The 144,179-nt window shown below is 46.9% G+C and overlaps 1 protein-coding gene across 1 annotated transcript; it reads left to right on the top strand.

Moving 5' to 3' along the window:
- The first annotated feature begins 25,566 nt into the window (after positions 1–25,566).
- Positions 25,567–91,792, top strand: phf24 (PHD finger protein 24). Its single transcript, XM_063047748.1, has 8 exons — positions 25,567–25,884; positions 45,176–45,665; positions 71,458–71,643; positions 72,673–72,751; positions 75,961–76,163; positions 78,621–78,787; positions 83,576–83,677; positions 90,205–91,792. Exons 2-8 carry the CDS (start codon positions 45,288–45,290, stop codon positions 90,299–90,301), a joined length of 1,212 nt encoding a protein of 403 aa, XP_062903818.1. The 5' UTR covers positions 25,567–25,884; positions 45,176–45,287; the 3' UTR covers positions 90,302–91,792.
- The last annotated feature ends 52,387 nt before the right edge of the window (positions 91,793–144,179 follow it).

Genomic DNA, 144,179 nt, shown 5'->3' with positions numbered 1-144,179 from the left:
ATAACAAAAGGATAAACCTACCGCAGACTGGGAGATCGTTTCGCTGAACACCTACGCTCTGTCTGCTAGAGAAAGCAGGATCTCCCAGTGGCCACACATTTTAATTCCATGTCCCATTCCCATTCTGACATGTCTATCCACGGCCTCCTCTACTGTCAAGATGAAGCCACACTCAGGTTGGAGGAACAACACCTTATATTCCGTCTGGGTAGCCTCCAACCTGATGGCATGAACATCGACTTCTCTAACTTCCGCTAATGCCCCTCCTCCCCTTCTTACCCCACCCCCTCATTCATTCATTCATTCATTTGTTCATTTATTTGTTTATTTCCTTTTTTTCTCTCTTTTTTCTCGCTCTGTCCCTCTCACGATAACTCTTTGCCTGCTCTCCATCTTCCTCTGGTGCTCCCCTTCCCCTTTCTTTCTCCCTAGGCCTGCCGTCCCGTGATCTTCCCCCTTCTCCAGCCTCGTATCCCTTTTGCCAATCAATTTCCCAGCTCTTGGCTCCATCCCTCCCCCTCCTGTCTTCTATCATTTTGGATCTCCCCCTCCCCCTCCCACTTTCAAATCTCTTACTATCTCTTTTTTCAGTTAGACCTGACGAAGGGTCTCAACCCAAAACGTCAACTGTACCTCTTCCTAGAGATGTTGCCTGGCCTGCTGCGTTCACCAGCATTTTGTGTGTGTTGCCCTTCTTACCTGTTTCTTTGACCTCAGCCTCTCCTTGTCGAAGTCTCTTGAGTCAAAGCCTCCAAGTTCCCACTGTGACTCTAGCCCCCATTTCGATGATGGCCGCTCCGCTAGACCCTTTTATGGTTTAAAAAATTAGAAAAACCTCATGCAAGGGGAAAGAACTCACCACGTTTGGTGGCGCTGTGCCTGTTCTGCTGCTGCTGCTGCCTCTGATGTTTCCTGTGCCTACACACTGGCTACTCTACTACCAACTGTGCAAATGAAAAAATAAAAGGAATAATAACATTTATTTATTTATTATTTGTTGAGTAACAGTGTGGAACAGGCTCTTCCAGCCTTTCGATCTACGCCACCCAGCAACCCCCGACTGAACCCTAGCCTAATCTCGGGACAATTTACAATGACCAATTCACCTACCAGTTGGTCTGTGGGAGAAAACCTCAATACCAAGGAAACACATGTGGTCACAGGGAGAAGGGACAAACTCCTTACAGACACCAGTGGGAATTGAACCCAGGTCTCCAATACTGTAAAGCGTTGTACTAACCACTAATCTACTGTGCCACCCAGAAATAATAACCTAGAAAAATGAAGTAATTATCACTATGGAAGAAAAAGTTAACTAATGGAAGAGTGTGACCCTGCAGAGAAGACATCCCCACGATCTGAGCAGACTGGGAATCAGTAAGGAAGCATCGAACGCCTGGCTCAGAGTTGGAGATCTCTTCCCAGAAACAGCGGGGTTCCCTGTGGCATTACAGGACCAGGTGGTTAACACAAAAAAAATCCAAAATACATAATAAAAATAAACAAATTCAAGGTGATAAATGCAGAAAATTCCAAGAGAAACCAGAAACAATCCAGCACATTACAGGATCCTGCAGCAGTTTAACTCAATCTGCTTACTTACATAGACATAATCAAGTGGCAAACATCATTCACCAAAATCTTGCTTTAAAGTGCAAACTCATAAAAGACACCACACCTGACTATAAATGCAAGCCTTATCCAGTTTTAGAGTCAGAGTCTCAGAAATTCTACTTTGACTGATCTATTATTACAGAAAGGACAATACAGAATAGCCATCTGGAGATAATATTACAGGATAAACAAGCAAGAACAACTTACTTAATAGATAAAGCCATTTCAAACACACATAACGTACAGAAATCAATAAGTGAAAAACACCATAAATATGCTGAATTAAAAGAGGAAACTGAAAGACTATGGAACATGAACAGAGTATACATTGTCCCAGTAGTAATATTTACAAATGGTATCATCCTAAAGTCACTACACAATAGCATTAAACAATTGGGGCTACTCAGTAATATCTATGTAAATCTTCAGGAAGCCACAATACTAAATACCACTAGAATAGTCAGCTGTGTACATACATCTATTGATGCTTCCGGACACATCTTCAGTGATGTTCCTGGAATCATTGGGTGTTTCAGGTCTTTCAACATCATACAACCTCCTCCAGGTGACCCAGCCGGGGCTGATCAGACCCCAGCTTGTGTCCAGACGGCTAGCTACTTATGACTCCGTGGCTCCCCTCTTTTGAGCCACAGCCATCTTGAGGCCCTCTCTGCCGCATCGGTGGTACTGTGGATGGCTCTCCTCTTCCTCTGTCCCTCAATGCCCAAAATGCTGAAGCCTCTAACTAAAGAATGGGCTACGAATCCCCTACAACCAACCTCCACTGGGAGTCACCTCGCTCTCCATCCAGCCTGCTGACAGTTGCTGACCAGTCCTGCGTACTTGGAGAGCTTCCTTTCAAACGCCTCTTCCAAGCTATCTTCCCATGGGACCATCAGCTCCAGCAGTACCACTTGCTTAGTAGACACTAGGACAATGTCTGGTCGCAGGGTGGTGGCTGCGATATGGGTGGGGAACTTCAGCTGCCCTTCGAGGTCCACCAACAGCTGCCAGTCCCTTGCAGAGGTCAGAATGCCTGCAGATGTTCTTTTGGCAGGTATTGGCTGCTCCCCAGCTCTGACAAAGGCAATGGTCTGCTTGGAGGGTCGGGACCACTTCGCCCACTCAACTCCTGCGCTGACGGCTTCAGCGATGGTCTTCAGGATCTGATCATGCCTCCACCTGTACCGTCCCTCCAAAAGTTCCTAACAATTGAGAAATGAGTGTGCTTGGATACGCCTGTACCTCAGGTTTAACTAGCTTGAGCTGAGAAATAATAATAAAAATAATAACAAGTAAGCAAACTTGTCTCCTTCCTCTCATTCTCTCCCCCTCCTCTCAGTCTCCATAAGACCATGAGATACAGGAACAGAATTAGGCCAGTCAGCCCATCGAATCTGCTCGCTATTCGATCATGGCTGACTTATTTTCCTTCTCAGCTCCATTCTTCTGCCTTCTCCCCATAACCTTTGGCACCCTTACTATCACCCTCTGCTTTAAATACACGTGGCCATCACAGTCATCTGTGGCAATGAATTCCACTGATTCACCACCCTCTGGCTGAAGAAATTCCTCCTCTTCTCTGTTCTAAAGGGACGTCCTTTTCTTCTAAAGCCGTACCCTCTGGTCTCAGATTCTCTCACTAAAGGAAACATCCTCTCCATGTCCACTCTATCTGGGCCTTTCAATATTCAATAGGTTTCAGTTTTTAGTACATTCTTCTATTCCTTCTATTCTGCGGCTGTGCTTTCTGGTCCTGTGCTCTGCTTTCTCTCCTGACATCTCACATTATTGGACTCAGTTTGGCCCATTATGTCTGTGTTAGTCTTGATGCATTTTTAATCTGTTCTCCATCTTTCCCTGAAGACTGGATGGCAAGAGCAGAGATTCATATATCTGCATGAATCGCACTCTGAATAATGTCAGACTATCTACTTTAGTGCTCACAATGGAATTTTTTTTTTAGATGGTGACAACAGTAATATTCAAATTGTCTTGTAACATGAGGTCAACTACACAGACAGGAAAACTCACACAAAATGCTGGAGGAACTCAGCAGGTCAGGCAGTGTCTGTGGAAGTGAATTAACAGTCAACGGTTCAGGCCGAGACCTTTCATCAGGACCGCTGAGGACTCCTCATCAATTTCCCAAGACTTGATGATGGGTCTTGGCCTGAAAAGTCATCTCTCTCTCCATAGACGCTGTCTGACCTGCTGAGTTCCTCCAGCATTTTGTGCCTGTTGCTCTGGATTTCCAGCATCGGCAGAATCCCTTGTGCTTATGACACACCCAGGAAGCAGGTTGGCCCGACTTATGAGAGGATTTACAAACAGGAGTCCTGTTGAAACTACATGGGTCCTTGGTGAGGTTGCAAGTGTTCTCCTTACCCAAGAAGGATGCACTTATCATAGAGGGAGTACAAGGACCATTCTTGATAAGTCAGGGTGTGAAAGGTTACAGGGAGAGGCAAGAGAATGGGGTTGAGGGGCAAATGGATCAGCCATGATCGAATGACGAAGCAGACTCGATGGGCTGAGTGACCTAATTCTGCTTATAGAGAGGAGCCATCCACCATCACCTGCTGGGGAGCAGTCGAACCCCATGTCCACGGGTTCTACCCTCAGCACACGCCCTGCCAGCTGTCAGTGCTTTTGTCGTGTTACCCTCTTCTGCTCCCCATGAGGGCTGCTCACCTCAGAGACGCAGTCGGTTCCGGGAAATGGGATCCATTCCAGCACAGTGTCAGCCCCAGGTCCTCTCCCAGCAGACAGCTGTGAGACAGACCAGCTGGTTGACTGGTGTGGTGACTATAGCCTTGCACTCAGCATCGGTAAGACCAAGGAATTGATTGTGGACTTCAGGAAGGGGAAGACAAGGCAACACATCAGTCATCATCGAGGGATCAGCAGTGGAAAAGATGGGCAGTTTCAGGTTCCTCAGTGTCAACTTCCCTGAAGATCCATCCTGGGCCCAACATATTGATGCAATCATGAAGAAGGCACGTCACCGGCTCGAGTTCATTGGGAGTTTGAGGAGATTTGGTATGTCAGAAAAGACTCCAGCAAATTTCTACAGGTGTACAATGGTTGCATCACCATCTGGTCTGGAGACAGGGGCACTGCATAGGATCGGAAAAAGCTGCAGAGAGTTATAAGCAACACACATCAAAGTTGCTGGTGAACGCAGCAGGCCAGGCAGCATCTCTAGGAAGAGGTACAGTCGACGTTTCAGGCCGAGACCCCTCGTCAGGACTAACTGAAGGAAGAGTGAGTAAGGGATTTGAAAGTGGGAGGGTGAGGGGGAGATCCAAAATGATAGGAGAAGACAGGAGGGGGAGGGATGGATCCAAGAGCTGGACAGGCGATAGGCAAAAGGGATATGAGAGGATCATGGGACAGGAGGCCTGGGGAGAAAGAAAAGGCGGGGGGGACCCAGAGGATGGGCAAGAGGTATAGTGAGAGGGACAGAGGGAGAAAAAGGAGAGAGAGAGAAAGAATGTGTGTGTATAAATAAATAACGGATGGGGTACAAGGGGGAGGTGGGGCATTAGCGGAAGTTAGAGGAATCAATGCTCATGCCATCAGGTTGGAGGCTACCTGAGAGTTATAAATGTAGTCAGCTCCATCATGGCCACGAGTTTCCCCAGCACCCAGGATATCTTCAAAAGGTGATGCCTCTAAAAGACAGCGTCCATCATTACGGACCCCCAGTCACCCAGGACCTGCCCTCTTCTCATTGCTACCATCAGGGAGGAGGTACAGCAGCCCGAAGGCACACACTCAATGTTTCAGGAGCAGCTTCTTCCCCTCTGCCATCAGATTTCTGAATGGATATTGAACCCATGAGCACCTCCTCAGTATTTTGCTCTGTTTTTACACTATTTATTTTTTATATACTTTTTATTGCAACCTGTAGTAATTTTTCTGTTCTGCTGCGACAAAACAATGAATTTCGTGCCATATGTCTGTGACATTAAAGCTGATGCCGACTCGGATCCTGTGTGGTTCACGGTGAGACGCAGAATGAATCTGCAATCTGCTCTCAGAGCTTCCCCCGCAGCAAACCTGCATGTGCCAGTATGGATTACTGTTTCTTACGCAAACTAACCCCACGAGCTCACTGAGAGAGCTTGTGGATTTAATCCCACTGTCCCCTGCTCTTCAGAAAGACAAGCTTCCCCCTGTTCCGGTTCTAATGGCCCTGGAGGCCCTGAGGTTGGACCGGTGAGGGACTGTGGTCACGTTGCACCCAGGCTAGGTGGGCCTCCTGTTCATAAAACACAAGACAGAGGAGGGGAATTAGGCCACTCGGCCCGTCGGGTTTGTTCTGCCATTCCATCATGGCTGATTTATTATCCCTCTCAACTTCATTCTCCTGCCTTCTCCCCATAACCTTTGAAACCGAGTGATCAAGAACCTCTTCTTCAAATAAACCCAGAGACTTGGCCCCCACAGCTATCTGGGCAATGAATACTACAGATTCACCACCCTCTGGCTAAAGAAATTCCTCCTCATTTCTGTTCTAAAGGGACGTCTTTCTATTCTGAGGCTGTGCCTTCTGGTCCTAGACTTCCCCACTACAAGAAATACCCTCTCTCCATCCACTCTATCTTGGCCTTTCAATATTCAATAGGTTTCAGTGAGATCCCCCCTCATTCTTCTAAACTCCAGTGAATACAGGCCCAGAGACATCAAATGCGACTCATGCATTAACCCTTTCATTTCCTGGATCATTGGGCCAGCTTCTGGTCTGCTGTCTCAACTGTGAACCATTGTGACCATGGATCTTCTGGGCTAAGGGACGAGATCCAGTGGAACAAGGTTAATACAATCCACATCATACATTGAGCAACACACACACGGTGCTGGCGGACATCAGCAGGTCAGGCAGCATCTATGGAGAGGAATAAACAGTTGACAATTTGGACCATGGCACTTCATCAGGGCTGGAAAGAAAGGGGAAAAAGTCAGATAAAGAAGGAGGGGGAGGGGAAAGAGTACAAGCTGACAGGTGATTGGTGAGACCAGATGAGGGGAGGTACGTGGGTGGGGGACTTGGGGGGGGGGGAGAAATTAAAAGGCTGGGAGGCGATTGGTGGAAAAGTGAAGTGCTGAAGAAGAAAGATTCTGATGGGCGAGGAGAGTGGAGCATGGCAGGAAAGGGAAGAAGGAGGGGAACCTGAGGGGCAGATGAGGAGAACAGAAAGTATAAGAGGGGATCCAGATTGAGGATGGAAAAAGAGAGAGTGGGAAGGGGGAGAAATTACCAGAGATTGGAGAAATCGATGTTCACGCCATCAGTTTGGAGGCTACCCAGTGTTGTTTCTCCAGCCTGAGGGTGGCTTCATCATGACAGTAGAGGAGGCCGTGGACTGATATGTGGGAATGGGAATGGGAGGTAGAAATCAAATGAGTGGCTCCTTGCAGCAGATGTGGAGTGAAGATTCTCGACAAAGCAATCCTCCAACCAATGTTGGATCTCTCCGAGGTGAGGAGGCCAGAACAGAGGATCCCAACAGACTGGCAGGTGAAGTGTCGTCTCACCTGAAGGACTGTTTTGGGGGCCTGAGTGGTGGTGAAGGAGGAGGTGTAGAGGCAGGTGTAGCACGTGTACCACTCGCAGTGATAAGTGGCAGGAGGGAGATCAGTGGGGAGGGATGAGTGGTTAAAGGTCTCACATAGTAAGCAGAAAATAGAGAGGGGGCAAGATGTGTTTAACTCCGCCCGTCCCATTCTGGCCCAGTGAACGCGGCCATGCTGGCAAAGCAGTGGCAATTTGTACTGAGTTGTTGTGCTTGCGTAGTTAGTGCTGAGGCGTCTGCCTGACTCCCGGCGACGGGCAGATGGTCAGCTGACGGACTACACAACTTTACTGACCGTGTATAACGACCACCCAAGGGCCTGCAGTAATGGGAAGTTCTCTCAAAATCAGGTCAGCACCATCACAACGCAGGGAAGAAAGAATGGTGCAGTACACAAAATGCTGGAGGAGCACAGCAGGTCAGAGAATGGAGGGCGTGCAGAAGAGGTTCACCAGGACGCTGCCCGGTTCAGAGGCCGTGTGCTAACACGAGAGGTTGGAGAAACTCGGGCTGTTTTCTCTAGAGCGACGGAGGCTGAGGGGAGATCTGATAGAGTTTGTAAGATTATGAGAGGCATAGAGAGAGTGGACAGGGAGCATCTTTTTCCCCGAGGGTAGAAATGTTTAATACCAGAGGGCGTGTATGAAAGGTGAGAGGGCCCACACTGCTGGAGGGTCTCGCAGGCCAGGCAGCAGCAGCGGATAAAAGCACAGTCGACTTCTCAGCCTGTACTTTTTCCAGCCTGCAGAGTTCCTCCAGCGTTTTGTGTGTGTCGCTCAGATTTCCAGCATCTGCAGATTTTCTCTTGTTTGTAAAGGTGAGAGGGGGTAGGATCAAGGGGGATGTGTAGTAAGTTTTTACTCAGAGGGTGGTGGGTGCCTGGAATGCGCTGCCTGGGGAGGTGGTAGAGGCAACTACATCAGAGGCTTTTAACAGACGTTTAGATGGGCATGTGAATATGGGGGGGAGGGGTATGGACATGGTATAGGTAGGAGGGATTAGTGTTTGTGTGATTTTGATATGCTTTTTAGCTGGTTCAGCACAACAATGTGGGCCGAATGGCCTGTTCGTATGCTGTACTGTTCTATGTTCTACGTAATGTGTAATATGCTAGGGCATTTCAACGTTAAGGAGGCCGTTTTACTGGGTTTCTTAAAGAGCATTAAGGAGACAAAGTCCTCAGGGCCTGATAGGACATACCTCAGGTTACTGAGAGAGGTAAGAAAGGAGATTACTGGTGCCTTGATCAATACCTTTGTGTCCTCGCTTGCCACAGGTGAGAGACTGGTGAGCAGCTAATGTTATTCCACTATACAAGAAGGGAACCAGGAAATATCCTGGGAACTATAGACCAGTGAGATACATGTCAGTGGTGGGGAAGTTACTGGAGAGAATTCTTAGGGATAAGACTTATGAACATTTGGAAACCATGGCCTGATTGGGGAGAGCCAGCATGGCTTTGTGTAGGGAAAGTTGTGTCTTACTACTTGATTGAATTTTTTGATGAGGTAATGAGGGTGATTGGTGAAGGTAGAGCTGTGGATATTGTCTACGTGGATTTTAGTAAGACCTTTGACAAAGTCCCTCATGGGAGGCTCATACAGAGGTTTAAGATGCATGGGATCAATGATATATTGGCTGTTTGGATTCAGAAATGGCTTGTCCAAAGAAGACAAGAGGGTAGTGGTCAAAGGGACCTATTCAAGATGGTGATTCGTGGTGCTCTGTAGACATCTCTACTAGGATCTCTGCTGTTTATGATTGAAATGTCTACCACCAGAGGGCATGCATTTAAGGTGAGAGGGGATAACTTCAAAAGAGATGAGCGACAATTTTTTTACACAGAGAGTGGTCCGTGCCTGGAGTGCTCTGCCTGGGGTGCTCTGCCTGGGGTGCTGGTGGGGGTAAGAAATGTTCAGATAGGCACGTGAATGTGAGAAAAATGGAAGGATATAATAGGCATCTGTTAGTCTCGTGAGACCACGGATTTGCGCCTTGGGCCAATACAGCTTGGCACTGGTGTTGTCGCAGAGCAATGTGTGGTTAAGTGCCTTGCTCAAGGACACAACACGCTGTCTCAGCTGAGGCTCGAACTAGTGACCTTCAGATCACTAGACCGACGCCTTAACCACTTGGCCACGTTGTGAAGGCAGAGGGTATTAGTTCAGTCGGCCGTTTGATCACTAATTTATTTAGCTCAGCACAACATTGTGGGCCGAAGCGCCTGTTCCTGCACTGTGCTGCTTTACGCTCTATGCCGGGCAGTGTTTACGTAATGATTCAGCTGACCTGAAGAACATTATAGCACAGGAACAGGCCCTTCGGCCCACAACGTCCATGCCAACCGCAATGTCAAAAGAAACACATCCAACTGCTCGTGATCCACATGATCTCAACCCAGACTGATCCCACCTGGCTCCCACCATCCATATCCCTCATTCCCTCACCATTCTTGTGCCTAACAGCCTCTTATCAAATGTCAATACTCAACATCGTTGAATGTCTTTTCCAGTAAACAAGTGTAAAGGAGAATGAAATAATTGTTGTGCATCTGATGCAACACAAAAAAACACAATAAGATAAAGAACACAATATCTATCTAAGAATCTAAAGCCAGCAATATTCACATGAGCTGGAGAAGCCACTGCCACCGTTTTGAAAATTTCACTGTCCTACCTGTCACAATCATATCTGGTTTCACCAGCAGCCCTGGCAGTGAATTCCAGGTAAAAGATTTACCCCGGGTACTGCACCTCTGTTAATCTTTCCCCTTCTCACATTCAAGCTGTGCCCTCGAGTATTTTGACTTTTCCAGAAAGATTCTGACTGTCCGCCCTGTCATAATTTCCTCTCACTCTGTCTACACATGTACAATGAAACCCTACTCACAGTAGTATCGCAGGCACACAGAATTGTTCACGAGGAAGGATTAAAGATCGGCTTCTTGATGCAGTGCCTCCTGTCGACGTGACCGCTGGTGGGAGGGATGTGCCCGTGATGTATTGGGCTGAGTCCACCGCTCTCTGCGGCTTCTTGGGTTCCTGTGTATTTGAATTGCCATACCAGACTGTAATACAGTCAATACTTTCAACAGTACATCAGTAGAAATTTGTTCGAGTACTTGGTGACAAGATGATCATTCTTAACCTGCTAGGAAAGTAAAGCCTTTCTTGTGATTGCATCTGGGTACTGGAAAAACTCAGTCAATGCTTCATTCTGATGAAAGGTCTCAGCCCAAAACATCAACTGCTTTTTTCATTTCCATAGATGTTGCCTGACCTGCTGAGTTCCTCCAGCATATTGCGTGTGTTGCTCTGGATTTCCAGCGTCTGCACGTTTTCTGTTGTGTTTAGTATTTCATTATAAATATCGATGTACATTGGATCAATTAAAAACAATTAATCTGATCTCAATCTGACCTGCCAATTTTGCTTGAACCCTTCTGACCTGCCCTGCTAGCCTGTAGAAGAGAGGGTGCAGATAAGATTCACAAGGATGATAGGGCTTTTCTCTTTGGGATGAAAGAGGACAAGAGGAGACTTGATAGAGAAGTATGAGATGGTGAGAGGCATTGATAAGAGGAGAACTGTGAAGTCGGACTCCCAAAGTGTAGAATACCGAGTTAGTAGCAGGATTCTTAGCAATGTGCAGGAACAGAGGGATCTTGGTGTCCAGGTCCATGGATCCCTCAAAGTTTCCGTGCAAGTTGACAGGATGGTAAGAAGAAGTATCGTGTGTTGACCTTCATTAGTCAGGGGATTGAGTTCAAGAGCCGCAAGGTAGTGTTACAGCTCTGTAAAACCCTGGTTAGACCCCAGTTGGAGGAGTGTGTTCAATTCTGGTTGCTTCATTACAGGAAGGATGTGGAAGATCCAGAAAGGATACAGAGGAGATTTACCGGGATGCTGCCTGGATTAGAGAGCATGCCTCATGAGGGTAGGTTGAACGAGCTAGGGCTTCTCTCTTTGGAGTGGAGGAAGATGAAAGGTGCAGCCTCTCGTGAGATTGAGCGGACTGCCAGAGACTTTTTTTTCAGAGCAGAAATGGCTAATAGACAGGTAGATAGATACTTTGTTGAAATTACAGTGTCACAGTAACATTACAAGTGCACAGAGATACAAATGTTAGAAGTTTCAAGGTTTCAAAATATATTTAATGTCAGAGAAATGTATACGATATACATCCTGAAATTCTTTTTCTTCACAACCATCCATGAAAACAGAGGAGTGCCCCCAAAAAATGAAAGTTAAATATTAGAACCCCAAAGTCCCCCCCAGCTTCCCTCCCTCCCGCGTGTAAGCCGCAGCAAGCAACAACCTCCTCCCCCACCAGCAAAAAAAATTAATCAGCACCCACCGAGCACTCAAGTGTATAGCAAAGCAATAGCAAAGACACATACTTGCAGTATCCCAAGACTACTCATTCACCTGGTATTTGACATACCACAGGCTCTCTCTCTCCCTAATAAGGGAGAAAGAGATGTCTCCGGTTCACAGTGAGAGGGTAGACATAACAAACAACTGGTTGGTTTACGATGTTAAAAGCGTTGCTTTTTCCTAGCTCTGTGCTCAATGGTCTCAGGTTTCCAGGCACACTGTCTCAGATCTTCTGACTCCCATGACACACTGATCTCCTGCCCGGACACCAACCTCTGATCCTCCCATCTCTAGAGCCACAAAATCTCGGACCTCCGAAGGCGAGCAAAGGTCTTAGACCGAGCCCTTGGTGTGCTGAATAACGGCCATTTGTGAACCCCCGAGATCAGGTCCCATTCCCGCAAAGGACCACAGTCAGCGTGTAACTCCAGGTCAGGGTCTTCAAAAGAACCCTGAAAGGGAAAAATAGAGATATTAAAAATAGAAAGTAAGAAAGAATAAAAAATAAGATACCTCAAACAGTCTAACAGGAGGGGGTCATCACTTCCCGCAATAGGCTGAGTCATTACAGAGCCTAATGGCTGTGAGGAAGAATGACCTCATATAGCGCTTAGCAAGGCATTTGACAAGGTACCCCATGCAAGGCTTATTGAGAAAGTAAGGAGGCATGGGATCCAAGGAGACATTGCTTTGTGGATCCAGAACTGACTTTCCCACAGAAGGCAAAGAGTGGTTGTAGACGGGTCATATTCTGCATGGAGGTCGGTGACCAGTGATGTGCCTCAGGGATCTGTTCTGGGACCGCTTCTCTTCATGATTTTTATAAATGACCTGGATGAGGAAGTGGAGGGATGGGTTAGTAAATTTGCTGATGACACAAAGGTTGGGGGTGTTGTGGATAGTGTGGAGGGCTGTCAGAGGTTACAGCTGGACATTGATAGGATGTAAAACTGGGCTGAGAAGTGGCAGATGGACTTTAACCCAGGTAAGTTTGAAGCAGTTCATTTTGGCAGGTCAAATATGATGACAGAATATGATAGTATTAATGGTAAAACTTGGCAGTGTGGAGGATTAGATTAGATTAGATTATGAAGACACGCAGTCCTCTTTTATTGTCATTTAGTAATGCATGCATTAAGAGATGATACAATGTCTTTCCAGAATGATATCACAGAAACACATTACAAACTGACTTAAAAACTGACAAACACCACATAATTGTAACATATAGTTACAACAGTGCAAAGCAATACTGTAATTTGATAAGAACAGACCATGGGCACAGTAAAAGTCTCAAAGTCTCTTGAAAGTCCCATCATCTCACGGAGACGGTGAACCTCCAGCACCACAAACTTGCCGTTGCAGCATCCGACCACAGTCCGACTCTGAGTCTGTCTGAAAACTCCGAGCCTCCGACCAGCTCTCCGACACCGAGCACCGAGCACCATCTCTGCCAAGCGCTTTGACCCCGGCCCCAGCAACAGGCGATAGGCAAAGCCGAGGATTTGGGGGCCTTCCCCTCCAGAGATTCTTGATTGCACAGTAGCAGCGGCAGCAAAGCGGGCATTTCAGAAGTTTCTCCAGGTGTTCCTCCATGCTTCTCATGCTGTCTCCATCAAATCAGGATTGTGCACGGCCCCCTAGTTAACACATATCAATATCATTCAGAACGGCCACGCGTGCTGCGTCGCGCCGCCATCTTCTCCTCCCTACTATCAGACGGATCTTGGGGTCCGAGACCATAGGACACTCAAAGCTGCTATGCGGGTTGACTCTGTGTTTAAGAAGGCATACAGTGCATTATCCTTCATCAATCATGGGATTGAGTTTAGGAGTTGAGAGGTAATGTTGCAGCTATATAGGACCCTGGTCAGACCCCACTTGGAGTACTGTGCTCAGTTCTGGTTGCTTCATGATAGGAAGGATGTGGAAACCATAGAAAGGGTGCAGAGGAGATTTACAAGGATGTTGCCTGGATTGGGGAGCATGCTTTATGAGAATAGGTTGCGTGAACTCAGCCTTTTCTCCTTGGAGTCACGGAGGATGAGAGGTGACCTGATAGAGGTGTATAAGGTGATGAGAGGCATTGATCACGTGGATAGTCAGAGGCTTTTTCCCAGGGCTGAAAAGGCTAACATGAGAGGGCACAGTTTTAAGGTGCTTGGAAGTAGGTACAGAGGAGATGTTGGGGGTAGGTTTTTTACACAGAGAGTGCTGAGTGCGTGGAATGGGCTGCCGGCGACAGTGGTGGAGGCCAATACGATAGGGTCTTGTAAGGACATGTTCGGCACATCTTTGTGGGCTGAAGGACCTGTATTGTGCTGCAGGTTTTCTATGTTTCTATGTTTCTATCGTGCTCTTTGGAGCAGCTCTGTTGCCTTAGTCTGTTACTAAAAATGCTCCTTTGTTCAGCCAAGGTGACATGCAGAGGGGAGAGATATTGTTCAGAATTCCCAGGATTTTCCGTAGGGTCCTTTGTTCCACCACAGCCTCCAGTGTGTCCAGTTTGACTCCTATAACAGAGCCAGCCTTTCTAATCAGTTTATTGAGCCTGTTGGCATCACCCGTGATGATGTCATTGCCCAGCACACCACCACATAGACAATTGTATTGGTGACAACAGACTGGAAGGAGAGGCCTGAATACTCCAAAGGATCTCAGACTCCTCGGGAAGTAGAGGTGACCCTGGCCCTTCTTGTACACAGCCTCTGAGTTGGTGCTCCACTCAAATCTGTCATCCAGGTGCACCCCCAGGTACTTGTAGGTCCTCACCACATCCACGTCCTCACATCAACAGTAACAGGGAGCAGTGCAGGCCCAGTCTTCCTGAAGTCCATCAGCATCTCCTTTGTCTCACTGATGCTGAGCTGCAGATGGTTCAGCTTGCACCGTCTGACAAAGTCCTCCACCAGGGCCCTGTGTTCATCCTCCCATCCTCCCTTTATATATAACTATTGCTGAGTCATCAGAGAATTTCTGCAGATGACATGAGTCAGTGTTGTATCTAAAGTCTGAGGTATACAGGGTAAACAGGAAGGGAGACAATACAGTCCCCTGTGGACCACACTGCTGCTTATAACCATGTCTGACACACAGCTCTGAAGCCACACAAACTGTGGCCTGCCAGTCAGGTAGTCCACTATCCAAAATGCAATAGTACAATGATAGCAGAAGGCGTAATTTTAAGGTGATTGGGGGAAAGCATAGGATGGATGTCAGATAGGTTTTTTACATGGAGAGTGGTGGGTGTGTGGAAGGGATGGTGGTGGAGGCAGATACATTAGGGACATTTAAAAGACTAAGAAGTGCACATGGGTGAAAGAAAGATAGCAGGGGTGCGGGTGTGGCGGGGGGAGCCACATTTGTGAGGGAAGGGTTATACTGATCTTAGAGAAGGTTAAAAGGTCAATTCGACACGACGGTTCGAAGAGTCTGTACTGTGTCAGGCAGCATCTATGGAGGGAAATGAACAGTTGACATTCTGGTCTGACCCTTCATTAGGCCTGGAAAGGAAGAGGACAGAAGCCAGAACAGTGTGTTCTCTGGAGTGGGAGACTCTGACGGGTGACCTTATTGGCGTTTATAAAATCACGAGGAACATAGATAAGGTGGATAGTCACAGTCTTTACCCCAGTGTGGAGGATTCTAAAACTAGAGGACACAGGTGAGAGAGGGATATTTTATATTGGAAAATAGGCAAATGGATTCATTATTGTCACATGCTCTAAGGTGCAGTAAAAGACTTCACTTTGCAAACCATCCAAACAGACCATTTCATTACCTGGTGCATTGAGGTAGAACAAGAGAAAAGCAAAAACCAAATACAGAATAAAGTGTTACAGTTTTACAGAGAAACCTCAGGGGCAAAGAGGGTGGTCAGTGTATGGACTGAGCTGCCGGAGTCAGCGGCAGAGTTACTTGGACAGGTGCGTGGATAGAACTCGGTAAGTCAGATGTCACCTACGGACGGGAGAACACAGTCAACGTTTTGGGCCGAGACCATTCAGAAGGACGCGGGTCCTGTCTTGGCCTGAAATATCAACTGTTTCCTCCCACCAGAATCAGATTCAGGTTTAATATCACTGGCATAGGTCACGGAATTTGTTATGTGGCAGCAGTACATTGCAGTACATGATAATGAAAAATGTAAATGATGGTAAATAAATAAATAAACACACACACACACACACACACACACACACACATATATAATTAAAAAGTTCAATTAAATAAGAAGTGCAAAATGAGAAAAAGAGTAGTGAGGTAGTGTTCATGGGTTCAAAGTTCATTCAGAAATCGGATGTCAGAGGGGAAGAGCTATTCCTGAAACTTTGTGCCCTCAGGCTCCTGTACCTCCTCCCTGATGGTAGCAATGAGAAGAGGGCATGTCCTGGATGATGGGGCCCTCAGTGATGGGGGTCGTCAGTGATGGATGCTGCCTCTTTGAGGCACTACTGCCTGCCCTGTTGAGCTCCTCCAGCATTGTGTGTGAGTTGCTCTGGACTTTCAGCATCTGCAGAATCCCTGGTGTTTAGCTATGTGGATAAGGAAGGTTGGTGCTGGACCAAATTCGGCCAAGTGGGACCAACTCAGGAAGGCACATTGGCTAGTATGGATGGGTTGTGTTAAAAGGTTCATATTGCTCCATGAGTTAAACATTTTTATACTTTTCTGTCTGTGACAACATGATATATTTATAACATAAATTGAATTTTGGCCTCCGAGTGCCAGCTTGCACATTTTGTGTCTTGCCAAATGTTTGCTCATGAAAGGTTGTGTTTCTTTTGGGGATATTGATCGATGAACCTTTCGGATGTGCCAAATGCAGTGTATGGTGGCTGAGGTTTACAGTGCGGTGTGTGGCAGCTGGTTCCTGAAGGTTGTCACAGCCTGGGAGGGTATTGGGGACAAGCTCCCACTACCTATTAAATACTCCCGATGATGTGCGCCTCAAACAGCCTCTGACAACCAAGTCCAGCTCCTGGCCTTCACGTGTGGCTTAGCTACTAAGCCCGGAGGAACAGTTTCTAGTGATAGGAGAAGGGGCAAAAGCACCTTAGAATCAGTTACTCTGGCAGATGGGGCTCATCAGCCATGGTTTGCAGCTCAACTAGGAGAAGGAAAGGCTTGATCACAAACCTCCACAGCCTTGTGGCTGTCCCCACTCATGGGGAAGGCTTTGGGAGTAAACCCCGATGGAAAAATCCACAGCTGGAGTCCCTAAGGCAGTCCTGCAACGCTGACTGGCAACTCCTGCAATGCCACTGGTGCCAGACTGTATCAGTCTCTGCCGTTCCTTTGGATTCATCAGCTGTATGGGGGGGAGCCTGCGGCATGGACAGCAGCCTGCTCTCCATACCATACTGCCCAGGCTTCCTTATTGAACGTAGACAGATAGGACACAACATCCATGGCGGACCCCAATGTCAGGGCACTGGGATTTACTGAGCAGTGTACGGGAACTGGGATTTATAGTGCTGGTGACAACAGAGGCAGGAGACTGGGCTGTGACTTTGCTCAATTCACCTCTGTAAAGCCGAGGGACAAGGGTTCAATTCCCTCCCCAAACATCAGTGTAAACCATTCCGTTCCAGTGTGAACCATTCCATTCCAGTGTAAACCATTCCATTCCAGTGTGAACCATTCCATTCCAGTGTGAACCATTCTGTTCCAGTGTAAACCATTCCATTCCAGTGTGAACCATTCTGTTCCAGTGTAAACCATTCCATTCCAGTGTGAACCATTCTGTTCCAGTGTGAACCATTCCATTCCAGTGTAAACCATTCCATTCCAGTGTAAACCATTCCTTTCCAGTGTGAACCATTCCATTCCAGTGTAAACCATTCCATTTCAGTGTAAACCATTCCGTTCCAGTGTGAACCATTCCATTCCAGTGTAAACCATTCCGTAGTGGCACAGCTAATCACTCCAGTAATGTGGGTTCGATCCCAAACTCCTACGGAGTTTGCACATTCTCCCTGTGACCCCCACCCCACCCCACTCCACTTTCGTTTTCCCTCCAGTTATACCACCCACAAGCTCCTTTCCCCTTCCAAAGACTCACTTATCTACCTACTTCCGCCCACCACCCCTACTGGGGCATAGGCCGCAGACAGCAGCTCACCAAAGTTCTCTGTCCTAGGCCAGACTTTCTAGCTGTCCCCAGGTGTAACCCATCTACTGTACTGCACCCCTTGAACTCATCCCTACAGATTGGGAAGAAATGACAATGGACAAGCCAGTGTGAGGTTGCTTTCCAAAAAGCAAAGGAAATGGTGACGTCAGACACTGTACTCACACATTGTGATCCACATCATCCAGTGAAGCTTACCGTGCACTGTTCGGGAGACCACCCTGTTCTGAAGAGAGATGTCCGGAGCTGTCAGAACCACTTCACAAGATCACAAGACAAAGGAGCAGAAGTAGGCCATTCAGCCCATTGAATCTGTTCTGCCACTTCCTGCAGTCCCAGAGTCAACTCCTGCCACCAGTACGAAGGAAGCCCCAGAACCTGATTGATTCACAGCCACAAATCTCACCAGCCAAGCAGAGTGACCGTCCATGTCAGGAAAGACATTATCCCACAAAAGTAAGAAATCCTCCTCAGCGATTAAATCTTTAGGGTTGATTGGGACAAATTAAAATTTATTAAGCTGTGGATGTCTGTATATAATAGTTGTTTTATATATAGTATACTGTGTATATAGCTGAGTTGAGTTCTATAATGATTTGGAGGGAGTATTTCATATTTCAGCAATATTTGAGTAATATTGTAAATATATTGTTTGATTAAGCATTCTTTATTGTTTACATAATTCATTGTGGGTTATACTGTATGTAAAAGTATGTAAATGGCGTACGTCACCAGGACAGCAGGTGATGTGTGCATGCCTCGCTTAAAGTAAAATCAAAGTTAGACTAACATTCCTGATTCCCTAGTTTTCCTTTCAGTCATTTTTTATACTTTGGAGCTATAATCCTTCACAGAGGACCCCCATTACCCAAGACTCCCTACCTTCTCATCACTGACGTCAAGGAGGAGGTACAGGAGCCTGAAGACACACACTCAATGGTTTACATAGAAACATAGAAACATAGAAAATAGGTGCAGGAGTAGGCCATTCGGCCCTTCGAGCCTGCACCGCCATTTATTATGATCATGGCTGATCATCCAACTCAGAACCCCGCCCCAGCCTTCCCTCCATACCCCCTGACCCCTGTAGCCACAAGGGCCATATCTAACTCCCTCTTAAACATAGCCAATGAACTGGCCTCAACAGTTTGCTGTGGCAGAGAATTCCACAGATTCACCACTCTCTGTGTGAAGAAGTTTTTCCTAATCTCGGTCCTAAAAGGCTTCCCCTCTATCCTCAAACTGTGACCCCTCGTTCTGGACTTCCCCAACATCGGGAACAATCTTCCTGCATCTAGCCTGTCCAATCCCTTTAGGATCTTATACGTTTCAATCTGATCCCCCCTCAATCTTCTAAATTCCAACGAGTACAAGCCCAGTTCATCCAGTCTTTCTTCATATGAAAGTCCTGCCATCCCAGGAATCAATCTGGTGAATCTTCTTTGTACTTCCTCTATGGCAAAGATGTCTTTCCTCAGATTAGGGGACCAAAACTGCACACAATACTCCAGGTGTGGTCTCACCAAGGCCTTGTACAACTGCAGTAGTACCTCCCTGCTCCTGTACTCGAATCCTCTCGCTATAAATGCCAGCATACCATTCGCCTTTTTCACCGCCTGCTGTATCTGCATGCCCACTTTCAATGACTGGTGTATAATGACACCCAGGTCTCGTTGCACCTCCCCTTTTCCTAATCGGCCACCATTCAGATAGTAATCTGTTTTCCTATTTTTGCCACCAAAGTGGATAACTTCACATTTATCCACGTTAAATTGCATCTGCCATGAGTTTGCCCACTCACCCAACCTATCCAAGTCACCCTGCATCCTCTTAGCATCCTCCTCACTGCTAACACTGCCGCCCAGCTTCATGTCATCCGCAAACTTGGAGATGCTGCATTTAATTCCCTCATCCAAGTCATTAATATATATTGTAAACAACTGGGGTCCCAGCACTGAGCCTTGCGGTACCCCACTAGTCACCGCCTGCCATTCTGAAAAGGTCCCGTTTATTCCCACTCTTTGCTTCCTGTCTGCTAACCAATTCTCCACCCACACCAATACCTTACCCCCAATACTGCGTGCTTTAAGTTTGCACACTAATCTCCTGTGTGGGACCTTGTCAAAAGCCTTTTGAAAATCCAAATATACCACATCCACTGGTTCTCCCCTATCCACTCTACTAGTTACATCCTCAAAAAATTCTATGAGATTCGTCAGACATGATTTTCCTTTCACAAATCCATGCTGACTTTGTCCGATCATTTCACTGCTTTCCAAATGTGCTGTTATCACATCCTTGATAACTGACTCCAGCAGTTTCCCCACCACCGACGTTAGGCTAACCAGTCTATAATTCCCCGGTTTCTCTCTCCCTCCTTTTTTTAAAATTGGGGTTACATTAGCCACCCTCCAATCCTCAGGAACTAGTCCAGAATCTAACGAGTTTTGAAAAATTATCACTAATGCATCCACTATTTCTTGGGCTACTTCCTTAAGCACTCTAGGATGCAGACCATCTGGCCGTGGGGATTTATCTGCCTTCAATCCCTTCAATTTACCTAACACCACTTCCCTACGAACATGTATTTCCCTCAGTTCCTCCATCTCACTGGACCCTCTGTCCCTTACTATTTCTGGAAGATTATTTATGTCCTCCTTAGTGAAGACAGAACCAAAGTAATTATTCAATTGATCTGCCATGTCCTTGCTCCCCATAATCAATTCACCTGTTTCTGTTTGCAGGGGACCTACATTTGTCTTTACCAGTCTTTTCCTTTTTACATATCTATAAAAGCTTTTACAGTCCGTTTTTATGTTCTCTGCCAGTTTAGGATCATCTCCTTCCCTTCCGCCATCAGATTTCTGAATTGACAATAAACTCATGTACACTATCTCTCCTTTTCCCCTTTCTTTTGCTCTCTTTTTTCACCGCCTATTTAATTTAAAAGATATATTGAAGGACCGTGCAAAAGTCTTAGGCACATGTACGGTATGTAGTCAGGTGCACTGCGGGAGGGGTGTGGGACAGATGGAAGAGAAGGAGTGCTGGAGTGGGGGGTAGCGTGGGTGCAGACACCCAACCCTGAGACACCAGGCAAAGTCATTTGTTTCTAAACAATTAGTTTATCGATCAATACAGAATGTCTCTCTGGTGCTTCCCACTCCCTCCCCTCTCCCTTCCCCTTTTCCCAACAGTGATTCCCCCCTCTCCCTGCCCCCTTCCCACTCTCAGTCCACAACAGAGACCCAGATCAGAATCAGGTTTATCATCACGCACATTTGTCATGAAAATTGTTTTTTTTTTTGCTGCAGCAGTACAGAGCAAAACATAAAATTACTACAGTACAGTGCAATACATAAAATTACTACAGTACAGAGCAAAACATAAAATTACTACAGTACAGTGCAATACATAAAATTACTACAGTACAGAGCAAAACATAAAATTACTACAGTACAGTGCAATACATAAAATTACTACAGTACAGAGCAAAACATACAATTACTACAGTACAGTGCAATACATAAAATTACTACAGTACAGAGCAAAACATAAAATTACTACAGTACAGTGCAAACGTCTGAGGTAACCTAGGTACGTACTGTACACGTGCCAAAGACTTTTGCAGGGTACTGTATTTTTTTCTCATTGTAATTCATAGATTTTATCATTGCAATAGAATAATAAAACAATAATTGTAAAGAAACCAATTATTATTTTAGTATTGCAATGTACTGCTGCCACAAAACAACAAATTTCATGACATATGCCAGTGATATTGAACCTGATTCTGAGTTAGCTGGGGTAGAGGATCCCAGAAATTCAACAGGAGGAGGGCACGGAGAGCCAGCAGATATGCATACCCTTCAGCCCAAGGTAGTTTACGGGAGAGTTAACGGAGAGTTCAGGAAAGAGAAGGCTTCTGATAGACTCCTGAACCAGTGAATACAAGTTCACTCACATCAACACTGAACTCATTACACAAGCTACTGGCTCATTTTCAAGGACTCTGCAACCCATGTTCTTAGTATGAGTCATTCATTCATTTATCTCTCTCTCTCTCTCTTTATTTATTAAATAATGAATCCATCCCTCCATGCATTTATCTATCTATCTGTCTATTCATTTATTATTTTATTTGCACGGTTTGTTTTATTTTGCTTATTGGTTGCCTGTCAGTCTTTGTGTGTAGTTCTTCATTGATTATATTGTATTTGTATTTGCTGTGAATTTCCACAAGAAAATGAATCTCAGGGTTGTATATGGTGACATACATGTACTTTGATAATAAATTTACTTCGAGAAATCTATCAGTAAATCAGGAACAAGAAGCTATCTTCAAAAGGCGGCGTCCATCATTACGGGCCCCCAGCACCCAGGACCTTCCCTCTTCTCATTGCTACCATCAGGGAGGAGGTACAGGAGCCCGAAGACACACACTCAATGTTTCAGGAACAGCTTCTTCCCCTCCGCCATCAGATTTCTGAATGAACAGTGAACCTGTAAACACTACCTCAGTATTTTACTCTCTTTTTACACTACCTATTTATTCCTTATATATTCTTATTGTAATCTGCAGTAACTATTATGCATTGCATTGCACTGCTGCCAGAAAACAACAAATTTTACAACATCTGGCAGCGACATTAAACCTGATTCTGATTCGGGTTCACTGGTTGAAAATAAACGACAGAAGGCTGAGCAGTAAACAAGGTGAATTCCTTGTCCATCCAGGTGGTAAGATCTTTATGCCAGCTGTTGTCCCTCCCAACTCTCGGACCTGATGCAGGGTTAAAGAATCAGTCATTCAGTATGTTTACAGGTTATTCAGCACAATGTTGACCAAATTGCCACATCCAAGCCAATTCCAAGTGTTATCATTTTGAAGTTCAGTGAATTTGTTATTAAAGTACTTTTATTACCAAGTACTACCCTGAGATTTGTTTTCCTGCAGCAATTTATTGGAAAATAGAAATATAGAACATAGACCAATACAGGGCCTGCAGTCCACTGTGTTGTGTCAACCCTTTAGCCTGCTCCAAGATCAATCTAACCCTTACCTCACACACAACCCTCCATTTCTCTATCACCCATGTGTCAATCTACGAGTCTCTTAAATGCCCCTAAGAGCATGCATTCCTCCTGTTGAATTGCAGGGAGCCTCTACCACAACCCACCACCCACCACCCACCACCCATGACAGGGCCTTCTTTCACACACCCATCACTCTCTGTAAAAAAACTACCTCTGAATTGTCCCCTATACTTTCCTTCAATAACCTTCAAATTATTAGACATTTCCACTCAGGGAAAAATGATATCTGCTCAATCCATCCCTGTTATGATCATGTATAAAATCACTCTGTCAAATCACCTCTTATCCTCCTTCATTCTAAAGCTTGCTCTACCTATCCTGATAAGACATGCTCTCTAATCCAGGCAGCATCCTGGTAAATCTCATCTGCACCCTCTCTAAAGCTTCCACATCTTCCCTATAATAAGGCAACCAGGACTAAACACAATATTCCAAGTGTGGACTAACCATCCAGCCATTGGCACTCGTCTCAGCACTGAACAGACTCTGCAGCTGTGGCCTGTAGCCAACGGCACACACCTCAGTACTGAACTGATCCCTGACTGTGGCCTGCAGCCATCAGAACTCCCCTCAGCGATGAACTGATCCCTGACTGTGGCCTGCAGCCATCAGAACTCCCCTCAGCGATGAACTGATCCCTGACTGTGGCCTGCAGGACTGTGTCAGCGCTGAACTAAATTCTGTAGCTGTGGCCTGTAGCCATCAGCACACACCCCAGTGTGGAGCTGATCCCGTGGCTGTGGCCTGCAGCCATCAGCACTCCCCTCAGCACTGAACTGATTCTGGCAGCTGTGGCCTGCAGCCAACTTGCTCCTGGACCGGCTGCAGTCGCCTCGGTGGTTTCATGGTTGTGGACTCACTTTTGGGGACTCAGTGGTTAATGTTCTTTGTTTACCTTTTATTGTTTGAACAGTTTGTTTTTTTCACACATTGGGTGTTTCATGGTCTTGTTGAGAGTGTTTTCTCCCTTTAAGTGGGTTCTGTTGTGTTTCTTTGTTTTCTGGCTGCCTGCAGGAAGACAAATCTCAAGGTTGAGATTCAGACAGTATTCATACCTCAATAATAAATGTAACATCAGGGTCTGATGGAGCTGCAACATTAGCTCACAGCTCTTGAATTCAGAGTAGTGCAGGGGGCTAAACACACCTCAGGCTTGACGATGGGGTAGGGTATACTGTACTTTATACTTTATTGTCACCAAACAATTGGTACTAGAACGTAAAATCATCACAGCGATATTTGATTCTGCGCTTCACATTCCCTAGATTACAAATATTAAATATCAAAAATATTTAAAAAGTTAAAATTAGTAAATATTAAGAATTTAAATTATAAATCATAAATAGAAAATAGAAAAATGGGAAGTAAGGTAGTGCAAAAAAACCGAGAGGCAGGTCCGGATATTTGGAGGGTACGGCCCAGATCCGTTCAGCAGTCTTACCACAGTTGGAAAGAAGCTGTTCCCAAATCTGGCCATATGAGTCTTCAAGCTCCTGAATCTTCTCCCGGAGGGAAGAGGGTCAAAAAGTGTGTTGGCTGGGTGGGTCGTGTCCTTGATTATCCTGGCAGCACTGCTCTGACAGCGTGCGGTGTAAAGTGAGTCCACGGACGGAAGATTGGTTTGTGTGATGTGCTGCGCCATGTTCACGATCTTCTGCAGCTTCTTTCAGTCTTGGACAGGACAACTTCCATACCAGGTTGTAATGCACCCTAGAAAAATGCTTTCTACTGTGTATCTATAAAAATTAGTGAGAGTTTTAGGGGACAGGCCAAATTTCTTTAGTTTTCTCAGGAAGGTGCTGGTGGGCCTTCTTGGCAGTGAACTCTGCTTGGTTGGACCAGATCAGGTCATTTGTGATATTGACCCCGAGGAACTTAAAGCTTTAAACACACCTCAGGGTTGACAATGGGGTAGGGTATACTGTATTTAAACACACCTCAGGGTTGATGATGGGGTAGGGTATACTGTATTTAAACACACCTCAGGGTTGACGATGGGGTAGGGTATACTGTATTTAAACACACCTCAGGGTTGACGATGGGGTAGGGTATACTGTATTTAAACACAGCTCAGGGTTGAAGACCGGGTAGGGTATACTGTATTTAAAGTGGAATTTGATAGGTTCTTAAACACTGGAGATTCTGCAGATGCTGGAAATCCAGAGCAACACACTCAAAATGCTGGAGGAACTCAGCAGGTCAGGCAGCGTCTATGGAGAGGAGTAAACAGTTGACGTTTTGGGCTGAGACCCTTCATCAGGACTGGAAAGGAAAGGGGGAGGAAGGGAAGAAGTCCAAGCTGGAAGGTGATAGGTGAAGCCAGGTGAGTGGGAGAGGGACGATGAAGTAAGAAGCTGAGAAGTGATTGGTGGAAATGGCAAAGGCTGGAGAAGAACGAATCTGATAGGAGGGGAGAGTGGACCATGATAAGTTCTTGATTGGTAGGGTCAGGGGAGACAACAGGAGATCGGGGTTGAGAGAGAAAATAAATCACCCACGATCAAATGGCAGAGAGACTCGATGGGCCGATTGGCCTAACTCTGCTCCAATGTTTTATGGTCTTGTGTCTCTCAGCTTGGTTTTCGTTCTCACCTCTTACGGAACATCTATGAGCCAACTCAGCATCGCCCCCTGCCGGCTTTGCGGGGGAGTCGCAGCCCGTCCGATCTCCGCTGAATGGACTTGACTCTCTGCTGTACGAATGGGATCTTCCCCGGGAGGCGTCACGATCCTGTATTCAGTGCGGGATTGGCGGGGGCCGAGATGCAGCCAATGAATTATTCTGTGGTGCGCTGCTGAGGGAGGGGATAAGCTCTCCGGCACTTGGTGCAGAGAGCGAGAGAGAGCGAAGCGTAATCCCAGTTCGCAGTTGGAGAGAGAGGTGTCAGCCGAAACATCAAATCCACTGACAGCGGCGGGAGAGGGAGTTTACACTGGGGCAGAATTTGGCCTCTGCTTGCGCTATCTCTCCATCGGCTGTGCGAGTTATTGAGTCATATTGGAACAGCAGCCTCATCCTATCCGGAGGAGGGAGAGAGAGACCCACCGCTGAATGATCCTGGCACGCTGCAACGAGATCACAGTGAGTCCAGTTTTAATTTAATATCAACTAAATAAGTCCCAAGAAATCCCGGGTCTCCGAGGTGGTCGCGGGAGGACGAGGCTCTCCCTGTGCTGGGGGCTAATAGACAAGGTTACTACCAACTTGTGGAAGGTCGAGGGAGAGGGTCTCCGGCCGCGATCTCAGCGTACAGGGCTGGGTTAGAGAGTTGGAAAGTGGAGAGGTGGATGTGTGGACAATTGTAACACACGTAGACACAGAGACGCACACACACTCACACATTGCTGGAGGAACTCAGCAGGTCAGGCAGCATCTATGGAACTGATAAACAGTCGACGTTTCGAGTCGCGACCCTCAATTTCGCCTGAGGCCATCAAATCACTGGTTCCGCGCTGACCGAAACCGCTTGCAAATTGCCCGAAGACTTTCTCGGGCGGGGGTTTTCTACTGAGGAAGGTCAAGTTTTGGGGTAATGGAGGTGAGGGTTAATCCCAGTGAGGCGGGTCCGGGGATTGGGGATTTGACAGTGAGGTGTAATTCTGACCACGAGATGTGGAGGGGGTTGAATGTGAGTGAGGAGGGAAGAGGAGATGGGGCAGTGAGGATGGTGGGAGAGAAAATGAGGGAGAGAATCAAGGGAGCACATAACATGCTGGACGAACTTGGCAGGTCAGGCAACATCTATGGAAGTGAATAAAGAGTCGATGTTTCAGGCTGAGACCCTACATCAGAACTGTATGACAGTTAATCCAGTCCAGACAATGGGTCTCGACCAACCCTCTCTCACCTCCACAGATACTGCTCAAACTGCTGAGTTTCTTCTCCATCTGGTTTATTTATTTAGAGATACAGTAACCCACTGATTTAACCCTAGCCTAATCACAGGACAATTCAATGACCAATTAATTTATAACCGGTACACCTTTGGACTGTGAGAGGAAACCAGAGCACCCGGAGGAAACCCACATGGTCACAGGGAGAATGTACAAACTCCTTGCAGTTGGTGCCAGGAGTGAACTGCAAACTCCTGAACCACCCAAAGCTGTTCGAGTGTCAGGCTGAGCATTACGCTGTCTTCCGTGCTGCTCTGGACCCCAGCACCTGGTGCCTCTGAACGGGACAGACCGACGGAGTTGGGTGCAGATATGTCAGTCCTCATTGACGAGAGTTTTTGCTTCTGGGCTGTGAAGTGATGCCGAGACAGAGGGAGTTGTCATGAAGGCACTGGTGAATGGTGGGACTCCAATTTGTCTCACGTACTCTGAAACGTGAAATGTGTCGTTTGCATCAAATAAAATCAGTGAGCATAAGCTGGGGGCAGCCCACAAGTGTTGCCACTCTTCTGATGCCAACGTAACATGCTCACGACTTACTAACCCTCATAGTTCCCCCCCATACATCACAGTGGGGATTCTCAGATCCACCCCTCACCAGTCCCTCCATTCAGCGAGTTCCCATCTCATCCTCTACCCCGAATTCAACTATCCATCTGATCCCTGTAGCTTCCAGCTTCCCAAATGTACTGGTTGCATTCTTGAATATGATAAAGGATAGAACGGAGAACAGAGAACAGTAACAGCTCAGGAACAGGCCCTTCGGCCCACAATGTTGTACTGAACCAATTAAGCTAGCAATCAAATGGCTGACTAGTCCCCTCTGCCTACACAATGCCCATTTCCCTCACATCCCTGTGCCTATCTAAATGTGTCTTAAAAGGCTGTAATGTGTCTGCCTCTACTGCCACCCCGGCAGTGCATTCCAGCCACTACTCTCTTTGTTAAAAAACATCTCCTTTCAAATTACCCCCTCTCATCTTAAACCAATGCCTCCTGGTGTTAGACATCTCAGCCTTTGGTAAAGATATTGTCTGTCTGCTCTCTCTGTCTCTCATAGTGTTATAAACCTCTATCAAATCTCCCCTCAGTCTTTGCCACCCTAGAGAAAACAACCTCTCATTATAACACACGCCCTCTAATCCAGGCAGCACCCTGGTGAACCTCTTCTGCATCCTCTCCAGAGCCTCAACATCCTTCCTGTAATGGGGTGACCAGAACTGTATGCAATACTCCCTGACCTGCTGGGTGTTTCCAGAATTTTCTGTTTCAGATTCAAGTTCAAGTTTATTGTCATTCAACTGTATAAATGTATACGGCCAAACGAGACAATGTTCCTCCTGACCCATGGGCACAACACAGAACATATAACTCACACCAAAACACAAAGTCATATTACTACAAATAAATTAACAAATAATAAGGTGCATTTAAAAAGTAAACAGTCTAACACTAATGGTGCTTCATACGTGATGAGACCAGGGTTGTGACAGGGGGTTTCAGTAGTTTCTCAGCCTGGGGAAGAAACTGTTTCCCATCCTAACAGTCCTTGTCCTAATGCTGCAGTACCTCCTGACTGATGCTAGGGGGCCAAAGAGACTGTTGGATGGATGGGAGGGATCATTGACAATGCTGAGGGCTCTGTGTACACAGTGCTTCTGATAAATATCTCAGAGGAGTGGAAGAGAAACCCTGATGATCCTCTCAGCTGTCTTCATGATCCTTTGTTGGGATTTGCAGCCAGGTGCCTTGCAACTCCCATACCAGATGGAGATGCAGCTGGTCAGGACACTCTCCATGGCGCTCCTGCAAAAGTTGGTCAGAATTCGGGAGGGGAGTGGTGGAGCTTCACTCACCTCGATCTCCTCAGGACGTGAAGACACTGCTGTGCTTTCTTGACTAAAGAGGTGGTGTTGAGGGAGCAGGTGAGATCGTCTGTGATGTGCACTCTGAGAATCTGCGGCATTTTGATCTTTAGGCCAGAACATTCTTGGCTGGAATTCTTGGTAGGGATAGAGAATTCCAAACTCTGAATGAAGGTGTTTCACCTCAGATTTAATTTTATTGTTGTGGGCATACGTAGCCACTGTGTAAAAGCCTTGAAAACTGGCTCTTTGCAGGAGCAGCACTGTACATTACAGACTCCACTGCATTGGTGAGACCTGACGTAGACTGGTGGGGAAGGGTGCTTTGTCAAGCACCTTCACTCCATTGGCCACAAAGGTGAGTTTTCCCAGTGGCTACCCATTTTAATTCCAATCCCCATTCCCATTCCAATATGTTGGTCCATGGCCTCCTTTACTACCACAAGGAGACCACACTCTGGTTGGAGGAGCAGCACCTCATATCCTGAACACAAGAGATTCTGCAGGTGCTGGGAATCTAGAGCAACACACACAAAATGCTGGTGGATCTCAGCAGGTCAGGCAGCATCTATGGAGGGGAATAAACAGTTGACATTGGGGCTGTGACCCTCCATCAGGACTGGAGAGGAAGGGCAAAGAGGCCAGAATAAGAAGAGGGTGTTGCGGGGGAAGGAGGACAAGCTAGAAAGTGATAAGTGATGCTACATGAGTGAGGAGGGTGATAAAGTGAGAAGTTGGAAAAGGTAAAGGACTGTAGAAGAACCTCATATCTTGACTGGGTAGCTTCCAACCTGATGGCATGAACCTCACTTTTTCTAACTTCCAGTAATTTCTGCCCTCCTCCCTCTTTCTTTCTTTCTCCATTCCCCATTCTGTTTCTCCCCTTACCCATCGTCTTCTCCTCTGTGCCCATCGTCCTTCCCTTTCTCTCATGGTCCACTGTCCCCTCCCAACAGATTCCTTCTTCTGCCCTTCACCTCTTCTACCTATCTCCTGCCAGCTTCTCGCTTCATCCTCCCATCTCTCACCCATCTTTCCCCCTCACCTACCAGCTTATACGCCTCCCCCTCCACCACCACCTTATTCTGGTTTCTAACCCCCTCCTTTCCACGGAAGCTCTTGACCCAAAATATCAACAGTTCATTCCTCTCCATAGATGCTGTCTGATCTGCTGAGTTCCTCCAGCATTTTGTAGGTGTTGCTCTGGATTTCCAACATCTACAGATTTTATTCCATTGACCTCAACATGAACTTTAACACCTTTTGTTGTATCTCCCCTTAATGTTACCTCAGATAAAGAAAAGCAGCCTCATCTTTTCCCGTCATTACATTTTACTATGGTTCCATTTCCTGAGGATTGGAGGGTGGCTAATGTAACTCCACTTTTTAAAAAAGGAGGGAGAGAGAAACCGGGGAATTATAGGCCGGTTAGCCTAACGTCGGTGGTGGGGAAACTGCTGGAGTCAGTTATCAAGGATGTGATAACAGCACATTTGGAAAGCGGTGAAATGATCGGACAAAGTCAGCATGGATTTGTGAAAGGAAAATCATGTCTGACGAATCTCATAGAATTTTTTGAGGATGTAACTAGTAGAGTGGATAGGGGAGAACCAGTGGATGTGGTATATTTGGATTTTCAAAAGGCTTTTGACAAGGTCCCACACAGGAGATTAGTGTGCAAACTTAAAGCACACGGTATTGGGGGTAAGGTATTGATGTGGATAGAGAATTGGTTAACAGACAGGAAGCAAAGAGTGGGAATAAACGGGACCTTTTCAGAATGGCAGGCGGTGACTAGTGGGCTCAGTGCTGGGACCCCAGTTGTTTACAATATATATTAATGACTTGGATGAGGGAATTAAATGCAGCATCTCCAAGTTTGCGGATGACACGAAGCTGGGTGGCAGTGTTAGCAGTGAGGAGGATGCTAAGAGGATGCAGGGTGACTTGGATAGGTTGGGTGAGTGGGCAAACTCATGGCAGATGCAATTTAATGTGGATAAATGTGAAGTTATCCACTTTGGTGGCAAAAATAGGAAAACAGATTATTATCTGAATGGTGGCCGATTAGGAAAAGGGGAGGTGCAACGAGACCTGGGTGTCATTATACACCAGTCATTGAAAGTGGGCATGCAGGTACAGCAGGCGGTGAAAAAGGCGAACGGTATGCTGGCATTTATAGCGAGAGGATTCAAGTACAGGAGCAGGGAGGTACTACTGCAGTTGTACAAGGCCTTGGTGAGACCACACCTGGAGTATTGTGTGCAGTTTTGGTCCCCTAATCTGAGGAAAGACATCTTTGCCATAGAGGGAGTACAAAGAAGGTTCACCAGATTGATTCCTGGGATGGCAGGTCTTTCATATGAAGAAAGACTGGATGAACTGGGCTTGTACTCGTTGGAATTTAGAAGATTGAGGGGGGATCTGATTGAAACGTATAAGATCCTAAAGGGATTGGACAGGCTAGATGCGGGAAGATTGTTCCCGATGTTGGGGAAGTCCAGAACGAGGGGTCACAGTTTGAGGATAGAGGGGAAGCCTTTTAGGACCGAGATTAGGAAAAACTTCTTCACACAGAGACTGGTGAATCTGTGGAATTCTCTGCCACAGCAAACTGTTGAGGCCAGTTCATTGGCTATGTTTAAGAGGGAGTTAGATATGGCCCTTGTGGCTACAGGGGTCAGGGGGTATGGAGGGAAGGCTGGGGCAGGGTTCTGAGTTGGATGATCAGCCATGATCATAATAAATGGCGGTGCAGGCTCGAAGGGCCGAATGGCCTACTCCTGCACCTATTTTCTATGTTTCTATGTTTCTATGAATAATTCTGTGAAGGTTGGTGGAGTTGTGGATAGGGTGGAGGGTTGTTATAGGTTGCAACCGGTTGATGATAGGATGCAGATCTGAACTGAAAGTGGCAGATGGAACTTAACTCAAAAAAGTGTGAACTGATTCACTTTGGAACGTCAAATTTGATGGCAAGAGACGGGGTTAATGGCAGGATTCTTAGCAGTGTGGAGGAACAGAGGGATCTTGTGATCCACGTCCATAGATCCCTCAGAGTTGTTGTGCATGTTGATAGGGTGGTTAAGGAGGTGTATGGTGTGTTGGCCTTCATTAATGGAGGGATTGAGTTCAAGGGCCGCCAGGTAATGTTGCATTTCTATAAAACCATATTTAGATGACACCTGGATTATTGAGTTCAACTCTGGTGACCTCATTATAGGAAAGATGTAGAAGAGGGTGTAGAAGAGATTTACCAGGATTAGAGAGCACGTCTTTTGAGGAGAGGTTGAGCAACTTAGTTAGGGCTTTTCCCTTTGGAGTGAATGAGATGAGAGATGACTTGACAGAGGTGTTCGAGATGATAAGAGGCATAGATCGAGTGGACAATCAGAGACTTTTTCCCAGGATGAAAATAGCTGATATGAAATGACATTTTTTAAGGTGATTGGAGTAAAGTATAGGTGAGGATGTTAGAGATGTTAGATATGGCAGTAGAGGGAGATATATTAGGGACCTACGGTGAGGTCAATCTTACCCTTCCCTCTTACATAGCTCTCCATTTTTCTATCATCCATGTGCCTATCTAAGAGCTTTTTAAAGGTCCCTAATGTCTCTCTACCTCTATCTCTGGCAGCATGTTCCACACACCCACCATTCTCTGTGTGAAGAAAAAACTACCTCTGACATCCTCCTTACGCTTTTCTGCAATCACCTTAAAATTATGTCCCCTACAGTCTGGGGTTGTGATAGGATTGTTCAGGTGAGCTTGGAAGAATATTTTGCTGAACCATGAGGTCTTCAGGTTTCAGGTTTCTGCACATCTTGTCTAATGGCAGTATCAAGAAGAGGGCATGTCATGGATGGTGAGGGTCTTTGATAATGGATGTCGTGTTGTGGATGGTGGGGGTCTTTGATCATGGATGCCACCTTCCTGAGACATTGCCCCTTGAAGATAACTTCATAGGGGAGGCAGAGTCATAACAAGTGGATCATTTTCAGGCTGGGAGGATGTAACTAGTGGACATCCCCAAGGATCTGTCCTTGGCCTTCAATTAATGGCCTACAGGAAGGGACAGTAGGTAAGGTCTCCAAGTTCATCATCAAAGGTCCCCACATCTGGGCCATTGCCATCTTCTCCCAGCTCCAATTGTCCAGGAGGTTACAGAAGCCTGAAGTCCCACACCCCCAGGTTCAGGAACAGTAACTTCCCTTCAGCTATTCAGTTGTTGACCAACCAGCATGACCTTAACCCCTGCAGTTTAGCAACACAGATTAGCTTTATTAATCACTGCCTCACAACAGCTGCACTTTGATCACTTCGCACTAAAATGGATTATTCTTTTGTCATAATTTTGTTCTTCATTGTAAAATTTGTGCATAATTTACATTTAATTTACACTCAGTGGCCGCTTTATTAGGTACACTTGTACACCTGCTCGTTAATGCAAATATCTAATTTGCCAATCATGTGGCAGCATCTCAATGCAAAAAAGCATGCAGAAATGGTTAAGAGGTTCAGTCATTGTTCAGATCAAACAACAGAATGGGGAAGAAGTGTGATCTAACATGGACTGACTGAAGGTACCAGGTTAGGTGGTTTGAGTATCTCAGAAACTGCTGATCTCCTGGGATTTTACAGAGTTTATGAGGAGTCCCTAGAGTTTACAGAGAGTGGTTCGAGAAACAAAAAAGAAACCAGGCAATGAGCAGCAGCTCTGTGGGGAAAATCCCTTTGTTAATGAGAGAGATCAGAGGAGAATGGTCAGACGGGTTCACGCTGACAGGAAGGTGACAGTAACTCAATAACCACACGTCACAACAGTGGGGTGCAGAAGGACGTCTCTGAGCGCACAACATGTCGAACCTTGACGTGGATGGGCTCCAGCAGCCAAAGGCCATGAACACACACCGAGTGGCCACTTGATTAGGTGGGGGTGGGGAGTGGGGGGTAAAGTGACCACTGTGTATGTTTTTCCTCAGAATGCTGCTTACCTGATGGGATGAACTGGGGTTGCGTGTGACTCGTGAGGTTGCCCTGGTGGGAGTCAGTGTGGACTTGAGGAGGGAGTAGCCTCCTGTGTAAGTTAAGGTTCTCCAGGCCTCAGGGGTCAGTCGAATGTAGCAGTGGTTCTGCTGCAGTGCTGCAGCAAGTTAACCTTGTGTGCATTAACATCGAATGGCAAAAGGAAGGCCGTTTGCTGATTCTCACTTTGTCAACAAGAGCTGAGTGCTGACTGCAGGGAGATGATTGCAGCCGATCTGCAGTGTAGCTCAGCTCAGGGTCTGTCACTGCCTGCCACACTCTTGCTGTCTTGACCCCCCCAGCCACCACACTCTTCCACACAGACCTGGTAACACGCCGCTCACCCCACTGAGCACACTGCCATGGCGTGCTGCCACAAGAAAGCAGCATCTGTCACCGAGGACCCTCACCATCGGGGGTTCCCAACCTCTCTCGTACCATTAACTGAGAGGCCCGTGGACCCCAGGTTGGGAACTGTTGCCCACCATCCAGCCCATGCTCTCTTCTCACTGCTGCCTCAGGACCCACACCACCAGGCTCAGGGACAGTTATCACCCTGCAGTCATCAGGCTCCTGAACCAGAGGGGAAAACTTCACTCACCTCAACGTTGAACTGATTCCACAACCTACTGATGCACTTTCAACCTCTGCAGTTCATGTTGTCAGTGGTTTTTGTGATCTGCACAATTTGTCTTCCTTACTACATCGTTGTTTGTCATGCTTTGTCTATGTTTAGATTTTCATAAATTCTTTTGTATATTTTTATTTCCCTATAAATGCCTGCAAGAATATGAACCTTGGTGTAGTACTGTATATGGTGACATATACAGTACTGTCTTAGGCACATATATATAGCTGGGGTGTCTAAGGCTTTTGCACAGTTCTGAATTTGTCAACGTGGAGCGGAGAGCGAGTTTGTAAATCTGGTGGGAGCAAAGGCTGTTGGGAATGGTGAGGGTGGAGCGCCACGGGAGGGGTGTGGGACAGGTGGCAGAGAGGAGTGCCAGGGGCAAGGGGTGGCAGAGAAGGAGTGCCAGAGGCAAGGGGTGGCAGAGAAAAAGTGCCAGGGGTGAGGGATGGCAGAGAAAAAGTGCCAGGGGTGAGGGATGGCATGTACTCAACCCTGAGACACCAGGCAAGATCATTTGATTCCAAACAATTAACTTATTGATCATTACAGAATGTCTCTCTGGTGCTTCCCACTCCCTCCCCTCTCCCTTTTCCCAACCATGATTCCCCTCTCCCTGCCCCCTTCCCAGTCTCAGTCTACAAAAGAGACCCGTATCAGAATCAGGTTTGACATCACTCACATATGCCTTTAAATGTGTGTTTTTTTTTGCGGCAGCAGTACAGAGCAACACATAAAATTACTGCAGTACTGTGCAAGTCTCAGGTCCCCTGGCTGTACTCTGTATATGAACCCAAGACCCAGGCACAGTACTGCGTGTACTTTGATAATAAACTTTACTGTGACTTTGATCACATTTATACCCAATTCCCTATCTTCCTTTCATTTTCCTTTCAGAATTGAAGTTGAAAGTAAATTTATTATTGAAGTACATATATGTCACCATATACCACCCTGACATTCATTTTCTCACAGTGGAACAGAGAAGTACAATAGACTCAGTGAAAAACTGCACACAAAGGCCGACAAACAGCCAATGAGCAAAAGAAGACAAACTGAGCAAACACAAAAAAGAATAAGTAGATCGATAGAAAGCTATGATTCAGAATATGTAGTCCTTGAAAGTGGATCAGTAGGCTGTGGAATCAGTTCATTGATGGGTGAGTGAAGTTATCCCCTCTGGTTCAGGAGCCTGATGGTTGAGGGGTAATAACAGTTCCTGAACCTGGTGGTGTGGGTCCTGAGGCTCCTGTACCTCCTGCCTGATGGTTGAGGGATAATAACGGTTCCTGAACCTGGTGGTGTGGGTCCTGAGGCTCCTGTACCTCCTGACTGATGGTTGAGGGGTAATAACTGTTCCTGAACCTGGTGGTGTGGGTCCTGAGGCTCCTGTACCTCCTGTCTGATGGTCGAGGGATAATAACTGTTCCTGAACCTGGTGGTGTGGGTCCTGAGACTCCTGTACCTCCTGACTGATGGTCGAGGGATAATAACTGTTCCTGAACCTGATGGTGTGGGTCCTGAGGCTCCTGTACCTCCTTCCTGATGGTTGAAGGGTAATAACTGATCCTGAACCTGGTGGTGTGGGTCCTGAGGCTCCTGTACCTCCTGACTGATGGTTGAGGGGTAATAACTGTTCCTGAACCTGGTGGTGTGGGTCCTGAGGCTCCTGTACCTCCTGCCTGATGGTCGAGGGATAATAACTGTTCCTGAACCTGGTGGTGTGGGTCCTGAGACTCCTGTACCTCCTGCCTGATGGTCGAGGGATAATAACTGTTCCTGAACCTGGTGGTGTGGGTCCTGAGACTCCTGTACCTCCTGCCTGATGGTTGAGGGATAATAACTGTTCCTGAACCTGGTGGTGTGGGTCCTGAGGCTCCTGTACCTCCTGCCTGATGGTTGAGGGGTAGTAACAGTTCCTGAACCTGGTGGTGTGGGTCCTGAGGCTCCTGTACCTCCTGACTGATGGTTGAGGGGTAATAACTGTTCCTGAACCTGGTGGTGTGGGTCCTGAGACTCCTGTACCTCCTGCCTGATGGTCGAGGGATAATAACTGTTCCTGAACCTGATGGTGTGGGTCCTGAGGCTCCTGTACCTCCTGCCTGATGGTTGAGGGGTAATAACAGTTCCTGAACCTGGTGGTGTGGGTCCTGAGGCTCCTGTACCTCCTGATTGATGGCTGCAGTGAGAAGAGAGTGTGGCCTGGGTGGTGGGGTCCCAGATGATGGATGCTGGTTTCCCACCACAGTACTGTGTGTAGATGTGCCAAGTGGTTGGGAAGGCTTTCCCGTGATGGATGTTTCACAGGTCTGACCCCAGCACACCCTCAGTTGTGCTGGTCAGAGACACAAACGATGTATTTCCCTGTAAGTTTCGATGTATGTGTGACACTAATTGAATCTTGCATTGTGATGCAACGTGGATTACACTGCCCCGACAGGTTTTCATTTCATTCATGGGATCTGTGTCACAGCAGCAATGCCAGCACTGACGGCCCGTCCCTATCTGCCCGCGGGGAGGTGGCAGAGCGGGGGGTGAGCTGCCCACATCAGTCACCGCGGTACTACCAGGTTCAAAGACAGCCTTCATCCCGTCGTTTGCAGACTCTTGATCAGCTGAGAACGTCTGCCTGTGATGCTGTCGTGCACGGCAGTGTAGCAGTGAGCATAGCCCTTGGCAGTGCCAGCACTAATTCTGTAAGAGTTTGTATGTTCTCCCCGTGACCTGTGGACTTCCTCCGGGTGCTCCTCCTTCGCCCAAAGACGTCCAGGTTAGGGTGAGTGAGTTGTGGGCATTCTGTGTTGGCATCAGAAGTGTGGCCACATTGCGGGCTGCTCCCAGCCCGTCCTCGGACGACGTTGGCCAGTGATGCAAACAACACATTTCACTATATGTTTTGGTGAACATGTGACAAATAAAGGTAATCTTTAAACTTTATCTAACAGCAGTGGGGTAGGTGTCTGGTAGGGAGAGGCCATTGCACAAGCTGTAAACTCAGCCAGTCCACCGTGGGCACGGGTCTCCCCAGCAACAAGGATGCCTTCTAAAGGCAATGCCTCAGAAAGGTGGCATCCATCATTACGGACCCCCAGCACCCAGGACATGCCCTCTTCTCATTGCTACCATCAGGGAGGAGGCACAGGAGCCTGAAGACTCACACTCAACGATTCAGGAACAGCTTCTTCCCCTCCACCATCAGATTTGTGAAAGGACAATGAACTATGAACACTGCCTCCCTTTGTGCACTACCTATTGAATTTAATTTTCTTTTTTTTATATGTACTGATTATATTCTATAATTTTTATTATTATGTACAGCAACACATCGAGGAAATGGAAGTCATCCAAAAAATGAAGGATAGATCTATATGAAAAACCATGGTTACCAAATTCCGCATTGGATATGGTACCCAGACAGACAGACATGTATTGCAAATTACTGCTGCTGCAAAACAACAAATTTCACGACAGATCCCAGCGATGCTAGACCCAATGTTGAAGCATCTCAGGTCTGTAGGTTAGCTGGTTAGTTTAATGGCCGTTGAGCACGCACTGGATTGAAGTGTCCGTTTCCATGTTCACAGAGTCATGGCGGTGTAGTGGTTAGCGCGACGCTGTTACAGCTCGGGCCGTCAGAGTTCAGAGTTCAATTCTTTCACCGTCTGTAAGAAGTCTGTACGTTCTCCCTGTGACCGCATGGGTCTCCCCCCATAATCCAAGGAAGTTCTGGTCAGTAGTTAAAAGGTTATTTAAACTGTCCTGTGATTAGGCTAGAGTTCAATATGTGTGTTGCTAGGCGATGTGGCTCGTTGGGCTCAAAGGACCTGTGAATAAATAAGATACGGGCCGGTTTGTGTAACGATAATAAACTTACCAATTTACCAATTTGCATTTACCGAGATACAGGAAAAAAAACTTTGTTTTACATGCCTTCCATACAGGTCACTTCACTACAACAGTACAGGGGAAAACACCAAGAGTAGGCAGAATAAAGTGTCCCAGTTACCGAGAGAGTGCTGTGCAGCTACACAGTGAGGTGCCAGGTCACAATGAGGTAGATTGTGCGGTAAAGAGCCCATCCTATCATACCAAAGGACTGTTTAATAGCTGTCCTTGTGGACATACTTCTAGGCTTTGGTATCTTCTCTTGCCGCGAAGGGGAGAAGCCTGGCTGCTTTACTGGGACGGTGAGGAGTGTGGGCAGACACCACCGATTAGGGGCTGGGTTCTGTGATGTGCTGAGCTGTGTTCACAACTCACTGCAGTTCCTTTCGCTCATGAGCAGGGCAATGGCCACACCAGACGGTGGTGTATCCGGTCAGGATACTTTCTGTGGGGCATCAATGAGAACTGGCGAGGGTCAAAGGTTACATGCCAAATTCCTTTAGCCTCCTGAGGAAGAAGAGCTGCTGCTGGGATTTCTCAGCGACCTGCTGGAGGAACTCCACGGGCCGGGCAGCATCTGTGGGGAGGGAATGAACTGTCGACGTTTCGGAACGGAAACCCTGCGTCAGGGCTAGGAGTGGAGAGGGGGAGACGGATGGTTCTGAGAGGAGAGAGGGAGATGTGAGACAGAATCCTGAGCTGATTGGTGGACTGGGGAGAGGTGTAAGTGTGTGAGTTGATGCTTTTCTCCCCCCACTATCCATTTATTAAAGGCCTGTCCAAGAGGTTCACGAGAATGATCCCGGGAATGAAAGGGTTAACGTATGAGGAGCATTTGACGGTTCTGCAGTTGGTGGAGTGCAGGAAAATGAAGGGAGAGTCTCATTGAAACATATCCGGAATTGAAAGCCTCAATAGAGTGGATGTGAAGAGGATGTTTCCGACAGTGCGGAAGTCTTAAGACCAGAGGGCACAGCCTCAGAATAGAGGGACGTCCCTTGAGGAGAAATTATCTAGAGAGGGTGGTGAATCTGTGGAATTCATTGCCACAAAGTGCTGTGAGGCCAAAGCATTGGATAGACAGTATTTAAAGTGGAGGTTGATAGGTTCTTGATTGGTAAGGGTGTCAGAGGTTATGGGGAGAAGGCAGGGGAGGGGTTGAGAGGGATAATAAATCAGCCATGATGGAATGGTGGAGCAGACTTGATGGGCCGAATGGCCTAATTCTGCTGCCTCATGCGTTTGTGTGGATGGGTGGGAGGAAGGGAAAGGGGCTTGTTTTCCTCTTGTCATTGTGGTTGCTTGAGTTGTTCTCTGAACGTTATGAACATGCTGTGTAGGCACCAGAATCTGGGCCGTTCCCAACACATCCTTAGGTTGTGTTGGTGACGCAGATGGTGCATTGCACTGTGTGTTTCAATGTACTTGTGACAAATAAAGCTACAGCGGTGCTGGAAACTTTGTGAACCCTGTAGAATTTTCTCTATTACTGCACAAATATCACCTAAAATGTGATCAGATCTTCATGTAAGTCCTAAAACTAGATAAAGAGAACCCAATTAAATAAATAACACAAAAACATTATACTAGTTCATTGACTTATTGAGAAAAATGATCTAATATTACATGTATTTGTTGGGAAAAGTATGTGAATCTCTGGGGTAATGCCTTCTACAAAAGCTACTTGGAGTCGGGTGTTCCAATCTATGAGATGAGATTGGAGGTGTGGGTTGTAGAGGTGCCCTGCCCTATAAAAAAGGCACACAAGGTCAGGCACACAGCCTGCTCTCCTCAAGAAAGATCTGTTTATGTGCACCATGCCTCGATCAAAACAATTTTCAGAGGACCTTAGAAGAAGAATTGTAGAGATGCACGAAGCTGAAGAAAGCTACAAAAGCATTCCTAAAGACCTGAGTGTTCATCAGTCCACAGTAAGAGAAATGTTCTACAAATGTGGGAAACCCAGTAGTGTTGCCACTCTCCTTAGGAGTAGGCGTCTTGCAAAGATCTCACCAAGAACACCAAAGTGCAGTGCTGAAGGAGGTGAAAAGGAACCCAAGGGTAACAGCAAAAGATTCAGAGCAAGAAGGCTGCGAGTGAACGGCTGATTTTCAGAGCCAAGGCAGTTTTTACCACTTGGGATAAAAGAGAGGCAAGACTGCGCAGGCGCGTGACGTCAGCCAGTAGAGCGTGAAAGGTTTAAAAATAAGACCGCCATATCCAGCGGGCAGCGTTCGGAGCGGGCAGCGGAGTGAGAGGCAGCAGAGTGATAGGGCTTTGGCGGTAACGGGATGAGGCGAGGTAGGTTTACCGGTGTTACTTGCGGAAAGGAGGAAGTACGTGTGTGAGGCCAGTTTTCTGTGCTCGGTGTCAGGTGTGGGAGGTCCTGGTGTCTCCCAGCCTCCCGGATGGCCATATCTGCACCAGGTGCGTCGAGCTAGGGAACTGAAGATGCAGCTCGATGACCTTCGTCTGGTCAGGGAGAGCGAGGAGGTGACAGAGAGGAGTTATAGGCACAGGGGCCACGTGAGACAAACAAGTGGGTCACAGTCAGGAGGGGGAAGGGGAACAGTCAGGTACTAGAGAGTACCCCACTGGCTGTGCCCCTTGACAATAGGTACTCCTGTTTGAGTACCGTTGGGGGGACAGCCTACTTGGGGGAAGCGACAGTGGCCGTGCCTCTAGCACAGAGTCCGGCCCTCTCACTCGGAAGGGTAGGGAAAGGAAGAGGAAGTCAGCAGTGATAGGGGACTCTATTGTTAGGGGGTCAGGCAGTCGATTCTGTGGATGCAGGAAAGAAAGTCAGATGGTAGTTTGCCTCCCAGGTGCCAGGGTCCGAGCTGTTTCAGATCACGTCCAAGATATCCTGCAGTGGGAGGGAGGACAGCCAGGGGTCATGGTACATAGTGGTACCAATGACATAGGTAGGAAAAGGGAAGAGGTCCTGAAAAAAGATTACAGGGAGTTGGGAAGGAAGTTGAGAAGCAGGATCAAGGGTAGTAATCTCAGGATTACTGCCTGTGCCACGTGACAGTGAGTATAGGAATAGAATGAGGTGGGGGATAAATCGTGGCTGAGGGATTGGAGCAGGGGGCAGGGATTCAGATTTCTGGATCACTGGGACCTCTTTTGGGGCAGGTGTGACCTGTACAAAAAGCAGGGTTGCACTTGAATCCCAGGGGGACCAATATCCTGGCGGGGAGGTTTGCTAAGGCTACAGGGGAGAGTTTAAACTAGGATTGTTGGGGGGGTGGGAACCGAACTGAAGAGCTGGGGAAGAGGAGGTTGGCTCACAAATAGAGAAAGCTTGTTAACGGTGTGAAAGAGAGGAGAGGCAGGTGATGGAGAAGGGACGTGCCCAGATTGAAGGTTTGAGATTCGTCTATTTTAACGCAAGGAGTGTTGTGAACAAAGCGGATGAGCTTAGAGCGTGGATCAGTACTTGGAGCTATGATGTGGTGGCCATTACAGAGACTTGGATGGCTCAGGGACAGGAATGGTTACTTCAAGTGCCAGGTTTTAGATGTTTCAGAAAGGACAGGGAGGGAGGAAAAGAGGTGGGGGCGTAGCACTGCTGGTCAGAGATAGTGTCACGGCTGCAGAAATGGTGGATGCCATGGAGGGATTGTCTACGGAGTCTCTGTGGGTGGAGGTTAGGAACAGGAAGGGGTCAGTAACTTTACTGGGTGTTTTTTAATAGTAACAGGAGTAGATAAGGAGACAGATCCTGGAAAGGTGTAATAATAACAGAGTTGTAGTGATGGGAGATTTTAATTTCCCAAATATCGATTGGCATCTCCCTAGAGCAAGGGATTTAGATGGGGTGGAGTTTGTTAGGTGTGTTCAGGAAGGTTTCTTGACACAATATGCAGATAAGCCAACAAGAGGAGAGGCTGTATTTGATCTGGTATTGGGAAATTAACCTGGTCAGGTGTTGGATCTCTCAGTGGGAGAGCATTTTGGAGATAGTGATCATAATTCTATCTCCTTTACAATAGCATTGGAGAGAGAAAGGAACAGACAAGTTAGAAAAGCACTTAATTGAAGTCAGGGGAATTATGAGGCTATCGGGCAGGAAATTGGAAGCTTAAATTGGAAACAGATGTTCTCAGGGAAAAGTATGGAAGAAATGTGGCAAATGTTCAGGGGATATTTGTGTGGAGTTCTACATAGGTATGTTCAAATGAGACAGGGAAGTTATGGTAGGGTACAGGAACCGTGGTGTACAAAGGCTGTAATAAATCTAATCAAGAAGAAAAGAAAAGCTTACAAAAGGTTCAGAGAGCTAGGTAATGATAGAGATCTGGAAGATTATAAGGCTAATAGGAAGGAGCTTAAGAAGGAAATTAGGAGAGCCAGAAGGGGCCACGAGAAGGCCTTGGCGGGCAGGACTAAGGAAAATCCCAGGGCATTCTACAAGTATGTGAAGAGCAAGAGGATAAGACGTGAAAGAATAGGACCTATCAAGTGTGACAGTGGGAAAGTATGTATGGAACCAGAGGAAATAGCAGAGGTGCTTAATGAATACTTTACTTCAGTATTCACTATGGAAAAGGATCTTGGTGATTGTAGTGATGACTTGCAGCAGACTGAAAAGCTTGAGCATGTAGATATTAAGAAAGAGGATATCCTGGAGCTTTTGGAAAGCATCAAGTTGGATAAGTCGCCGGGACCAGATGAGATGTACCCCAGGCTACTGTGGGAGGCGAGAGAGGAGATTGCTGAGCCTCTGGCGATGATCTTTACATCATCAATGGGAACGGGAGAGGTTCCGGAGGATTGGAGGGTTGCGAATGTTGTTCCCTTATTCAAGAAAGGGAGTAGAGATAGCCCAGGAAATTATAGACCAGTGAGTCTTACCTCAGTGGTTGGTAAATTTTTGGAGAAGATCCTGAGAGGCAAGATTTATGAACATTTGGAGAGGCATAATATGATTAGGAATAGTCAGCATGGCTTTGTCAAGGGCAGGTCGTGCCTTACGAGCCTGATTGAATTTTTTGAGGATGTGACTAAGAGCAGTAGATGTAGTGTATATGGATTTCAGCAAGGCATTTGATAAGGTACCCCATGCAAGGCTTATTGAGAAAGTAAGGAGGCATTGGATCCAAGGGGACATTGCTTTGTGGATCCAGAACTGGCTTGCCCACAGAAGGCAAAGAGTGGTTGTAGACAGGTCATATTCTGCATGGAGGTCAGTCACCAGTAGTGTGCCTCAGAGATCTGTTCTGGGACCCTGACTCTTGTTGATTTTTATAAATAACCTGGATGAAGAAGTGGAGGGATAGGTTAGTAAATTTGCTGACACAAAGGTTGGAGGTGTTGTGGATAGTGTGGAGGGCTGTCAGAGGTTACAGTGGGACATTGATAGGATGCAAAACTGGGCTGCGAAGTGGCAGATGGAGTTCAACCCAGATAAGTGTGAAGTGGTTCATTTTGGTAGGTCAAATACGATGGCAGAATATAGCATTAATGGTAAGACTCTTGCAGTGTGGAGGATCAGAGGGATCTTGGGGTCTGAGTCCATAGGACGCTCAAAGTAGCTGCGCAGGTTGACTCTGTGGTTCAGAAGGAATACAATGCATTGGCCTTCATCAATCGCAGAACTGAATTTAGGAGCCGAGAGGTAATGTTGCAGCTATATAGGACCCTGGTCAGACCACACTGGGAGTACTGTGCTCAGTTCTGGTCACCTCACTATAGAAAGGATGTGGAAGCCATAGAAAGGGTGCAGAGGAGATTTACAAGGATGTTGCCTGGATTGGGGAGCATGCCTTATGAAAACAGGTTGAGTGAACTCGGCCTTTTCTCCTTGGAGCGACGGAGGATGAGAGGTGACCTGATAGGGGTGTATAAGATGATGAGAGGCATTGATCATGTGGATAGTCAGAGGCTTTTTCCCAGGGCTGAAATGGTTGTCACAAGAGGGCACAGGTTTAAGGTGCTGGGGAGTAGGTACAGAGGAGATGTCAGGGGTAAGTTTTTTACTCAGAGAGTGGTGAGTGTGTGGAATAGGCTGCCGGCGATGGTGGTGGAGGCGGATACGATAGGGTCTTTTAAGAGACTTTTGGATAGGCACATGGAGCTTAGTAAAATAGAGGGCTATAGGCAAGTCTAATAATTTCAAAGGTAGAGACATGTTCGGCACAACTTTGTGGGCCGAAGGGCCTGTATTATGCTGTAGGTTTTCTATGTTTCTAGACCTGCAGAAATCTCTAGAACCTGCTAAAATCTCTGTTCATGTGTCGACTATAAGATAAACACTGAACAAGAATTGTGTTCATGGAAGGACACCATGGAGGAAACCACTGCTCTCTAAAAAAGCATTGCTGCACATCTCAAGTTTGCAGAAGACCACCTGGATGTTCCACAACACTTCTGGGACAATGTTCTGTGGACAGATGAGACAGAAGTTGAACTTTATGGCAGGAATGAACATTGCTATGTTTGAAGAAAAAAACGGCACTGCACACCAACATCAAAACCTCATCCCAGCTGTGAAGCACGGTGGAAGGAACATCATAGTTTGGGGCTATTTTGTTGCATCAGGGCCTGGACAGCTTGCAATCGTTGAGGGAACAATGAATTCAAAATTGTATCAAGACGTTTTACAGAGAAGGTCAGGGTAGCAGTCCATCAACTGAAGCTCAATAGAAAATGTATAATGCAGCAACAGAATGGTTTGAAAAGAAGAAAATTGGTGTTTTGGATTGGCTGAGTCAAAGTCCTAATCTTAATCCTATAGAAATGTTGTGGAAGAACCTGAAGCAAGCATTTCGTGCAAGGAAGCCCACCAACATCCCAGAGTTAAAGCAGTTTTGTAAGGAGAAATGACCTAAAATTCCTCCAAACCGATGTGTAGGTCTGATTAACAGTTACTGGAAATGTCTGGTTGAAGTTATTGCTGTATAGAGGGGTCACACCAGTTACTGAAAGCAAAGGTTCACATACTTTTTTCAGCAAATACATGGCACTCCAGTAATTGATTAAGATGTTGGTGAGGACGCATTTACGTTATGTTTTGGTGTACATGTGTTAAATAAATCTGAATCTGAATCTAATTGTGTTATATTCCCAGTTGCCGTTGAGTGGACTGTATTATAACTGAACCTACATTGTCCCGAGAACGCTGTCAGACAAAAAGCGAACTCTGTACTGAATTCCAGAGGCTTGGCTTCGAGCAGGACACGATGGGCGTTCTGATGTCCAAGAAGCAGACGGTGGAGCAGGTACAGAAAGCCAGCGTGGTGGTGTCGGCCTTCAAGGACGGGCTGCGGGACAAGCGGGTGAGCCGGAGCAGGGCTGAGCCTCCTCCGGGCAAGGTGCTGGAGGTGGAGGAGACCGGCCAAGGCCAGGACAAGGAGGCAGCTGGGGCCAGCCCCAGCCTACCCAGCAGCGAGGAGGTGAAGAGGAACCAAGAGGCTTGGGAGAGGCTGAGGGATGGCAAGGGCATTGAGCCCGAGGAGCTGGAGTGGAGTAACCTCGGCACCCCGCCATCATACATCAGGCCCAAGAGGCAACTGGGAGATGACCAATCACTTGATATCAAACTGCAGGAGCGTGAGGAGGTAGGATTTATTACTGATTATCCCCAGATTAGTGTAAATGAGTCAGATTCCGATCTCCAATGGATCAAACTCTTTCCCCTTAATTCCTTTTGTGACACATCCCAAAGAACCACAGTTCTTAGAGTCATACAGCTGAGAAAATTACTTCAGCCTGACTGGTCCATAACGGCCGTCTAAGGTAGTCCCAAATTTAAAGACAAAGATTAAATATCAACCTTTTGTCATAAGTACATGAAAACATACATCAAAATGCATTGATTGCGTCAAATCAAATCAGCAAGGATAGTGCAGGTCTCTATCGCCAGGCAAGCATCACCATGCTTCTGGCTCCAAAATAACGTGTCCACTAATCTGCCAACCCGTACACCCTTGGACTGTGGGAGGAAACCAGAGCACCCGGAGGAAACCCACACAGTCACAGGGAGAACGTACAAACTCCTTACAGACAGTGGGAGAGAATTGAACCCCTACATTCTGATTGCTGGTGCTGTAAAGCGTTATGCTGACTGCTACACTACAGTGCTGTCCCTGATAGGGTAATGTAGAACAGGAGACCAGGCTGACCAAATGGACGGCTGGAGAGTCTGTGAGTGGATGGAGTTTCTGACCAAATGGACGGCTGGAGAATCTGTGAGTGGATGGAGTTTCTGACTGAATGGACGGCTGGAGTGTCTGTGGGTGGGTGGAGTTTCTGACCGAATGGACGGCTGGAGAGTCTGTGGGTGGGTGGAGTTTCTGACCGAATGGACGGCTGGAGAATCTGTGAGTGGATGGAGTTTCTGACCGAATGGACGGCTGGAGAGTCTGTGAGTGGATGGAGTTTCTGACCGAATGGACGGCTGGAGAGTCTGTGGGTGGGTGAAGTGGAAAAGACCAGCAAACCAAGGTTAGGTTCCTAAACACAGAAGATTGTGCAGAAGCATGCTGACACTTGTGAGTTTCCCCCAGCACATCCTCGGACTGTGTTGGTCATTGACACAGACATCCCACCTCTCCTGGAAGTTCTGGGAGTCTCCCACATATTAATAGTGGCTCCCTGATGCCTGCAAATTATATACATTGTCACGGAAATCAATTTTTTTGAGAGCGTGCGAGAGAGCGCGGGAGAGAAAGCAAAAGAGAAAGCACGAGAGAGAGCGAGAGCAAGCAAGCAAGAGAGAGAGAGAGAGCGCGCGCGAGGGCAAGCAAGTGAGAGCGCGTGGGTGTGAGAGCAAGCAAGTGAGAGCGCGCGAGCGAGAGAGAGGGAGAGTGAAAGTGCGAGAGCGACCACGAGAGTGAGCGAGCGAGCGAGCGCGTGCCATGGCAGAATGTTCCAAAAAAATCAAATATAAAACGTACGTCACCCCAGACTACACTAAAGTGTACCCCTGCTTAATGGGGGTCAAAAATAATGACAGTGTTGCTCGCCGCACTGTTTGCAACAGTGACTTTTCTATTGCCCATGGTGGGTTAAGACTGTAAAAGACATGTTGAGGTGAGTTTAACAGGTGTCATTCGTTCATTAGCATAGCTAACGTTATTTAAACTAGCTGACCAGCTGCGAAGGAGCTACTCTATTGCAGACATCCCACCTCTCCCGGAAGTCTCCTGCAAATAGATGGTGCTACCTCCCTGAAATGAGTTTTTGCAGGGTGGGATGTCTGTTGACACAAACAACACATTTCACTGCAGGCTTTGATGTCTTGATGTGCAGGTAACAAATAACACTAATTTTTAAATCTTTACCTTTAATTTTTACCAACTTCTTGGTCCTCTTTCATTGAGCTAAAATGGTACCAGGCCTCAGGTCTATTGCTATTTCTGGCAACTTATACAAGCCTCTTCCTTAGAATTAATGATATCTTTATTTTCTGTTTTCATCCATGAATGAATCAGTTTTCTTGTTGGTTTTCTTTGTCCCTTGGGAAAATTTGTGCATTGTTTTGTTAAAAGCTAACTGTTTCCTGTCCATCCCCAAGCCTTTCCATTTATTTTTACTGATAGCAACAGCCAGTACTCTCTCATATCTGCATACCTTCCTCATCTAGTTTTAAGTCTCATATTAAATTGCATCAGATTCAGATTGTACATCGAAACATAGAGTGAAATGGGTCCAACTTAACCTAGGGATTTGCTGGGGGCAGCCAGTAAGTGTATCGCCATGTGGTCTGGTGCTAAAATAAGCGTGCTGACCACATTCAGTGGAACAGTATGAGCTTTCTATAGTGCCACCAGAACGCGCGGCCGGAACAACAAACCAAGGCAACAGCAGCAAAACAAACCAATATCCTACTCGCCCCCCCACCCCGACACGGACAGTCCTCCAACATGAGGACAGGCTGCCTGCAGGACTCCAACCACCAGATACCAAGGTCCCAAAGGAGAATCCTGCTCTAAGTTTCATCTAGATTAAACATTCAAGGTTCAGGTTTATTTATCTCACGTAAATTGAAGACAGACTCTCAGCGAGTCAGGAACAGCTTCTGCTATCTGATTTATGAATGGGCATTGAAGCCATGAACACTTCTGTATTTATCATCTACTGCATTGTACTGCTGCTGCAAAGTTAACAAACTCCGTGGCATATGCCGGTGATATTAAACCTGATTCTGATTCTGAACATACAATGTTGTGCTGGGGGGCAGCCCACAAGTGGTGCCACGCACTCGAGCGCCAATGTAACAGGCCCTACAAACTTGGAAGAACAGCACAGAACACAAGCCATTGAAATCCTTAGCCACCCTATCAACCTGCGTGTCAATGGACGTGGATCCCAAGCTCCCTCTGTTCCTCCGCATGGCTAAGCACCACACCGTTATCTGAAAGACGGCAGAACCGATGAGTCTTAATTGAAGAGTCTCAGCCCAAAATGTCGACTGTTGGTTGATTTCCACAGATGCTGCCTGACCTGCTGGGTTTATCCAGCATTGTGTGTGTGTTACTCTGGATTTCCAGCATCTGCAGAATCCCTTGTGTTTAAGGTTAGCTTTGTTTGCCACATGAACATCGAAAATTCAGAACATAAAGTGAAGTGCATCTTTTGTGTTAACAACCAACACACTCAAGGATGTGCTAGGGACAGCACAAGTGTTGTAGCCATTACTTTCTACCACGTTATGGTTACTCTTCCCCAAAGGCCCTTTGACAAAACCTTATCAGTGACACCATCTCATTACGGAGAGCGAGATCTAGGCAGTCCAATAAAAAGCCCAGCCTTGATCCAGTCCTGACAACATCCTCATGAACCTCATCTGCAGTCTTTCCAGCTTAATGGTATCTTTGCTACTGCAGGGTGTCCAAAACTGAACACAATGTTCCAAATGCAGCCTCATCAACAGCTAATTCTGTAAATAATGTTACAATTTCAATGCCCTGTCAGGTGAAATCCACCATACCGAAAGTCTTCTTCACCACCCTGTCTACCAGTGATGCCACTTTCATAGAAACTTTCGTAGAAAACCTACATCACCATACAGGCCCTTTGGCCCACAAAGTTGTACTGAACATGTCCTTACCTGAGAAATTACCTAGGGTTACCCACAGCCCTCTATTTTTCTAAGCTCCATGTACGTATGCAGAAGTCTCTTAAAAGACCCTATCGTATCCACCTCCACCACTGTCGCCGGCAGCCCATTCCATCCATACACTCACCATTCTCTGCGTAAAAAAACTCACCCCTGACTTCAGGGAACCTTGTATTTGTGCTCCAAGGTGCCTCTATTCTACAACTTTCATGAGGTTCCACCATATTAGGATCACTCTTCCCCAATGGCCCTTTGACAAAAGCTTTTCAGTTAACCCTTTCCCATTGCAGAAAACCAAATCTAAGTGGTCTTTCACATATGAGTTTCTTGGCATACTGATTCAGAAAGGCACTTCATACATGTTCCACAAATTTTAGCCTCTTTATAGTTCAATTGTCATTCAACCATATATGAATACAGCCAAAAAAAGTGTTACTCTGGGGCCAATGAGCAAAACACAGTACCAACAGTCATACACAGCACAAGGCACATAAAACACATATAGGATATCAGTAAAATACAGTCACACAAAAGATATAGTCTAGACTCTAAGATGCTGAGTTCAAGAGTGTTGCAAAAGGCTCCTGTCAACCTTAATACAACAACACAAACAACATGCTGGTGGAACGCAGCAGGCCAGGCAGCATCTATTGGAAGAAGTACAGTTGACGTTTCAGGTCGAGACCTTTCGTCAGGACTAACGGACAAAAGAGATATTAAGAGATTTGAAAGTGGGAGTGGGAGGGGGAGATCCAAAATGACAGGAGAAGACAGGAGGGGGAGGGAACCTTAATACAGCTTGTCTTCTGTCAAGCGAACACTGGGGGGCAGCACTGACTCCAGCTTGGAAATTGTACCACACTGTCTCCGGTCGGACACACTGACTCCAATGCCTCTCTCCTGGGAGGCTGTAAGCAGGCAAAACTGAGGCTTGAGGCCTAGTCCTTGCTGAGACCAAAGCCATGCATCTCCCCCACTATCTGTCCCTGCCATCTGCCGATAAATCAGTAAATTAACTTGGAGTATTCCACATTAATTTATGGTAAATTTGATTTGTTCCTTTTGCAGCCAGTCTAAAATCCCACGTGTTATTATGTCATAGAGTCATAGAATGACAGAGCACTATAGCACAGAAAGAAGGGCTTTCAGCCCATTATTCCATGCTGAACTGTTATTCTGCCTCGTCCCATTGACCCAATCGTGGACCTTGCTCTCCATACCCCTCACATCCAAGTACTTATCCAAGCTTCTCTTACATGTCGCAGCTGAACCCATATCCACCACTTCCGCTGGTAGCTCATTCCACACTCTCACCACCCTCCGAGTGAAAAAGCTGCCCCTCACATTTCCCTTAATTTCACCTTTCACCCTTAGCCCATGACCTCTAAGTTCTAGTCTCACCCAACCTGAGTGGAAAAAGCCTGCTTGCATTTACCCTGTCTCTACCCCTCATAATTTTGTATACCTCTATCAAATCTCCTAAGCTACAGGAAATAAAGTCCTAACCTGTTCAACCTTTCCCTATAACTCAGGTCCTCAAGTCCTGGCAAAATTTTAATAAATTTGCTCCGTTCTCATTCAATCTTATTGGTATCTTCCCTGGAGGTTGGTGACCAAAGCTGCACATTATACTCCAGATGTCCTCACTAATGTCTTGTACAACTTCAACATAACATGCCAAGCTATGTACTCAATACATTGCTTTATGGAGGCCCATGTGCCAAAGCTGTCTTTACAACCCTATCTACCTGTGATGCTACTTTCAAGGAATTATGGACCTGTATTCCCAGATCCCTCTCATCTACCACACACTTCGGTGTCCTAACACACTGCGTAAGTCCTACCCTGGTTTGTCCTCCCAAAGTGTAACACATTACACATCTCTACATCAAATTCTATCTGCCATATTTCAGTCCATTTTTTTTTATATATAGGCATCCGTTAGTCTCGGGAGACCATGGATTTGCGCCTTGGAAGGTTTCCAGGACGTAGCCCTGAGCAAGGTTGTATGGAAGACCAGCAGTTGCCCATGCTGCAAGTTTCCCCTCTCCATGCCACCGATGTTGTCCAAGGGAAGGGCACTAGGGCCAATACAGCTTGGCACTGGTGTCGTCGCAGAGCAATGTGTGGTTAAGTGCCTTGCTCAAGGACACAACACGCTGCCTCAGCTGAGGCTTGAACTAGCGACCTTCAGATCACTAGACCGATGCCTTAACTACTTGGCCACGTGCCAACACTGGCCACTTTTACATCTCTAACATTTCATGCCATGCCCAATTTTATAACTAGTATTTGGTGACCTCAGGATGATTTCTCTCAATGCTGGACCTGACGGAAACATCGACATCCCTCTCCACAGCTACTGCTTGACCTGCTAGTTTGTTTGTTGCTCCAGATTCCTGCGTCTGCTATGTCTTGTATTTCCCGAATTTTTTCTAGTTCTTTTACTTAGCCAAAATCATCTCTCCCCGCCGATCTCCTCTGCTTACTAATAGCCCTTAAGAAAAAAAGTCTAGCTTGTCTTTTGCCTGTCCTTCTGGAATGTCAAATAACACTCCCAGGTTTGATTAGTCATTCGCATTTTTCTGTAATGGTGATAAGATCATGTCATTAACTTGCTGTACCACGGTACATAGATTCCAAATGGACCATTGCAGTTCTTATATATTTCTGTCAGAAAGACTCCCAGTAGACCACCCCAATTCCATTCAGAAAACAGTACAGCACAGGAACAGGCCCTTCAGCCCACAATGTTGTGCTGACCCAATTCAATTAGTAACCAAATGTCTAAACCGATCCCCTCTGCCTACACAATGTCCATTTCCTTCCATTTTCCTCACATCCATGTGCTGATCTAAACGTCTTTTAAAAGTCTCTAATGTATCTGTCTCTGCCACCTCCCCAGGCACACACCACTCTCTGTGTAAAGTAAAACCTGCCCCTCCCATCTCTGTTGAAATTAACCCCTCTCACCTCAAATGCATGCCCTCTGGTATTAGACATTTCCACCCTGGGAAACAGATAGTCCACTCTAGCTATGCCTCTCATAAACTTACAAATCTCGATCAGATCTCCCCTCAGCCTCTGAAGCTCCAGCAGAAACACCCTAAGTTTGTCCAATATGCACAAAATGCTGGAGGAACTCAGTCAGTCAGGCCAGTATCAATGGGGGGAATAAACAGTCAACACTGCAGGCCAAGACCTTCCATCGGGACTGGAAAGGAAGGAGGCAGAAGAAGCTGGCAGGGGATAGTTGAGGGGGAAGGTGGTGGGGGGCTGTGGGGTGGAAATAAGAAGCTGGAAGAGATGGGTTGAAGAGATTAAGTGTTGAAGTAGAATGCCAGTCTCTCCAGTAGAACATCCTCTCTAATCCAGGCAGCATCCCGGTGAACGTCCTTAAAGCCTCCTCATCCTTGCTATAATAGAGCGACCAGAACTGAATGCAAAACCCCAGATGTGGCCTAACCCGAGTTTTATAAAGCTCAACCGATTCCAAGTCAATTCAATGGGAAAGGATGGAATATTATTCCACTCAATGCCTTTGGGTCAAGTCATTTTCATAATTATCTTTGTTGCGCAGTTAATTGGAAGCTTTCTGTTTGAGTGCATGCGAATTTTAATGTAATTACAACTTCTATTGGCTATTTTCCAAACGTTGTTTGAGACATTATGAGGAACATAGACAAAGTGATTGTTCTCAGATTGCTTCCCAAGGGCAGGGCATCAAGAAGCAAAGGGCATAGCATTAAGGTCCTCTTGGGGGCAGCCTTTCATTAAATCTATTGTGTTTCTTGTATTTCTGGGATTCACCATCATCATTGTTATGGACCGTGTTGTATGACGTGTGCGATCAGGGTCCATCCATGACCATGATGGTTCTGGGCAAATTTTTCTACAGATGTGGTTTGCCATTGCCTTCTTCGGGGCAGTGTCCTTACAAGACGGGTGACCCCAGCCATCATCAATTCTCTACAGAGATTGCCTGGTGCCAGTGGTCGCATAACCAGAATGTGATACGACCATTCACCACAAGATCCCGCGGCTTCGTGTGACCCTGATTGTGGGGGGCTAAGCAGGTGCCACACCTCACCCAAGGGTGACCTACAGGCTAACAGAGGGAAGGAGCACCTTACAGCTCCTTTGGTAGAGACGTATCTCCACCTGCCACTCTCAAGAAAATGAATCTCAGGTTGTAAATGATGATATACTGTATATGTACTGGGATAAATTTACTTTGAACTTTGAACCTGAGAGGGGAGGGATTGAAGAGGAAGCTTCGGGACAATTTTTTCACTCTGAGCTGCCAGAGAACGTGGTTGAGGCAGGTAGTATAGTGGTTAGTGTGATGCGATTACAACTTGGGGCATTGGTGTTTGGTGTTCAATTCTGGTGTTCTCTGTAAGAAAGTTAGTTTGTTAGTGTGGGTTTCCTCTCACCGTCCAGAGACCATAAGATATAGTAGTGGAATTAGGCCATTTGGCCCATCGAGTCTGCTGTGCCATTTCATTATGGCTGGTCCAATTTTCCTCTCAGCCCCAATCTCCTGCCTTCTCCCCATATCCCTTCATGCCCTGTCCAACCAAGTATCTATCAACCTCTGCATTAAATATACAAAATGACTTGGCCTCCACAGCTGCTTGTGGTAAAGAATTCCATAGATTCACCGTATTCTGGCTAAAGAAATTCCTCCTCATTTCCATTCTAAAAGGAAGCCCCTCTATACTGAGGCCGTGTCCTCCGGTCTTAGACTCTCCCAACATAGGAAACATCCTCTCCACATTCACCCTATCAAGCCTTTCACCATCTGATAGGTTTCAATGAGGTCACCCCTCATTCTTCTGAATTATAGTGAGCACAGGCCGAGAGCCATCAAACACTCTTCTTATGACAAGCCATTCAATCCTGGAATCATTTTTGTGAACCTCCTTTGAACCTTCTCAGCACATGTTTCAGCACATCCTTTCTAAGATAAGGGGCACAAAACTGCTCACAATACTCCAAGTGAGGCCTTTATAAAGTTTCAAGATTGTATCCTTGCTTTTACATTCTAGTCCTCTTGAAATGGATGCTAACATCCCATTTGCCTTCTTCATCACAGACTCAACCCACAAATTTACCTTCAGGGAATCCTGCACAAGGACTCCCAAATCCCTCTGTGCCTCAGTTTTTTTAATTTTCTCTCCATTTAGAAAATAGTCAACCCTTTCATTTCTTCTACCAAAGAACATGACCATACATTTCCTGACACTGTATTCCATCTGCCATTTCTTCGCCCATTCTCCTAATCTGTCTAAGTCCTTCTGTAGCCTCTCTACTTCCTCAAAACTACCTGCCCCTCCACCTATCTTCATATCATCTGCAAACTTTGCAACAAAGCAGTCAATTACATATAACATAAAAGGAATTGGTGCCAACACAGACTCCTGTGGAACATCACTAGTCACCAGCAGCCAACCAGAAAAGGCTCCCTTTATTCCCACTCTTTGCCTCCTGCCAATCAGCCCCTGCTTTATCCATGCTCGAATCTTTCCAGTAATACCATGTCCTCGTAGCTTGTTAAACTGTCTCAGTTGTGGCCTTCTGAAAGTTCAAATACACAACATCAACTGATTCTCCTTTGTCTATCCTGCTTGTTATTTCTTCAAAGAATTCCAACAGATTTGTCAGGCAACACACACAAAAAATGCTGGTGAACGCAGCAGGCCAGGCAGCATCTATAGGAAGAAGCACAGTCGATCCTTCGGGCCGAGATTTGCCAGGCAAAATTTTCCCTTGAGGAAACCATGCTAACTAGGGCCTATTTTAACATGTGCCTCCAAGTATCCTGAGACCTCATTTTCAATAATTGAATCCAACATTTCCTAGCCATTGAGGTCAGACTAACTGGCCTAAAGTTTCCTTTCTTCTGCCTCTCTCTCTTCTTGAAGAGAGGAGTGACATTTACAATTCTCCAGTCTTCCAGAACCATTCCAGAATCTAGTGATTCTTGAAAGGTCATTACTAATGCCTCCACAATCTCTTCAGCCACCTCTTTCAGAACCCATCTGGTCCAGGTGACTTACCTACCTTCAGACTTTTCAGTTTCCCAAGAATCTTCTCTCTAGTTATGGTAACTTCACATACTTCATGACCTCTGCCACCCGGAACTTCCACCATACAGCTCATCTCCTCTACAGTGAAGACTGATGCAAAATACTTATTTATTTTGTCCACCATTTCGTTGTCCCCCTTGACTACCTCTCCAACATCATTTCCCAGCAGTCCGATATCCACTCTCTCCTCTCATTTACACTTTGTATCTGCAGAAACTTTTGATATCTTCTTTAATATTAGTGACTAGCTTACTTTTATCTTCCATCTTTATCCTCTTAATGAATTCTTTAGTTGCCTTCTGATGGTTTTTTAAAAGCTTCCCAACCCTCTTAACTTCCCACTAATTTTTGCTCTATTATATGCCCACTTTTTGGCTATTATGTTGGTTTTGACTTTTCTTGTTGGCTATGGTTGTGTCATCTTGCCTTTAGAATACTTCTTCCTCTTTGGGATGTATATATCCTGTGCCTTCCGAATTGCTTCCAGAAATTCCACCCATTGCTGCTCTGCTGTCATCCCTGCCAGTGTTCTTTTCCAATCAATTCTGGCCAACTCCTGTCTCATACCTCTATAATTTCCTTTACTCCACTGTAAAACATACCGGTTGTTGGGTTAATCGGTCATTGTAAATTGTCCTGTGATTAAGCTAGTGTTAAATTGGTGAGTTGCTGGGTGGTGTGGTTCATTGGGCCAGAAAGGCCTGTTTGGTCTTTGTCTCTAAATTAAAAAAAAGAGACTTGGACAGGTTTATGGACAGGAAATGTTTAGAGCAAGGATTCCCAACCTTTTTTATGCCATGGACCCCCACTATTAATTGAGTGGTGTGCGGAACCGAGGTTGGGAACTCCTGGTTTAGAGGGGTGTGGACCAAAGTGAGGCTAGCTTAGATGGGAATCTCACTCAACATCGATCGGATGGACCCAAGGGACTGTCTCTGGGGTTGCCTGAATCCATAACTCTAAATATCAGAAATACAGTGACAATTAACTTCAACCCCAGTAAATAATCAAACATCTCCATCTCTCCAAACCGTTGAATTCCTGATCCCTGCATCACAGCTGACTGTCCAAAATGTAATTTATTGGGCAGACGAAAACCCTGTGTCAGCATGAAGCTCTGGTCTGTGAAACCCAAAACCCTATGACAATTCTTCTGGTTACTTATGTGACAAGCTTTGCCATTTCGATTCTTCAAAGTACATTTATTATCAAAGTGCGTACAGTTTACCTTGAGATTCACCTTCTTGCAGGCAGCCACAAAATAAAGAAACAATAGAATTTATGAAAAAGAACAGTGTTGCCTGACCTAACGAGTTCCTCCAGCATTTTGTGAATGTTGCTAAGAATCTCAAGGTAGTAATGTTAATGCACTACCTTGATAATAAATTTACTTTGAATTTATGAGCTAGTCTCATTTGCCTCCATTTGGGCCACATCTCCCTGAACACTTTTTTTTAGATTAGATTAGATTAAGAGGACACGTAGTCCTCTTTTATTGTCATTTAGTAATGCATGCATTAAGAAATGATACAATGTTTTTCCAGAATGATATCACAGAAACACCTGACAAACCAACTGAAAAACTGACAAAAACCACATAATTATAACATATAGATACAACAGTGCAAAGCAATACCGTAATTTGATAAAGAACAGACCATGGGCACATGGTAAAAAGTCTCAAAGTCTCTCGAAAGTCCCATCATCTCACGCAGACGGTGAACCTCCAGCACCGCAAACTTGCCGATGCAGCACCCTGGAAGCATCCGACCACAGTCTGACTCCGAGTCTGTCTGAAAACTCCGAGCCTCCAACCAGCTCTCCGACACCGAGCACCGAGCACCATCTCTGCCGAGCGCTTCAACCCCGGCCCCGGCAACAGGCAATAGGCAAAGCCGAGGATTTGGGGCCTTCCCCTCCGGAGATTCTCGATTGCACAGTAGCAGCGGCAACGAAGCGGGCATTTCAGAAGTGTCTCCAGGTGTTCCTCTGTGCTTCTCACAGCTGTCCCCATCAAATCAGGATTGTGCACGGCCCCCTAGTTAACACATATGATATCATTCGGAACGGCCGCACGCGCTGCATCGCGCCGCCATCTTCTCCTCCCTCCCCTTTTTTTTATCCATATCCATAGCTAAATCTGTTTTAAACACTTTAATTGTTCACACCTCTTCCACTTCTTCTGGCAGCTCGTAACAAATACTCACCACTCTCCATGTGAAAAATTTGCCCTTCAGGTCCCCTGTAGATCTTTACCCTCTCTTCTTAAACCTCTACGTTCTAGATTTAGACTCCACTCTCTAGAAAAATAGATTTCGACCATCGAGCTTATCTGTGCCCCTTACGATTTCTGAATGGAGAATTCTTAGCAGTGTGGAGGAACAGAAGGATCTTGGGGTCCAAGTCTATAGGTCCCTCAAAATTGCCATGCAAGTTGTTAGGGATGTTAAGAAAGCGAATGGTGCATTGGCCTTCATTAGTTGGGGGATTGAGTTCAAGAACCATGAGATAGTGTTACAGCTCTGTAAAGGGTTAAACCACACTTGGAATATTGTGTTCAGTTCTGGTCACCTCATCAAAGGAATGATGTGGAAGCTGTAGAGGGGATGCAGAGGAGATTTACCAGGTTGCTGCCTGAATTAGAGGACATGCCTTATGAGGGGTTGTGCGAGCTGAGGTTTTTCTCTTTGAAAGTAGAATAAGAAGTGATGATAGGAGTGTGCAAGACGATAAGAGGCTTTGGTCAGCCAGAGATTTCTTTCTCTGACGGAAATGGCTAATATGATAGGGCATAATTTTAAGGTGATTGGAGGAAAGTATGGGGGGATATAAGGGGTAGGTTTTTTACGCAGAGTGATGGGTGCTGCCCGGGATGGTGATAGAAGCAGATATATTAGGGACATTTAAGAAACTCTTAGATAGGTACATGGACGATAGAAAAGTTGAGAGTTGTGTACGAGGGAAGGGTTAGATTGATTGTCGAGTAGGTTAAAAGGTCAGCATAGCATCATGGGCTGAAAGACCTGCAGTGTGATGTAATAATCTGCGTTCCATTATGTCATCTGCCAGGCTCCTAGGTTCCAGGAGGAAAAGACCTAGTTTCTCCTTATAGCTGAAGTGCTCCAGTCATGGTACCGTCCTTGTGAATCTTTTCTGAACCCTCTCCAGTTTAACACTATCCTTCCTATTGCTGAGCAAGCTGGACTGCACACAATACTCCACGTAGGGTCCCACTAATGACTTGAACAGTTGTAACGTGTCTTCCCAATGCCTGTATTCAATGACCTGACCCATGAAGGCCAGCGTGCCAACGCCTTCTTACCCACCCTATCCAGTGTGTCCTCCCTTTCAGGGAGCTGGGTAGACTTATACCTTCCAGCTCCACCGGGCACTCCAGTTTCCTCACACATTCCAAAGACGGACGGGCTAGTAAATCAATTATAAACACAAGAGATTCTGCAGATGCTGGAAGACCAGAGCAATACACGCAATATGCTGGAGGAATTCAGTAGATCAGGCAACGTCTATGGAAATGAGTAAACAGTCAACATTTTGGGCTGAGATCGGTCATTGGGACTGGAGAGAAAGGAGAAAGGTGCCAGAATAACAGGGTGGGGGGAAGAGAGGATACCTAGAAGGTGATCGGTGAAGTCAGGTGGGCCATAGGAGAAAGAGAAGGAGGAGGGGACCCAGGGGGAGGTGATAAGCAGGTAGAGCCGAGGTAAGAGGCCAGAGTGGGGAATGGAAAAAGAGGGAAAATTGTTTTACCAGAAGAAGAAATCAATGTTCCTGCCATCATGTTGGAGGCTACCCGGATGGAATGCAAAGTGTTTCTCCTTCATTGTGGCGCACGAGGAGGCCATGGACCAAACATCAGACTGGGAATGGGAACTGGAATTAAAATGTTTGGCCACTTATGGTGGATGGTGCAGGGGTGCTCAGTGAAGTAGTCCCCCAATTTATGAAGGGTCTCACCAACGTAGAGGAGACCGCTTCAGGAGCACTGGTCACAATAGACAACCCCAGCAGATTTGTGGGTGAAGTGTTGCCTCACCTGGAAGAACTGTTAATTGCCTGCTGTAAATTGCCCCTAGGGGTGGAATCTGGGGCAAAGTAATGGGAATGTGAGAATAAAGTGGGATTAGTATCAGCTCAGTGAAAATGGGTTGTTGCTGGTCAGCACGGACGCAATGGGCCGAGGGGCTATGACTGAATTTGCAGTGTTATGAACAGTCTTGGGCCCAAAATCTAAGGAAGGATGTTCTGGAATTGGGTAGAGAGCAGAAGAGGTTATGAGAATTATCCAGGAATGAAAGAGTTATGACTGAGCAACACACACAAAATGTTGGAGGAACTCAGCAGGCCAGGCAGCATCTGTGGAAACATCGACTGTACCTTTTTCCATAGATGCTGCCTGGCCTGCTGAGTTCCTCCAACATTTTGTGTGTGTTGCTTGGATTTCGAGCAGCTGCAGATTTTCTCTTGTTTGGGGTTAATGATTGAGGAGCTTTTGACGTCTCTGTGCTTGTGCTTGCTGGAGTTTGGAAGAATGGTGGGGGGGGGGAATCTCATTGAAACTTATCGAATATTGGAAAGGCCTAGATAGTGTGGATGTCGAGAGGATGTTTCTAATAGTGGGGGAGTCTAGGGCCAGAGGGCACAGCCTCAGAATAGAGGGATGTCCATTTGGAACAGAAATGAGGAAGAATTTCTTTAGCCACAGGATGTTAAGTCTGTGGAATGCGTTGCCACAGACGGCTGTAGAGACCAAGAGGTTGATAGCTTCTTGATTAGTCAGGGTGTCGAAGGTTATGGGGAGAAGGCAGGAGAATGGGGTTGAGAAGGAGAATAAATCAGATTCAGAATTAGATTTATTATCACCGGCATGTTACGTGAAATTTGATAGCAACTGCAGCAGTTGAATGCAATACGTAATCTAGCAGAGAGAGAAAAAAAATAAATAAAATAAAACATAATAACAATAAATAAACAAGTAAAACAATTACACATATTGAATAGATTTTAAAAAGTGCAAAAACAGGAATACCGTATATTAAAATAAAAGTGAGGTAGTGTTCAAAGCTTCAATGTCCATTTAGGAATCGGATGGCAGAGGGGAAGAAGCTGTTCCTGAATCACTGAGTGTGTGCCTTCAGGCTTCTGTATCTCCTACCTGATGGTAACAGTGAGAAAAGGGCATGCCCTGGGTGCTGGAGGTCTTTAATAATACACGCTGCCTTTCTGACACACCACTCCCTGAAGATGTCCTGGGTTCTTTGTAGGCTAGTACCCAAGATGGAGCTGACTAGATTTACAACCTTCTGCAGCTTCTTTCGGTCCTGTGCAGTAGCCCCTCCATACCAGACAGTGATGCAGCCTGTCAGAATGCCCTCCACGGTACAACTATAGAAGTTTCTGAATGTATTTGTTGACATGCCAAATTTCTTCAAACTCCTTAATGAAGTATAGCCTCTGTCTTGCTTTCTTTATAACTACATTGATATGTTGGGACCAGGTTAGATCCTCAGAGATCTTGAAACCCAGGAACTTGAAGCTGTTCACTCTCTCTACTTCTGATCCCTGTATGAGGATTGGTATGTGTTCCTTCATCTTACCCTTCCTGAAGTCTACAATCAGCTCTTTCATCTTACTGACATTGAGTGCCAGGTTGTTGCTGTGGCACCATTCCACTAGTTGGCATATCTCACTCCTGTACACCCTCTCGTCACCACCTGAGATTCTATCAACAATGATTGTATCATCAACAAATTTATAGATGGTATTTGGGCTATGCCTAGCCACACAGTCATGGGTATATAGAGAATAGAGCAGTGGGCTAAGCACACGCCCCTGAGGTGCACCAGTGTTGATCGTAAATGCTTGGACTGAACTGCCTGAGGAAGTGGTTGGATTGGATACGTTAAGTGGTATCTAGATAGGTGCATGAAGGAAAAAGGTTATTGTCCATGCACAACCAACCAGGATTAGCAGAGAGAGTGTGGTGGCTGGCAGCAATCAGATGGCTGGTGGCCTTGACTCTGTGCTGTGTTACTATGGTAATTCAGCCATGACTGAATGGTTGATATGGCCAAGTGGCCTATTTCTGTTCCTGTCTTACGGTTTTATGAATATGGACAGATGTCTTGTTCGAAAGCATTTTTCAGAGTGAAAGCTTCATTTAGCACGGACTGTTAATCTCTTCCCTGCAGCGTGTTCAGGATGTGAAAGGGAATCTGGTGTCCTAATTAGCAAACAATTTAAACTATCGTAGCAGTGATGAGTGGTGATGAGTCAAGCAGTTCATATGTTTGCAAGTATTACAGGGTGTTGATGTAATCCTGCCACTTTACAAACGGTTGTCGATGATTTAGCAGTGCTCCAGGCAGAGTATGAAAAGGAAAGGATCTGGGTGACTGGTGGCTCTTTTCAGGAAGTAAAGGTTTCTCTCACTGGCCCAGTGCTTATTGCTCCTTGTCAGCTGTTCCTGAACTTGGTGCTTGCAGGGCTGAGTTGATTTTCCTCAGTCAAACACCATGGAAAAATTATAGGTGCCAGCCAGTCAGCACCTATCCACTGCAAACCCATCTCTCAGCACTGAGCCTCCCGCACCCGGGGAATTCAGAGTCTGACTCTTAAACCTGACAGGTTCACGTCCAGCTTCAGATTGGGGTTTGTATTCAGATTCAGATTTAGATTGGGGTTTAGATTCAGGTTTAGATTTAGATTCAGATTCAGATTCAGATTTATGTATTTATTTGAGATGCCGTGTGGAACAGGCCCCGCCCAGAAACCCCCCCCACTTAACCCCAGCCTAATTGCTGCAGAGTTTACAATGACCAATTAACCTACTAACTGGTCTGCCTTTGGAATGTGGGAGGAAACCGGAGCGCCCGGAGGAACCTGTGCACACGCGGGAAGAACATGCAAACTTTCTTACAGAGGACGCCAGAACTGAACTCCAAACTCGGATGCCCCAGGGTGTAATAGCGTCACGCTAACTGCTAAGCTACCTTGGTACCCTTACACTACCGTCACCACATCCACATCAGTGAAATGTGTCGCTCGTGTCAACAACCCACACTTCAACGGCATGCCCACAATGTTCAGCGGAATATCACAGATAGTAGCAACAGCGGCAGAAGACTCAGTTACCAGGGTAGTGTTGTGTATTTGAGTAATATTGTTTGGGTAAGCATTTGTTACTTGTTTCAGTAAGTCGTTGTGGGTTTTATGTAAAAATACGTGAATTTCATATATTGTGATGCTGCCACGTGGTACGTACACGCCTCACTAAAAGTAAAAGCCAAGTTAGACTGGCATGCCTGACTCCCTCTCTCTTTTCCTCTTAATGAGTTTAATGTTTTTGGGTTATAAAACATACAGGCAGTTTGGTGGAGTTTAAGAGCTTTGAAACAGACATGAATATAGAAAAATAGAAACATAGAAAATAGGTGCAGGAGTAGGCCATTCAGCCCTTCGAGCCTGCACCGACATTCAGTATGATCATGGCTGATCATCCAACTCAGAACCCCGCCCCAGCCTTCCCTCCATACCCCCTGATCCCTTTAGCCACAAGGGCCATATCTAACTCCCCCTTAAATATAGCCAATGAACTGGCCTCAACAGTTTCCTGTGGCAGAGAATTCCACAGATTCACCACTCTCTGTGTGAAGAAGTTTTTCCTAATCTCGGTCCTAAAAGGCTTCCCCTCTATCCTCAAACTGTGACCCCTTGTTCTGGACTTTCCCAACATCGGGAACAATCTTCCTGCATCTAGCCTGTCCAATCCCTTTAGGATCTTATACATTTCAATCAGATCCCCCCTCAATCTTCTAAATTCCAACGAGTACAAGCCCAGTTCATCCAGTCTTTCTTCATATGAAAGTCCTGCCATCCCAGGAATCAATCTGGTGAACCTTCTTTGTACTCCCTCTATGGCAAGGATGTCTTTCCTCAGATTAGGGGACCAAAACTGCACACAATACTCCAGGTGTGGTCTCACCAAGGCCTTGTACAACTGCAGTAGTGCCTCCCTGCTCCTGTACTTGAATCCTCTCGCTATAAATGCCAGCATACCATTCGCCTTTTTCACCGCCTGCTGTACCTGCATGCCCACTTTCAATGACTGGTGTATAATGACACCCAGGTCTCATTGCACCTCCCCTTTTCCTAATCGGCCACCATTCAGATAATAATCTGTTTTCCTATTTTTGCCACCAAGTTTTCCTATTTTTGCCACCAAGTTTTCCTATTTTTGCCACCAAATATGAAGGGAATGGAAGGATGTGGGTGATACACAGCAGGACATTTAGTATAAATTGGCATCAAGGTCATCACAACACTGTGGGTTGAATGGCCTGCCCCTAGCTGTACTGTTCTACATTCTAGGCACTTGTATTCTGCTTGCCGAGACCCCACCATTCATGGTGCAAGGTCCAGCCTCATTTGTGGTGAGCTCCTCCTTGACCTGGTGTCTCTCTCTCTCGGCACTGCACTGGTCACTGGCCGGTAACACTCTGTTGGGCAGTGAGCCAGGCCACCAGACACAGAGTTTACAGCACAGGAACAGGCCCTTCGGCCCATCTAGTCCATGCCAAACTGTTATTCTACCTAGACTCATTGATTCGCACTTGGACCAGAGATCTCCATATCTCTCCCAAATTTCTTTTAAATGTTGCAATCAAACCCACGTCCACCACTTCCACACTTTCACCACCCTCTGCGTGAAGAAGTTCCCCCTCATGGTCCCCTTAAACATTTCACCTTTCACCCTTAACCCATGACCTCTAGTTCTAGTCTCACCCAACTCAGTGGAAAAGGCTTTGATTTGATAGAGGTATAATTTCTCATATCTCTATCAAATCTCTCCCCATTCCCCTGCGCCTCAGGGAATAAGGTTCTTGCCTATTCAACCTTTTTCTATAACTCAGTCCCAGCAAAATTCCTGTAATTTTTCTCTGCACTCTTTCAATCTTATTGAGATATTTCCTGTTGGTGAATGACCAGAGCTAAACTCCTGGGAATAAACTCCTAATCTTTTCCTATAACAGGGTTTAACGCCTTTCATTTCATGAAAGCTGTGCTGGGCTTTGATTTATATTTACAGTAGCAAACAGAGGGCCATTATAATTTGAAAAACTTCAATTAGCAGTTGTTGCATGTTGTATTTATGAGTGAAGTTCAGAACTGAGAATTAATTTTTGATTATTATGCAACAGTGACTCACCCCAAGCGTGAGAAAAACAGTGAGAGAATTATCCAGCTCTCCAACGCACTCGACTAAGTGTTATTACCTTTGCGTGCAAGAGATTTCAGTACATTAGATCAGACTTTCTCTCAGCCCTTGCAGTATCAAACTCACCGAATCAAGTTGAGTTTATTGGCATCTGCACAAGTAGACGTATGCACAAGGTGCATCGGAAACTCACTTGCAGCAAGCAGCATAGACACAGATCCACAGATCATCAGACAATCAGCACTCACAAAGCATATATTAGACGTAAATGCTTAGACGAACAACAAATATAATGACAACAAAAATGCCCATTGTCGTGCAAAGTGATCGAAGTGTTGCTGTACTAGGTTAGTGATCAGGGTTGTGCCAGCCGGTTCAAGAGTAAATGGTGGAAGAGAAGGAGCTGTTCCCGAACCTGGTGGTGTGGGACTTCAGGGTTCTGTAATCTCCTGCCCGATGGGGGCTGTGAAAAGATGGCATGGCCCTGGATGGTGGGGGTCTTTGATGGATGTCCCCAGTGTCAGATATAGGGTGAAGTTCCATCTACACCAGCCCGTCACAGACTCCCAGAGTCAGACACAGAGTGAAACTCCCTCTACACAGTCCCATCACACACTCCCGGGGTCAGACACAGAGTGAAGCTCCCTCTACACTGTCCCATCACACACTCCCGGGGTCAGACACAGAGTGAAACTCCCTCTACACTGTCCCATCACACACTCCCGGGGTCAGACACAGAGTGAAGCTCCCTCTACACTGTCCCATCACACACTCCGAGGGTCAGACACAGAGTGAAACTCCCTCTACACTGTCTCATCACACACTCCCAGGGTCAGAAAGAGAGTGAAACTCCCTCGACACCGTCCCATCACACACTCCCGGGGTCAGACACAGAGTGAATCTCCCTCTACACTGTCCTATCACACACTCCCGGGGTCACACAGAGTGAAACTCCCTCTACACTGTCCCATCACACACTCCCGGGGTCAGACACAGAGTGAACCTCCCTCTACACTGTCCCATCACACACTCCCGGAGTCAGACACAGTGAAGCTCCCTCTACACTGTCCCATCACACACTCCCGGGGTCAGACACAGAGTGAAGCTCCCTCTACACCATCCCATCACACACTCCCGGGGTCAGACACAGAGTGAAGCTTCCTCTACACTGTCCCATCACACACTCCTGGTGTCAGACACAGAGTGGAGCTCCCTCTACACTGTCCCATCACACACTCCCAGGGTCAGACACAGAGTGAAGCTCCCTCTACACTGTCCCATCACACACTCCCGGAGTCAGACACAGAGTGAAGCTCCCTCTACACTGTCCCATCACACACTCCCGGGGTCAGACACAGAGTGAAGCTCCCTCTACACTGTCCCATCACACAGTCCCGGGGTCAGACACAGAGTGAAGCTCCCTCTACACTGTCCCATCACACAGTCCCGGGGTCAGACACAGAGTGAAATTCCCTCTACACCATCTCTAATATGTTTGTCTATATTACCAGGTATACCATAATTTAATTTGCTTGCAGGTATTTACAGGAAAAAATGAAATACTGTAGAATTTATTGAGAAAGTGCATAAACAGGCAAAGACCGACAAACAGCCAAGGTACAAAAGGAGTCAAACTGCAATTAGAAGTAATAATGAGAGCATGAGTTGTGAAGAGTCCTTCTGAGTGAGTGTGTAGGTGAAGGAATGGGCTTAGAGTTGTGAGTGAAGTTACCGATGCTGGTTCAGGAGACTGATGGTTGGAGGGCAAGAACTGTCCCTAAACCTGGTGGTGTGGGATCCCTGGCACTGTATCCCAGCTACCCACCACTCTCTATAAACCTGGTGGTGTGGGATCCCTGGCACTGTATCCCAGCTACCCACCACTCTCTATATAAAAAAAATGCCCCACTCATCTTTTAACTCACACTGTCTCGCCCCCTCTTATCTTGAATGCATGCCCTCTAGACATTCAAGCTGGGGAGGAGGATAGCTGCTGTTCTCTCTGTGGATGGACTGTCGATATTTTGGGTAGAGATCTTTCATCTGTCCTGTTACAGATGAAGGATCTCCACCACAAATATTGATCATAAGCATAAGAAGTTCTTTAGTTGCTGGAAATCCAGAGTAACACACACATTGGGTGGCACAATGGTGTAGTGGTTAGCACATCGCTTTGCAGCGCCACTGACCTGGGTTCAATTCCCGCGACTGCCTGTAAGGAGTTTGTACGTTCTCCCTGTGACCGGGTGGGTTTCCTCCAGGTGCTCTGGTTTCCTCCCACGCTCCAAAGATGTGCAGGTTAGTAGGTTAATTGGGTGGTGTGGGCTTGTTAGTTACCGTGCCATAACTTTAAAATAAGATTTTTAAACACCCAATATGTTGACCATAAACACGGGAGATTCTGCAGATGCTGGAAATCCAGAGCATCACGCACAAAATGCTGCAGGAAGTCAGCGGGTCAGGAATAATCAGTCGACATTTCGGGTGCTGATGAAGGGTCTTGGCCTGAAACATCGACTGTTTATTCCCCTCCACAGATACTGCTTGAACTACTGAGTTCCTCCAGCACTTTGTTTTTTTTTGGTTTTCTTTTTGTTAACAAACTCATTGGCCTGTGTTTAAAATAGCTGACAGTTAGAAGACACAGACAATATCTGTGATACAACCATGAGATATAGGACCAGAGTGAGGACATTTGGCCTGTCGAGTCTGCTCTGCTATCCCATCATAGTTGATTTGTTTATCCATCTCAACTCCATTCTCCTGCCTTCTTCCTGTAACATTGGACACCTGACCTGCCAAGAACCTACCAACCTCAGCTTTGTGAACAGCAATGTGAAATCATTGTACCAGCATACTGATTCAAACCACATTTTCTTCAATATTAATAATTAAATAACAAGAGTGATATCATTCAGCAGACGGTTCAGAACCAGAATCAGGTTTAATATCACTGGCCTATGTTGTGAAATTAATTATTACGTAGCTGCAGCTCACAGCAATGCGTAATAATAACAACCGTAAATTGCAGAGTGTATACATATAAACCTCCCCCCACCCCATACCAGATGGTGGTGCAGCCAGTTACAATGCTTTCCATGGTATACCTGTAGAAATTTTCACGTATTTCATCCCCTCAGACTCAACGGTTCAAAGTACATTTGTTAGCAAAGTATGAGTGCAGTATACAACCCTGAGATTTGTCTTCCCACGGACAGCCACGAAACAAAGAAACAGTATGAAACCCGCTCCTAGTGAAATCTAGCCGCTGTTGTGCTTTCTTTGTAACTGCATCGATACGCTGGGTGCAGGACAGACCCTCAGAGATCTTCACACCCAAGAACTAAGTCCCTTGAACAGAAGGGCAGGTTCTTGTGTGGGAGAGGCTTAGAATGCTATGGGCCAAACACAGGCAAATGGGATGTCTTGGACAGCACGGTCCGATTGGGCCGATTGGCCTGTTTCCGTGCTGTATAACTCTGTGATTCTGTCTGCAGTCCCTTGTCTCTGCAGTGTGATAACAGCCCAGACACTCACCCCGGCACCTGACACACTGAGCATTATTTAATATTATTTATTTAGAGAGACAGTGTAGAACAGGCCCTTCCGGCCCAACAATCTGCACCACCCAGCAGCCCACTGATTTAACCCCAGCCTAATTTACAATGATGTGTTACTAAACTTCTCAGTCAGTCCCAGGGCTGACACTCCCTCTCTGTGTGAACTGCAGGGTGAAGCAGAGGTGGTTCTCTGTAGGCAGCAGCAACCTGCTGTGCTGGTGTCTGTCAAATGATGTCTCAGCGTTCTAATTAACCGGGGCCTCACGCAGTTCCATGTTTACAGATGCACGATCAGCAAGTCTCTAATTACCCGAGGAAGTGGGAAACATCGATCTCTCTCTCTCTCTCTGGGGTTCTTTCGCTGCATCCCACCCCACACAAACCTCAGGCTCACTCACTCACCAACGCAGGCTGTCCCATCCAAAGAGACTTTTGTGCCTCAGGTACACAGAAAGGTGCTGTTAGAGGGCCAGTAACATCATGAAGGATCCCACCCACCCTGCTCATGGGCTGTTTGTCCCTCTCCCGTCAGGGAGGAGGCTACGTAGCATCCACTCCAGAAACACCAGACTCGAAAACAGTCACTTTCCCCAAGCAGTAAGTCTGATCAACACCTCCACCCAATAACCCACCCCTCCACACCCCCAACCACCACTACTTTATCATTTCCTGTCAGTCACCTTATGTACAGACACTCCTGTGCCTAGCGTCACTTTATGGATATACAAACAATCTGTGTATATTAACGATTTTATGTATTTATATTTATTGTGTTTTATTATTATTGTGTTCTTAATCTTATTGTGTTTTTTTTTGCTGCATCGGATCTGGGGAAAGAATTATTTCATTCTCCTTTACGCATATGTACTGGAAATGACATTAAACAATGTTGAATCTTGACATTTAATAAGAGGCTGTTAGGCACAAGAATGGTGAGGGAATGTGGGATATGTATCGTGGGCAGGCAGATGGGATTGGTTTGGATTGAGATCATGTGGATCACGTGCAATTTGGATGTGTTTCATTTGACATTGTGATTGGCATGGACGTTGTGGGTAATTGGGGAGTTTGGGTGAGTCACCAAAGACACTCGCAAATTTCTACAGATGTACTGTGGAGAGTATTCTAACTGGCTGCATCATTGTCTGGTATGGAGAGTGGAGGGGGCTGTTACTGCACAGGACCGAAAGAAGCTGCAGAGCGCTGTAAACAGTCCGTTCCTTCTCATGGGCACTAGCCTCCGTAGTATGCAGGACATCTTCAAGGAGCAATGCCTCAAAAGGGCAGCATCCATCATTAAGGACCCCCTTCACCCAAGTCATCCCCTCTTCTCATTATTACCATCAGGTAGGAGGTACAGAAGCCTGAAGACACACACTCAGTGATTCAGGAACAGCTTCTTCCCCTCTGACATCTGATTTATGAATGGACATTGAACCCATGAATACTACCTCACTACTTTTTAAATTTCTATTTTGCACCACTTACTTAATTTAACATTTTTATACATGTATGTACACTTACTGTGATTCACAGTTTTTCCCTATTATTATGTACTGCATTGTACTGCTGCCGCAAAGACAACACATTTCCTGACCTACGCCGGTGATATTAAACCTGATTCTGATCCCGTACTACAGTGTCCTACTTGTCGGGCCACATCATTCCATAGATGCTGTCTTATAGAGAACATACACCAGCACGCACAGGAACAGGCCCTTCAGCCCACAGTGTTGTGCTGAACCAATTAAATTAGTAATCCAATGGCCAACTAAACTAATCTCCTCTGCCTACACAATGTCCATATCCCTCCTGTGAGACGAGGTAAGACTTATTGAAAGGGTTGCAGAGGCTGGTGGTGGAGACCATCGCCACTTGTCCGTCCCAGTGAGGAGCTTGGGGAAGGGGAAAGGAACATGGAACACATTATTAAAGGTTCAAACAATTGCCGAGCTAATGTACATAAAGACGTGAAAGGTGAGAGGAGACTGGATAGAGGAGTACAAGATGATAAGAGGCAGAGATCAAGTGGACATCCAGAAACATTTTCCCAGGGTGGAAATGGCTAAGACGAGATGCTTGGACAATGGTTCCCCTTATTTGTGATGGCCAGTCTGTGCAAAAACCATGTGCTGTGCAATTTTTTTCTCAGTGACAACAACATGTGCGCACTGATAGTTTAAGTTGAAGCAAACATGAAGCTATTCTAAGGAGAATAAGCCATTCCACTTCAAATTAACAAGCAGTTTTTTTGCACTCCACGCCCTTTGCTTCTTTGGAATTCGACAAAGTGAATCAATAATTTCTTCAATAACAACAGTATATAGGCATCTGCTGGTCTCGTGAGACCATGGATTTGCACCTTGGAAGGTTTCCAGGGCGCAGGCCTGGGCAAGGTTGTACGGAAGACCGGCAGTTGCCCATCCTGCAAGTCTCCCCTCTCCACGACACTGATGTTGTCCAAGGGAAGGGCACTTGGGCCAATACAGCTTGGCACCGGTGTCGTTGCAGAGCAATGTGTGGTTAAGTGCCTTACTCAGGGACACAACATGCTGCCTCAGCTGAGGCTCGAACTAGCGACCTTCAGATCACTAGATGAACACCTTAACCACTTGGCCACGCGCCAACACAACAGTATAAATAAGCCCGTTCTAAAATCCGCAGACAAATCATTGCAAACTGCACATTGTCAACTCTGTCCGCATCAGAAACCAGAAAAGGAAATGTGTTTCTGTACAATCGTGAAATATATTTAACTTGCCAGCGAGGTAAAGGGTGACAACCTCTTGTGAGCAGCTTAAATTCCCTTGTGAGCTGGTAGCAAAAGACGTGTGCGCGTCCACACAGCTTAGAGGGAACATTGTGTTTGGAGGGATGTTGGAGGTATGTTTTCTACAGAGAGTGGTGGGTGTGTGGAACGTGCTGCCAGGGGTGGTGGTAGAGGCAGATACACTAGGGACATTTAAGAGACTTGTGGATAGACACAAGGATGAAAGAAGAATGGAAGGCTAGTCAAAGTCAAAGTAAATTTATTATCAAGCTATGTCTATGTCACCATATACCACCAGGAGATTGTTTTCCTTGCAGGCCTTTACAGGAAAATAAAGAAATGTAATAGAATTTATGGAAAACTACATAAGTTGAGACCAACAAGCTGACAAACAACTAATGTGCAAAAAAATGCATTAAAAATAATAATGCTTGCCACCCACTACCCCTCCTCCCCATCTCCCAACCTCACCACCACCACTTCTCACTCCCCCCTGCCCATTTGCCCTTCCCCACCCTTCCCCCCCACCGACTCACCCTCTTCCCCCTCCTCTCACTCCCATCCCCATCCCCCCTCCCTTCTCCCTCCCCACCTCCCCACCTCCCCCCCCCGCTCTCCCCGTCGCTCCGCAGGTGACCAGCGACGAGATGTGTGAGATCTGCGAGGTGTGGACGGCCGACGAGCTGTACCCCTGCCGGACCTGCACCCGGGTCTTCCACGACGGCTGCCTGAAGCGGGTGGCCCAGCTCTGCCCCGGCGGCATCGAGGAGCTGAAGGAGACGGCGCACACGGCCATGGGCTGGAGTTGCCAGTACTGTGTGAGTAGTAATGTGATCTCTCGCGTAGAATACAATGCTCCCCTGAGGGGTTCTCTACTGCTGGGTCCTCAGGAATATACCCAGTGACTTGGCCCCCACAGCCATCTGTGGCAATGAATTCACTACACTCTGGCTAAAAACAATTTCTCCTCACCTCTATACTAACTGGATGTCCCTCTGTTCCGAGGCTCTGGTCCCAGACTCCCCCAATACAGAAAACATCCTCTCCACATCCACTCTACCTATTCCTTTCAATACTCAATTGGTTTCAATGAGAGCCCATTGCATTCTTCTCACTCCAGTGAGTCAGGCCCAGAACCATCAAATGATCCTCATTCATTAACCTTTTCATTCCTGGAATCACACTCGTGAACCTTCTCTGTGCTGCCCAGTTAGAGGTGACCTTCAAGGACCCCAGCACAACTTTGGACGGGGCAGGTAAGATCTCTCCTCTTGTCCAGCCAAGGTCAATGGGTCCCTCCAGCAGTGGTGCCAAGGTACCCAGCTGGTCCTGAGGTTGGTACTCACTGGCTACCGGCTGGCGGAAGTTGGGGTACCAGACTGATTTTAGGGGTGTATCAGCATAGGTGACGTTACAGAAGTGTGCTCGAGAGGCCAAATGTCTCCTATCAATGTGCCTGTGGAGGCCAAGTCTCCTTGTTATGTCTGCACACTGGGCTCTTTGTGGAGTCTGTCTTCCTGGCACTGTGCCTAGCAAGGGGAGGCAACACTGGCATCCTCAATGCCAGCCATGTCTTAACTCTCTCTCTCTTTCTCCATCCCTCCCCCTTTCTGACCCCTCTCTCCCTCCCCCTTCCCCCTTCTCTCTCCTTCCTCTCTTTAACCCTCCCTCCTTCCACCTCTCTTCCCCACAACCTCTCCCCTCGTACTCTCTCCTCCTGCACCCTCCCTACTCAATCCCTCTTGCCCTCTTCCTCCCACACTTGCTCACTTCTCCCCCTCTCTCCCAATCTCCCTCCTCCCCCCACTCCCTCCGTCCCTCTCTCTCTCCCGCCCTATCCCTGCCAGGATAACGTGAACCTGCTGTTGACCGAGGAGGAAATGTTCAGCCTGAAGGAAGTCTTCCGTCAGTGCAGGGTAATCCCAGGTCCGTCTGTGTCCTGAGCCCTGACCCCTTCTCCCACCCCACCCCCGCCGGGCTTAACGTGTTCCCCATTGGGGGGCAGAACGGAGAGAAATTCAGAACCCTCAACCCCCACGTCAAAGTGGAGTTTGAAATAGGGTCCAGTGCTTCCCCAGCTTATCTGATGAATCAACTCTTCTCGGGCTTCCAGCTGGGTGCAGGTATTGATTTTAACCGACGTTTCCATGTTAAACGCTGCCATTTTCATCAGGGATCCTGAGAAGAGTTTGTTTGTCAAAGTCGATCACTGTCACCTGCACGAGTCCGCGTGTGCACAGGTGCAATGTCAAACTTCCTACGGCAGCGCCACAGGCTCAGAGCGTTAGGGAAACAGCATTCACAGGAAAACATCAACTCGGCACAATATTTACAAGAAAGAACACAATTAGAACAAAAGAAATATGCGAAGTGATCAGAGTGGTGATAGTGCTGCTGTACTGAGGTTGTGATTAGGGTTTTTGCTGTCAGTTCAACAACTGAATGGTTGGAGGGAAGTTGCTGTTCCTGAACCTGGTGGTGTGGGACTACAGGATTCAGTACCTCCTGCCCGATGGGAGTGTGAGAGATGGCGTGGCCGGGTGATGGTGGAGTGGGACTACAGGATTCAGTACCTCCTGCCCGATGGGAGTGTGAGAGATGGCGTGGCCGGGCGGTGGTGTGGGACTACAGGATTCAGTACCTCCTGCCCGATGGGAGTGTGAGAGATGGCGTGGCCGGGTGGTGGTGTGGGACTACAGGATTCAGTACCTCCTGCCCGATGGGAGTGTGAGAGATGGCGTGGCCGGGTGGTGGTGTGGGACTACAGGATTCAGTACCTCCTGCCCGATGGGAGTGTGAGAGATGGCGTGGCCGGGTGGTGGTGGTGTGGGACTACAGGATTCAGTACCTCCTGCCCGATGGCAGTGTGAGAGATGGCGTGGCCAGGTGGTGTGGGACTACAGGATTCAGTACCTCCTGCCCGATGGGAGTGTGAGAGATGGCGTGGCCGGGCGGTGGTGTGGGATTTCGGGATTAAGTACTTCCTGCCCGATGGGAGTGTGAGAGATGGCGTGGCCGGGTGGTGGTGTGGGACTACAGGATTCAGTACCTCCTGCCCGATGGGAGTGTGAGAGATGGCGTGGCCGGGTGGTGGAGTGGGACTACAGGATTCAGTACCTCCTGCCCGATGGGAGTGTGAGAGATGGCGTGGCCGGGTGGTGGAGTGGGACTACAGGATTCAGTACCTCCTGCCCGATGGGAGTGTGAGAGATGGCGTGGCCGGGTGGTGGAGTGGGACTACAGGATTCAGTACCTCCTGCCCGATGGGAGTGTGAGAGATGGCGTGGCCGGGTGGTGGTGTGGGACTACAGGATTCAGTACGTCCTGCCTGATGGGAGTGTGAGAGATGGCGTGGCCGGGTGGTGGTAGTGTGGGACTACAGGATTCAGTACCTCCTGCCCGATGGGAGTGTGAGAGATGGCGTGGCCGGGTGGTGGGGATCTTTGATGATGGACGTGGCCTTCTTGGTGCAGCGTCTCCTGTAGATACGACCGATGGTGGGGAGGGACATGACCGATGCGGGGGAGGGATGTGACCGATGGTGGGGAGGGATGGGACCGTGAAGTATTGGGCGGAGTCCACTGCTCTCTGCACCTTCTTACACTCCTGCACATTTGCATTTCCGTACCAGACCGGTGGTGTAGTGACATCAGCACCAGACTTTGACCTGAGTTCGAATCTGACCGGCCTTTGTACGCTTTCTATCCGCGCCGGGTCGAGTGTTGAGCTAACAACTCGGCCTCGTAAAAAACCGTCAGATGCTGCAGAAATGGCAAAAAAAAAGCTGCCAGAAGGCGTGAAAAGGAACAGCAACCAGTCAGGATACTTTACATCTTGGTCACCCAATCAACCTTAACCACGGCAGCGTAGCGGTTTGTCAGAGTTCAGAGTTCAGAGTTCAATTCTGAATCCATATGCAAGGAGTTTGTGTGTTTTCCCTGTGTCCATGAGGATTTCCTCCAGGTGCTCCGGTTTCCTCCCACAAAGACGTTCTGGTTACTAGGTTAATTGGTCATTGTCAATTGTCCAGTGATTAGACTAGGGTTAAACAGGTGGGTTGCTGGCAGCATAGCTCGAGGGCCTGTTCTGCACTGTCAAAATAACTAAATTACAGCACTGGGAGGCACCTTCGCCGGAAGGACCGTGGTGGTTCAAGGGGGCATATTATTCCCCCACCCCCACCCCCCCTCCACCTTCCGCAGGGTCAGCTGGGGATGTGCGATAGATGCCGGCCATGCCATCTACCCTCAGATGGTGAAACTGAAAAGAGACGGAGACTGGTCCGTCCACACAAGGACTGATGTTGCTGGCTGTGTGTCCCTGCCACATCCCCCCCCCCCCACTGCGTTTATTTATCCTCTCCCCCCTTCCCTGCTCAGACTCACCAGGGCCGGCAGGGTAACAGAACCGTTAGCATGATGCTGATACAGCGTCGGCTATGAGATCGGGCTCAATCACCCTACAATCTCCCTGAGACCGTGTGGGTTTCCTCCTTGTCCCAAAGACGTGTGGGTGGGTTGTTGAGCTGTGGGCATGCTGTGTTGGAGCCAGAAGTGTGACACAGTACAATCCTCACTGATCTGATTTGGCATAAACGATGCATTTCACTGTATGTTGTGATGTTTTGACGTACGTGTGACAAATAAAGCTCACCTTTGTCTCTTTACCAGCACTTTCCACTCTCCGGGGCTGATCCCAAATTCCCAATCGGATTTTCGGGAGGAGAGTGTGATTATCTGTGACCACACCCAACGGTGTCTCCTTCCATACTGTCTGTCCCTGTGGAATCAAGTGTCCGATGATCGGACTCCTGGGTGGGGTCAGATACCTGCCTCTCTGTAGGAGATCAGATACCCTCCTCATGAGGACCTGCATCTTGTGAGGCGAGGAGCCTCCCATTTTAGCTCCCAGTGGCCTCATCCGTGTCCGAGAAGATCTCCTCCCTCCCTCATCCCAGGATATCTACCGTCCTCCATCTCTCATTCCCTCCCGCGCCAGGGTCTCCCTCCCACCATCCCTAATGTCCAAGGGTATCTCCCAATCTCTCTTCCCTCTCTTCCCTCCCTCCATCCCCCGCAGGCATCTGCGGAGATCTCCCTACCCCATTCATGCCGGAACGCCTCCTGCTTTTTCAGAGTCCTGCCTCACCTCGGATGATTTCCTCCATTTCAAGCACTTTGTCCACAAGCAGCTCTTTGACGAGCAGATGAACGAGGAGGTGGAGGAGCTGGCTGTGGCCCAGTTCACCGCCCTGGACGGCGACAAGAAGGGCCAGATGGAGTGGACGGACTTCCTGTACCATGAGTCCCTGCTGCTGCTCCAGAGAACCCGCTCACAGGTAGGTGGGCCAGGCCAAGGCTCGGGATATACGACAAGAAGATCCCCTCAGATCACCTTGATCATTCGTCTCTCGCCACTAATCTCCCTCCCATCCCTTAACCCTATGAGTGGAACAAGTGCTACACCAGCCCATCCACCTCCCCCCTCACCTCCACTCAGGGCCTCAAACATTTCTGTCTGGTGAGGCAACGCTTCACCTGTGAATCTGTTCGGGTCGTCGACTGTATCTGCCGTTCCCGATGTGGCTTCCTCTACTTTGGTGAGACCCAATATAGATTGGGGGACAGCTTTGTCAAGCATCTCTGCTCCATCAACCAAAAGAAGGCTTTTCCGTTGGCCGAGCATTTTAATTCCTATCGCCATTGTCATTCCGACATGTCGGTCCACAGCCTCTTCTTCTGCCACGTTGAGGGCAATCACAGGCTGGAGGAGCAACACATCACATTCTGTCTGGCTAGCTCCAACTTGATAGCAATTGAAGCAGAGGGAAGGGGAGGGGCAAACGCTCCAGACAATTTTTCCCCTACCCTTCCCTCTTCTTCAATTCTCCACTCTGGCTCCTTTCTTACCTCTTCTCATCTCCTCCTTCTGGTGTCCCTCCTCCTTCCCTTTCTCCCATGGTCCACTCTGCTTTCCAATCAGATTCTTTCTTCATCAGCCCTTTACATTTTCCACCTATCAGCTCCCAGCTTCTTATTTCATTGCCCTTCCCCCACCCACCCACCTTCCCCCTCACTCGGTTTGTTCTTCCTCTCCCCCTACCTTGTTATTCTGGCTTATTCCCCTTCCTTTCCAATTCTGAAGAAGGGTCTCAGCCCAAAATATTGCCTGTTTATCCTTCTCCATACTTGCTGCCTGGCCTGCTGAGTTCTTCCAGTATTTTGTGTGTGTTGCTCTGCATTTCCAGCATCTGCAGGATCTCTTGTGTTTATGGTTTGCTAATCCAGGCAGGATCCCGGTAAATCTCTGCTGCACCATGCTAATGCTTCCATGTCCTATAACGTGACCAGAACTGAACACTATATTCCAAGTGACCAAGTGGGCTGAGAAGTGCCAGATGGAGTTCAACCCGGAGAAGTGTGAGGTGGTACACTTTGGAAGGACAAACTCCAAGGCAGAGTACAAAGTAAATGGCAGGATACTTGGTAGTGTGGAGGAGCAGAGGGATCTTGGGGTACATGTCCACAGATCCCTGAAAGTTGCCTCACAGGTGGATAGGGTAGTTAAGATAGCTTATGGGGTGTTAGCTTTCATAAGTTGAGGGATAGAGTTTAAGAGTCGCGATGTAACGATGCAGCTCTATAAAACTCTGGTTAGGCCACACTTGGAGTACTGTGTCCAGTTCTGGTCACCTCACTATAGGAAGGATGTGGAAGCATTGGAAAGGGTACAGAGGAGATTTACCAGGATGCTGCCTGGTTTAGAGAGTATGCATTATGATCAGAGATTAAGGGAGCTAGGGCTTTACTCTTTGGAGGGAAGGAGGATGAGAGGAGACATGATAGAGGTGTACAAGATAATAAGAGGAATGGATAGAGTGGATAGCCAGCGCCTCTTCCCCAGGGCACCACTGCTCAATACAAGAGGACATGGCTTTAAGGTAAGGGGTGGGAAGTTCAAGGGGGATATTAGAGGAAGGTTTTTTACTCAGAGTGTGGTTGGTGCGTGGAATGCACTGCCTGAGTCAGTGGTGGAGGCAGATACACTAGTGAAGTTTAAGAGACAACTGGACAGGTATATGGAGGAAGTTAAGGTGGGGGCTGATATGGGAGGCAGGGTTTGAGGGTCGGCACAACATTGTGAGCCGAAGGGCCTGTACTGTGCTGTACTATTCTATGTTCTATGTTCTATGAAAGTGCGTTGAGGTGATCCACGCTGGTTCAGGAACCTGGTGGTTGATGGAATAACTGTCCCTGAGCCCGGTGATGTGGGGCCTGAGGCTCCTGTAGCTACTGCCTGATGTCAGCAGTGAGAACAGAGCATGGCCTGGATGATGGGGTTCCTTGATGAAGGCTGAAGCTTTCGTGTGGCAGCGCTCAGTGGTGGGCTGGGCTTTACCCATGCTGGCTGGGCCGTATCCACCACTTCTTGTACACATTTCTGTTCTTAAGCATTGGTATACCAGGTCTTGATGCAACCAGTAAGGGTATTCTCCATTGTACATCTTTAGAAGTTTGTCAAAGTTTTTGGTGACACGCTGAACCTGTGCAAACTTGTAAGAAAGTAGAGGTACTGTTCTGCTTTCTTTGTGAGGGAGCTTAGGGGCTGGTCCAGGTTAAGATTAAGATGGGAGGTGTGGGAAGAGATATGAGGAGGGACGAAGGGGGTCATCATTTGCGAAACCATTTCCACACCCGCCCTAACTCATCGTGGTCTGGACACCTGCCTTACGAACTCGAACCCTGTAGACTCCAGGGTTTCAAACCCAGCACGTCACTGCCATTTGTTTTTCTAGAACTCTCTCCTGCGCCTCCTGACTGCCAAGGAACGCGAGAGGGCTCGCAGCATCTTCCGGAGCCTGGATCAGAACCGGGATGGCCTGATCACAGCTGGCGAGTGTAAGAGGGCCCAACAGTCCTGGTTCTGCAAGAACACCAAGGCGTCGCAGTCCTGCAGTGTCAGGTGATTCGGGGGTTTACGCGTGCGTGGTGGGCGGCGGTAGGAAGCTCCGAACCTTGATCAGATCAGGTTGTTTTTAATATAACGGCGTAGCGGTCAGCATTACACTGTTACGATGCCAGTAACCCGCTACTGTCTGTAAGGAGTTCGTACATTCCCTTACGACCGCACGGGTTTCCTCCGGATTACCTAGTTTTCTCCCATACTAGAACTTAGAATTCTACGTCCATGTGCCTATCTCAGTCTCTTAAATGTGTTTGACCTATCTGCCTCTAACACTACCCCTGGCAGGGTGTTACACACGCTCACCACTCTCTGTGTGTAAAAAAAAATGACATCTGACATCTCCCCTATACTTTCCTCCCATCACCTTAAAATTATGGCCCCTCATGTTAGCCATTTCCACCATGGGAAAAAGACTCTGGCTGTCCACTCGATTAGGCGTCACGGTAGCATAGCGGTTGGCTCAGGGCCTCGGAGTTCAGAGCTCAATTCTAGCGACCTGTGTAAGAAAGTTTGTACGTCCTTCCTGTGAATGGGTTTCCTCCGGGTGCTCCGGTTTCCTCCCACAGTCCAAAGACATCCTGGTGAGAAGGTTAATCGGCCATTGTAAATTGTCCTGTGATTAGGCTGGGGTTAAATCGGTGGGTTGGTGGATGATGCGGCTCATTGGGCTGGAAGGGTCTGTTCCACACTGTATCTCTAAATAAATAAATCAATAAGTCTCTGCCTCTTCATCTTCTACACCTCTATCAAGTCACCTCTCTTCCTCCTTCGATTCAAAGAGAAAAGCCCGAACTGACTAAACCCATCCTCATAAGATATGCTGTCTTATCCAGACATCATCCTGCCAGATCTCTGCAGCCTCTCTAAAGCTTCCGCATCCTTCCTATAATGAGGCGACCAGAACCCAACACGATACTCTAAATGTGGTCTAACCAGGGTTTTATCGAGCTGCATAGTACCTCAGGGCTCTTGAACTCTAATGTTGGCTGAGTACTTCCAGTAATTAAAAAAGCTAATGAGTAACAAGAAGGCTCAGTGGGGCACACAGAGTTTGCTGCTGAGACTGTTTACCTGACCCCCTAATGCATCAATTTGCATAATTACAGAGTGTGTACAGTCTCACATAATTGAACATGAGGCTCCCCCTGGCTTCAGTAATGACACCGAGCAGCCTGCCAGCACTCTCACACGCTGCTCATGGGCCACCACTGCTCCGGCAAAAGATAAAAACAGCCATGTCATTGGAGGGAAGGAAGACCGTAAGACACAGGAGCAGAAATAGGCCAGTTGGCCTGTTGAGTCTCCACCACCATTTGATTACTAATTTAATTGGGTCAGTACAACATTGTGGGCTGAAGGGCCTATTCCATGTTCTATGAAAGTCGGTGGGTGTTCTATGATGCTCTAAGACAGCTGGAGCTGAGGTGGTCTCTTCCATGTTGAAATAAACTGTGGTGGTTCTAACAGTCCTGTGCCAAGCCAATGAGAGCAGTGAGACTGTGCTGCCAAGTTTCAGGAATGATTCCATTTCCCTTCAAGTTCCCGTGAGCGAGAGCTTCTCGCTGGCAGGATGCTTGCAGACATTTCCAAGGCTCCATTTCGCTATGCAGACGAAGACTGCTATACCGTCAAGGCCTGATAACCCAACATAGGAGCAGATTTAGGCCATTTGGCTCTTCAATCTGCTTTGCAATTCCATCATAGCTGATTTTTCATCCCTCTCAATGCCATTGTCCCGCCTTCTTCCTTAACATTCGACAGACTGACTAATCAGGAACCTATTAACCTCCACTTTAAATAGACCCAATGACTCGGCCTCCACAGCCAGCTGCGGCAACGAATTCCACAGATTTACCACTCTCTGGTGAAAGAGATAGTAATTGGCCACAGTACAATTCCCAGCAGTATGTGGGTGTGTGGGAGACTCTGGGATGTGGGAAGAGCAGTTTGTTGGCATCCGTCTGTCTCAAAGGTGATGATAATCATCATCACAAGTCTGGGTGGAAAGTATGGAGCTCCTGAGATACCCAGTCGTCAAGATCCCCCTCTTGGCCTCACCAGTGTGGTCCAAAGGAAAGCTTATGAAGCAATACGTTTGGTACCAGCTTGGCTACAGGAGCTGCTGGAAGGATGATCAAAGACATCCAGCCATCTTAAAGGCTCCACTCCGGATTTGCTGTCTGGGTTTACTCCTGTAGCCTACGTCTCTCCCGAGGCTGCCCACAAGGCAGTGGGGCTATTTATCCATAGCTGGGGATCTGGTACAGGAGCACCAGGGTGTGTCCACACACCAGTAGGCCTGCATGCTACGTGTACAGGGGCCAGACATGCTCCCCGTCCTTTGTAATTTAACCTGAGTCTGAAAGGAGTTCAGTTTCCGTGTGTCGCCAATGAAGAGGCACTACATGAGACTTGCTGTGGGAGAGGCTATGTACTGGCAGGGGGAGACTTACACATTCAGCTCTCCTTTTCGCAAGACTGCTAGCGACAAGCGCTACCCACTACACTACCACCACACGAGACACTTCACAACCACCATTTTGTGGGAAGAATAGCTCACAGTGAAACTGATTGGAGAATAGGCTAGCATAGACTTGATGGGCAGAAATGGCCACCTCTGACAGAGACAGAGAAACTGATGAAAAGAAATCAGTCCAAGTTTATCCAACATTTCCTTGTAGCCAGCAGTGTCTAATACGGGCAGCACACTAGCTACTCTGGTCCCACTTGGCTGAGATATAGTAGCTTAGTGATGAAAAGGCAGAGGGAGCAGAATTCAGAATCAGAGACAGCTACACTATCACTGACACCTGAGGTGACATTTGTTCTTTTGTCGCAGCAGTACAGTAAAAGTCAAAATATTGCTATATATTACAAAAATAAGTAGAAACATGGAATAGTGAGATAGTGTTGATTATTTCACGGACTGTTCAGAAATCTGATGGCAGAGGGGAAGAAGCCGTTCGTAAACCATTGAGTGTGTGCCTTCAGACTCCTGTATCCTCCCTTATGGTAGCAATGAGAAGACAGCATGTCCTGTTGGGGGTTCTGTACTGAAGGATTCTCGTGGTGTGGTTAGAGATGAGATTTGTTGTGGGGAAATAGTGAGAGGGAGATTTCTTTTAGAGAGAGAATGAATCAGAATCGGATTTATTATCACTGAATTACAGAATGCAGCAACGCTGGAGGAACTGATGTACGGTGGAGAGCATTCTGAGTGGTTGGGTTACTGCACTGGATCAAAAAAAGCTGCAGAAGGTTGCAAACTCAGCCAGTTCCATCACGGGCACTAGTCTCCCTGGCATCGGGGCCACTGTCAAAAGGTGATGTCTGAAAAAGCCAGCATCCATTCTGGACCCCCATCAGCCAGGACGTGCCCTCTGAGGGAGGATGTAGAGGAGCCTGTAGACACACACTTAATGTTTCAGCAACAGCTTCTTCTCCTCCGCCAGCAGGTTTATGACTCGACAATGAACTCATGAACAGCATCTCACACGATTTTGCTCTCTCTTCAATGTACTTATTAATTTAATTTTTATGAAATATATATTTCTTATTGTAATTTATAGTTTTTTATTATTGTGCTTTGCAATGTACCACTGCCACAAAACAACACATTTCATGACATATGTCAGTGATATTGAACCTGATTCTGATAAAGGATCACAGGCTGAAACATCGACTGTTTATTCGTCTCCATAGATGCTGCCTGACCTGCTGAGTTTATCCGGCATTTTGTGGGTGTTGCTTTGGACTTCCAGCATCTTCAGAATCTCTTGTGTTAATATAAATGTGAGATTTGTTATTTTGTGGTAGCGGTATGGTGCAAAGACATCAAACTGCTTTAATTGGAAAGAAAATAGTTAGTGAGGTGGTGTTCACGGGCTCGTTGCCCATTCACAAATCTGATGGCGGAGGGGAAGAAGCTGTTTCTGAATTGCTGAGTGTGCCTTCAGGCTCCTGTACCTCCTCCCTGATGACAGCAATGAGAGGAGAGCAGGTCTGGGTGACGGGGCCCCGAATGATGAATACCGTCTCCTGAGGCATCGCCTTTCGAAGGACACGGCACAGAAGATGTCATGGTCATCCACTGCAACCAAAGAAGTCCCCAGTTTGTGGTGATTTCTCCTGCCACTGGACCTGGGCTCCTGAGGTCGAGACAGTGGAACTGTCCTGGTGCAGTGGTTTTCCACCGCAGAAACTCTCCCACACAGGTGTCCTGTCTCTGTAAATATGACAGACCAACTGTCGGATCTGACTCACCAATGGGAGGTGATGCACTTTGGAAAATTAGGACATGATTGAACAATGGGATGGGTTTGATGGACCTGAAATCCTTTTGCTGGGACAAGGCCATCAGTTATAGGGAAAGATTGAATAGGTTGGGATTTTATTCCCTGGAGTGTAGGAGAATGAGGGGAGATTTGGTAGAGGTATACAAAGCTATGAGGGGTTTAGATTGGGTAAATGCAGGCAAGCTTTTTCCATTGAGGTTGGGTGAGAGGTCAGGGGTTAAGGGTGAAAGGTGAAATGCTTAAGGGGAACATGAGGGGAAACTATTGTACTCAGAGGCTGGTGAAGGTGCAAGACGTGGATGCAGGGTCAATTTCAACATTTAAGAGGAATTTGGATGGGACGGGTATGGAGAGCCATGGTCCTGGTGTAGATAAATTAGACTAGACAATTAAATAGATTGGTACAGACTAGTTGTACAGTAGTGTTCTATGACCTCTCGTCAGCTGAGCTGCCGCAGGAGGGGTGTGACAATGTGTCTGTTTCTCCCAGTATCAGCCATGTCGAACCCATGTCAGAGGGAAGCCCGGCAAATAAAGGACGCGGGAGAGTCCAGGACAAGTCCCTGCTCTGCAAGGACCCAGAGGAGAGCAGGTGAGTGGAGAACAGGGAGAGGGGCAGTCACAGCCTGTCCAACAGCAGCAACCTGCTGAAGCCCTTTCCAAGACAGGACAATCTCCAGAGAGACCCGCCCTCACTTCTGGCTGCTGGTGTTTCCAATCCAAAGTTCTTTCAGAAGTCAGGAAAGAGGCACAAAACTTACTGCTGCACAATTGTTTTATGAAGTGTTGATAGAACAAAGGAAAGTCTGAGCAAACGATGGCAGAGAAAGCTACGTGTAGGGAAAACTAAGGTTAAGGTGGTGCTGCCCTGAAGTCTGCTATTTTCATACCCCTAGATAAGGAAAATTCCATTCAAATTTATAGATAAAAGTTAACCAATGAGAAAGCACTTATTCAATTACTCAGTACTGAGAGAGGTTTCCAGAATTTTACCAATGTAACCACTAGATCAAGGGTTCCCAACCTGGAGTCCTCGTCCCCTTCGGTTAGTGGTCGGAGTCCATGGCATAGGACAGGTTGGGAAGCCCTGCTCTAGCGGCATATTAAACTGTTATCTGCATATAAGGATCGCTTATGTTACGTACCCCGTAACTGGGTTGCCAAACCAGCAGAAATGGACCACTTAGTTGGAGTCTGGATTACTGGAACTAAGAAAGTTTTATTAAAGAAATAAGTAACACAGTACTCTAATCGTAAGGATATGAATGCAACAGATTAGCAATGATAAAACACACATGTACACAGAACTAGGGTAATAGGAATCAAACAAGCTCTATCGTAGTCTAGGGGTAAAATGATCAGTCTCAAGTGACGCAGAGTTCAGTTCAGCTTAGTACAGTTCGCAGTAATCGCTGTTGTGCCGTTGGAGAGAGATAACATGCAGATCGGATTCAGACAGACCTTTGTTCTTCGCAGTTAGCTTTCGGGCGAACCCTTTTAATGTCTTCTGTGGTCACCGACTGTGACCCCTCCGTTCCGGATACGACTGTTCTTCCACGGTGAACCCGGCACCCAGGCAAGGGCAGACACACACACCAGGTTCCCGCCGATCGTACCTTTTCACCCTGTGCGTCTATGGTCGGTCCCGTGACCAGATCTCCAAACTCCCACCAACTTGTGGGGGCACACTACTCTTCCAGGGTCTTGTTATCTCGTGATCTCGTGGTGTGTGTCGTGCCTTAGCGAACCTGTTCTTTTTATCCCCCTGCTGGGGTAGCGCCTGTCCATCAAACTTCAAACAGTTCAGGTTCAAAATAACCGGTCTGTCAATACTCTTAATTGTGTTTCTTTTCCGTTATCTCTCTCCTCTCTCATTAACATTTTGAATGCTTCTCCATTGTCTCCCTTATCCCTCTCATCAGTATCAATCTTCTGATAACTTGGTTTTTCGTCACACCCTTATCCTTCAAAGGATTTTTACTGGGGTAAAAATTATAGGCATGAATATGTTATCAGATACACACTAATATACAGGGTCATCAGCTATTCGGCTAATACAGAGAACTTCAAGTTGTCAACACCTTGACAGACAGTCAGCAATCACCTTTCCATTCCTTTTATATGTGTTATTTTAATAATCCTCTAAGACCAGGCACAACTTAACAAACTTCATAGTGGCCAAAAACACTAATGGGTTGTGATCAGTGTAAATTCTCAGTGGTTTCCATCCCGGACAAAAATAACAAGAGTCGTCCCACACCAACTTAGCATTCTTTGGCAAGAGCTTAGTAAGAGGGAGGGTAATATCCGCAAAGTTTTTGCAAAACTTCCGATAGTACCCCAAGAACCTTCTCAGGGCTCTCTTGTCTGTCGGGGTGGGGACTTCAGAGATAGCCCGCACCTTAGCCTGCATCGGCGCCAGCTGCCCCTGTCCTACCACAAATCCCAGATAAGTGATCTTTCCATGGCCGAATTCACTTTTTGCGAGGTTCACTGTCAGGCTGGCTTCAAACAGCTTTTTAAACAGCTCCTCCCACGTGTCACTCCAGACCACGACATCGTCAATATACGCTTCTGCGTTCTTTAGCCCTTTTGTCACTGAATTAATCATCCTATAGGGGTGTTGCTCACTAGGCTAACCTGATGTGACAACAACACCATGTCCCGGCTCTTTGCATCGCCTCGGGACATCCGGACATAGGTGCGCGTGCCGGTTAATTAGCTTTATCGGCAGCTCACTCTGTTCGGGGGTTAAGTGATAGAACCCATCAGCAAAGTTGGTCAACACAATAGAGTTCTCCCATCTGGTCAGCACCACACTTATCTTTTCAAAATGGGTTTTCCCCTTATCAGGTGGCACCCTAGCCTCATTACTTTTCGTGATAACACTGACTAGGTCTGATCGCCTATGATGGCAACGGTTAGCATATCAATAGCCTGTAATTGTGTTAGCTCACGTCTACAATAGTCAATAGCATCCTTCCTCCTGTGCGGCCAGTAAAACTCCTTCATGATTCTACCGACTGTCTTCCTCCCCTCAAAATGTCCCCTGAGGGGCATCTTGTGGGCCAGGTTAAGAATCTCATCCCCATAAATTTTCGGCACCACCCCCCATTCCTCATCTGCGGGCACGGTACGTGGTCTCCATTTCCTCATTAGTACTCCCTTCACATAATAGCCCACTGGCTCCCTTTTTAATTCTGCTTCGGAGAGAGCTGTCTCTGTCAAAACCATCATCTCCTCGTCTCGCTCCTGTGCCTGTATAAATTCCTTCCTTGCTAATGATAAGTCTACCTTAACTTTCGTTTCACTATGCTGCTTCTCACTTTCTAACTCCTCCTGGTACAAGGCTGGTAAAAACGTCTCCGCTAAATCTACATTCACTTCGGCAGCCTTTCTGGGCATGCGGCGAGTCACTGCGCAAACGGGATAAACCTGTGAGTCCATGGGCGGGGCCTCAATGCTGGCAGGCTGGCTTGTCAGTTTTACTGCTGAGAACACATTTCCACCGGCGAGGTCATTACCGAGTAAGACCTCCACGTCTTCCATCGGTAGTTCGGGCCTCACCCCGATCGTGACTGGTCCGGAGACCAAGTCGCTTTTTAGGTGTATCTGGTGCAAAGGTACTGCTTCAGTCCCTTTCCCAATGCCTTTTATCACCCTGACCTCCCCAGTCTGGGTCTCTGAACTAAAGTCTAACACACTCTTTAATATCAATGACTGACAAGCTCCAGTGTCTCTCCAGATCCATACTGGAACTGGGTTTAACCCCTCCTTCACTGACATCAATCCAGCCGAGATAAACCTCTCGCGCCCTTCCTGAACTTTATCAGACCTCTTCTCCCCTAGCGGTTTGTTTGCCAGCTCAATACAACCAGTCGGAACCGTCGTTTTTCCTTTCCCCATCTCCTTCTTTGGGGCAAAGCACCTGGACGCAAAGTGACCGACTTTCCCACAATTATAGCATATGACCCCAGGGGACTTCCTACCAAACTGCTCTCGGTCTACCTTATCCCTCTCACTAGTCCCCGGCTTACTTTCTGACTTTTCTAGCGGACTCTCCCTGCCCTATTGACTACCCTTCTGGTAGCCTTTACTCGGGGTAAACTTCGCTTTGTGCGTTAACGCGTATTCATCCGCTAACTTAGCAGTTGCGGCTAAGGTGTCTGCCTCTTTCTCATCTAGGTAGGGTCTCATACCTTCAGGGACACAACCTTTAAACTGCTCAATCAGTATTAGCTGTAGCAGTCTGTCATAATCGCCATTGACCCCTTTCGAGGCGCACCAACGCTCACAATACATCTGCATCTCACAGGCAAACTCTAACTACGTGCAGCCCCACTGCTTCCTCGCATTCCGGAACCTCTGCCGGTATGCCTCCGGGACCAACTCATAAATCCTGAGTATGGTCTCTTTCACCACATCATACCTCTGGGCATCTTCTGCGGACAAGGCCGAGTAGGCTTGCTGGGCTTTTCCTTTAAGTACGCTCTGAAGCAAAACAGCCCACTTATCCCCTGGCCAGTCTTGACTTGCAGCAAAGTCTCAATTTTTCAAAATGGAGAAAGTACCGATCAACATCGGCCTCCTCAAATGGGGGAACCAGCCTAACCTCCTGGGTCGCCCTGAACCCTCCACCTTGGTTCAGCATGGGCCCCTGCGCAGCCTCATCTTTAACTTCTCCAGTTCAAATTCCCTTTCCCTCTGTTTCTCTCTCTCGTCGTTCTAACTGCCTGTCCCTCTCTTCTCGCTCCAGCTGTTTTAACCAGAACTCGTGCTCGAGTCTCAATTTTTCAATCTGCAGCTGTACTGCTTCTCCACCAGGTTTGCCCATAGATAGCACCTCCAGCTCCCCTTGGGGAAACACACCTTTAGATATACCATGCTCTATGATAGCTCTGTGCATCTCCGCTCTCCTCATTGTTGGCTTCCCCTTAAAAAGATTCAACTGTCTGGCCACAGTTGCCAATTCTGATTTCCTGGCATCTTCTAATGCCTCCAAGGTTGGCACCTTTAGAAATTCCTCAATCTCCATTTCTGCTATTTGCCCTTTCTTTCTTTCGGGAATTTTAACCCAATCAATTTACCCAGTCCCAAATTTGGCGTTCAAAATCACGGACGAGATCCCCACTTATGTTACGTACCCCGTAACTAGGTTGCCAAACCAGCAGAAATGGACCACTTAGTTGGAGTCTGGATTACTGGAACTGAGAAAGTTTTATTAAAGAAATAAGTAACACAGTACTCTAATCGTAAAGATATGAATGCAACAGATTAGCAATGATAATACACACATGTACACAGAACTAGGGTAATAGGAATCAAACAAGCTCTATCGCAGTCTAGTGGTAAAATGATCAGTCTCAAGTGACGCAGAGTTCAGTTCAGCTTAGTACAGTTTGCAGTAATCGCTGTTGTGCCGTTGGAGAGAGAGAGAGGTAACATGCAAATCGGATTCAGACAGACCTTTGTTCTTCGCAGTTAGCTTTCGGGCGAACCCTTTTAATGTCTTCTATGGTCACCGACTGTGACCCCTCCGTTCTGGATACGACCGTTCTTCCGCGGTGAACTCGGCACCCAGGCAAGGGCGGACAAACACACCAGGTTCCCGCCGATCGTACCTTTTCACCCTGTGCGTCTATGGTCGGTCCCGTGACCAGATCTCCAAACTCCCACCAACTTGTGGGGGCACACCGCTCTTCCAGGGTCTTGTTATCTCGTGATCTCGTGGTGTGTGTCATGCCTTAGCGAACCTGTTCTTTTTATCCTCCTGCTGGGGTATCGCCTGTCCATCAAACTTCAAACAGTTCAGGTTCAAAGCAACTGGTCTGTCAATACTCTTAATTGTGTTTCTTTTCCATTATCTCTCTCCTCTCTCATTAACATTTTGAACGCTTCTCCATTGTCTCCCTTATCTCTCTCATCAGTATCAATCTTCTGATAACTTGGTTTTTTGTCACACTTAAAATACAAGCAGATAATTAATTGTTAAACTACAAAGAAAATTACAATCTAAGAATTAAACAGTTGGATCCAATATCAGTGGAAGTGGAAAGTGCTGGAATTTCAGCTGGTCAGGCAGCCTTTATGGACACTGAAGTAGAGTTTCACATCAAAGACTCCTCACTTCCCAATTTCCCAGATACAAATTACCCTCTCGATCCCAGCCTCAGGAACTCATCTCCATTTATAAATAGCCCCCCCCTCAGAACAAATCCTTGGTCCTGTTCTCTCCCCCCACTCCCTTGTCCCTCCCTTCTCTGTCCCTCTCTTTCTCCTCTCTCTCTCCCCCGACCTTCCCCACTCTAACTCTCTCACACCTCAACCCTCAACACCTCTATTCTCCCTCTCCCTTTCTCCCTCCCCTTCTCCCTCCCTTTCTCTCCCTCCCTCTCCCCCCTCCCCTCTCTCCCCTCTCTCCCCTCTCTCCCATCTCTTCCCTCCCTCTCTCCTTCCCCCTCTGTTCTTCCTCCTCGCTCCCTCCCCTTCTCTACATCTCCCTCTCTACACAACCTCTCTATAAACTCTCTCCCTTTCTCACTCCTCCCACCCTCTCTCTTTCTCACTCGCCCTCTCTTACCCCACACCCTATCTCACACACACACTCCTCCCTCTCCCCCTCCCTGTTTCCTGCCCCCTCCCGAGTTAATTCTGTTGATGCTCCCTGTTGAAAGATCCAAGCCTCACCATCACCATGGTAACTTCTGGGCAGTGGAAATTTTCCCAGACTGACCCAAACACACAGATAATTCCCCATGGCCCGGAGACCGATCAGAATTAAAATCAGAATCAGGTTTATTATTAATGAATAAAATGTTGTGACATTAGTCGATTTGAGGCAGCAGTACAGGGCAAAGACATAAAAACCTGTAAGTTTCAAAACTCAATAAATTGTGTGAACGACGGGTAGTGGGGTGGTGTTCATGGGTTCATGGACTTCCAGAAATCGGATAGTGGAGAGGAAGAAGCTGTTCCTGAGTCATTGAATGTGTGTCCTCTACCACCTCACTCCCTGTCTCCCCCTCATTCCCCTCTCCCCCTCACTCCCCTCTCTCCCCTCTCTCCCTCACTCCCTGTCTCCCCCATTGCTCAGTCTGTCTCTCCCTCCTCTCTCCACAGGCCTGTCAACTGGAAATCCTTCCTCAAGGAAAGTGCCATCTACGTCCTGGCTGCCCGGCCCAACAGTGCAGCGATTCACCTGCAACCCCCGGCCTAAACCAGGGGAGCTCGCTCTGAAGGCTGAACCATCACTCCTCATCCCTCTGTTACCTTAACCACTCCCTGAGCCCCCAGCCCGACACCACCCTCTCTCACCTCTTCAAACCTTCTCTCAGCTCCTCACCTCCCGACCTAAGCCCTCTTCCACCTCATTCCGTCACCCCTAGCTTCGGCCCTCCATCACCGATTCCCTCACCCACTCTCCCTTCTGCTTCTTCAACCCCTCACCCTTTCCCTTCCTCCCCATTCCCATTCCTCCCAGTGCTCCCCTTTCCCTTCCCTACTCCCCACTCTAATTACATTTCCTCTCATGATAATCCCTACCCCTCCCTCTCCCACGACTTCCCTTCCTCTGCCCCACGATCTCTCTAACCCCATCCCTTCCCCATTACTCTCCCACACTCACCTTCCCTATCTCCTCCTCATTGGCAGCCCCTCCCAGTTTGTTCCCCCCTCGCCGCTCCTCTCCTGCCCTGCGTTCCCCACACACTGGCGGTGCGGGTGGGGGCGGGGGGGACACAAGCGACGGTGGAAAGAGACACTGGTGGTGACCTCTGCTCCTCAACCCTCCGGGTATGGGCTGGTGGGGGGAGTGGACAGTATAAGGTTATTGGCCAGTCTCCCTCCCTTTCCTCGGCCTCACTGAACATTGCTGCCTCAGTTACTCTGCTGTGAGCCACTGACATACTCAATACCTGACATTGCAGGGCCTTTTGGGATGGCTGGCATTCCCACCTGACAGCACACAGCTTCTCCCTCGGTGAGAAACCTCAGCATTTATTAACCTGAAACCCACCCACACCCTCCGCCCACCCACTGAATCCCCTCCACATCCCTAAGGACACTCTCTCACCCACTGAGTCCCCTCCCACATCCCAGGGACACTCCCCCACCCACCCACTGAATCCCCTCCCACACCCCAGGAACACTCCCCCACCCACTGAATCCCCTCCCACAACCCACTGACTCTCCCCCACCCACTGAATCCCCTCCCACAACCCACTGACTCTCCCTCGTCACTGAATCTCAATCCCTCCACCTGTAACTCCCCAGAAGTGTTATCCTCTGTAGTTTTCACAGGTAATTTTGACCCCCCTCCCCCCCGCCCCGGTATACCTAGCCAGTGAAATAAATCAGGGACATAACTGATAGAATTGTTGTGTAGGCTGGTAAAGATTCATTGGACCGAATAGCCTCAGTCTCTGTGATTCAAATGCCTGGAGACCCTGGCACCCTGACAAACTGTTCATCCTGCCTGTCTTGCGTTGTGCCACATGTTATTGTGTTGGGCTTGTAATGACAGCGGTGGGCAGGACTCAGCTGGGAGGTGGCGGGAGCAGTGCCCATGAGACAGTGTGCTGGGTACAGAAAAACACACAAAGTACTGGAGGAACTCAGCAGGTCGGTCAGCTGGCATTTGTAGAAAGGAACAAACTGTCAACATTTTGGGCCAAGACCCTTCATCAGGACTGGAGAGGAAGGGGGAAGATGCCAGAATAAGAAGATGGGGGGACGGGAAGGACTACAAGATGGCAGGTGATGGGTGAGACCAGATGAGGAGGTGGGTGGGTGAGAGGGGGAGGGGGAGGGAGATGAAGTAAGAAGCAACAAGTTAAATTTGAGATTTTTGCCTCAGGAGGTTCCTGTGAAGAAATGCTTCTCTGTGATCCATTGTGTCACGGGGAAGGACATTGATGCCTGGGATCGAAGGCCTAGTTCTTTGGAATGTGGACAGTTTCTGGGATCATCCCAGTTCATGTTGGAGAGACTTTAATTAAAGAGACGTTGATGCCTTTGAGGAGAGAACAATTCCATTGGGGTGACGCACTGTATTTAATATTGCAGAATTTGGTTCAGTTTTAATCTGTTCAGTATGGGAGAGCTGCACTGGGTGTACAGTGGGAGTTCACTGGGTTATACAGAGGTAGAGAGAGGGTCACTGGGTTATACAGTGAGAGAGGGGGGCTCACTGGATTATACAGTGTGTTACAGTGATGGGGAACTGGATTATACAGTGAGAGGAGGTCACTGGATTGTGCAGGGAGGGAGAGGCAGTCACAGGATTAGACAGTGGGGGTACTGGATTATACAGTGGGGGCACTGGGTTATACAGTGAGAGAGGGGTGCACTGGGTTATACAGTAAGAGAGAGGGTGTCATTTGGCTATACAGCAAGAGATAGAGGGTCACTGGATTATACAGTGATAGAGAGGGTCACTGGATTGTCCAGTTGGGGTGCACTGGTTATACAGTGAGAGAAGGGGGGACTGGGTTATACAGTGAGAGGGTCTTTGGGTTATACAGTGAGATAAAGGGTCACTGGGTTATACAGTGAGAGAGAGGGTCATTGGGTTATTCAGTGATGGAGAGGGTAACTGGGTTATACAGTGAGAGAGGGTCACTGGGTTATACAGTGTCAGAGATGGTCACTGGGTTATACAGTGAGAGAGAGGGTCACTGGGTTATAGAGTGAGAGAGGGATACTGGGTTATACAGTGTCAGAGATGGGCACTGGGTTATACAGTGAGACAGAGAGGGTCACTGGGTTATACAGTGAGAGAGAGGGGGGATCACTGGATTATAGTGAGAGATGGTCTCTGGGTTATACAGTGTGAGAGAGGGATACTGGGTTCTCCAGTGTCAGAGATGGTCACTGGGTTATACAGTTGAGGGAGTGTCACTGGGTTATACAGTGAGAGAGGGGGTCACTGGGTTATACAGTTGATACAGTGTCACTGGGCTATAGAGTGAGAGGGAGGGTCACTGAGTTATACAGTGAGAGAGAGAGGGGATCACTGGATTATAGTGAGAGAAGGTCTCTGGGTTATACAGTGTGAGAGAGCGATACTGGGTTATACAGTGTCAGAGATGGTCACTGGGTTATACAGTGAGACAGAGAGGGTCACTGTTATACATTGAGAGAGGGGGTCACTGGGTTAGACAGTGAGAGAGAGGGTCACTGGGTTATACAGCGAGAGAGGTGCACTGGGTTATACAGTGAGAGAGAGGGGTCACTGGGTTATACGGTGAGAGAAGGTCACTGGATTATACAGTGAGAGAGGTGCACTGGGTTATACAGCGAGAGAGAGAGAGAGAGAGAGAGGGGGATCACTGGATTATACAGTGAGAGAAGGTCACTGGGTTATACAGTGAGAGAGAGAGAGAGAGCTGCACTGGGTTATACAGTGAGAGAGAGGTGCACTGGGTTATACAGTGAGAGAGAGGTGCACTGGGTTATACAGTGAGAGAAGGTCACTGGGTTATACAGTGAGAGAAATCCACTGGGTTATACAGTGAGAGAGAGGTGCACTGGGTTATACAGTGAGAGAGAGGTGCACTGGGTTATATGGTGTGGAGATTCACTGGGTCATATGTGAGGGTGGAGAGCTAGATTAAATCAACAGCATGATTTCCCTGGTTCCCTTTACTAATCATTAGTACAGATATCGAACCCCTGTTGCTATGTGACTATACATTACTGATATGTGAACTGTTTAAGCCATATGCTCCCATCAAGGGACCAAAACTCTAATAAATATATTGAATAGACCAAACACTTGGACTACGCTGATGTCTCTCACAATGTCGCAAACACCTTTGAGAAAGCAGGAAAAAACTGAAGCTCTCTGATTTGTTGACAAAGGTAGTGTGGAGAAAACAGGAGCGCTGCAGAAGGACTGGGATAGATTAGGAGAATGGGCAAAGTGGCAGATGCATTTTGGCAGAAGGAATAAAGCATAAACTATTTTCTAAACAGGGAGAAAATTCAAAAATCCGAGGTGCAGAGGGACTTTTCATGTAGGATTCCCTAAAGGTTAGCTTGCAGGTAGAGTCCGTAGTGAGAAAGGCAAATGCAATGTTACCATTCATTTTGAGAGGACTAGAATATATAAGGCATTGGTCAGACCATACTTCGAATATTGTGAGCAGTTTTGGGCCCCTTATCCATGGAAAAATGTGCTGGCATTGGAGAGAGTCCAGAGAAGATTCACAGGAATGAGTCCAGGATTGAAAGGGTTAACATGTGAGGAGCGTTTGATGGCTCTGGTCTGATACTCGCTGGAGCTTAGAAGGATGAATAGGATCTCATTCTAACCTATTGAACATTGAAAGACCTAGATAGAGTGGATGTGGAGAAGATGTTTTGTATAGTGAGGGAGTCTTGGACCAGAGGGCACAGCATCAGTATAGAGGAACGTCCACTAAGAACAGAGAAGAGGGGGAATTTCTTTAGCCAAAGGGTGGTGAAACTGTCTTATGCTCTGTGGTCTCCCACCATAAGGGATTCATTGGGGCGGGACCTTACTGAGAGAGATTTCCTCTGAGTCTAGCTCACTTAGAACAGAGAAAATGCTGTCTAAAGATTAAGGATTAGTGTAATGGCACCTGCACCGGACTGGAAGGCAAGTGATCCCAGGTTCGAATCTAGCTGGCTCCTCGCATGCTTCCCATCTGTGCAGGGTTGAGCTTTGTGCTGGCGACCTGTCCCGATATAACACAGACCAATGGTAAAGAACCGGCAAGGTTGCCCCCCGAAATGCCGCAAGGCGCGGAGAGGAACGGCAACGACAAAGGTAAAGGCTAGCTTCATTTGTCACATTCCATTGAAACACAGTGAAATGCGTTGTTAGCATCAATGTCCAGCACAGTCTGGGAGAAGCCTGCTTCCAGCACCAACGTAGCATGCCGACAGCTCACTGACTGACCCTAACTTGTATGTCTTTGGACTATGGGAGGAGTCCGGAGCATTGGGAGGAAACCCACACGGTCATGGGGAGAACGTACAGGCAGCGGCAGGAACTGAGCCCGTGTTGCTGGCGCTGTAGAGAATTCTGCAAACCGTTACACTTTTCTATCTTCTGTCCTGTGGTGGGGGGGATGGAGGAGTGAGAATGTTGGGATGAGTGGGGGTCTTTGATTACACTGGCTGCTTCACTGAGGCAGTGAAGGTGTAGGCTGAGTCCTTGGAAGAGAGGCTAGCTTCTGGGATGTGCCGATCTGCTCCCATCACTTCCCGCAGTTTCTTGCCACGTAGGGTGGTTGGACAGGCTGGGTCGATTCTATTGAGGGTTGAAAATGAAGCTCAGGAGAGGATGCAGAAGAAGTTTACGAGGATGTTGCCTGGATTAGAGAGCTTGTGCTATAACTGAAGGTGGAGAAACTTGGGTTGTTTTCTCAGGAGCGGTGCAGGCTGCGGGGAGATCAGATAGCGGTTTATAAGCCTATGAGGGGCAAAGGCAGAGTGGACAGACAGGACCTTCCTCCCAGGATTGAAATGTCTATTACCATAGAGCATGCATTTAAAGTGGGAGGGGGTAATTTCAAAGGAGATGTGAGGGGCAAGTTTCTTACACACAGAGAGTGGAGGGTGTCTGGGATGTGCTGCCTGGGGCGGTGATAGAGGCAAATACCTTACAGACATTTAGATCAGCACAAGGATGTGAGGAAAATGGAGGGATATAGTCATAGTCATACTTTATTGATCCCGGGGGAAATTGCTTTTCGTTACAGTTGCACCATAAATAAAAAATAGCAATAGAACCATAAATGGTTAAATACTAATATGTAAATTATGAAATAAGTCCAGGACCAGCCTATTGGCTCAGGGTGTCTGACCCTCCAAGGGAGGAGTTGTAAAGTTTGATGGCCACAGGCAGGAATGACTTCCTATGATGCTCTGTGCTGCATCTCGGAGGAATGAGTCTCTGGCTGAATGTACTCCTGTGCCCACCCAGTACATTATGTAGTGGATGGGAGACATTGACCAAGATGGCATGCAACTTAGACAGCATCCTCTTTTCAGACCGTCAGAGAGTCCAGTTCCATCCCCACAACATCACTGGCCTTACGAATGTGGACATTGTGTCGGCAGAAGGGATTAGTTTAATTAGTCATTTGATAACTAATTCAATTGGATTGATACAACACTTTGGGCTGAAGGACCTGTTCCTGTGGTGCACTGTTCCATGTTCTAAAAGGTGCATAAAATCATGAGCGAGAAGCATAGGGTGACAGAGTGTATCCACATGGTCTTTTCCGCAGAGTTGGAGAATTGAGAACATGAAGGTGAAAGGGAAGAGACTGAGAAGCAACTTTTTCACCTCCCATATACTGAGGGCGGTCGGTACGTGCTATGAGGAAGTGGTTGAGGTAGGTACATTAATGACACTTAAAGGACAGGTACACAGATAGGAAAGCTTTAGAGAGATACAGGTCAAATGTGGGCTGCCCTCAGCACATCCTTGTGTGTTTAAAAATACAAACACGAGGAAATCTGCAGATGCTGGAAATTCAAGCAACACACATCAAAGTTGCTGGTGAACGCTGCAGGCCAGGCAGCATCTCTAGGAAGAGGTACAGTCCACGTTTCAGGCCGAGACCCTTCGTCAGGACTAACTGAAGGAAGAGTTAGTAAGAGACTTGAAAGTGGGAGCGGAAGGGGGAGATCCAAAATGATAGGAGAAGACAGTAGGGGGAGGGATGGAGCCAAGAGATATATTCTATATATTGGAGAGACCCGACGCAGACTGGGAGATCGTTTCGCTGAACACCTACGCTCTGTCCACCAGAGAAAGCAGGATCTCCCAGTGGCCACACATTTTAATTCCACATCCCATTCCCATTCTGACATGTCTATCCACGGCCTCCTCTACTGTAAAGATGAAGCCACATTCAGGTTGGAGGAACAACACCTTATATTCTGTCTGGGTAGCCTCCAACCTGATGGCATGAACATCGACTTCTCTAACTTCCGCTAATGCCCCACCTCCCCCTCGTACCCCATCCATTATTTATTTATATACACACATTCTTTCTCTCTCTCTCCTTTTTCTCCCTCTGTCCCTCTCACTATACCCCTTGCCCATCCTCTGGGTTCACCCCCCCCTTTTCTTTCTCCCTGGGCCTCCTATCCCATGATCCTCTCATATCCCTTTTGCCTATCACCTGTCCAGCTCTTGGCTCCATCCCTCCCCCTCCTGTCTTCTCCTATCATTTTGGATCTCCCCCTCCCCCTCCCACTTTCAAATCCCTTACTCACTCTTCCTTCAGTTAGTCCTGACGAAGGGTCTCGGCCTGAAACGTCAACTGTACCTCTTCCTAGAGATGCCGCCTGGCCTGCTGCGTTCACCAGCAACTTCGATGTGCGACCCTTGTGTGTGCTAGTTGTCAACACATTTTCACAGTGTGCGATGTACGTGTGATAAACACACTTCAATCTTGAAATGGGACTATCTTAGACGTGCATCTTGGTCAGCACGCACGAATTGGGCCGAATGGCCTGCGTCCATCCTGTATGACTCTATGACCGGGGCAGCAGGAGTTGCAGTAGGCAAGGGTTAAAGACAACATCCAGCAAGGACAGTCTGGGGCAGTGTGTGCTCAATCCAGCCAAGTGGGGCCTCTGAAGTGAGACCTTTTCTGGAAAGATCTTTGATGAACATAGCTCCTCTTAGCACAGTAGGGGGCGCCGAAGACAGGCGAGTTAGGAGTATAACAGAAGGATGCGAAACACAGAAAGGGACAATTGCTGTACTAACGTCAAGCTATCGTCACTTGTCAGCTTGTAGTTTCTATTGACTTCAACACCAGTATTGTGACTGGTGATTGATCTTGCAAATAATAAATTCAAACGTACACAATTTACCAAATAGTCAATATCATAACTGATAAACTAATTCTGTATGAAATAACAGTATCTGTCCTGGCTTCGGAACAGTGTAGTGACTGGGCCATGCTGTTCAAAATTCAAAGTTCAAAGTAAATTTATTATCAAAGTACATATGTATAAGTCACCACAAGCAACCCTGAAGTTCATTTTCTTGCCGGCACTTGCAGCAAATAAAAGAAACACAATAGAATCAATGAAAGACTGTACCCAACAGAACAGATACCCAATGTGCACAAGACAACAAACTCTCCAAGCAGAAAAAGAAAAAAAATAATAATAAATTAATAAATAAACAATAAATATCTGAGAGCATGAGATGATGAGTCCTTGAAAGTGAATCCCCAGGTTGTGGGAACAGTTCAGTGTTGAGGTGAGTGGAGTTATCCCCTGTGGTTCAAGAGCCTGATGTTTGAGAGGTAATAGCTGATCCTGAACCTTGTGGTGTGGGTCCTGAGGCTCCTGTACCTCCTGCCTGATGGTTGAGGGTAATAACTGTTCCTGAACTTGGTGATATGAATCCTGAGACTCCTGTACCTCCTGCCTGATAGTTCAGGGGTAATAACTGTTCCTGAACCTGGTGGTGTAGGTCCTGAGGGTCCTGTACCTCCTGACTGATGGTTGAGGGGTAATATCTGTTCCTGAACCTGGTGGTGTGGGTCCTGAGGTGTCTATGTGCTCTGAGCTCAGTTAATCAGTGACAACAGGGCTATTTTGTGGCTGTGTTAACCATGATCTAGCACAAGGTCTCTGGTTTGAACGCGCAGCCAAAATGCAGGACGTAGCAGTGTTATGCTACGTAAATCCATCACATTTTCTTGCTGTTTGTCACTCTAGTGCATTGAACAGCAGTAATATGTTAAAGAGACCAGCAATATTTAGTTTGGTGATGTGCAAACACAGTGCTGTATAGGGCTGTCAGAGTCATAGAACATGACCGTACAGAAACAGGCCCTTCAGCCCATCTAGTCTGTGCCAAACTGTTATTCTGCCTGGTCCGATCATCCTTCATTTGAACGATTGCCCTCCCATCCATGTATCTATCCAAACTTCTCTTACATGTTGAAATTGGACCTGCATCTACCACTTCCACTGGCAGCTCATTCCACACTCTCACCACCCTCTGGGTGAAGAAGTTCAGCGTGACACAGTGGCGTAGCGGTTAGCATAACAGTATACATCGTCAGCGACCCAGGCTCAATTCCCACTGCAGCCTGTAAGGACTTGCTGCGTTCTCCCCATGACTGTGTGGGTTCCCCCCAAATTCCTCTCATTCCACGACGAGTGGCCTAGCAGGTTAATTGGACACATGGGTGGTGTGAGTTTTTGGGCCTGAAAATTTCTAAATTAAAAAAAAAATCATCTTCAGGTTCCCCTTGAACTAGAGGTCATGGGTTAAGGGTGAAGGGTGAAATATTTATGGGGAACCTAAGGATGATTTTTTAAAATTTAGAGATACAGTGGAACCTGCCTGTATTTACAGTGGGAAACTCCTGCTTGCATTTACCCTATCCATATCTGTTATAGTTGTATACATCTCCATCAAATCTCTCCTCATTCTCCTAACCTTTAAAACTCAGATCCTCAAGTCCAACAACCTGGGAGAATGCGGGTGTACTGAACATTACGGGTGGGTCGAACGTGTCTGTGACTTTGATCCATTCTGACTGGATGAGGGAGGAAAACGGGAAATAACAACAGAAAAAGTTGGGGGGAAAGAAAGGGGAAGAGAAGTCTTGCATTACCATAGCACCAGTCACATCCGCAGAGTTCTGTAAACACCTCACAGCAAATATGCAGTTTATTGCTGTCACGTGTACAGTGAAAAACTTTGCCGTGCATCCCCTTCGTACAGGTAATTTCATTCCATCAAGGGAAAACAATAACAATGCAGAATAGAGTGCCTCAGTGACAGGGAAAGTGCAGCACAGCCGGACGATACGGTGCAAGATCACAACGAGGCAGATGTCAGGTCGAGAGTGCATCCATCTTATCATGTTAGGGGACTGCTCAGTCGCCTGATAACACTCTATCCTCGAGCCTGGTGGGACGTGCTTTCAGGCTAGTACTTTGTCGGAGCTGTTCAGGAGAGTTTAAAATGATTTGGCAGCGGGATGGGAACCACAGCCAAGGGACTCAGGTTAGGACGGATGGTAAAAAAAGCAAAGATAGTCTGCAGTCAGACTGTCAGGAAGGGCGGGCAGGTGATGGGACATAGTCGCAGCCAGCAGGGTGAGTATCAGTGCATTAAGGATGCAGAATCAAAAAGGGCAGCAAATACGGTACTCAGTGTGTTATATCTCAATGCACACGGTATAAGAAATGAGGTGGATGATCTTGTTGCACTATTACAGATTGTCAGGTATGGTGTTGTGGCCATCACTGGATCCTGGCTGAAGGATGGTTGTAGTTGGGAGCTGAATGTCCCAGGTTACACATTGTATCAGAGGGATACAAAGGTAGGCAGAGGGGGTGGTGTGGCTCTGCTGGTAAAGAATAGTATCAAATCAGTAGAAAGTTGTGACATAGGATCGGAAGATGTTGAATCATTGTGGGTTGATTTAAGAAACTGAAAGAGTAAAAGGACCCAGATGGCAGTTATACACAGGCCTCCAAACAGTAGCTGGGATGTGGACTACAGATTACAATGGGCAATAGAAAAGGTATGTCAAAAGGGCAATGTTATGATAGTTATGGGAGATTTAAATATGCAGGCCAATTGTGAAAATCAGGTTGGTAATGGATCACAACAGAGTGAATTTGTTAATGCCTATGAGATGGTGTTTTAGAGCAGTTTGTCATTAAGCCTACTAGGGGATCAGCTATACTGGACTGGGTGTTATGTAATGAACCGGAGGCAATTAGGGAGCTTAAGGTAAAGGAACCCTTAAGAGACAATGATCACTTTCAGTCTTTTTTTATTGATTTAAAAGAATAAGGATAAATACAAACCAGAGGAGAGGTTATCTCGAATACATATTTCAGTAATAATATAAACAGAGAAAGGAATATACGCTGTTAAAATCATATATAGTATTAAGCTAATATAAAGAGAGAAAAGAACCACTTCTCCTCTTAACAGTTCATGGAAAAAAAAGATTCAAAATTTTCTATTATTGAGAAAAAAAACCCACTAAACTAACCTGAAACAAAAAAAAGGGACTGGGCAGTCCATTTTGAGGATACAGTTAAAAAAAAGGGTAAATCCTTCTGATCAAATCCAAATATTCTCGGAGAAAAAAGAATAATTAACTGAAAAAAGTAATAAGAATTAGATCATATGAAAATATTGAATAAAAGGTCATCAAGTTTGCTCAAATTTAAAAGATGTATCAAACGTCCGACTTCTTATTTTCTCTAAACTTAAACAAGGCATAATGGAGGAAAAGCCAAAAAAATACAGCAGGTGGATTGGGATCCTTCCAGAACAATAGAATAGCTCTTCTAGCCAATAAAGTTGAGAAAGCTATCATGCATTGAGCGGAAGCAGGAACATTTCCTGCTTCCATTGGAATAATTCCAAAGATTGCCGTAAGTGAATTAGGTTGTAGGTCCAGACCTATTACTTTTGATAACATTCTAAAAACATCTCTCCAAAAGTTATTTAACTTTATGCAGGACCAAAACACATGAGTTAAAGTGGCCATCTCAGTGTTACATCTATCACAAGTAGGATTTATATTAGAAAAAAATATGCGCTAGTTTATCCTTTGACTTATGTGCCCTGTGCACTATCTTGAACTGAATCAAGGAGTGACGGGCACAAATAGATGAATTGTTAACTAAATGACAAATTTTATTCCATTGATTATCTGAAATGATCACAATATGATTGAGTTCAACTTGCAATTTGATAGGAAGAAAGAAAAACTCTGATGTAGCAGTATTTCCATAAGACCATAAGACATAGGAGCAGAATTAGGCCATTTGGCCCATTGAGTCTGTGCTGCTATTCAATTGTGACTGATCCTTTTTTTTTCTCCTCCTCAACCCCATTTCCTGCAATGAAAGATCATTGCTAATGCACCACAATCTCTATCTAACGGTACTTCTCTCGGAACCCTTGGGTACGGTTCATCTGGTCCGGGTGACTTATGGACCTTTAGGTCTTTCAGCTTTTTGAGCACCTTCTCCCTTGTAACAGTAACTGCACCCACTTCTCTTCCCTCACACACTACAATATCTGGCACACTGCTAGTGTCTTCCACAGTGAAGACTGATGCAAAATACTCATTTAGTTCTTCAGCCATCTCCTTGTCCCTTGTTTTTATTTCTCTGGCCTCATTTTCTAGTGGCCCTATATCCACTCTCATCCCTTTTTAAATTTTTTACTTACTTGAAAAAGCTTTTACTATCCACTTTGATATTACTTGCCAGCTTGCTTTCATATTTCATCTTTTCTCTTCTAATGATTCTTTTAGTTGCTCTCTGTAGGTGTTTGAAAACTTCCCAATCCTCTATCTTCCCACTAATTTTTGCTTTGTTGTATGGTCTCTCTTGTGTTTTTACATTAACTTTGACTTCCCTTGTCAGCTACGGTTGTACTATCTTGCCATTTGAGTATTTCTTCATTTTTGGAATACACATGTCCTGCACCATCCTCATTTTCCCCAGAAACTCACACTATTGCTGCTCTGCTGACATCCCTGCCAGCAGCTCCTTCCAATTTACTTTGCCCCACTCCTCTCTCATACCACTGTAACTTCCCTTACTCTACTGAAATACTGCTACATCAGACTTTACTTTTTCCTCATCAAATTTAAAGTTGCATTGCAAGTTTATTTCAGTGGAGTAAAGGAAATTACAGTTATAGTCCGGCTGGGTAGCCTCCAACATTATGGCATGATTATCAATTTATTTTCCCATCAAAATTAAATTCCCTCCCTTTCCCCTCTTCCCACTTGCCTATTACCTCCCCTTGGGTCCTCTCCTCCTTCCCTTCTCCACTCTCCTCTCCTATCAGATCCTTCTTCTGCAGCCCTCTACCTTTCCCACCCACCTGGCTCACCTATCACCTTTAGCTTTCCTTCTTCCCCCGTCCCTCACTTTTTTATTCTGGCGTCCTTCCCTCTCCTTTCCGGTCCTGATTCAAAGATTCAAGATTCAAAAAACTTTATTGTCATTCTAACCGTACATCTTTAATGATGTACCGTGTCTTCTGGAGGCATCGACTCTGAAAGAGGTCTTGGACAGAAGGTAGGGAGACCCCAATAACCTTCTCTGCTCCCCTAACCACCCTCTGCAAGGCTTTTTTGTCGACAGCACTGCAGCTGGAGTACCAGGTTGTGATGTAAAAGGTCAGCACGCTCTCAACCACGCCTCTGTAGAATGTAGTTAAGATGTCAGTGGGGAGTGATGCTTGTTTAAGCTTCCTCAGAAAGTGCAATCTCTGCTGGACGGTCTCAGCCTGAAACATTGAGTCTTTATTCATTTCCTGACTAGCTGAATTCTTCTGGCATTTCGTGTGGGTTACCTCAATGTATTTGTATGGATGGTACTGTATGTAAAACTATTTTTTCAATGGGAGAGTAAAAAACCCATTTACCAATGTACCAATGACAGGTTCACGGCTGAAGCACTCTACACAAACACTAGGGGGCAGAGTGGTGCCACTGCACACAGTGAAAGCTCCTTCCAGAGTCATCATCACCATTACGTGCCTTGTCGGATGACATCGGTGATTAGGGTCTTTCCATGAGCATGTTTGTTCTTAGCAAATTTTTCTGCAGAAATGATTTGTCATTACCTCCTTCTGGGCAACACTGGAGGAACTCAGCAGGTCAGGCAGCATCTCTGGAGGGGAATAAACAGTCGGTGTTTGGGTCCAAGACCCTCCATCAGGACTGGACAGGGAGGGAGCAGGAACCAGAATAAGAGGGTTGGGGTGTAGGCTGAGGAGAAGTGAAGGGTGAGAGCAGGTGGGGAGAGGGCTTTTGGGTGGGGGAAGAGGGGATGAAGCAAGAAAATGGGAGGTAATAAATAGAAAAGATGGAATAGGAGGTGTTTCTCCTCCAAACTGAATATGGTCTTATTGCGGCAATGGAGGAGACCAGGGACCGACGTGTTTGAACGGGAGTGGGTAATAGAACTAAAAGGATTGGCCACAGGGAAATCCCGCCTATTGTACTTGACAAAATTCCTTCCTGATGTGCCCACTGGAACAGCCACAAGGTCGTACAGAGACGCAGCGGGAAACAGGCCCTTTGGCTCACTGGATCTGTGTGCAGCAACCCACCTGCACCCATCCTACACTGATCCCATTTCATTCTCCCCATTTTCCCATCGACTTCCCCCCCCCAACCACACACACAAGGGACAATTTACAACAAGCAATTAGCCTACCAACCCACTTGTGCTGGGATTTGACCATGAGAAAATAAGACCATAAGACACAGGAGCAGAATTAGGCCATTTGGCCCATCGAATCCGCTCCACCATTTCACCTTGAAGGAATGGTGGAGTCTACTCAATGGGCTGAGTGGCCTGATTCTGCTCCTATGTCTTATGTCTTATCATGGCTGATCCAATTTTCCTCTCAGCTCCCATCTCCTGCCTTCATACCCTGACTAATCAAGAATCTATCAACCTCTGCCTTAAATATAATGACTTGGCATCCACAGCTGCCTGTGGCAAAGAATTCCATAGATTCACCACTCTCTGGCTATCTCCGTTCTAAAAGGATGCCCCTCTAACCTGAGGCTGTGTCCTCTGGTCTTAGACTCTCCCATCACAGGGAACAACCTCTCCAAATCCACTTTATAAAGGCCTTTCAGTCCTGACGAAGGGTCTCGGCCTGAAACGTCGACTGTACCTCTTCCTAGAGATGCTGCCTGGCCTGCTGCGTTCACCAGCAACTTTGATGTGTGTTGCTTGAATTTCCAGCATCTGCCTCGTGTTTGCCTTTCACCCTTGGATAGGTTTCAATGAGTCACCCCCCCTTCTTCTGAATTCTAGTGAATACAGGCACAGAGCCATCAAATGCTTTTCACATGACAAGCTTGGAATCATTTTCGTAAACAGCTGTTCAAATCCTGGAATCATTTGCATAAATCTCCTTTGAATCCTCTCCAATTTCAGCACGTCCTTTCTCAGACAAAGAGCCCAAAACTTTTCATAATACTCCAAGCGAGGCCTTACCAGTGTTTTAGAACGTCTCAACATTACATCAGCAGAATTATTTGCGTTAATGTCTTACAAGGATAGGTTCAGTGAGCTCTAGCTTTTCTCTTTGAAGTGAAGGAGGATGAGAGGTGACTTGATAGAGGTGTACGAGATGATAAGAGGCGTAAATCGAGTGGACAGCCAGAGACTTTTTCCCAGGGCTGAAATGGCTAATACGAGCAGGTGTAATTTTAAGGTGATTGGAGGAAAGTATAGGGGGGGATGTCAGAGGTCCTTTTTTTTACATAGAGAGTGGTGGGTGTTTGGAACACCTTGCCGGGGTGGTGGTAGAGGCAGATGCAATAGAGAAGAAGAAGAAGAAAGCCCTTAACTCCGACTGGAGTCATCAGGACACCATCTTGCCAGCGTTTTTTTTAAGCAGGCTTTCTTACTTTTACAAGGCCGAGTTGCTAGCTCGATGCTCAACCCAGCACGGAATGGAAGCGTGCGAGGGAGCCAGCTGGATTCGAACTCAGGAGCCTTCGCTCCAAAGTCCAGCGCTGATGCCACTACACCACCAGCTGGCTGATACAATAGAGATGTTTAATAAACCCTTAGTTAGGCACATGGATGATAGCGAAATGGCGGGTGATGGAGGAGGGAAGGGTTAACTTGATCTTGGATTAGGTTAAAGGTTTAGCACAACATTGTGGGCTGAAGGGCCTGTGCCTTGCTGTACTGTTCTGTGCACCAAAGGGAATCCAGCGGAAGTCATAGGGAAAGCATGCAAACTCCACATAGACAACGCTGGAGGTAGGGATCATACCTGGGTCCCAGGACTTGTGAGGCAGCCTTTCTCCTGTCTGCGCCTCTGCGCCACCCAAGCATTAACAAGCATTGCCAAAGTGTGTTTGCCACGAATGGACCTCACCCCACAGGGTGGCTCTCTCCGGAGCTGTGTAAACCAATTACAAAATCAATTGTTCATTAAAAGGAATGCTGGGCATTAGACTCTGGAGATCATAGTACTGAAGTTAGCACCAGAGGGCAGGCAGTATATTGATCAGTTGTGAAATTTTCTGATACACATCAGAACTAGGAGCAGAAACCACGGAGGGTTGTTAATTTATTTTTCAGAATCTAAGTGTCAATGGCGAGGACAACATTTATTGAAGTGTTTCCTGAAAGTCGCATCACAGAATCAGATTCAAATTCTCTTTCTTTTTAAATCTTTTTATTAATTTTCAAAATCATAAACAAAAGAATAATGTTGATACAAAGAGATTGGAACAATCTTGTTATTAATAAACATGTACAAAAAAAAGGATTTCAAATAACATAGGTATAATAGACTTCCAAACTCAGGATGAAATTGATCATAAAAAAAAGAAAAAGAAATAAAAAGAATATATATATATATACACACAAAGAAACCCCCCCCCCCAAAAAAAGAAAAAAAAGAACTAAATACTAAATCCCAAAAAAAGCAAATGGAACAAACCAGGGCTAGACCAATATCTTAAATCGAACACATTCAGTAATGTCGTCAACTCCGCTCCTCTATTCATATATTTTGAGTTAATAAAGAAGATTTGCAAAGGTCAAATTACATCATATGAAAATGTTGCATAAAAGGTTTCCAAGTTTCTTCAAATTTAACTGAAGGGTCAAAAGTATCATTTCTAATTTTTTTCTAAATTTAAACTTTATATAGTTTGGGAAAACTATTGGAATGTAGTAGGAGGATTAGTCTCCTTCCAGTTCAATAAAATAGATCTTCTGGCCGTTAAAGTAACAAAAGCTATCATCCGACAGGCTGAAGAAGACAAAGATCTATGTTTTACCATTGGCAATCCAAAAATTGCCGTAATAGGATGGGGTTGTGAATCAAAGCAAAGAACTGTTGAGATAATATCAAAAATATCTTTCCTATATTTTTCCAAAAGAGGGCAGGACCAAAACATATGAGTTAAAGAACCACCTCAGAGTGACATCTGTCACAAACAGGGTTTATATGAGAATAAAAACGGGCTAATTTATCTTTAGACATATGGGCTCTATGTACTACTTTAAATTGTATTAATGTATGTCTAGCACATATAAAGGAAGTACTGACTAATTGAAAAATTTTATCTCATTTCTCTATAGGTAGACAGAGTTGAAGTTCCCTTTCTCATTCATTTTTAATTTTATCAGATATAGCTGGCTGTAATTTCATAATTATATCATAGATAAATGCTATTAATCCCTTCTGGAGAGGATTTAAACCTAGAACTTCATCAGTAATATCAGTAGGGTAGGAAGTCAGAAAGGTAGACAACGTAGTATTTAAAAAATGTCTTATTTGTAAATATCTAAAAAAGTGGGATCTAGGCAAATCAAATTTCTTAGATAACTGTTCAAAAGATATGAAACAGTTATCCAGAAATAAATCACGAAAACATGTTATACCTTTCGTATTCCATATCAAAAAGGCTTGGTCCGTAATCAAGGGTTGAAAAAAGAAATTGGATATAATAGGACTTGATAACATAAATTTGTTCAAACCAAAAAATTTATGAAATTGAAACCTTATTTGCAATGTATGTTTAACTATTGGATTAACCATTTGTTTATTCAATTTAGATAGTACAAAAGGAAGTGAAGTTCCTAAAATGGAAGCTAACGAGAACCCTTGTACAGAGTAGCCTTCATGGTTTACCCAATATGGGCTTGGAGTTATATTCCAATCTTGTGTCCAAAATATTAAATATCGAATATTAATTGCCCAATAATAAAATCTTAGATTAGGCAGTGCTAAACCACCATCTTTCTTAGACTTCTGTAAATATTTTTACTTAATCTGGGATTTTTGTTTTGCCATATATAAGAGGAAATTTTAGAATCAATAGTATCAAAAAAGGATTTAGGAATAAAAATTGGTATCGTTTGAAATAAATATAAAATTTAGGTAAAATAATCATTTTAATAGCATTAATTCAGCCAATCAGTGATAGAGACAATGGGGACCACTTAGTAATCAGTTGTTTAATCTGATTAATTAATGGTAAAAGGTTGAAATTGAATAGATGACTCCACTATAATGCATGAATTTTTAAAGGAATTGAATATCCCAAAATTATCATCTAATGAATGCTTAAAACTAGACGCACCTATTACAGTAGAGGAAATAAAAAATGCTATTCTTTCAATGAACTCGGGTAAAGCACCTGGCCAAGACGGATATACAGTAGAATTTTTTAAATTTTTCTCTATTACACTGACTCCTTGGCTATGCAGAGTTTTTAAAGATGTGATAACAGCACATTTGGAAAGCGGTGAAATCATCGGACGAAGTCAGCATGGATTTGTGAAAGGAAAATCATGTCTGACGAATTCATAGAATTTTTTGAGGATGTAACTAGTAGAGTGGATAGGGGAGAACCAGTGGATGTGGTATATTTGGATTTTCAAAGGGCTTATGACAAGGTCCCACACAGGAGATTAGTGTGCAAACTTAAAGCACACGGTATTGGGGGTAAGGTATTGATGTGGATAGAGAATTGGTTGGCAGACAGGAAGCAAAGAGTGGGAATAAACTGGACCTTTTCAGAATGGCAGGCAGTGACTAGTGGGGTACCGCAAGGCTCAGTGCTGGGACCCCAGTTGTTTGCAATATATACTAATGACTTAGATGAGGGAATTAAATGCAGCATCTCCAAGTTTGCGGATGACACGAAGCTGGGCAGCAGCGTTAGCTGTGAGGAGGATGCTAAGAGGATGCAGGGTGACTTGGATAGGTTAGGTGAGTGGGCAAGTTCATGGCAGATGCAATTTAATGTGGATAAATGTGAGGTTATCCACTTTGGTGGCAAAAACAGGAAAACAGATTATTATCTGAATGGTGGCCGATTAGGAAAAGGGGAGGTGCAACGAGACCTGGGTGTCATTATACACCAGTCATTGAAAGTGGGCATGCAGGTACAGCAGGCGGTGAAAAAGGCGAATGGTATGCTGACATTCATAGCAAGAGGATTCGAGTACAGGAGCAGGGATGTACTACTGCAGTTGTACAAAGCCTTGGTGAGACCACACCAGGAGTATTGTGTGCAGTTTTGGTCCCCTAATCTGAGGAAAGACATCCTTGCCATAGAGGGAGTACAAAGAAGGTTCACCAGATTGATCCTGGGATGGCAGGACTTTCATATGATGAAAGACTGGATCGACTAGGCTAATCCTCGTTGGAATTTAGAAGATTGAGGGGGGATCTTATTGAAACGTATAAAATCCTAAAGGGATTGGACAGGCTAGATGCAGGAAGATTGTTCCCGATGTTGGGGAAGTCCAGAACGAGGGGTCACAGTTTGAGGATAAAGGGGAAGCCTTTTAGGACCGAGATTAGGAAAAACTTCTTCACACAGAGAGTGGTGAATCTGTGGAATTCTCTGCCACAGGAAACAGTTGAGGCCAGTTCATTAGCTATATTTAAGAGGGAGTTAGATATGGCCCTTGTGGCTAAAGGGTTCAGGGGGTATGGAGGGAAGGCTGGTACAGGGTTCTGAGTTAGATGATCAGCCATGATCATACTGAATGGCAGTGCAGGCTCGAAGGGCCGAATGGCCTACTTCTGCACCTATTTTTTATGTTTCTATGTTTAGGGATGCAGTATCTATTGGTAAATTACCACAATCTTTTTATCGAGCTTCTATTTCCCTAATTCTTAAAAAAGATAAGGATCCTACTGAATGTGCATCTTACAGGCCTATATCTTTGCTGAATGTGGATTCTAAGATTTTTTTCTAAAATATTGGCAATGAGATTGGAGAATGTATTACCTCAAATTACTTCTGCTGATCAGACTGGATTTATTAAAAATCGTTACTCTCCTTTTAATATTAGGAGATAAATGAATATTGTTTATACTCCTTCATCCAGAATTCCAGAATGTGTTATTTCGTTGGACGCTGAGAAAGCTTTTGACAGAGTTGAATGGACATATTTATTTAACACCCTTGAGTAATTTAATTATAGTCCGATATTTATATCTTGGATTAAACTGATATATCTCACCCCTTTGGCTTCGGTATTTACTAACAATCAAAGATCTCCTCTTCTTCATCTATTTTGTGGTACTAGGCAGGGTTGTCCTCTTAGTCCACTACTATTCGATATTGCTTTGGAACCGTTAGCTATTGCTATTCGGGACTCCCCTAATATATTTGGCATCACCCGTGGAAATGAGATTCATAAATTATCACTATATGCAGATGAGTTACTACTATATATTTCTAACCCAGGAAAATCTATTCCGGCAGTATTAACTTTGCTTGCTCAGTTTAGTAGTTTTTCTGATTACAAACTGAACCTGGGTAAAAGTGAACTTTTTGCATTAAATATGCAGGTTCCCATTTATAGATGTTCTCCATTTAGAGTTACTACTGACTATTTTACTTATTTGGAAGTTAAAATTACTAAGAGACATAAGGATCTATTCAATTTCAACCTTTTACCATTAATTAATCAGGTTAAACAACTGATTACTAAGTGGTCCCCATTGTCTCTACAAATTCTGACTCTATCAAGTCTCTATCAAGTTGCTGCCACATGATTGGCTGATTAGATATTTGCATTAACAAGCAGGGGTACAGGTGAACCTAATAAAGTGGCCACTCAGTTGTAGGTAACATGAAATCTGTTGTTCTGTAGTGCAAACACTTGAAATTACTGTAAATTGCAAAATAAAATCAGAGTGACATGACAGCGTTAGCAGTTAGCGTTACGCTTAAGAGTTCCAGTGATCTGGGTTCAATTCCTGCCGCTGTCTGTACACTCCCCCATGACTGCGTGGGTTTCCTCCGGGTGCTCTGGTTTCGTCCCACATTCTAAAGACACACGGTTAGGGTTGGTAATCTGTGGGCATGCTACATAGGTGCCAGAAGCGTGGCGACACGTTCGGGCTACCCCCAGCATATCCTTGGAGTGAGCTGTTGCTAGCTCATTTCACCGTATGTTTCGGTGCACGTGTAACAATTAAATCAAATTAACCTGAATCTGAATGTCAAACTCCAGACCGTCGTGACTGACTCAAACTGAGCCGCATGGAGGCTGTAAGTGGGAAATATCAAAGTCTATATTGACACAGGAGAGAGCGACACACACAAAATGCTGGAGGAACTCAGCAGGTCAGGCAGCACCTATGGAAATGAATAAACAGTTGACATTTCGGGCCGAGATCCTTCATCAGGATGAAGGAAAGTTCAGCTGTTTACTCTTTTCCTGGCCTGGCCTGCTGAGTTCCTCCAGCATTTTGTGTGTGGTCTCACATCCAGTGATTGGTTTCAACAGCCACAAAGTATCAGTTGTGAACTGGTTTTATTTTCTGAAAACTGGTTCTAACAATCTCCAATTATCTCTCACTTCTCGTTTCTACCTCCTACCCAAGATCCACACACCTGCCTGTCCTGGCTGACCTATTGTCTCAGCTTGCTCCTGCCCCACCGAACTCGTTTCTGCATACCTCGACACGGTTTTATCCCCCCTTGTTCAATCTCTTCCTACCTATGTTCGTGACACTTCTCACGCTCTTAAACTTTTCGATGATTTTAAGTTCCCTGGCCCCCACTGCTTTATTTTCACCATGGATGTCCAGTCCCAATATACTTCCATCCCCCCCTAGGAAGGTCGCAAAGCTCTCCGCTTCTTTTTGGATTCCAGACCTAATCAGTTCCCCCCTACCACCACTCTGCTCCGTCTAGCGGAATTAGTCCTTACTCTTAATAATTTCTCCTTTGGCTCCTCCCACTTCCTCCAAACTAAAGGTGTAGCTATGGGCACCCGTATGGGTCCTAGCTATGCCTGCCTTTTTGTTGGGTTTGTGGAACAATCTATGTTCCGTGCCTATTCTGGTATCTGTCCCCCACTTTTCCTTCGCTACATCGATGACTACATTGGCGCTGCTTCCTGCACGCATGCAGAGCTCGTTGACTTTATCAACTTTGCCTCCAACTTTCACCCTGCCCTCAAGTTTACCTGGTCCATTTCCGACACCTCCCTCCCCTTTCTAGATCTTTCTGTCTCTGTCTCTGGAGACAGCTTATCCACTGATGTCTACTATAAGCCTACTGACTCTCACAGCTATCTGGACTATTCCTCTTCTCACCCTGTCTCTTGCAAAAATGCCATCCCCTTCTCACAAACCCTCCATCTCCACCGCATCTGCTCTCAGGATGAGGCTTTTCATTCCAGGACGAGGGAGATGTCCTCCTTTTTTAAAGAAAGGGGCTTCCCTTCCTCCGCTATCAACTCTGCTCTGAAACGCATCTCCCCTATTTCACGCACATCTGCTCTCACTCCATCCTCCCCCCACCCCACTAGGAATAGGGTTCCCCTGGTCCTCACCTACCACCCCACCAGCCTCCGGGTCCAACATATTATTCTCCATAACTTCTGCCACCTCCAACGGGATCCCACCACTAAGCACATCTTTCCCTCCCCACTCTCTGCTTTCCGCAGGGATCGCTCCCTACTCGACTCCCTTGTCCATTCGTCCCCCCCATCCCTCCCCACGGATCTCCCTCCTGGCACTTATCCGTGTAAGCGGAACAAGTGCTACACATGCCCTTACACTTCCTCCCTTACCACCATTCAGGGCCGCAGACAGTCCTTCCAGGTGAGGCAACACTTCACCTGTGAGTCGACTGGGGTGATATACTGCGTCCGGTGCTCCTGATGTGGTCTTTTATATATTGGCGAGACCCGACGCAGACTGGGAGACCGCTTTGCTGAACATCTACGCTCTGTCCGCCAGAGAAAGCAGGATCTCCCAGTGGCCACACATTTTAATTCCACATCCCATTCCCATTCTGACATGTCTATCCACGGCCTCCTCTATTGTAAAGATGAAGCCACACTCAGGTTGGAGGAAGAACACCTTATATTCCGTCTGGGTAGTCTCCAACCTGATGGCATGAACATCGACTTCTCTAACTTCCGCTAATGCCCCACCTCCCCCTCATACCCCATCCGTTATTTATTTTTATACACCATTCTTTCTCTCACTCTCCTTTTTCTCCCTCTGTCCCTCTGACTATACCCCTTGCCCATCCTCTGGGTTCCCCCGCCCTTTGTCTTTCTTCCCGGACCTCCTGTCCCATGATCCTCTCATATCCCCTTTGCCAATCACCTGTCCAGCTCTTGGCTCCATCCCTCCGCCTCCTGTCTTCTCCTATCATTTTGGATCTCCCCCTCCCCCTCCCACTTTCAAATCTCTTACTAACTCTTCCTTCAGTTAGTCCTGACGAAGGGTCTCGGCCTGAAACGTCGACTGTACCTCTTCCTAGAGATGCTGCCTGGCCTGCTGCGTTCACCAGCAACTTTGATGTGTGTTGCTCCAATTATCTCTAACAAGACCAGCTATTTCTGAAATCTGAGGTGAAACAGAGAATTTCCCTCCAGCTGCACTGGAATTCTTTTTAGGAGACCAAAACCACAGAAGCTCAAAATACGACTGTGTGCTGATAACACTCTTGGCACCAAGCCTCTCTGAAATCTTTGTAGTTCCTTAGAACCTCCTGGCAGATTTTCATGATAATTCCCAGCTTTTCCAAAGAAAACAAAATAAAAGCAAATAAGACGAAATAAATAAGTGACAACAAGCCATCACTCCCAGATCAGCTCAATAGATGGACACAGGGACTTTTCCTAGGGTGGAAATGGCTAATATGAGGGGACATAATTTTAAGGTGGTTGGAGGAAAGTGTAGAGTAGATGTCAGAGAGTGGTGGGTGCATGGAACATGTGCAGAGAATCTAACCATTGCTCTTCCAGGAGGTAGAGGTTTGGCACAACGTTGTGGGCTGAGGAGATGCAGTGTTCTATGTTCTATATTGTTCTATGTTCTGCTGACATTGTACTGCGGAGAAGATACCGAGAGGTTGCTGTCATATCCTACGATCGAAGTTGGCAAGGACAATGACTGACGCATAATTTCACAACTTGTCCAGAGACTCTCTAGAGTGACTCCGCACATTCTCCCCCTGTGCCGTGTGGGTTAACCCCTTGTGCTTCAGTTTCCTGCCACATCCCAAAGACACGGTGGGTTAACTGGCCACTCTAAATTGCCCCTAGAGAGCGCCGCAGCAGCGTAACGGTCAACACGGCTCTTTTGCGACTGAGGGCACCAGGGTTCAGAGTTCAAATCCGCGTCCGCTGTAAGGACTTTGTACGTTCTCCGCGTGACCACGTAGGTTTCCTCCTAGCGCTCCGGTTTCCTGCCACAGTCCAAAAACGTACTGGTTAGTAGTTTAATTGAACATTGTAAATTGTCCTGTGATTAGGCTCGGGTTCATTGGGCTGTATCTCTAAATAAATAAATAAGGTAGAATAATTTGTGGGGGTGGGGCTGATGAGAATGTGGGGAGAAGGAGCGGTTGGTGTAATACTATCACACCAGTGACCCAGGTTCAAAGTTCAAAGTATATTTATGATCAAAGTATGCATAAATTATACAACCTTAACAGGCAGCCACAGAACAAGAAACCCGAAAGAACCCATTTAAAAAAAGACACCACCCAATGTACAGAGAAAGAAAAATAAAAACACAAATCATGCAAACAATAAAAGCAAGGAACAGCATTTGAATGCAAGTGAGTCCATGGACATGAAGCCCGGGGCAGCCAGCGCAGGCCACCTCAGTTCATCACACAGCGGAGTAAACGGTCGCAGTGCTCACAGGCACGAGGCCCGGGGCAGCCAGCGCAGGCCACAGCCACCGCCTCAGTTCATCACACAGCGGAGTAAACGGTCGCAGTGCTCACAGGCACGAGGCCCAGGGCAGCCAGCGCAGGCCACCTCAGTTCATCACACAGCGGAGTAAACGGTCGCAGTGCTCACAGGCACGAGGCCCAGGGCAGCCAGCGCAGGCCACCTCAGTTCATCACACAGCGGAGTAAACGGTCGCAGCGCTCACAGGCACGAGGCCCAGGGCAGCCAGCGCAGGCCACCTCAGTTCATCACACAGCGGAGTAAACGGTCGCAGTGCTCACAGGCACGAGGCCCGGGGCAGCCAGCGCAGGCCACCTCAGTTCATCACACAGCGGAGTAAACGGTCGCAGCGCTCACAGGCACGAGGCCCAGGGCAGCCAGCGCAGGCCACAGCCACCGCCTCAGTTCATCACACAGCGAAGTAAACGGTCGCAGTGCTCACAGGCACGAGGCCCTGAGCACGAGGCCCGGGGCAGCCAGCGCAGGGCACAGCCACCGCCTCAGTTCATCACACAGCGGAGTAAACGGTCGCAGTGCTCACAGGCACGAGGCCCGGGGCAGCCAGCGCAGGCCACAGCCACCACCTCAGTTCATCACACAGCGGAGTAAACGGTCGCAGTGCTCACAGGCACGAGGCCCGGGGCAGCCAGCGCAGGCCACAGCCACCGCCTCAGTTCATCACACAGCTGAGTAAACGGTCGCAGTGCTCACAGGCACGAGGCCCAGGGCAGCCAGCGCAGGCCACAGCCACCGCCTCAGTTCATCACACAGCGGAGTAAACGGTCGCAGTGCTCACAGGCACGAGGCCCAGGGCAGCCAGCGCAGGCCATAGCCACCGCCTTAGCACTGAGGGGAGCAGAATAAACATTGTGGAGCAGTGTGCAGACTGGCTCGACTCTCACCTCTGGTCCCGACAACCTCTCTTTCTAATCCCTGTAGCCCGGTGTTTAAATCACCGCCGCTGCCTGTAAGGAATGTGCTCCCAGTGGACATGTGGGTTCTCTCCGGAAGCTCCCACACTTCAAAGGCTTACAGGCTAGGTGAGGAAGTGAATTGGTCACGTGGGTGTAATTGGGTGGTGTGGGCTCACTGGGCTGGAAGGGTCTGTTACTGTGCTGTATCTCTAAAGAAATAAACAATAAATAAGTAAATAAACAAACAAACAAACAGATAAAATGGGATCAGTGTAGATGGATTGTTGATGGTCTGAATGACTCTATATGGCTGTACAGTGGTCAGTCCTTATGCAGTAAGTTCCGTCAATACTATCAGACTCTGGATGCTGTCTGACACCACCTGCGACTCATTTTGTGAAAATATGACTTTCCACTGACAACCTCCAGCCTTGCATCTGCTACACCCACCAAGACTTGTGTGATCTGGTTTCAACAGTACGTCTCGATTTCCAGTTTTAAGATCTTGTCAGAACCTGTCTGGCCTGGAGGTGATTGTGCAATGCACAGAGACTGAACTTAGATCAGAATGCAGAACATAGAACAGCACAACACACAAACAAGCCTTCAGCCCACAATGTTTCTGGCAACCATGACACCAATCCAGCCTAATCCCGTCTGTCTGCAGTTAGCGTAAGTAACACTCTACAGCGTTGGGGACTGGAGTTCGATTCTTTCCGCTGTCTGTAAGGAGTCTGTACATTCTGTCCGTGACTGCGTGGGTTTCCTCCGAGTGCTCTGGTTTCCTCCCACGGTCCAAAGATGTTCCATTTAGTGTTAGTATGTTGGCACATGCTATGTTGGTACTGGAAGCATGGTGACACTTGCGGGCTGCCCCCAGCACAATCCTCGGACTGTGTTGGTCACGGACTCATTTCCCTGGAGGTTTTGATGTACATGTGACAAATGAAACTAATCTTCCCTTCATTTTCACGTGTTTGCACCAGTGACTCATCGTCATCTGTCGTACCTGCTTCCAGCCCCTCTCCTGGCACCCACTACTCCCTGTGTAAAGTCGTCCTCAGCATAGCTCATAGGACATAGGCCATACAACACTACAGCACAGTACAGGCCCTTCGGCCCACAGTATTGTGCCATCCTTATAACCTATCCTAACTCTTCCTTTCCATATAACTCCATTTTTCTATCAGCGATATACCTATGTCTTCTGGGGCAGAGTACAGTGGAGGACAATTCTCTTATCACCATGAGAAAGGCACCCCACATACACCTAGTAATGTTTTGACTGAATCTAAGATCAATCTAATCCTTTCCTCCTCAATAGCCCTCCAATTTTCTGTCTAACTCTTCAGTATTACCTAACAAGGCCTTTTTGTTCATCACTGGTTATTCCAGTTAATCTGACATAACCAGAGATATTGTTTAATTTTAAGACCATATGACCATAAGACTGGAGCAGAATTAGGCCATTTGGCTCATCGAGCCTGCTCCGCCATTCAATCATGGCTGATCCTTTTTCTATCTCCTTCTCAACCCTATTTCCCAGCCTTCTCCCCGTAACCTTTGATGCTGTGTCCAATCAAGAACCTATCAATCTCTGCCTTAAATACACTCAACAACCTGGCCTCCACAGCTGCATGTGGCAACAAATTCCACAAATTCACCACCCTTTGGCTAAAGAAATTTCTCTGCATCTCTGTTTTGAAAGGGCGCCCCTCTATCCTAAGGCTATGCCCTCTTGTCCTAAACTCTCCCACCACGGGAAACATCCTTTCCACAACTACTCTGTCTAGGCCTTTCAACATTCGAAAGGTTTCAATGAAATCCCCCCTCATTCCCCCAAATTCCAGACCCAGAGCCATCAAACATTCCTTGTATGATAATCCTTTCATTCCTGGAATCATCTTTGTGAACCTTCTCTGGACCCTCTCCAATGCCAACACATCTCTTCTGAGATGAGGAACCCAAAACTGTACACGATACTCAAGGTGAGGTCTCACCAGTGCCTTACAAAGCCTCAGCATCACATCCTTGTTCTTGTATTCTAAACTTCTTGAAATGAATACTAACATGGCATTTGCATTCCACCGAGTCAATCTGCAAGTTAACCTTCAGGGTGTTCTGCACAAGGACTCCCAAGTCCCTTTGCATCTCAAATTTTTTGATTTTCTCCCCATTTAGAAAATAGGCAGCACATTTATTTCTACTACCAAAGTGCATGGCCATGCATTTTCCAACATTGCATTTCATTTGCCATTTTCTTGCCTATTCTCCTAATCTGTCTAAGTCCTTCTGCAGCCTACCTGTTTCCTCAACACTACCTGCCCCTCCACAAATCTTCGTATCATCTGCAAACTTGGCAACAAAGCCATATATTTCATCATCTAAATCATTTATATAAAGCATAAAAAGAAGTTGTCCCAAAACCAACCCCTGTGGAACACCACTAGTCACTGGCAGCCAAGCAGGAAAAGATCCTTTTATTCCCACTCGCTGCCTCCTACCAATCAGCCAATGCTCTAACCATGTTAGTAACTTCCGTGTAATACCATGGGCTCTTAATTTGGTAAGCAGCCTCACGTGTGGCAACTTGTCAAACGCTTTCTGAAACTCCAAATATACAACATCCACTGCATCCCCTTTATCTATCATACTTGTAATCGTCTCAAAGAATTCTGATGGGTTCGTCAGGCAGGATTTTCCCTAAAGGAAACCATGCTGACTTTGTCCTACCTTGTCCTGTGTCACCAAGTACTCCATCACCTCATCCTTAATAATTGATTCTAACATCTTCCCAACCACTGAGGTCAGACTAACTGGTCTATAATATCCTCTCTGCTGCTTTCCTCCTTTCCTAAAGAGTGATATGACATTTGTAATTTTCCAGTCCTCTGGCACTATGCCAGAGTCCAATGATTTTTGAAAGATCATTTCTAATGCCATCACAATCTCTAACGCTACTTTTTTCAGAACCCTTGGGTGCAGTTCATCTGGTCCGGGTGACTTATGTACCTTTAGCTTATTCAGCTTTTTGAGCACCTTCTCCCTTGTAACAGTAACTGCACCCACTTCTCTTCCCTCACACACCACAACATCTGGCACACTGCTAGTGTCTTCCACAGTGAAGACTGACGCAAAATACTCATTTAGTTCATCTGCCATCTCCTTGTCCCCCATTATTATTTCTCCTGCCTCATTTTCTAGCAGTCCTATATCGACTCTCATTTCTCTTTTATTTTTAACATACTTGAAAAAGCTTTTACTATACAATTTGATATTATTTGCTAGCTTGCTTTCATATTTCATCTTTTCCCTTCTAATGATTCTTTTAGTTGCTCTCTGTAGGTTTTTAAAAACTTCCCACTCCTCTATTTTCCCACTAATTTTTGCTTTGTTGTATGCCCTCTCTTTAGTTTTTACATTAACTTTGACTTCCCTTGTCAGCCACGGTTGTACTATTTTACTGTTTCAGTATTTCTTCACTTTTGGAATACACATGTCCTGCACCTTCCTCATTTTTCCCAGAAATGCACACCATTGTTGCTCTGCTGTCATCCTTGCCAGCAGCTCCTTCCAATTTTTAATATTTAATATTTGTAATCCAGGGAGTGGGAAGCGCAGAATCAAATATCGCTGTGATGATTGTACGTTCTAGTACCAATTGTTTGGCGACAATAAAGTATAAAGTATTTACTTTGGTCAATTCCTCTCTCATACCACTGTAATTTCCCTCACTCCACTGAAATACTGCTACATCAGACTTTACTTTCTTCCTGTCAAATTGCAAGTTGAACTCAATCATATTGTGATCACTGCCTCCTAAGGGTTCCTTGACCTTAATCTCCCAAATCACCTCCAGTTCATTACATAGCACCCAATCCTGTATAGCTGATCCCCAAGCAGGCTCAATGACAAACTGCTCTAAAAGGCTATCTCTCAGGCATTCAACAATCTCACTCTGTTGAGATCCATTACCAACCTGATTTTCCCAATCGACCTGCATGTTAAAATCTCCCATGAGTATCATAACATTGCCATTTTTTTTTAGATTATGAAGACACGCAGTCCTCTTTTATTGTCATTTAGTAATGCATGCATTAAGAAATGATACAATATTACTCCGGTGTGGTATCACAAAACACAGGACAGACCAAGACTGAAAAAACTAACAAAACCACGTACTTATAACATATAGTTACAGTAGTGCAACAATACCATAACTTGATGAAGAACAGTCCATGAGCACAGTAAAAAGTTCAAAGTCTCTCAAATGTCCCACATCTCACGCAGATGGGAGAAGGAAGAAAAACTCTCCCTGCCATGCCCGACCACAATCCGACTCTGAGTCATCCGAAAACTTCAAGCCTCCGATCAGCTCTCTGACACCGATTACGAAGCACCATCTCTATCTGAACGATTCGATCTCAATCTCGGTCGCCAACAGCAGGCAAAGCCGGGGATTTTGAGGCCTTCCCTCCGGAAGATTCTCGATCATTCAGTAACAACAGCAGTGAACTGGCGTTTCAGAAATTTCTCTAGGTGTTGCTCTGTGGTTTCACGTCTGTCTCCATCAAATCAGAATTGTCCACGGCCTCTATTTAACATGCCTTTTCTATTTCCTGTTGTAATCTGTGGTCCACCTCCCAGCCACAGTTGAAAGGCCTGTATACAACTGCCATCGGGGTCCTTTTACCCTTGCAGTTTCTCAATTCAACGCACAAACATTAAACATCTTCCAATCCTATGTCACATCTTTCTACCGATTTGATGCCATTCTTTACCAGTAGAGCCACACCACCCCCTCTGCCTACCTCCTATCCCTCTGATACAATGTGTAACCTTGGACATTCAGCTCCCAACTACAACCATCCTTCAGCCATGATTCAGTGATGGCCACAGCATCACACCTGACAATCTGTAATATTGCAACAAGATCATCCACCTTATTTCTTATACAACACCTTGAGTACTGCATTTGCTATCCTTTCTGATTCTGCATCCCTAATGATTTGATACTCAGCCTGTTGGCTGCAATGAAGTCCCATCACTTGCCTGCCTTTCCTGACAGTCTGACTGCATGCTATCTTTACTTTTTTACCATCCATCCTTTCCTGAGTCCCTTCATTCCGGTTCCCATGACCCTGCCAAATTAGTTTAAACCCTCCCCAACAGCTCTAACAAACCTGTCTGTGAGAAAACTGGTCCCCCTCAGGTTCAGGTGCAACCAGTCACTTTTGAACTCCCCCAGAAGAGATCCCAATTATCCAAGAACCTGAAGCCCTGCCCCCTTCAGCAGCTTCTCAGCCACGCATTTATCTGCCAGATCATCCTGTTTGTACCCTCACTGGCACGTGGCACAGGCAGCAATCCAAAAATTACCACCCAGGAGGTCCTGCTTCTCAGCTTTCGACCTAGCTCTCTAAATTCTCTTTTCAGGACCTCATTGCTTTTCCTTCCTATGTCATGTACCGAGATGTCTAGTTGCTCCACCTCCTTGCCAAAACATTGTGGACGGGATCTGAGATATCCCTGACCCAGGCACCTGGGAGGCAACATACCATCTGGTCCCTTCACCTCCACAGAACCTACTGTCTGTTTCCCTCACTATTGAGTCCCCTTTCACTACCAGAAACTCACACCATTGCTGCTCTGCTGTCATTCCTGCCAGCATCTGCTTCCAATTTACTTTGGCCAACTCCTCTCTCATACCACTGTAATTTCCTTCACTCCACTGAAATAAACTTGCAATGCAACTTTAAATTTGATAGGGAAAAAGTAAAGTCTGATGTAGCAGTATTTCAGTGGAAGAAGGGAAATTATGGCAAATGGCAAAATAGTACAACTGTGGCTGACGGGGAAGTTAAAGTTAATGTAAAAACAAAAGAGAGAGCATGCAACAAAGCAAAAATTAGAGGGAAGATAGAGGACTGGGAAATTTTTAAAAACCTATAGAGAGCAACTAAAGGAATCATTAAAAGGGAAAAAATTAAATATAAAAGCAGCTGGCAAATACTATCAAAGTGGATAGTAAAAGCTTTTTCAAGTATGTAAAAAATAAAAGAAGAAATGAGAGTGGATATAGGGCCACTAGAAAATGAGGCCAGAGAAATAAAAACAGGGGACAAGGAGATGGCTGAAGAACTAAATGAGTATTTTGCATCAGTCTTCACTGTGGAAGACACTAGCAGTGTGCCAGATGTTGTAGTGTGTGAAGGAAGAGAAGTGGGTGCAGTTACTATTACAAGGGAGAAGGTGCTCAAAAAGCTGAGAGACCTAAAGGTCCATAAGTCACCCAGACCAGATGAACTGCACCACAGGGTTCTGAAAGAGGTACCGTTAGAGAGTGTAGTGCATTAGCAATGATCTTTTATTGCAGGAAATGGGGTTGAGGAGGAGAAAAAAAAAGGATCAGCCATGATTGAATAGCAGAACAGACTCAACAGGCCAAATGGCCTAATTCTGCTCATCTATCTTATGGTCTTATGGAAATACTGCTACATCAGACTTTACTTTCTTCCTGTCAAATTGCAAGTTGAACTCAATCATATTGTGATCATTGCCTCTCAAGGGTTCCTTTACCTTAAGCTCCCTAATTGCCTCTGGTTCATTACATAACACCCAATCCAGTATAGCTGATCCCCTCGTAGGCTTAATGACAAACTGCTCTAAAAAGCCATCTCATAGGCATTAACAAATTCACTCTGTTGTGATCCATTACCAACCTGATTTTCACAATCAACCTGCATATTTAAATCTCCCATAGCTATCATAACATTGCCCTTTTGACATACCTTTTCTATTGCCCATTGTAATCTGTAGTCCACATCCTAGCTACTGTTTGGAGGCCTGTGTATAACTGCCATCTGGGTCCTTTTACTCTTTACGTTTCTTAACTCAACTCACAAGGATTCAACATCTTCTAATCCTATGTCACAACTTTCTACTGATTTGATGCTATTCTTTACCAGTAGAACCACGCCACCCCCTCTGCCAACCTTCCTATCCTTCCGATACAATGTGTAACCTTGGACTTTCAGCTCCCAACTACAACCACCCTTCAGCCAGGACTCCGACTCTTAACAATGGTTATAGATTCTGTTCTTGGAGTTTTGTGTGCGGATCTGGTCGCCCCATTACAGGAACGGTGTAAAGATTTATGAGAATTCTTTGAGTATTCTTGTAAATGTAAAGGGTGTGGAGGATTTTTTAAAGAAGGTTAAACACTGTTTGAGTGATTTTTGGGGTTTAGCACATTGACATTTAGTAACTGACTGTGGCTACCAGCCTTCACATCTGAATATGGATTGTGGATTTAATTTGGAGTGCAGCTCTGAACAATGGGTTCCTATACAATAAGTTCGGCTTGGGCCCCCAAATCGTCAAGACCTTCTACAGGAGCACCATTGAGAGCATCCTGACTGGCTGTATCACTGCCTGGTACAGGAACTGCACCAGCCTTGATCACTAGTCACTGCACAGAGTGGTACGGACAGCCCAGCACATCTGTGGATGTGAACTTCCCTCTACTGAGCATATTTACAGCAGCAGGTTCAGAAAGAAGGCCTGGAAGATCATTGGGGACACTAGTCTCCCCAACCATAAACTGTTTCGGCAAACGGTACCGCAGCATTAAAACCAGGACCAACAGGCTACGGGACAGCTTGTTTCTACAGGCTATTAGATCTTTAAATTCACATGTCTCTACATTGCAACAGAGTCATAATGCAAAGATTTTTACTCTCTTTGTGGGATGGATGTAAGATTTAAATATATCCTAAATTCTAAAAGCCCTGAATCCCAGACCAGACAATGCTGATTAAATGTAAACACAAGGAATTCTGCAGATGCTGGAAATTCAAGCAACAGACATCAAAGTGGCTGGTGAACCAGCAACTTTGATCAATGCTGATTAAAATTTATTTGGATGTCGGTGGTGTGGATGAGAATCAGGAGGTGTTTAAGCTTGTATGTAGTTTCAGAGAAAGCATTGTCTATTCATTAAATATGAAATTGTCCTTTGATGTTAGGCACATAAACTGTAGAGCCCCATTTTGGGCCAGTGAGATCGTTCCACCGAGAGCGTCTCCGTACCTCGCCTGCTGTACCTTGTTCTGTCCAATAAAGAAACTGCTTTGTATCTACAAGTACTTTTCTCCGGTGATTTCATTCAAGCAGCAACTTTTAGAGTCAGGAGTGGGACACCTTTGTGACCCATCGTGCAGCCAGCGATTTTAGAGGTCTAAGTGGCTGAGTATTTTTAAAAATTACCGCTCACACTTGGATCTGTTCGGGTCTGCGGTGCACGGAAACACGAGGTATCACGAACGCGGAGAGCTGAGCTGGTAGATATAGATGTGGTGTGTTCTCATGCATGTGTGCTTATGTAAGCGACGAAACCTTGCGTGTTAATTTGGTGAGACGAAGCCACCAGTTGTGAAGGGTGGCTACCGGCGGTTCGGGGCGCTGGAGCGGGGGCGATTTGCGAGTGTGACGCAGAGGAATACTGCGGGCATCATGAGCTCAGGTGCTCGAAAGTGGCAGATTGCCGAGTACATACTCTGCGGTTTCAAGCATGTGCTGTCTAACTGAGGGGTACGCGTCATTTTTTTTATTTTGCTTGGTGTGGGATTTAGTGCGGAGATATTTCAGGGAGAGATTTTACACAGATATATCTGTTAGGGTGGCACCTATTGAGGTCAGGCAACGTCAGGTTGAGAACGCAGATAACCCGAGCCAGTCCGTGACTCTGATTACGATTAATAATAAACCCTCTTACCCCTGGAAGGAACAGAGCATTTTGTCAGAGTTGCCCTCACTTAAAGTCGCATGTGGGAATTCAGAATTCTGGCGTAAACGTGAGGAAATGGTTGAAATCCACCAGATGCACCCTGAAGATATACACGCGTTGGTAAAAGCCCCCGCTGCCAGCGCTGGTGACCCGCCGATGTACACAACGGCACTGTTAGGGGGACGGCAATGCAATATGTTAGTGGACACAGGGGCATCGGACAGACCTACCCTTGCCAACAACAGGACAGGCCAGTTATATGAGGGGTGTAGGAGGGAAAACAGTGAAAGCAGAAAGCAGCGAGTTACTAGGGGGAGTGCAGCTTCCAGTGTATTTCTGGGTCTATCCAAATAATGAGGGCACTGTCCTTGGAATAGACATCCTAAGGGAAGCAGGGGCCGTTATAGATTCAGGAAAGGGAGAAATAATATGGACAAGCCAGGGGCAGTGAACACGTGCAATCAACATTGATAGATAGATAATTTATTGATCTCAAAAGAAATTACAGTGCCACTGTAGCATTACACGTGCACAGATATACAAATGCCAGAAGAGAAGTAAGAAAGAATAAAAAATAAGTTACCTCAAACAGTCTAACAGGAGGGAGTCATCAGTTCCGGGCTATAGGAGTTGTAGAGCCTAATGGCCGAAGGTAAAAATGACTTCTTTGGAGCAGCACAGTTGTCTTATTCTGTTACTAAACGTGCTTCTCTATCCAGCCAAGGTGACATGCAGAGGGGAGAGACATTGTTCAGAATTGCCAGGATTTTCTGTAGGGTCCTTTGTTCCACCACAGCCTCCAGTGTGTCCAGTTTGACTCCTATAACAGAGCCAGCCTTTCTAATCAGTTTACTGAGCCTCTTAGCATCACCCATGTTGATGCCATTGCCCCAGCACACCACCACATAGACAATTGTACTGGTGACAACAGACTGGAAGGAGAGGCCTGAATACTCCAAAGGACCTCAGTCTCCTCGGGAAGTAGAGGTGATTCTGGCCCTTCTTGTACACAGCCTCTGAGTCGGTGCTCCACTCAAATCTGTCATCCAGGTGCACCCCCAGGTACTTGTAGGTCCTCACCACATCCACGTCCTCACATCAACAGTAACAGGGAGCAGTGCAGGCCCAGTCTTCCTGAAGTCCATCACCGTCTCCTTTGTCTTACTGATGATCAGCTGCAGATGATTCAGCTTGCACCATTTGACAAAGTCCTTCACCAGGGCCCTGTGTTCATCCTCCTGTCCTCCCTTTTATATACAACTATTGCTGAGTCATCAGATAAGTTCTACAGATGACGTCTCAGTGTTGTATCAGGAGAGGAACCAATACTATCCTGTGGGGCCCCAGTGCGGCTTAGAGCCATGTCTGACACACAGCTCTGAAGCTACTCAAACTGTGGTCTGCCAGTCAGGTAGTCCATTACACAGGATACAATGGATGTGACAATCTGCATTGAAAGGAGCTTTCCCCCCAGCAATGAGGGCTGTATGGTATTGAAGGCACTTGAGAAATCAAAAAACCTGATTGTCACAGTGCTGTCCTACTTATCCACATGAGAGTAGGCTCTGTTCAGCAGGTAGTGTCACGGTCCAGTCCACTGACTCCTCAGTTCAGTTAATTTCCTTTTCCCCGTGTTCTGCCGGGCTCCTTGATGAGGGGACCTGACCCTCATTCGAACTGGCAGCATAAAAACTCTGGCTTACATCTACTCAGTGCTGGACTGTCACCTCAGCCAGCGCGGCAATGCACGTTCCGGGCCGCCGAGAGTAGTGGACGCTAAGTTGCTTCTGTGCCTGGGGTTGCTTTGGGAATTCTGTGGTTTTTGTGTCCAGCTGAGTATTGCCGGCCGTTTGCCGCTGCTCCGAGTCAAGATGCGAATTCTGTCGTTTTCGGATCCAGCTAAGGATCGCTGACCATTTGCTGCTACTCTGAGTCGGGAACTCTGTCCCTTCATGAACAGTTAAGTGATTGACAGCTGTTTGCCGCTTCAGGTGCTACTCTGTGTCAAGATATGTCGTCGTTTGGTTTTGTCGCCTCATGTCCAGCTGAGTATTGCAGGCCGTTTGCCGCTACTCCGAGCCAAGACACAAATTGTCTGTCTTTGTTTGGTTTTGTCGTCTCATGTCCAAGTTCGAGTCCCGGGCTCCATGTCCAAGTCCAAGTCCAGGTTCCGTGTCCGAGTCCAAGTCCAAGTCCAGGTTCCGTGTCCGAGTCCAAGTCCAAGTCCAGATTCCGTGTCCGAGTCCAAGTCCAAGTCCAGGTTCCGTGCCTGAGTCCAAATCCAGGTTCCGTGTCTGAGTCCAAGTCCAGATTCCGTGTCCGAGTCCAAGTCCAAGTCCAGATTCCGTGTCCGAGTCCAAGTCCAAGTCCAGGTTCCGTGTCCAAGTCCAAGTCCAAGTCCAGATTCCGTGTCCGAGTCCAAGTCCAAGTCCAGGTTCCGTGCTTGAGTCCAAATCCAGGTTCCGTGTCTGAGTCCAAGTCCAGATTCCGTGTCCGAGTCCAAGTCCAAGTCCAGATTCCGTGTCCGAGTCCAAGTCCAAGTCCAGGTTCCGTGTCCAAGTCCAAGTCCAAGTCCAGATTCCGTGTCTGAGTCCAAGTCCAAGTCCAGGTTCCGTGCCTGAGTCCAAATCCAGGTTCCTCCAGCTTGTTGTCCAACATTTACGTCCATGTAAGCATCTAATCCTCGTTCTCTGGCCTTCCTGGCATCTATTAATAAACACACTTCTGTTAATGTTACCTCCGTATCTGTGTCCTGCACATGGGTCTGCTTCCATCGCCCCATTGTAACAGGTAGATGACAGCATCATTGACTGCAGTGTGTTCCTGGTCAGCAAAATGCAGGGAATCAAGGGCTGATCTGACCAGGGATTTGGACTTGAACCAAGATCAGCTTCTCTAGGGTCTTCATGTTGTGTGAGGTCAGGCCCACTGGACGGTAGTCGTTGAAGATTTTCATTTGGCCCTTCTTGGGTACTAGGACCACACATGATGATTTCCACACAGTTGAGACCCGTTCCAGGCTGAGACTCAGATTGAAAATATGATGGAGAACTCCACACAGCTGCTCCGCACATTCATTCAGGACCTTGGAGTTCACGCCATCTGGTCCCAGTGTTTTACCATGCCCGAGTTTCCCCAGAGCCCGTCTCACCTGCTCAGCAGTGAAGGTGAGTCCATGGTGACCGGGGAGTTGGTGGAAGATGGGGACTGGGGGAAGGTGAAGATCGGGACGATAGTAGTTGGTATGTGGAGGTGTGGATGGTAGGTGCAGGGCAAGGAGGGGATGTAGACAGTGGTAGCCTGTGTTGTTCATCCACATGTTGAACTGGAGGGGGGAGGAGGAGGGAGGAGAGGTGTTGGTGCTGAGGGAGCATTGGGTGCCTTTGCTGAGTGTGCTGAGTGGTGTGTGAACAGGAGGGCAATTGTCAAACCTATTGAAGAATTAGTTTAACTCATCAGCCTATTCACGGCTGCATTCTGAGGCTCTACAGCTCGGCTGATTGAAGCCAGTGATGTTTGTCATACCTCTCCACGCCTCCCGTGTGCTACCCTGACCGAGCTCGTTCTCCAGCTCCCTCGCAGTACAGTTGCAGCTGCCTTGATCATCAGAGACAGAAGACAGGATAATTACTTTGTCAGCAGTTGCCAGCAGTGTGGGGTAGTCACAAGCAAGATTGTGACTGCGTAAAGATAAACCTGGTTAAGATAGAGGGGGGCTGTATAAACCCCATAAACAGTACCCTGCCAAAACTGACACACTGACCGCTGTTCAGGGTAAAGTGAAGGAACTAAAACACCAGGGGATACTCAGAGAGACTGTGTCAACTACTAACTCACTTATATGGCCAGTGAAGAAGCCTAATGGATCATATCGATTAACAATGGACTGTACTATGCTTAATAAGACCATGCCAAGATTACAGCCCATTGTGGTAAGCCCTGCAACAATCCTGTCTCCAGAACATAATGTTTTTTCAGTCCTGGATATCTCTAACGGATTTTGGGGGTCTCCCCTTAGCACCTGAATCCCAAGAGCAATTTCCCTTCACCCTGGGTGGGCAGCAGTATATGTGGACCAGACTCCCCCAGGGAATCCACAACAGCCCAGCCATTTTTCATAAGGTCATGGCACAGACTCTGAAAAAGCTTAATCTAACACTCCACTGGTCGACCAGCTTACAATATGTAGGTGGTCTACTAATCGCTTCAGAGGATGAAGCAGATCGTTTAGGAGTGATAGCCAGCGTTTTAGAGATACTGTGAGATAAGGTTTAAAATCAGTCTACACAAGGCTCACACATCAAAGTTGCTGGTGAAAGCAGCAGGCCAGGCAGCATCTCTGGGAAGAGGTACAGTCGAAGTTTCAGGCTGAGACCCTTTGACAGGACTAACTGAAAGAAGAGCTAGTAAGAGATTTGAAAGTGGGAGGGGGAGATCCAAAATGATAGGAGAAGACAAGAGGGGGAGGGATGGAGCCAAGAGCTGGACAGGTGATTGGCAAAACGGATATGAGAGGATCATGGGACAGGAGGCCCAGGGAGAAGGAAAAGGGGGAGGGGGGGAAACCCAGAGGATGGGCAAGGGGTATAGTCAGAGCGACAAAGGGAGAAAGAGGAGAGAGAGAGAAAGAATGTGTGTATATAAATAAATAACAGATGGGATACGAGGGGGAGGTGGGGCATTAGCGGAAGTTAGAGAAGTCGATGTTCATGCCATCAGGTTGGAGGCTACCCAGACGGAATATAAGGTGTTGTTCCTCCAACCTGAGTGTGGCTTCATCTTTACAGTAGAGGAGGCCGTGGATAGACATACCAGAATGGGAATGGGACGTGGAATTAAAATGTGTGGCCAAGGCTCTGATAGGAAAGGAAACCATGCAGAGCCTTGGCTACACCATTCCCCGGGGAGGAGGAGGACATGTCGGATCTCCGCCTAGTAAACGTAAGGGGAGTGAGGAAGGTAATGGGTCTATTCAATTACGGCCGTAATTTCATATCGGTGTTCTCAGCACTAGATACAGGCCTTGATTAAAGGAGAGAAGCCCCCTCTGGAGGAAGTGAGATGAGAAAAAGACTTTTACGGATATCAAGCCCTGGTCTATGCACCCATAGTAGCATTACCGGGTATGGCTCGCCCCTTTCACCAACACTGTAGCAATGAGGGAGGGCGCTACAGCGTGTTAGTGGAGCAGACCATGGGGGACACAAGAAGGTCAGTCGCATATTATTTAGGGAAACAGACACCCGTTGCAGTCGGACTTCCCTGCTGCGTTGCAGCTTTGGACTGCGCCGTGTGGGCAGTGTGAGTAAGTGAACCAGTTTTAATGAATGGACAACTCACACCCCATACCATTGTAGAGCTCCTGAATACTGGGAGGCTGAGAGCAGTCTCTGACAGCAAAACGCCAGGTGTCCGGCACGGGCTGGGAGCAGTGAGTCTGCCTGCAGAGGTGGCAATCATTAAACTAAAAGCTCACCAGAAAGGGGAGGGTAAGGAGCAGAAAGGAAATGAGCGGGCAGACATCACTGTGAGGAAGACAGCAGAGGAATGAGAGGCAACTGGAATTGCAAGTCAGCAGCAAGTGGTGCATAGTTCCCTGAAGGTGGAATCTCATGTGGATAGGGTGGTGAAGAAAGCTTTTGGTATGCTTGCTTTTATAACTCAAAGCATTGAGTGTAGGAGTTGGGATGTAATGTTGAAATTGTACAAGGCATTGGTAAGGCCAAATTTGGAGTATTGTGTACAGTTCTGGTCACCGAATTATAGGAAAGATGTCTACAAAATAGAGAGAGTACAGAGAAGATTTACTAGAATGTTACCTGGGTTTCATCACTTAAGTTACAGAGAAAGGTTGAACACGTTGGGTCTTTATTCTTTGGAATGTAGAAGGTTAAGGGTGGACTTAATAGAGGTATTTGAAATTATGAGGGGGATAGACAGAGTTGACGTGGATAGGCTTTTTCCATTGAGAGTGGGGAAGATTCAAACAAGAGGACATGAGTTGAGAGTTAAGGGGCAAAAGTTTACGGGTAACATGAGGGGGAACTTCTTTACTCAGAGAGTGGTAGCTGTGTGGAACGAGCTTCCAGCAGAAGTGGTAGAGGCAGGTTCAATGTTGTCGTTTAAAGTTAAACTGGATAGCCATATGGACAGGAAAGGAATGGAGGGTTATGGGCTGAGTGCAGGTCGGTGGGACTAGGTGAGAGTAAGAGTTCAGCACGGACTAGAAGAGCCGAGATGGCCTGTTTCCGTGCTGTAATTGTTATATGGTTATAAGAGATAATGGAAGCCAGTTGTGTAAAATTGTATAGAGGTGGAAGCAAAAGAGAAGGAGAAATGGAGGAGAGAGGGAGCAAAGCGGGGGGCCAGGTGGGAGCAGAACACATGGGGAGGGAGGAACCGTAGAGCCACTACCATATATTAGGAAGATACTACTGAAGTTATATCATGGGAAAGGCAGAGCATGATCACGACCCTCCGGCCGGACTGGTGGTGGCCAGGGATGGGCAGAGATGTGAAATTCAGCCGCCATTGTATCACTTGTGCCCAGCATAACCCTGGTCAGGGCAGAAAGCTGCAGCTGGCAGATCAACCACAGCCAAGGGTACCTTAGGAAAACATTCAGATGGACTTCCTGGGACCCCTGTAAAAAGCAGGGGGAAAGCTACTTGTAATTACGGATCATTTCACTGGGTGGCTGGAGGCTTTCCCAGCAAGGGACTGCACCGCCCGCACCGCTGCATGGATTCTAGTTCAGGAAATCGTCCCAAGGCGGGGAAGCCCAGCTCAGGTGGGCTCAGATCAGGGAGCACATTTCACAGGGACAGTGATGAAGGAAATGTGCCGACTGTTAGGGATTGAACAATGGTTCCATGTACCCTACCACCCCCAGAGTTCAGGAATGGTGGAAAGGGTGAACCGAACAATCAAGAACACCTTAGCCAAAGCTGTAGCTGAGATGGGTTGATGTACTACCGGGAATCCTGATGAGACTGGGGGCAACCCCAAATCGCATGCCAGGTCTCAGCCCCTACGAATTAACAAAGGGGCAAGCAATGTGAGTCCCTTATGGGGTAATTATGGGTTGCTGTGAGCCTGGGCTTACAGGGATAGAAAGACGCAGTATGTGAATGACCTTTGCAACCAGCTTGCACTGTTGAAGGACTGAGCAAAGCAACAGGGGATCAGAGAGAGCCGGAGGGAAAGGTGATAGTCCTCTCACAGCCCAGTGACCAAGTCATGGTGAGGGTGCTGTGCAAAAGGGCAGGGGTTGCTCCCAGATGGATAGGGTCTCAGATGGTACGTTTTACAACCGGCACTTGTGTCCGTGCGCAGACTCAGCAAGGCAGCCAGTGGAAGCGCTGGATTCAGGTTAAACCATGTGGCTCCGTAAGACATAGGAGCAGAATTAAGCCACTCAGCCCATCGAGTCTGTTCCACCAAACCATCAAGGCTGATCCCAGATCCCACTCAACTCCATACACCTGCCTTCTTGCCATATCCTTTGATGTCCTGACTGATCAGGAAACGATCAACTTCCGCCTTAAATATACCCACGGACTTGGCTTCCACCGCAGTCTGTGGCAGAGCGTCCCACAGATTCACTATACTTTGGCTAAAAAAAATTCCTCCTTACCTCAGTTCTAAAAGGTCACCCCTCAGTTTTGAGGCAGCGCCCTCTAGTTCTGGATACCTCCACCACAGGAAACATCCTCTCCACATCCACCCTATCTAGTCTTTTCAATATTCAGTAGGTTTTAATGAGACCCCTAAGCATTCTTCTAAATTCCAGTGAGTACAGGCCATATTAACGATAGCAAAGAAATGCACAAGAAAATTAAGGAAATTACTGGAAGAAAACCTCCACTATAGGATGCATAAGGTCAGCAGATGGATCCATACTAACAGATCCAGATAAAGTATGTGAGAGGTGGATTCAGTATATAGAGCTGAATAGAGCAGCTGTTTGAGGATAATAGAGGGGAATCCCCAGATATTAAACACCCTAATTCTGGCCCACCCATTACCAAAGAAGAAATAACTAAAGCAATGAAAAGCATGAGACATGGTAAAATCACTGGATCTGATGAAATTTCAGTGGAAATGACACAAGCCCTAGAAAATCTGGACATAGATATTCTTTTTGAACTGTTTAATGTCATATATGAGTCTGGTGTATGGCCTGACGATCTCTTGAAATTGGTATTTATAACTCTGCCAAATATTCCTGGAACTATTGACTGCAAAAATTATAGAACAATCAGTCTTATGAGTCACATAATAAAGATTTTGTTGAGTCGAATTAAAAGCAAGTTAAGTCCAGAAACTTCTAAACTGCAATATGGGTTTATTGAGGATAGAGGAATTATGAACGCAATTTTCATACTATGAATGTTTTCAGAAAGGGCAATTGAATATCAAAATGATGTCTTTTTATGTTTTATTGATTTCACTAAAGCATTCGACAAAGTGCAACATGAAAAATTGTTTCAAATTCTCGTTAAACTAAACCTCGACGGAAGGGATCAACAACTGCTTCAAAATTTATATTGGAATCAAACGGCGGCGGTAAAAATTGATGATAATAAAAGCAGTTGGACTAAAATTCAAAGAGGAGTTAGACAGGGATGCATTGCCTCACCGGAATTATTTAATATCTATAGTGAAATGATTCTCAGAGAAATAGAAGACCTAGATGGGATAAAAATTGGAGGTGTTAACATCAACAATATAAGATCTGCAGACGATACCACCCTAATAGCAAGTGCTGCAGAAGACCTACAAATCCTCCTAGACAAAGTAGTACAAACAAGTGCAAATTTTGGTCTAACCATCAACTGTAAAAAAAACCAAATATATGGTAATATCAAAACAGCAGGATACTCCCAACTGCCAATTGTACATCAGTAACCAAGAGATTGAACAAAAGACCAACTTTAATTACCTTGGTAGCTTTATATCACAAGATGCTAGAAGTAAAGTAGAAATAAAAAGAAGAATTGTCATTGCCAAAACCAACTTCCAAAAAATGAAACCTATTTTTACCAACAGACACATTTCTATGACAACAAGGCTTAGGCTACTAAAATGTTACATCCGGTCAATCTTGCTGTATGCTTCCGAAACATGGACTATAACACCAGAACTCCAAAGAAACTTAGAAGCAACAGAAATGTGGTTTCCTAGAAGAATGCTGAAAGTATCATATTGAGATAGGGTAACTAATGAGACAGTACTCCAACGTGCCCAAACAAAAAGATCTTTAATGAGAAAATTAAATGAGAGGAAACTTAAATTCCTGGACCATGTCATCAGAAAGGGAGAAATAGAATGCCCTATACTACAAGGCCGTATGCCTGGGAAACGCGGAAGAAGAAGGCAAAGAAGAAAATATATGGACACTGTGGAAGAACTAACAGATCTAAGTGTGCAAGGTATCATTGACGCTGCGTGAGATCGTTTGATGTGGAAAGCCATGATCGCCCAAGCGTGTAACGTGCAAGGCACACGAAGAAGAAGACAGGCCCAAAGCTGCCAAATGCCCCTCATATATTAACCCCTTCATTCCCAGAATTATCCTTGTGAACCTCCCTGGACACTTTCCAATGACAACACATCCTTTCTGAGATACGGGGCCCAAAACTGTTGACAATATTCCAAGTGTGGCCTGACTAGTGTCTTATAAAGACTCAGCATTATTTCCTTGTGTTGCCTCACCTGGAAGGAATGCTTGGGCACGGAATGGAGGTGAGGGAGGAGGTGAATGGGCAGGTGAATGGAGGTGAGGAAGGAGGTGAATGGAGGTGAGGGAGGAGGTGAATGGGCAGGTGCAGCACTTTGGCTGCTTGTAGGGATAAGCACCAGGAGGGAGATTAGTGGGGAGGGATGAATGGACAAGGGAATCATGGATTCCCATGATCCCATGATTCCTCAGTCAAAAGATCTTTAATGAGAAAATTAAATGAGAGGAAAATTAAATTCCTGGACCATGTCATCAGAAAGGGAGAAATAGAATGCCCTATACTACAAGGCCGTATGCCTGGGAAACGCGGAAGAGGAAGGCAAAGAAGAAAATATATGGACACTGTGGAAGAACTAACAGATCTAAGTGTGCAAGGTATCATTGACGCTGCGTGAAATCATTTGATGTAGAAAGCCATGATCGCCCAAGCATGTAACGTGCCTGAGGAATCTTGGAAAGTGGAGGGGGGGGGCAGGTAAAGATGTGCTTGGTGGTGGGATCCCTTTGGAAATGATGGAAGTTGCAGTTGGATGCAGAGGCTCATGGGTTGGTAGGCAGATACAAGAGGCACTCTATAAGGCAGCAGGAAGGTGGTTAAATGTGGATGTTTGGGAAATGAGGGAGATGCAGGTGAGGGCAGCATCAATGGTAGAGGAAAGGAAAGCTAGTTTTTGAAGGCAGCAGACATCTCTGATGTCCAGGAAAGGAAAACCACATCCTGGGAACAGATGTGGTAGAGGCAAAGGAACTGAGAAAAGGGAATGGCATTTTTACAGGAGACAAGGTGGGAAGAGGTGTAGACAAGATAGTTGAGGAAATCAGTAGGTATATAAAAGGTGTCATTCGACAGTTTGTCTCCAGAGATGGAGACAGAGGGGTCATGAAAGGGGAGGGAGGTGTCAGAGCTGGACCAAGTGAATTTAAGAGCAGGGTGGAAGTTAGAGGCAAAGTTGATAAAATTGACAACTTCAGTATGGGTGCATGAAGCAGCACCAATGCAGTTGTCAATGAAGCAGGGAAAGAATCAGGGAGCATAACTGAGGAAGTGGAACATGGACTGCTCTACATAGCCAACAAAGAGGCAGGTATAGCTGGGACCCATGAAGGTGCTCGTCTTTACCCCTCGAGTCTGGAGAAAGTTGGAGGAGCTGAACATGAGGCTTTTCATTCCAGAACTAATGAGATGTCCTCCTTCTTCAAAGAAAGGGGCTTCTCCTCCTCCATGTCAACACTGCCCTCAACTACAACTCGTCCATTTCACACATGTCTGCCTTTACCCCATCCTCCCGCAATCCCACCAGGGATAGGGTTCCTCTTGTCCTCACCTACCGCTGTCATAATGGGGGGCATTGGGAACAGACCCAAATGCAAGACACAGACACTGAAGTACTAGGAACAGGAACAGACAAAACTAAATGACGGGACAGGACACAGACAAGGAGTTGGGACAGGAACACAGACTAGGCTAGGGAGGCAGAACCAGGATGAGGGACTGGGCGTGGACTCCAAGCCAGAGACTGGACAAGGACCCAGAACATGGGTCTTGACTCAGGCTCGGACCCCAAAACTAGGCAAAGACGTGACGAGGCTTGGGTTCCTGGAAACCAGGCTAAGACGTGACAAGATGACCCAGCAACAACACCCAATTCCAGGGCCACTTATATTCCCAGCCCCAAGGTGAGCATCAGGTGCTTATGGTTAAGTCCAACCAAAACAAGGGACAGCCAGAAGATCCGGAGTCCGGAGTCTGCGGACCAGACTGTGAACCGGAATGCGGACTTCGGACTGGACCATGACAACCACTCCACCAGCCTCCACGGCCAGCACATAATTCTTCAGAACTTCCGCCATCTCCAGCGGAGCCCAGTGGCCATACATTTTAATTCTATTTCCTATTCTCATTCAGACATGTCAGTCCATGGCCTCCTCTACCGTTGCAATGAGGCCACACTCGGGTTGGAGGAGCAATACCTTATATTCAGTGAGCACGTGGCCAAGTGGTTAAGGCATTGGACTAGCGACCTGAAGGATGTGAGTTCGAGCCCCAGCCGAGGCAACGTGTTGTGTCCTTGAGCAAGGCACTTAATCACACATTGCTCTGCGACGACACTGATGCCAAGCTGTATGGGTCCTAATGCCCTTCCCTTGGACAACATCGGTGTCATGGAGAGGGGAGACTTGCAGCATGGGCAACTGCTGGTCTTCCATACAACCTTGCCCAGGCCTGCACCCTGGAGAGTAAAGACTTTCCAGGCGCAGATCCCTCGCAAGACTAACGGATGCCTAAAAAAAAACCTTATATTCTGTCTGGGTATCCTCAAACCAAATGGCATGGACATCGATTTCTTGAACTCCCCCTCTCCTTCACCATTCTCTGTTCCCATTTCCCTCTCTCACATTATCCCCTTACCTACCCATCACCTCCCTCTGATGCTCCTCCCCTTTTTCTTTCTTCCATGGCCTTCTGTCCTCTTCTACCAGACTCCCCTTTCTCCAGCCCTTTATCTCTTTCACTAATCGAATTCCCAGCTCCTTACTTCACCCCTTCCCTCCTTCCGGTTTCACCTATCACCTTGTTCTTCCTCCCCTCCCCCACTTTCTTAATCTGAATCCTCATCTTTTTTTCTCCAGTCCTGCTGAAAGGTCTCGGCCTGAAACGTCGACTGTTTACTCTTTTCCATAGGTGCTGCCTGGCCTGCTGAGTTCCTCCTGCATGTTGTGTGTGTTGCTGAGAAATTGTTGAGGGTCAGGATCAGTTTTACCGGAGGGAGGAGGGTGGGGGTGGATGGGTTCTTTCAGTGAGAAAGAAGCGGAGAGCTTTGAGGCCTTCTTGATGGAGGATGGACGTGTGTAATGTGATAATAAGGCGGTCAGGACCAGGGAGTTGAAAATTAATGAGGGAATTGAGAGCCTGAGAAGTGTTGCGGATGTAGGTGGGAAAAGACTGGACCAAGGGGGGTAGAATGGAGTCGGGGTATGTGGGCAGAAGTTCAGTGGCTCAGGGGCAGGGAGAGGCAAATTAAGCAGGTAGTGTAAAAAGAGAGTATAGTCTTGTGAGGTAAGTTATTAGATTCTGTCCTGTAACTATACTAAACTCCTCTAGAGCATCTGCTGTTCCACGCTGGTACCTGGAACATCCAGATTAAAGTCCTGATGAAGGGTCTCAGCCCAAATCTCCGACGATTTATTCCCTACCATTGACGCTGCCTGACCTGCTGAGTTCCTCCAACACTTCTGTGTGTGTTACACTGGATTTCCAGCATCTGCAGAATTTCTTGTGTGCAAGATAAAGAACAAGCTGACCGGGGACCTGTTGAGAATGTGAAGGTGAGGCACTTGAGATACGGAGGCCGATGCAAAGAAAGGTTGTTATTCACCACAAAGAGTAGACATGCTTCCAGGTACAGTCAGTGGAAGTTCCCTGAAACACCTGCAGTTTTTCAACTTAAAAACCAAGATAACAGCAGGTCATTCAAATACAAAGGTCCCACTGTGTACCTGCAGAGAGAACTCAGTTCCAGCAGCTTAGCTGGGCTGAAATAATTCACACAGATTTTCAGAGCACAGAAAACCGGGCACCCAAAATTAGAGATGCACACAGTGCTGGAGGAACTGGGCAGGTCAGCCTGCATGTACGGAGAGACCCTTCATCAGGAATGTAATGTCATGGTGAATTGCACCTTCCCTTGCCTGTACAATCTCCTCAGTGTGGGTGTTGTGTTCCAATACGTCACGGCACAGTCATGCTCATGGAATAAAATGACACAATCTCTTTAATTCCATAAACAGATAATCATTCAAACTTACAAACACAGCTGCTGCCAAATTATGCACAGACATGTTGTCTGTTCACAGTAAGGAGGTTACTGCACAAATTGACAGATCATTCCGATATCAGCTCCAGCAAATCCTTTCCTTTAGTCACCTCTTCCATTGAACCGCTTCTGCATCCTAGGACCATAAGGTCACAGACACAGGAGCAGAATTAGGCTACTCAGCCCTTAACGTCTCCTCCACTACTCCATCGTGGCTGATTTATTATCCCTCTCAACCCCATTCTCCTGCCTTCTCCGACCTTTGACACCCGAAGAATCAAGAACCGATCATTTTTAAATAGACTTAATGACTTGATCTCCACAGATATCAACGACAATGAATACCGTCTCATCTGTGTTCGAAAAGGACGTCCTTCTATTCGATTGCAAGTGTTTTGATCTGCTAAATAAATTTTCCATTCCCTCTGATCCCTGTAACGACATTGGGGTAATTACTTAGCTCAAGAGCCCTGGCAGGGTAGGTCCACGATATAAAAATTCTGATCATATTTTGACATTAAGACCATAAGATATAGGAGCAGAATTAGACCATTTGGCCCATCGAGTCTATTCTGCCATTTCATCATGGCTGATCCATTCCCCTATCAGCCTCTGCTTTACATATACCCAATGACTTACATATACTCAATGGTTTAGACTCCACAGCCAGCAGTGGCAACAATTCCAGAGATTCACCACCTTCTGGATAAAAAATTCCTCCCCATCTTCATTCCAGATGGACGTCCCTCTACTCTGAGACTGTGTCCTCTGGTCCTAGACTCCCCCACTATGGTATTGACACAGGTCAATCAGAGATATGGAACAGGAGAGGCAGAGGAGAGGAGTAAACTGGCTCAGAACATCAAAGTCCTCTGTAAAACTTCTGCGTGTGTGTGTCTGTATGTGCATGTGTGTGTACGTGTATATGTGTGTGTGTGTTTGTCTGTAAGTGTGTGTTGGGGGTGTGTGTGTGTGTGTGTGTGTGTGTCTGTGTAAGTGTGTGTTGGGGGTGTGTGTGTGTATCTGTATGTGCATGTGTGTGTACGTGTATATGTGTGTGTGTGTGTGTTTGTGTAAGTGTGTGTTGGGGGTGTGTGTGTGTGTGTGTGTATATCTCTATGTGCATGTGTCTGTACGTGTATATGTGTCTGTGTGTGTGTGTGTGTGTGTGTCTGTGTAAGTGTGTGTTGGGGGTGTGTGTGTGTGTGTGTGTCTGTGTAAGTGTGTGTTGGGGGTGTGTGTGTGTGTATATGTGTGTGTGTGTGTGTGTGTGTGTGTGTGTGTGTGTGCGTGTGTGTGTTTGTCTGTGTAAGTGTGTGTGTATGTGTCTGTGTGTGTGTGTGTGTGTGTGTGTCTCTATGTGTGTGAATGTGTTTGTCTGTGTAAGTGTGTGTTGGTTTGTGTGTATGTGGATAACCTCACTCACATCAACACTGAACTGATTCCACAACATACAGACTCACTTTCAAGGACTCTATCTGATGTTCTCTGTATTATTTATTACTTATTTATTCATTATGATTATATTTTTGTATTTTCACAGTTGATCTTCTTTTGCACTTTGGTTGTTTCTGTGTAGTTTTTCACTGATTTGATTCTGTCTCTTTGTATGTAGTGTGAATGCCAGCAAGAAGTTGAACCTCAGGGTAGTATGTGGTGACATACACATACTGTAGCATAGCATATCACGTAACGTTATTAAAGCCTGGGGCATCAGCGTTCAGAGTTCAATTCCAATGCTGTCTGTAAGGGGTCTATATGTTGTCCCCGTGAGCGTGTGTGTTTTCTCTGGGTGCTCCGGTTTCCTCCCACAGTCCAAAGACTGTGTAGGTAGGTTAATTGGTTATAGAAAATTGCCCTGTAATTAGGCTAGGGTTAAATGGGTGGGTTGTTGGTCAGTGCAGCTCGTTGGACCAGAAGGGCCAGCTCCACGCTATCTCTGTAAATAAACTAGACCCTGTGTACTTCATAATAAATTTACTTTGAACTTTAAACTTTGTGAAACACAGGTTCTCTGCCACAGTGTCTCACCCACCATGGACCCCGCTGTGAGCACAACCCCACAGGCACTGACGTCCTAGACCTTGGATTGAATTCATTAGAAATTTTAATTATAACAACGATTAAGCCACTCCCTGTTCAGAGGAAAAATGTGTGGTTCCGTGATTTGCCAAGGGCGATGGAAAAGATAGGAGTTGTGCAATAGAAAATATTAGCTTTTGAACCTGAGATATGTAAAGAGAGAGTTGCTGGAAAAGGGCCGGTAACATCATGGGGGATCTCACCCGCCCTGCTCATGGACTGTCTGACCCACTCCCATCAGGAACAATCCCACCCACCCTGCTCATGGACTGTCTGTCCCACTCCCATCAGGAACAATCCCACCCACCCTGCTCATGGACCGTCTGTCCCACTCCCATCAGGGACAATCCCACCCACCCTGCTCATGGACTGTCTGTCCCACTCCCATCAGGAACAATCCCACCCACCCTGCTCATGGACCGTCTGTCCCACTCCCATCAGGAACAATCCCACCCACCCTGCTCATGGAGTGTCTGTCCCACTCCCATCAGGAACAATCCCACACACCCTGCTCATGGACCATCTGTCCCACTCCCATCAGGGAGGATCCCACCCACTCTGCTCATGGACCATCTGTCCCACTCCCATCAGGAACAATCCCACCCACCCTGCTCATGGACTGTCTGACCCACTCCCATCAGGAACAATCCCACACACCTGCTCATGGACTATCTGTCCCACTCCCATCAGGGAGGATCCTACCCACCCTGCTCATGGACTATCTGTCCCACTCCCATCAGGGACAATCCCACCCACCCTGCTCATGGACTGTCTGTCCCACTCCCATCAGGAACAATCCCACCCACCCTGCTCATGGAATGTCTGTCCCACTCCCATCAGGAACAATCCCACCCACCCTGCTCATGGACCATCTGTCCCACTCCCATCAGGGACAATCCCACCCACCCTGCTCATGGACCGTCTGTCCCACTCCCATCAGGAACAATCCCACCCACCCTGCTCATGGAGTGTCTGTCCCACTCCCATCAGGAACAATCCCACCCACCTTGCTCATGGACCATCTGTCCCACTCCCATCAGGGAGGATCCCACCCACTCTGCTCATGGACCATCTGTCCCACTCCCATCAGGAACAATCCCACCCACCCTGCTCATGGACTGTCTGTCCCACTCCCATCACGGACAATCCCACCCACCCTGCTCATGGACTGTCTGTCCCACTCCCATCAGGAACAATCCCACCCACCCTGCTCATGGACTGTCTGTCCCACTCCCATCAGGAACAATCCCACCCACCCTGCTCATGGACCATCTGTCCCACTCCCATCAGGGACAATCCCACCCACCCTGCTCATGGACCGTCTGTCCCACTCCCATCAGGAACAATCCCACCCACCCTGCTCATGGAGTGTCTGTCCCACTCCCATCAGGAACAATCCCACACACCCTGCTCATGGACTGTCTGTCCCACTCCCATCAGGAACAATCCCACCCACCCTGCTCATGGACCATCTGTCCCACTCCCATCAGGGAGGATCCCTCCCACTCTGCTCATGGACCATCTGTCCCACTCCCATCAGGAACAATCCCACACACCTGCTCATGGACTATCTGTCCCACTCCCATCAGGGAGGATCCTACCCACTCTGCTCATGGACTGTCTGTCCCACTCCCATCAGGAACAATCCCACCCACCCTGCTCATGGACCATCTGTCCCACTCCCATCTGGGACAATCCCACCCACCCTGCTCATGGACTGTCTGACCCACTCCCATCAGGAACAATCCCACACACCCTGCTCATGGACCATCTGTCCCACTCCCATCAGGGAGGATCCTACCCACCCTGCTCATGGACTGTCTGTCCCACTCCCATCAGGGACAATCCCACCCACCCTGCTCATGGACTGTCTGTCCCACTCCCATCGGGGAGGATCCTACCCACCCTGCTCATGGACTGTCTGTCCCACTCCCATCAGGGACAATCCCACCCACCCTGCTCATGGACTGTTTGTCCCACTCCCATCAGGGAGGATCCTACCCACCCTGCTCATGGACTGTCTGTCCCACTCCCATCAGGGACAATCCCACCCACCCTGCTCATGGACTGTTTGTCCCACTCCCATCAGGGAGGATCCTACCCACCCTGCTCATGGACTGTCTGTCCCACTCCCATCAGGGACAATCCCACCCACCCTGCTCATGGACTGTTTGTCCCACTCCCATCAGGGAGGATCCTACCCACCCTGCTCATGGACTGTCTGTCCCACTCCCATCAGGGACAATCCCACCCACCCTGCTCATGGACCGTCTGTCCCACTCCCATCAGGGACAATCCCACCCACCCTGCTCATGGACCGTCTGTCCCACTCCCATCAGGAAAAATCCCACCCACCCTGCTCATGGACTGTTTGTCCCACTCCCATGAGGGAGGATCCTACCCACTCTGCTCATGGACTGTTTGTCCCACTCCCATCAGGGAGGATCCTACCCACCCTGCTCATGGACTGTCTGTCTCACTCCCATCAGGGACAATCCCACCCACCCTGCTCATGGACTGTCTGTCCCACTCCCATCAGGAACTATCCCACCCACCCTGCTCATGGACTGTTTGTCCCACTCCCATCAGGGAGGATCCTACCCACCCTGCTCATGGACCGTCTGTCCCACTCCCATCAGGAAAAATCCCACCCACCCTGCTCATGGACTGTCTGACCCACTCCCATCAGGGACAATCCCACCCACCCTGCTCATGGACTGTTTGTCCCACTCCCATCAGGGAGGATCCAACCCACCCTGCTCATGGACTGTCTGTCCCACTCCCATCAGGGACAATCCCACCCACCCTGCTCATGGACTGTTTGTCCCACTCCCATCAGGGAGGATCCTACCCACCCTGCTCATGGACTGTCTGTCCCACTCCCATCAGGGACAATCCCACCCACCCTGCTCATGGACCGTCTGTCCCACTCCCATCAGGGACAATCCCACCCACCCTGCTCATGGACCGTCTGTCCCACTCCCATCAGGAAAAATCCCACCCACCCTGCTCATGGACTGTCTGTCCCACTCCCATCAGGAACAATCCCACCCACCCTGCTCATGGACTGTCTGATCCACTCCCATCAGGGACAATCCCACCCATCCTGCTCATGGACTGTTTGTCCCACTCCCATCAGGGAGGATCCTACCCACCCTGCTCATGGACCGTCTGTCCCACTCCCATCAGGAAAAATCCCACCCACCCTGCTCATGGACTGTCTGTCCCACTCCCATCAGGGAGGATCCTACCCACTCTGCTCATGGACTGTCTGTCCCACTCCCATCAGGAACAATCCCACCCACCCTGCTCATGGACTGTCTGTCCCACTCCCATCAGGAACAATCCCACCCACCCTGCTCATGGACCATCTGTCCCACTCCCATCAGGGACAATCCCACCCACCCTACTCATGGACCGTCTGTCCCACTCCCATCAGGAACAATCCCACCCACCCTGCTCATGGAGTGTCTGTCCCACTCCCATCAGGAACAATCCCACACACCCTGCTCATGGACTGTCTGTCCCACTCCCATCAGGAACAATCCCACCCACCCTGCTCATGGAGTGTCTGTCCCACTCCCATCAGGAACAATCCCACACACCCTGCTCATGGACTGTCTGTCCCACTCCCATCAGGAACAATCCCACCCACCCTGCTCATGGACCATCTGTCCCACTCCCATCAGGGAGGATCCCTCCCACTCTGCTCATGGACCATCTGTCCCACTCCCATCAGGAACAATCCCACACACCTGCTCATGGACTGTCTGTCCCACTCCCATCAGGGACAATCCCACCCACCCTGCTCATGGACTGTTTGTCCCACTCCCATCAGGGAGGATCCTACCCACCCTGCTAATGGACTGTCTGTCCCACTCCCATCAGGGACAATCCCACCCACCCTGCTCATGGACTGTTTGTCCCACTCCCATCAGGGAGGATCCTACCCACCCTGCTCATGGACTGTCTGTCCCACTCCCATCAGGGACAATCCCACCCACCCTGCTCATGGACCGTCTGTCCCA

Source organism: Mobula hypostoma, chromosome 5 (genome assembly GCF_963921235.1).
Source record: "Mobula hypostoma chromosome 5, sMobHyp1.1, whole genome shotgun sequence".
NCBI lineage: Eukaryota > Metazoa > Chordata > Chondrichthyes > Myliobatiformes > Myliobatidae > Mobula > Mobula hypostoma.
The sequence above is the reverse complement of the archived record's forward strand: the minus strand, read 5'-3'. Positions and strand labels throughout refer to the sequence as shown.

Bases quoted from the DNA above. Each gene is read 5' to 3' on its own strand.
- phf24 (XM_063047748.1), top strand. From the start codon at position 45,288: ATGGGCGTTCTGATGTCCAAGAAGCAGACGGTGGAGCAGGTACAGAAA. The intron at 78,788-83,575 runs GTGATTCGGGGG...TGTTTCTCCCAG, and splicing joins TCGCAGTCCTGCAGTGTCAG to TATCAGCCATGTCGAACCCA. The intron at 83,678-90,204 runs GTGAGTGGAGAA...CTCTCTCCACAG, and splicing joins AAGGACCCAGAGGAGAGCAG to GCCTGTCAACTGGAAATCCT.